The sequence below is a fragment of the Apus apus genome, chromosome 1 (assembly GCF_020740795.1).
Source record: "Apus apus isolate bApuApu2 chromosome 1, bApuApu2.pri.cur, whole genome shotgun sequence".
In the NCBI taxonomy this organism is placed as follows: Eukaryota; Metazoa; Chordata; class Aves; order Apodiformes; family Apodidae; genus Apus; species Apus apus.
Window position 1 is genome coordinate 198,179,396 of NC_067282.1, and position 118,713 is coordinate 198,298,108.

Below are 118,713 nucleotides of genomic sequence, written 5' to 3' on the forward strand. Positions count from 1 at the left end.
CACCAAACCTGCCTGAATTACAGAATCTTAGGAGGCGGAAGGGACATTGAGAGATCATCTAGTCCAATCCCCATGAGTTCAAGAAGCACTTGGATGATGCCCTCAGGCACACGGTGTGCTTCTTGGGGTGCCCTACACAGGGACAGGAGTTGGACACAGATGATCCTGTTAGTTCCCATCCAACTCAGCATATTCTATGATTCTAAAATTCCACTGTCAGTATTAATTTTCATATTTCCTAAATTTGGATTGTGGTTATTGTCCTAACCACATTTACTGGTGTGCAATTGAAACAGAACAACCTGAAGAAAAATACACATCTTTCTCAATTTGTCTGGATTTACTCTCTTTTCTTAAATTAGAGAAGACAACAAAGTTCTGACAGAAAACAAATTTAAAAAAAAAAAAATAATTAATTGAGGCATTCAATTAAAGGCTTTAAAACAGACCAAGTGCTCTTTTCATCACCATCTGCTAATTTATATTTTCTGCTAGGAGCAGTTTTCCACACACAGGTATGTCTTCCTTGTTGAAAAATGGTTGGTCTTTGTTAACACAAAGTCAATATCTTTAGCTTGTGACTGGTTTGGGGTCTTTTATCCTTTTTATTTCTAAGTCTCATTTCCAGGAACTTTATTCCTTTTAGTCAGCATCTAGCTCTGGAGAGCTAGTAAAATTAAATGGTTGGGACAAAGAAAAAAGCAAACAAAACAACAACAACACACAAAACAAGCAAACAAAACCACACAAAAAAACCAACCCCCCACACACAAAAATCCCAGCCAAGAATAAAATCCAGAATATCTGTCAGCAGACAAACACAATAAACTTCCTGTTTATAAATTTAGCCATTCATTTTTAACTAGTGGCAAAGCAGAATCTCAGCAGGACATTTAGACAGTAGTATATCCAGATGGATTCTCAGTGTGAAGGGAGTCTGAAATACACTCACTGATATAATAAAAACAGGGTTTTCAGCCTTGCATAGCAGTGGCACAGGGGCTGTGAGTAAATCTATTTCACAGGAAGCCAGTATCTTTAGCTAATGGGAAAATATAGATCATCTGCCTTGCTCTGTGTGTGGTAGGTCATAGATATGATAGGATTATAAAGGAAATGGATCCGTGTGACACAGCCTCTGACAACACTGCTCTACATTTCTTGGCCTGTGCCCTAATTCAGAGTCACCAGCAACCCCTTCTATCAGGCAGCCAATGCTTTAAGTGGCTCACAGCTTGACTGTGGTGAATAACCCCCCAGGGGCAAAGCAAACTTGTCAATAATTCCTAAGCACCTTAAACAAAATATGTAAATGCGGTAATTCCTACAGAGAATAGAGATGGGGGAAGGGAAAGTGTTTCAGAAGAGGATAAATGTTGTTAGGGGATTTTTAAGGGAGAGGAAGGAGCGTTTGAAGAAGCCAGATAGCCAGCAGCTGAAATACTAATGAAGATAATAATGCTGCACAGAAATGTAAAGGTGACTTAAGTCAAAATCAAAATGTGATCCATGATTCTGGTATCTCATACCCAATTATTCATATGGTAGGAGAAAAAAGCAGCAGTCAGGATTTTGTACAATGGGGTCATCTGCACACACTAATTTAAAGAATGGGTCAGAGACTAAAATGTGCTACTGTGCCATGCCCTGTTCCCTTATGATGAAGACCTCTGCTCCTTCTGTGAAATGTTAGTGCCCTCTCAGAAGACAAATATCTCCTCCTATATGACAGATTGAGGGGAAGACAGAGTGACAAGATACAGACTAATGGTGGAACTTGGCTCCAAAGTAATGACTGGTGGAAATCAGAGGTTCAAAGCCTGTTGCATGTACCAGGCACACAAAAAGCAGAGTCTGTGGGATGCTCCTCCCTGAACCTGCACAAACTACAGTAGGGTTTTGGCTAGGGAAGGGTTGTGGGTTGCAAGTGGAGTGTGCATATTTGTATCTCTGACTGGGACCTGGAGGGAGTTTTGCCTGTTCATGTATTTTTGTGAAGGAGCCCCACACAGCTGAGTGTTATGACTGTTATGAGTGTCCCCAAAAGTATGTTGAGAAACCTGATTTCTGAATAGGAAGCAGAGGTGGAAAGAGTTATTTCACACAGCAAAATCAGATCTTGAACAACTGCTGTTTGTTTCCTTGAAAGAGGTCTCTTTGCTCAGAAGGGGTGAGGAAGCCTTGGGGTTAACTGGAGACATGGCCAGCTGGCGTGAGCAGGCAGCCAATTGTCTAAAAAGTAATAGGGAAAAAGGTAAGAAATGCAAAGGGAAACTGAAGGAAATGTGAAAGGTGTCAGGAGAAAGAGGAGTTGTGGAGAAGGACTAGGAAGAAACACTGATGTTGAGGAGAGGTGGAAACAGAAGGGAGGAGGGTGCTGCATGTTCACAGACAGTGCTGAATGCAGTCTTCCTTCCATGTGCCACACCCCACTACCTGAAACCCACGGTTTTGTTGTATTGAGCCTTGTACTCAGTTTCCACTGTCCTTGTGGCTGAGAAAGGCTCAGGCTGCCCAAGAAATGTCTGAGCACCTGATGGCATATCCTCCATGTCGGTGCTAGGCCAATATCCCTTCAGACAACAACAACAAAAAAGTTATCTCTGGACATCTGACAGGGAATAATGTCACCAAGTCCCAATGGGTGCCACATGAATCATCTGTAAGAGGGCAAAAGTTGTTAATAATGCACATGGGGACTTTCTGCACTATGTGTATTGACCTAAAATTTCTTCAAAACCACTTAACAATAAGAAAATAATGCATTAGTTTTGGATTATGAGCTTCATTATGAGGCTAATCAACCACCAGTGTTGTTAATAGAGAAGAGACTGTGTGTCCTTGTCCAACAAGAAACTCACTAGATTGCCACTCCTAGGTGCAGTATAGTGATCCATGAGGCCCTTGAGGATGACAGAGTGACACACCTTTCACTTTTCATAGCTGTGGATCCCCCCTAGGAACTACCAGGTAGGGACACAAGTCCCTCTGAAAGGCCCGTGCCTTTGGATTGTTCCTTTGGTTTATGGCAATGTCACCTGCAACGGGCAGGTAGGGATGAGCCTACAGCTTTGTTGATCTCTGCATCAGCCACTAGGAACTTTCTGTTTAGTATCTCCAAAGATGGAGACTGCCATGACCATAATGTTGTGGACACACATCTTAGACCCCCGTGGCTACCCAAAAATGAGAGAGTAGCCCTACTGTTCCATCCAACAGGTTGTTTTGCACAGTGAGATATTCAGTCTCCCAGGAGAACACAGTATCATCTCAAGGTGCTGTTGATGTGAACCCCAAAATTACTGAGATATGCCAGGCTTGGTTCCTGTGGTGATGACCACAACTATCAGTTCAGGGCAACTGCCTCAGAATGCCATTATGCCCAGTCACACACAAAGGAAGCAGCTGCAGAGCTGTTAGAAATCAGGTGGCAGGCAGCAATTTGCTAGAAAAAAGCTCATTGATCCATGGCCCTATTCCCTGTCCATTTCAGTAAGGTCCCTAGGAAAGGAAGAAAGATCACAGGCCTCATGAATTATTCAGGTAGTCTGGGCCCAATCCATAGATCACTCACTGGCTGTACATGCACACTTGCAATTTTTCTAAATTTTTCTATTTAGGCTTTAATCTGCAAATACCTTGAGTATGTCTCAAAACATCTGCTTGTAACAAGTTAGGGAACCCCACAAAGTGTTTTGCTGGAACAGTATCTTGCAATCAGATGTAAAATTGTAAAGTTCCCACATGTATAATCTTGAAGATTATGCTTAAATTCTATGTAAGCAAAAGACAGCATCTATTTATTTGTGGTGGTAAGCTTGTTAATTAATCACATTTATGAATTTAATAAAAACAAATTGTTCTCCTCATCAGTTTGGTTTGATGTGGGAGCTCAATTTGAAAAGAATTTATGTTTTAGCTAGCTATAGCTATTGTTTCACTAACAGGTAATTCACAAAGATAATATATTCCTATTTAAGAAATGCTTAATGTTGCTTTAACATCTTTATGTCAGAAACAGAAAATAAGTAAAGAAATTTGTTTCGTAATAAGACTCCTTCTTTGGATCCAGGTCAAAGACATTGGGGGCTGATGGTTGTTTTCTCAAAGCTGTCCCCTGACAGAACTTGGACTGCCTGGTTGCTGTATCTAACCATGGATCTACAATCAAGCGTAGCGTAAGGTGCACAATTTAGCCTCAAGTGAGTAATTTGCCAAGTAACACACAAATACAGCTTAGCACAGTGCTTCACTGACATCTTTGGATGGCCCTGCATTGTACCACTGTGTGTGCTTGTAAGTCCTAGCACCTGAGTGTCTGAAAACACATGCTCAGTATGGGACTGCATCTTCACAACCCCCTCTGAGTGTAGCATGCACTATTCCAAAAGCAAATTGAGGCACAGTTATTTTTCCTACAAAAACTCGGCTGATTCTGTCTGTCCTACACTGAAACAAAGTCTCCAGAACCCTGTTTTGGAAAGATTGGGGTAAATTCTCTTGTCGTTAAAAGGAGACTTCATTGTTCTGAAAGGGCACTGGCAGAAAAGGGGGACTGAAGCCCTTGTGCCTTCACCTGCAGCTTGGTTGGCCAGTCAGGTTTGTTTCCCTGTTTCTCAGCAGCCAGAAATCAGGTCCGAATGCAAGTAGGAGCAGTGTTAAGGACCATTATCAGGCACTGCACAGCAACAGGGATGGAAAAAGAGTGAACCATCAGTGCTAAGGATGCTCCTTGAAGAAAAGACATGAATGGCAAGGTCACCCCCTTGTCTCTTAAGTGGACTGCTGCAGATCATACAATAAGGCTCAGCTAAATTCCACATGGTGCCTGTGGTGACAATTTAATACTCAGTGGGTCATATATCCTCCCCAACCAAAAAGTTACTTTTATACCCACTTTGAGCCATGACTGCTCTGTACAAGACAATGCAGAATCAGTTCCTTCCTTCCACTAATCTTTTCTGGCAATCAACCTCTAAGACTCGGAAAAAAAAAAAGAAGTATTTTAGACCTGTTGTCAAATTGTGCTATGATTTAAAAGATATGGAACTGATTTCCTACTCATTCTAGTTTAGCCTGATGTTATTACAATGTCTCATGTATATTTAAATCCAATTTACTGTAACCCTGCAAGGAACTGGACTCTTCCATTTTGCTCCCTGCTTAATTTTGAAGTCCTTAATGAAACAGTTTAACATGCACATCTTAGCAAATGTCCTTGGCTTTCAATTAAAAAACCTTTTATAAAATTAGCCAAGTAGCTTGAACATAATGGGCAGATCACAAAAGTAAGCAGATGTTAAATAACGTAAAATATTAAAAAGCATGAACACATTTTTTTGTTTATTTCATTTTAGTTTGGCTTAATTCCTCACTGGAGCCCAGGCTGCTGAAAAAGTAGTGGCCCCATGTGAGCTGCTGGATTGCAGCTCCTGCCTGCAGCGCTTCTTTCTTTCCTTTAGCCAAGCAGTGATGGTACATAAATGGGGAGGTGGCCTGGGGGCCACTCCAACTGTGGGGGGAAGCATTCAAGGAGAAGTGGATAATGGCTTTCTCCCTGCTGAAGAGTCAGAGGTGAGATACTCACAGTGTTCCAACCAGAGCAGTGGTGGAAAAGGAGGCACTGGGATCTTATGGGCACCCTCTCCATACTACAGCTAACCAGCAGGAAGCAGCTGCTCCCCATCCCGCATAGCAGAGAATGAGCAATGAAACCACATCTGATACCGGTGCTGCCCCATGCAGCACAGCTTAAACTCACCCTCTCTGAAGTCAAGACATTCACCCTCACTGACTATTACAGCACACTCACCTCAGGTTAATTCTTTCTTTAGGACCATGACCTCCTTTTACCACTCCAGGTGATGTAAACCTTTGGTTTTCAAATCTAAATACATAGAGTAGCTTTCTTTTTCCTTTTGCATCCAGCTTTGCTGCACTCTGGAGTGATCTTTCCCAGTAACTATTTTTCTTCTGTCTTCCCATATGGGAAAGTTAGAATATAGAGAGATATCATAGACAATACAGATAATACAGATAGCATGTATAGAATAGACATATTTACTTCTATACACGTATATACAAACACATATACTGTTATATTTTGTATCGATAGAGATTTACAAATACACACACACATTCATTTTCTAGGAGATGTAGAGCGGAAGCAAATCTCCCACGCCAGCTGGAAGCCGAAGGCAGGAGGACGTTGGTACAACCCCCCGAACTGCTTCGGCTCTCCTCTCTGCTCTCAGTGCCCCCTGCCCGCTCCCGGCTTTTTGAGGATGCGACAAGTCGCAGTGCCAGAGCGCAGCATCCTCGGCGGGGCGTCCCCCCCACCCCTCCCGGCCCCATCCAATCAGGGCGCTGGGGGAGGGATGCTCGGGGCAGGGATGCAGGGTTGCCAGGCGACAGCAGCGTCCCCGTGTCCCGTCCCCCCGTCGTCCCCCTCCTCCTCCTCCCCCCTCAGTGTCCTTCCCCCGGGACCGGGCTGCGCTCCTACCCGCGCTGCCGGCGCAGTTAAACAGCGGCGGGGATCGCCGCGCCGCGCAGCCCCGCAGCATGGGGAGAGCGGATCGCCCCCGTCCGAGGGCTTCCTGCCCGCAGCCCAGCTTCCCGCCCTGCCAAGCGCAATAGCCAGCTTCAAAGTTACATATAGAAACGCAGTAAATGAATAAACGGTAGGAATAAGGCTCAGCCAGCCCCTTCCCGCAGCGGCTGCAGAGCGGTCACACGCCCCAGGCGCCGGGAGAGGCAGCCCGCTAATGCCGGCCGGCTCTGGCTCCTTGGCTCCGCAACCCTAGGTCGGCTCCTAATTTAAAGCTTTGCACCAAACCCCTTTGCCGGGGAAGGAGAGCAAACCTAGAAAGATGCCAAGCGGCGAAAGGGGACCCCAATTAACGGCGCTGGTGCCAGGCGCTGCCTGGCCAAGGAGAGCTAAAGTTGCTGAGAGGAGCGGGATGCGAGTTCTCCAGGGAAGAGGGGAAGGGAAGGGGATCATTTCTTGGTGATCGCAGTCTCTGCCTCCCGTTGCGCTCTTTTCTTCTTCCTCCCTCCCAGCCTTACCCCTGACCGCTTAGGATGCCTTGATGGGTTTCCATCGGGATCCGATCCAAGGTGGGGGGGAGAAAGCGTCACTGTTCCTAAAGGAAGCAGCTCACACAAGTTTGGGGGGTGAGACTCGCCTCTGGATGTTTAACGAGCACATCGGGAGACTCGCGATGCCTGGGAGCAGCTGGAGACCCTCGCTGGGACCTACCTTCATTGTACGGTAAGGAGCCGGGCACTGATAGCCCCCATCCCGGTCCCTGCATCCTGCGTCTCGGATTCGTACATCCCGGTCCTCACATCCCTGCATCCCGCATCCCAGTCCTCTCAACCCAGCCCTCTCAGCCCTAGCATCCCACACTCTTCAGCCCTGATCCCTGCATCTCAGGTCCTTGCAACCCCTATCCCTCATCCTGCCCTTCCGACGAGATGCAGCCTCTGCCTGGGGGGTTGCGGGTTCTGCAGCCTGGGAAAAAGTTTAGAGTGGGATTTTAAAGGGGTTTGCTGAGAGGAGTCAGGAGCCAAGAGAAGCGAGGGGGCGGGGGGAGACTGAAGGGGTAAAAGGGCTTTCACACCTGCAGAGGGCAGGTAGAGTGCAAGCGACCCCCCCTGGAGTCCGCAGCTGAGGAGGGTGGAAGAGCAAAAAGGGGATGGCTCACCCAGGACAAAGCAGATGTGTCCAGCTGTTGCCCAGAGGTTCTTACTTCTGCAGAGGCAGGCTTTGGGGGTGAATGGAGGAGAATTTAAGCTTGCCATCCTCCACCCTTCCTTAAGCTGGGGTGGAAAGTGCTAAGCCAACAGCTGGGAGAGTCGTGCTGGATACCCAGCTCATCTTCCTGGATCTGCTGCTGGGAGAGAGGTGGAGAACCTTGAAGGAACTGGAAGTGTTTTGCTTCTCCTGAGATATCTCCCATGCAGGGACCTGGCTCCCTCCAGGATCCTAAAATTTCAAGGCTTCAGAATTAAAAGAGAAGATAGCCAGGCTGTTAGAGCCAATGCAAACTCTCCCTCATATGTGCCTGTATATCTATCTGTCCATGTGAGTATGCAAGCAGCTGCACAGGTACATGTGTGTGCTTCTAGAGTTGTTTTTGCTTTTGCATGTGCCTTGCCTATGTTCCCATGTCTCTGGGTGTGTATGGGTGCACAACTCTGGTTGTGTTTGCTTAGATGCATGAAGATGTGTTAGATGTATATATTTGTAGAAATTTGTTTTTATTCTTGGGCAGTGTTTAATTCTGTGTAGACCTAGATGTGTGTGGGTACCTGTCTTTCATTAGTGTGTGTGTCAGGCACACATACACACACCTACTGAGATACACATGTGGCTGTGAGAGTGTATCCCTATGCCAGTGTGTAGGTAGGATTTGGGGTGTGCTCTGGATTTTAGGGGCTCTCCTACCCTTAGGTTGTTGTGGTGTTTCCATGGATCATTTTATGCATGCAACCCTGTATTTCAGCAACCTTAATAAAAAACAAGAAATTATTAAAAAACTCTATATCTTACTGATGCTGCACTGAACTGACCTAAGATTTTGCTGAGAGTTTGTGAGTTCTTTGGCTTTTTGTCAGGCTATGCCACCTGCTGAAGATTATTTTAGTTAATTTTTATATAATTAATTCAGCTTTAAAAAATTTCTATTGGAAGGCTGTGAAACAGAACAGCCTGGGACACGACCTGGTACCTATTTCAGCTTGCATAAGTGTATGTCTCACATTGATTAAATATTCATGAAAACAATTTGAAAAGCACACAACCCACCTAATCAAATACATATTTTAAGAAAATTACCTTTTTCGTTTGCTGCAAATTTACCAAATTCATTATGACTTCTGCTGTTGTTTATATTGATAAATGCAAGTATTGCAAGAAAATTTAACTTCCCCAGTCAGATTGAGGAAAGTGGCACATTAAGCAATTTGGGTAACAGAAAAATTTTACTTTTGTAATGTTCACTCTTTGAGTGAAATCAGTACACAATCCATGCAAATTCTTCTTATTAAACTGATTACTTGAAGTGTAATGCCAGCTAATCATCTGCTAGAACATTTTATACTTTAATTTCTGTGCCTTGGTTGCCTGTTGCTTTTTTCTAAAGAATTATGCTGTCCACTGCTACTCTTAATATAACTGGAGTCCTGCATTACATAGAAAATATAAAACTCACTTCATAGAAATGAAAATCCATCAATTGCTTTACTGTTCTGTAACTTAAAAACAAGCAAAATGGCATTGGTATCAAGTAAATTAAAGCAAGATGTTTGTCCCAGAGCTGAGATGCTTTTCTAATGGTTGTTGATCTTAGTCTGAGTTACTTGTGCTGATGACCTACTTCTGAGTATCTACAAATAAAGTTTTTTAAGCAAATGTTGACACCTCGCCTAGGAGTAAGTTTATAATTTTACCATTGAAAGAATGTATCTAAAACAAGATGCATGGGTAAAGGGTCTTTCTGGATTCACTTAATGTTTTCATAATTCAGTAAATTGTGACAAAGCAAAGGACTAAATCTGACTGCAAAGCCAAAAGAAAGAAATACATTGCAAATAATGGTATCATTCAGTTCAGTGGTCTGCGTTACATAAGTGGAACTGAATTTGGAAATTATGAAAGCATAAGAAGATGCATTGGCATTTAAAGAAAGAGCTTTTGGGGTGTTTTTCTCCTGTGGAAGTGTTCTTCAGAACACAAATTATTCTGAAGCTGGCATATGGAGTCCCATATAGAACACTGTAAGACTTAAATGACCTAGTTCTGATGTCACTTACACTGGGCTGAAATTGCCATTTTACCTTTAAACTTGGTGAACTGAATTCTCTATTGGTCTCCAAGAATTCAGCAGGGTCACACAAAGTGTGTACCCACCAGGAGTCTGGTTTAGCAGTGTGATTTGAGAATCCAGCCTAAAGCTTTTAACAGGGTGAGAGATCCTGCTTATGAGGTTGTTGAAGGTGACAACAGTGTTGTGCAGGTTCTCTGTTCAGTCTTTGAAAGCTGGTTTCCAAAGCCCTGTAAAATGTTCATCAGGATTTCTGCACCTTGTTGTACTATAGTTATTGATCTGTTGGAATGAATTTTTCAGGTTGATAAAAAGCTAGTCCTACTATCACTCTCAGGATGCTACAGAACAAGACAGAGATGTTTGACAGAGTCTGGGATCAGTCAGAATTACTGCTTGTGTGTGAATGTGTATAACTGCAGTAAACTCCATAAGGTCTTGTAAGCAAGACCATGTATTATTGACTGGCTTTTTTCCTGTTTGTTGGTGTACAACTGACAGCTTGTTTAAAACTTAATCAATAACGTAGTCCAGGTCCAGAGAGTTAAAGAGAAGATAGTCTTTTTTTTAGAATGTGTTTGTTTGAAGGGGACCTTAAAGATCACCAGGTTCCAAACCTCCTGCATTGGCAGGAATATCTCCCACTAGATCAGGTTGCTCACAACCCCTTTGAATCTGGCCTTGAACACTTCCAGTGACGGGGCTTCCACAACTTCCCTGGGCAACCTGTTCTAGTGTCTTACCATCCTCACACTAAAGAATTTCCTCCTAATGTCTAATCTAAATTTCCTCTCTTCCAGTTTTGATCCATTACCCCTTGTCCTTTCACTACAAGCCCTTGCTCTTTACTAGTGTGGAGAATAAGGCTGGGCTTTAATCCCTGAGGGGGTTGCATTTGCAATGAAGGGGCATCCACAGCCAGTGAGAAGCATTGACCAAAAGGATGATCAGCCACCCTGCCCCTGCACCCACCTCCAAGTGTCCAGAGCACACTGGTGCTAGACTTGAGTTCCAAAGGTGGCAGGGAAGGAGTATAGTCTTTGGCTGGTACCATCTTCCTAAATCTTTGCCTGTGAATGTTTCTGGCCATGAACATATTAGGGCCAACTTTCACTGTGATAATGTAGCCCTAAACTGGCAGAAAAATCTGGGACACATTTCATTTTATGAAAATACAGCTAGCTTGGCTTGAAAATCATGACTTTATTTTAGTAGTAGGAGTAAAATGACAAAAAAATAAGAGTTCCTCTTGGGCACAATGATGTCTGGGAACAGCCTCAGTGCAATTGTCAAGATATTTCCACTGAGACAAAACCACAGCTCATTGTTAGAAATGTTTTAACTATTACAGAGTAGTGCAACCAGTTCTATTTTCAGGTAAGCTCAGAATCCAGTGTGTGACCAAAATGAATTTGCTGATTTATCTATCATTTTATGAGGATTTTGGACATTTTATTTCAGGAATGTTCAGTTTTTCAAAAATACTGCAAGGAACATAATGTCTTGTTTCTAGCTGTCTTTCCAAAGCAATACAGATAATTTTTATAGATGGTAAATAGCTATAAACCTATTGCAGTCAAAAAAGAAGAGCATTTGCTAGAGTTATAGCAAATTACACAGCAAAAGACTGTAGAACAATATTGTTTTTATCTCATACTGGCCCTCTCTAATATAAAATGATGTAGTTGGAACTATTGTTATGCTATTGTTCATAGCTGTGCTGAGATTATGGGAGTATTTATCTAGTTAGTAAGTGCACTGCTTGCATAGGAACTTGTGGCCTCCTTATGTAAATCAATAGTTTGCCTCAAAAACCTGCATAGCAGTGTAGTACCTCTTCCAAACCTTCTTAATACCCATTCAAAGATACAGTAACCCCACTTACTGAGGCAGCCCTCCTTCAAAGATCTTTAAAGCCTGCCAAGTGGTTTGACTTTGATAGGACTGGTGACCTTGACTTTGAAAGTCCCTTTCCCAGTATATCCAAAGGGATACAGGATGATGGCTGAGTATATAAACTATATCAAATACACATCAGGCAAGGTGTGTACAGAGGGAATGGTTGATGAACATTTCATGGATTAAATGAGAACTTGCAGCAGACTTTTGATGGGTGCTCTGACACCTTGAAGTTCTCCATTAGAAAAGTGAATAGAGAAGAAAAAAGTTGTGAAAACAAAAACAAAAAAAAGTTGAGGAGAGTAGATCTGTAGGAGACAAAACGGGAAAATTTAGGAGAAGAAAATAGTTTGACAGGAATCTAAGGCACTCAGATGAGTATTGAAGCTGGAAGAAAAAGAAATTGAATAGTAAGTAATTTGTGGGATGAAGTGATTGTAAAATTGGTGAAGGTGGTGAAGAAGACATCCCCATCTAAGAAATTAGCAAAGCCTGAAAAAAACTCTGCAAAATCATCTCTGGTTTGCGGTGGCTGCTCCTCAAAAGCACATGTTGTTAGGCTACCTGAGATATTCCCTTTCAGGCTGTGAAGGAGAACGCTGCGGGTAATTTACTGAATCTGAGATTTGGTAGTGCTGGGACTCTTATCTGCAATTAACCCTATAAAGAGGCTGGCTGAGATAAGTGGCCAGCAAGGGGCTGCCTGATCAAAGGGTGCAACTCCATAAGCCTCTTCCAGCAAAACTCCTGTGTCAGGTGCCAAATCTAGCACTATGGCACATCAGTGGTTTGCAAAAGTCATTGAATACTGTGTGGTCAAGCCAATGACTATTACACCAACCTATGAAGTATAGGATAGGTAACAATTTGAATAGGTTTGAAAACCTTACAAAATATTGTGTCATCCCTAAATTCCTAAAACTTATACCTAAATGTATTAATAAAATCTTGCATCCCTAAAAATCTCTAAATACATTGTTTCATCAGTGCTGTAGCTCCCTGCTCCACTAGCATTAACAGCAGGGCTCAGATGGTGCAGAAGCTGCCAGGCAACCCCAGCCCTCTGCTGTCAGACTAAAGGGATATTGAGGGCTAGATACACTCCCCCTCTCGGTGAGGAATGGAGCCCTATAGAAAGCAAGTCTGTTCTCTGAGATGTTCTACAAGGGTGGTGAGACACTGGCACAGGTTGCCCGAAGAAGCTGTGGATGCCCCATCCCTTTAGTGTTCAAGGCCAGGTTGGATGGGGTTTTGAGCAACCTGATCTAGTGGAAGGTGTCCCTGCCCCTGTAGGAGGGTTGGATTAGATGACCTTTAAGGTCCCTTCCAAACCATACCATTCTGTGATTCTATGCTCCTACACCATCCTGGACTTTGCTGACCTTGGCTATCTAATGTAAGGTATGCATTGCAGTTCTTGGCCATGTTATGCACAGCTCACAGCATCAGGATGGTTGTAATTTCTTATAATGTAGCAGTGATTAAGGGTCTTTAGATCCCATACTAGCTCCAGCTTGTATATGCCATATCTTCCTGATGGGAGACTTGCAGCTGTGCTTGAGTGAACATTTCTATATGTATGTTTTATAAGAGGTCTTTGGCTGAGCTTTTTGGGTTTTTTTTTAATCTGGTACTTACTTCCTAGCAATTTCTGTATTTTTCTATAATTATTATGCATTTTTATTGTTATTTTTAACTTCATTCACAGTGGCTGCATCACCCAGGGGAGAAATTATTAGGAAAGCATGGGAAGGCATTGTCGGCTAGTATTTTAAAATGTTACATTGTATTTGAGATGCTTAGCAGAAATTGGCTGCCCTGCTGTTAGAATCACATAGCAAAAGAGATCTGATAAAAATCAAGAAGTAAACTTCAGGGATATTTACAGAACTCAAATAAATTTTTTTTATTATTTTTTTTCCTCACTCTGTGTATTTTCATAAGAAGAGAAAACAGATAAACAGACAAAAGGTTAGATAGTGGTAAAGAGAAAATGAAGTGGTGCAGTAAGACATGTAGAGTTCGGTTCTGAGGTATTAGAACTTTGATCACTTGGGTCAGCTCACACGGCTAAGAAATTTCAAAAGCTATCTTATCTGCAAAGACATTTAAACATTGATATTTTATGCAAAATATAACTGTTTTTTTCACAATGAGGGAGCTTTCAAAAAGCTGATTATAATTTTTTTGTGAGATTATGTATTTATTTGAGTGTTGAGTGTCATTGGTTGAGAATATGGCCATAGATTTTCTGGCTTTTTATTATAGACTTTTTCACAGTGTTTTTACTAATGTTCAGTCAGTCAGAATGACATCTTCAGTGTATGTCAACTGACACCTAGTTTGGTTCCACTGTAAAAGATTCCAGACACTTCTGTATACAGCAGATGAAACATCTCGATTTTACCTGCTAACAGATGTATTTTGACAGTATTTATTTTTTTTTCCTCCTATAAGGTGAAAAAAAACCCAAACCAAAACAACAACAAACAAAACACATGGGACATCGACGTGTCAATATTGGATTAAACTTCAGCAAAACTATGTGAAAAGGATACCTTACTATGCTGGTCTGTATAGCACATTATTTGCACAGAGAGCAATAAGGGTCTGCTTTTCCTTATTTTGAAATACTTGACCACAACTTGCTACCACAGAATGGCATTTTACTGGAAAATTTGCAAAGGTTGTAGGAATCTTCTTAGCCTTTTTTCCCCAACACGGTAGAGAACACACTGAAGTACACTTGTCACATCTAGCTTGCAACTGTTTCAGTGTATCCCCTTGGGCTCTCTTAATTGTGTTTGCTCACTCTCTTCCTTGCAACCACCAGGGCTTTAGAAGAGCTCTGACAATAACAGACAAGGAGATCAACAGACGATGCATCTTCTTGAAAAGATGCAAGCCCATCCTACCTGGGACTGATGTAGGAGACTGATTATCAGGCTAATCTTTGCTCTGACATGTTGAGGAAAAGATGGCAATTATCTGTGTGGGAATGGTAGATCAACACTGAGGTCCTTTTCAGCCAAATACTCTCAAACCATCCAAAACACGCATCTTTATCTTACCACTATCACAGAATATATTTAGCTTGAAAAAAAAGTGTTTTCTTCTGCACCAAAAAATAAACTGTTTCAGGGTCTTGAAAGCAGAACAAAAACGACTGCTGTTCTAGCAAGAGCAACATGCAGTCCATGCCCTTTCTCATCCATTCACTTGTCAATGTAGCTGTCTGTAAAGATGTATTTACATATGGCTAATCCCACAGCCAATTCATTAAGATGATTTTATGAGTGAAAAGGGAAGATGACCTAATGGGGTAGCTCCAGGAATACAAATAAAGAGAGACAACTTTCAGAGAATAATAATTTTGCTTTTTGAAGTGGATTTTAAATCCCCAAGAAAAGAATAGCCTCGCTTAAAACAACCTTTTCTTCCTCACTCTGAAGTGATCTCCGATTCATTGTGCAATTTAGCTGAACTTTGCTTTCCTTGGTATCCTAGGAGAAAAGCTCTGACAGACGGGGAATTTTAACTTGTTTGTAATGTAAACTCAGTATACTGGTGGTGCTTTTTAACACTCCAGAAACTGTTTGGGAGGACAAAGAAAAAAATAAAAAAGCTTTGATCCTCTAAGCAAACAAAGAGGGGAGAAGGAGGTTAAAAGAACCATCGTTTGTGAAAGGCAGAGAAAGAAAATGTGGGAAAGATGTCTTAACTTTAAGTTTCAGAGACTGTTTGACAGAGTATTGGAAATATCAGGCACTTCAACAACATTAAAGCCCTCTGATGAATAGGGAAATGTTTATATCTTTTTTGGTTATTTCACTGGCATTTCAAGATTTCTAAGGACTATGAATTTCTCAATTATATTAGTGATCTGAGCAAGATTTTTCCCAGAAGCAGATATCCAGAATAAGGCTTTGAGATTAATGCTAATACCTTCAGTATCAAGCTCAGATAAATGCATTCCTAGTGGCATTATTCAGTATGAAGAAAAAAGGAAGACTCTATTCTGGAAATAACACCAGCACCTGGGAACTGGAAGATGACTTGAAGCCCAGGTTTCTTGACCAAAGGGTGATATGTAAATTGAAGTACTCAGTTGTAGCAGCAGGGAGTAGTGTGACCCAGCAATGCCCTGTAGTGTGCTTAACTGTGGGAGACATTCCTGCTCCTTAAAATGTCATTGATCCAGGTATTTTGGCCAGTAGGTTAGAAGGTGGATCCAAGCTTCCATACATTCTTTTCAACCAGCCTGTCTGTTCTGCATTCACCAGTTTTAAGGAAGGAATCAGATACGTAGCTCTATTCAAACCTAGATACCTTAAATCAATGTCCAGGGAGCGGCTGCAGAGAATAAAAAGGATTCTTAGTCCCTCTGATATCCTGGAGAGGGCACAAGGTCCCAATTAGAACTGATCCTGAAAGAGTGCAGGCTCCATTGGGGTAGAAATGGATATAAAAAGGCCTTTTTTATTTAAGCTTCTTCATTTTCAAAGATTGTACACAATGTTCTGCTTTCCTGAATGCAGCATTTATAGTTCCCAAGATAAAGACAGCAGTAAGGAACTCGTCTGACCCATCTCCTCCTCCAAAGACAGCATAAACTACCTCTAAGTCCTTATTAACTAATACATGCTCAATGATTCCCTGAAAATCTGTAATAACAGAGATTTGCTAGTGTCCTGTAACAGCACATGATTGTGCTTTATTGTTCTTATGGACAGAAGGTTCCCAAAAGCTTAACTAAATCCCACTTTTTGCAACCAAGCTGGTCACTCTTGTCTCTTCTACTGTGGAAATTAGAAACAATTTAGTACTTTTCTTTCCATTCCAGCTTTTCTAAAGCAAATGGATGAGATTTTGGCTTTTTTAACATTCATTTATGTAATGTTCCCCTCAGTTGTATGCTCCTGACTCAATGAAATAACTGCTTTTCTTTTAGCCATGTGCTTTTTTTTATTATTTATTTTAGAATCTTGTTACTCTTGCTGTTTTCTTTTGGAACTTCTCCAGTTGCCTCTTTGGACCTGTACTCAAAAGATGAGTACAGCTGACAAATGAGTTGACTTCACTTGTCTTTAACACAACATTCCTCAAGGAAATCGTTTGTGCCATTTCATTGTTCTATATTCCAAGCCTCACTCCAGCCATCATGTTGCCCAAAGAGCCCCAAGGAGCCTCACAGAACCATATTTATGGAGTTTTCCTGTCACCTTACAATTTGCCCCACCCCTGGAAGTGTTCAAGGCCAGGTTGGATGGGCCTCTGGGCAACCTGGTCTAGTGGGAGGTGTCCCTGCCCATGCAGGAGGGTTGGATATACATGATCTTGGATGTCCCTTCCAACCCAAACCATTCTATGATTCTGTGATTACTAAAGAGAGGGATGCTTAACTGCTGCATTGTCTAACATGTATCCTGTTCAGCATGAAACATGGTTAGCATGTTTCCTATGACGTGACCATCATGATCACTAACTTCAGCTAGCAGTCTGATCATCAGAGAAAAGCTCCCTGGGAGCACTTGTAGAAGGGAAGCCTCCAGGCCAATTCCAAGCATTAAATGTACCAGTGAATATCACAGACCTGAGTGATGGATACAAATATGGGATCAGTATTTGCTTGGGTATCCCAGCTATAGACCCGTGAAAAAGCACAATCTGCTCCAGCTTTCAGGATCATAACAGCAGAGCAATACATCTGGAAGTATCAGATGAGAAGTTTGACTTTGCTGCTGGCAAATCCACATGGAGGTCATCTACATTAAGCCTGATTAATGTGACATTAGGCAAGAATCCAGAACTTCATGCCCCCTAGTCACACCTTCTGTCTCTCTTGTTTAGTTTCTCTTCTTTTATTAAGAGTCAGACTTTTTCCTGGCCATACTAGAAGGTATCCCAAACTGTCTAGGACATGTTCTAATGGAGCTGCCACAGGTACTTGCCCCAAAGGCTCTTTAGAGAATCCTTTGCAGCTGTTGGGTTGGTGCATATGAGAGTAGGAAATACTATCAAAAAGCCAAAGCCTCAGAAAGGAAGAAAACAGTAAAAAGCATTAATTCAACTATCTGCAAACAGTTCGTCAAGCACATTGCAAGAAAAAAATGTCCCCTCTAGCCTTCAAACCAATTAACATGATGTTTTAATACGTCTCAGCAAATTAAAACACATCCAGTCCACCTCATTAGTTCTTGACCATTAATTTCCAAGCCTTGAATTCCCACTGAACAGGTAAGCAGCTGCTCTGAAGATTTAACTAGCCTGACTCTAGCAGAGGACAAGCCCCCACTATGCATGAGAGCAGCACTTTTCCTCCACTCTCTGTCTAATCTGGTCACACCCAGACTGCTGAATAAACACTACTTGGATGCATTTAGTGAATGGAAAGGTTGATCCACACCCATCTGAATATGAGCCAGCAGTGTGCCTAGGTGGCCAAGAAGGCCAACAGCATCCAGGCTTGTATCAGGAATAGTATGGCCAGCAGAAGGAAGGTGATCATGCGACTGTACTTGGCACTGGTGAGGCTGCACCTCAAGTACTCTGTGCAGTTCTGGGCCTCTCACTGTAAGATGGACATTGAGTTGCTGAAGAGAGTTCAGAGAAGGGAAACCAAGGTGATGAAGTTTTTAGAGAACAAATCCTGCGAGTAGAGGCAACTGAGGTTGTTCAGTTTGGAAAAGAGGAGGCTGAGGAGAGATGTAATCGCTCTCTGCAACTACCTGAAAGGAGGTTGTAGGGACATGGGTGTTGGCCTCTTTTCCCAAGTAAATAATAAGACTAGAGGAAATGGCTTGAAGTTGTGCCAGAGGAGGTTTAGACTAGATATTAGGAAGAATTTCTTTACTGAAAGAGTAGTCAGGGGCTGGAATGTGCTGTCCAGGGAGGTGGTGTAGTCACCATCCCTGGAGGTATTTGAAAACCACATAGGTGAGGCACTTCAGGACATGCCCTAGAGGGCTTCTGGGGGGGAAGGTGAAGGAGGAGCAGAGGGGATTGGTGGTTGGACTCTGTGATCTTAGAGGTCTTTTCCAACCATAACAATTCTGTGATTCTGTGAAGGCTGGTCTCCGTGTGAGAGAGAACTTTTTAACAGCCTGGGAGACAGAGATACATGTTCAGGAAACCAGTGGGATGCAGCTTGATGTTTTTTTCCTCCTCTGGTAACACATGGAATCAGCGTTTAGCAATCCCAAATACTCATCTGTTATGTTGTCTCTTGAAACTAGACCATACTAAGTAAGTTAGGGACCTAAGATACACTGTCTGATGACATTCAGCAGAGCTTAGCCCTGTAATGTGACTTATTGGATGATCAAGGGTTTGTTCCCAAGGCCTTTCATGTAAAGAATCACCTATATGTAATCAACAGGAGTCATCTCAGTCCTATATCAGAGTGCTGCAAGTTTAGTGCAACACTTTTTTTCAAAGCCCCAAGTGATAGGTGCTCTAGCGTGGCCCATTTTTATCCATTTCCATTTATAATATTGTTTCCATGCCAATGACTACAATGCAATACTAACATGAGCAGTTTCAAAACAATAGCACATTTTGAATCATCCATGTTTATCTTTAGAGAGTAAGAGCTGCAAAAATTAATGGATCAAGGAGGATTAAATACTAGGCTAACTGTTCATTAGGCAGCCTAAGAACGATTAAGTGTGCTAATCCATTTACTATTTTTTTCTATTTGTTTCCTTTATTACCCCTGCCAAAATTATTTTGCATGTATTAATTCACCTATGTTTATTGTTTAATAAAATAATTTACTTGAAATGCAGGTCTTGAATCCTACAGCCCTTTCTCAAATGGAACTTTGATGACAGCAATAACAGAAGGATTTCAAGATGTGACTGGAACTCTCTGTGCTGCTCTTTTCCTAAAATAAAACTTAAACTCTTTCAATAAGATTAATGTGAATGCATTCTCCATCTGCATTGATTCCAGATACTCTCCATATTTAATTAAGACATATTATTCTGCAAAATTATCCATAGACCTATGTAATGTCTTATGAAAGTGGTTTAGATTGTACCTGACCAAAAAGAATTGTTCTAAACTTGATTGCTGAGTCCCAACGACTATTGTGTATTAATTTTTACATTATTTTGATGTGTAATTGACTATCTTTTTGCCAGATAAGTAGACAACGAAGAGTTTTTTGATAGCTAATTTGATTATCATGTCTTCCAAATTCCAGAAGCACAATGGGGTTTTTTTCAGATCAGTTCCACTTTAATATTGCCACATACTGGCTCCCGAAGTAACCCTTGAAGAAAGCAGACTTATAATAAAATTATTCACATAAGTATTGCCACAAATATGGGAACATGAGCAACAGGCCAGGTAGCAGTGCAAGAGAAATGGAACTAAGGTTACAGAAGGTCAGAAGTAACACATGACTCCTGACTATGGTACCATATTTTTTGTGAAAAAGGGAAATTTCCTATTAGGATTAATAAATAGGAATATTGTCTGCAAGATATAAAATGTAAATATTAATCTCTACTCATCACTGGCAGGGACACATATGTACTGTGGTGCCCAGTATTGAGAATTAGGTTTTAAAAAGAGAGATAAATCTCTGAGACAGAGACCAGAGAATACCAACAAGAAGAGTTAGAGGTGTGAAAAAAGGGATTTATCCAGGTAAGTAACAGGCTTAAATTGTCACACAGAAGACTAGGCCTCAGGAAAAGCTTTTAATGGTAAGGGGAGTGAAGCAACAGAATAAACTACTGGGAAGTCTAGTAAGTTGCTGTCACCAAAGGTGTTTAAAAACAAGCTAGCCAGACATGAGTTAGCTAAGACATAAGTAAAATTGATTCTATTTTGGGCATCAGCAAAGGAAGACCAAGACCTTTCAGGATCCCTTCTAACTCTCTTTTTCTCTGAGTGACTTGAATGTCATTCACGGTTCCTACCCCAGAATCTTACAACATAGTACTCTGTATGGCAACCGTCTACATCCCTAGGAGGCAACCTAAACATCCGCCAGCAAAGCAGAGCTTCCACTGCTCCCTTTGTGGGCTGAAGCAGAGGCAGTCAGAGCAGAGAGCATCATGCTGCTCTTGGGAAAAGAGGGTAAATGGACAAATTTTAGGGGCAAATAAGGTTGTCCAGCAAAGTGTGCTGAGACAGATCATGTGTGTATGTAGGGAGACAACACATGACAAATCTCTGCTCAATTCACACACAGAATTTTGTGGGTCTCTATTCAGTCCCTGCTGTACTCTAGGAGCAGCAGCACTCTGCATCACCTTCAGTACAGATAGCAATATAGTCTGCCATGTACAGACCACTAGCAATCCCACTTCTCACTGAGCAGAAATGTATGTGTCTACAAATCCAGCATTAAATGAGCTCCAATACTAGGGCAACAGAGAAACAAGAAATGAAGGAACTTGCACTGTCAATTTTCAAGTCTACAGTGCACGGCTTAGAGTCCAGTGGCTCAGAAATCCTGAATTGTAGGCAATATGCTACATAAGGTTCTGAGGTAATGTATGATTTTGGAATATTTGCATAAGGAAATGAATGCAGTAAATCTATTGATGTCGTCAATGCAGAACTACTGTAACTACTGTAACTCTAATGCTTTCTGCAATGCAGTGATGATTATGAAACTAGAAGATATTTTGTGTTATTAATTCAAGGAGTCATTTTTAATAAATACTCAAAGAAAACCCTACAAAAAAACCACTGGCAAAAGCATAAACTGCAGAAAAATAAGAAATCTGAGAGATGTTCCCTATAATAGATAAATTGTCAATACTCTTACCCAGTAACTATTAATCAAAAGTATACTTAAAGAAAATTTGAACTAACAGATTTTAATTGTTAGAAATAAGGACCCTATCTTCATGTTAATTGATGAAAGAGGGTTAGAGTATATTTTAATAAAAGTGTGAGACTGTATTGAAATTCAAGCAACTCCGTGGAGGTTTTATGGCTCATACAAAATGCAAAGAAATTCAGGAAGATTTTTCAAAATTAGTAACTCTTTCTTAAAGAGAGATAAAGAATTATATGTCATCTTCTCAAAGAACATTATGTTTTGTCATGACTTTGTGAAAAAATGTATTATTCATATAATTGATAGAAAAGATATTTAGCCTAAATTACACTCTTTCTTTTCTACCCTGAAATTGGTCTTCCATTCAAAAGCTACTGTATCTTTCATCATTCAAGACCCCTCTCCATTGACCCTGGAGAATACGAAAATATTCCTTTTATTCATCCTAAATCAGGTGAACAATAAAAAGGTATTGATTTGTCATACAATGTAAATAGCTCAGGAATATATAAAAATTTAATTCAGGATCCAGTGGGTCAAATCCTAGACTGATAAATCAACAACAAAGTCAACGGAGCTGCTTCGTGTTGCTGGCAGCGCTGACCAATTTGTCAGGTGTACTGCACTTCAATCATTTAATAGCTTCAAGAGATCAATAAGATTTGCAGTTTCACATTTTCGAATGTCAGCTTCTTGCTTCCCATACACTTACTCAAGCAGCAGAGAGGACTCTGCAGGAAAATCCTTGCGTTGCAATACTGTCTTGCCTTTGGGCATACTCACCAGCCTGCCTGCCTGAGACTGGACACTGTACCCTGACTCTGAGCTTGGTTGTCACCAGTGGGAAGCTGCTGAGGAGTTGATGGCTTGAGAACATGAGCCATGAATACGTTACCCCAATCCTTCAACTAACATAAATCTGTGTAACTACGCTGTTACAAGCTCCAAGGATAAAGACAGCTTGTAAAAATGGGAAATATGGGGACTGTACAAGACATACAATGCTGGAAGAGACAACTGGAGGTCATTTGGTCCATCTCTTATCTCAAAGCAAATTCAGGACTATTGTGTTATTTCTGACAAAAATAAATTAATTTTTACTTGAAAACTGATGGTGAAGATTGCAAAGCCACTTCCAGACATGTTCCAGTACCACATTACCTCTATGATCAGAAAATCTTCCATAGTTTCTAGTTTAAACTTTTATTTTTGCAGCTGAGTTAATTTCTACTTTAGTGAATGACAGCAGCCAAAGTTCTGCTTTCATTCAGTTTCCCACCTCCTGTACTTGATGTAGCTTTGCTTACTTTCTGGTCTGAGAACATCTCTGATGAATCTGAGATTGCTGCTATGATCTGGAAAACTGTGAGTCTCAGGCCACTCTGTCTATGATTTCCCTAGTTCCTGCAAATGGTCCACTTCTCAGTCTGAGGTAGCTTCCAGTCTGGTGAACTGGCTGTTGTGCCATGAACCATTTCTTTCCACTGGAAAGACTCAAAATAACGCTTGTGGAACAACTAGACTCCTAAGTTCAGGGTTTTTCTTTGTCACCTATTTTCAGGACATTCTGTTACGATTGTTAGTATAAAAAATAGAAACCAAGACATGTTTTCAACAGTCTGTGCAACTATTGTTAAGAGTTCCAAAAGAAAGCATCTCTTTCTGATTTTTGGCACAATCTCCTCAGTTTCTTTTCTAAGTTGTAGCATCAAATAATTTTATGCTCCTTAGTGAGATGACAAACTTAAACCAATGCATTAAGTGTTTTTCAAATGGCACGGAGTTCTTGTTGCGTGATGGTTCCAACTAACGATTAACATGATCCATTGTCATCTCTTATGCTCATTAAAGAAATATTTAGATTCTATTACAGTAAAAGACTCAGTGTTTGATGAAGCAAATAATACTGATTTGAAAAGAAAATGGAGTGTAAGTAAAAGGAAGAGATATTGCTGGTGAAAACAGTATTGAGAATGGCAGAAATGCCTGTTTTTCTGTGCTAATTTTTTTTCTATCAATGGACTACTCTGCTATAATCAATAAAATCTCCCAAACTGACTCAGATGGCTTAAGAGTCACTGTGCTTCCTAAGTTGGTTATTGAAAAGAGAACAAATCAGTTCAAAGCCTTTCCTGAGTGAACAGTTACCAGTAACGTTTCATCCTCCTTGTTCATTGTTCTTCACTAGGGTTTAGTTTTCTCTAGCAAAGCTACTTGAAGGCAGCAGCCTTGGCTAAACCTCAGGCTGGTGGGTATTTCTTCTCCAAGTAGATTCACTGCAGCATTTTCCTGGGCATGCTCAGTCTCCCTCAGTGCCAGGACTACTTCGCTTCCCTTCAGCTGAGAGGGAGGGAGGGAAGGACCTTTGCGCTGTCTGGTGGCCAGAGATCTGTACAGACTTTTCCATGCCTGTTGTCCTCATTGCTGATCATCAGACATGCTCTAGGTCCTGAAGTTCTTCCTCTGCTTTTCGAATCCTCCTATTTCACTGCAGAATCCAGGCACAGAACAAGATCTTTCAGATGATTCCAAGGCACTTACCTCCACAAAATTTTCTAAGAGCCTCCAGACTACAGACAGGTTGTCTACTAGGTTGCTTTCTGTCTCCTTCTTCAGGAGCTGGTCCTTGCCAGCTTCTAACACCCTGACTTATTCAGAGCAGAAGAAAACACCTTAAATTATAAAACTGCCTTATTTTCTGAGCTCAGACACATTCCTTTGGAGTAAAACCACAGTGTGCTGGAGGACCTTTGAGCCTGTGGAGCGTACAATAATATCTGGATCTATGCCTGGCACGTAGGCAGTTGTCTCCTCACTTTTGCCCACAAGTCTCCTGCTGCCTATGGAGCTGGGAACCTCGTGCCCTGAGCCCTTGGGGTCATGTGTGACTCCGGCCCTACCAAGTGTGTGGAAAGCAGCTGTAAAGGCTCAGCTGATTGCACAACTATGCTAATTATTTTGCTTTTAGATCTGAACATCATATTATTTAGTCTCTCTATGAGCTCCTTGCAGTTCATCAAATAGTTACGTTTCAACTCCAGCGTTTCAGACTTATATCACATAAAATTTTTCTCAAAGAAAACAGGTAGTCTTTTCCACTTTTAATCAAATGTATGTATTTGTATTGAATCCTTCTGCTTGTGAATAATACCAGCAATGAATGCAACGTTTAATTTGCCTCACATCTCTCATAAAGACCAAAACTGCCTTGACGGCTGCCCTGGAAGAACAAGTAGTCTCTCTCCAGTTCTGCTTCTGAGAGATAATCCCCCTTTCACCAGGTCAGGAAAATCTTGTGGTTTGGGGGGGTGAAAGGAGAGGGAGAGAAAAGAAGTGTCTGTAGCAAATCATTGGTCTTTTTACCAATTCTGTGACTACCTAGGATTTGGAACTTCTTTCAGTCATTTTACTCCAGCAGAAACATCTGAGGGTGGGATTTCTCTCAGGAGACATAGCATGAAATAGAGACAGCCACAGCGTGGAGGTCTACACCTCTAGAAAACCTGATTTAATGATAAAAAGAAAAACAACATAGCAATTATTTCTAAAAATTTTTCTACTTTTTCTATAAACTGACTGTAAAGGGACCTTTGAATAACGAGATCGCATGTATGAGCAAATAATCCATTTGCTTAGAAGAATGTCATCTAAATGTCTAGGGTAGACTCTAACAGACCAGTCTGACTTATATCTGTGTTTCTTGCATGATTGAAATTTTAGTCAGAATTTTAGTCAGAACCTTCTCTGTAACTGACCTCAAACAAAATGCCATGTCATCAAGAAAGGAAAACCTGGTGCTGCTATTTTTTCTCTGGTCTTTGCCAGGTTGTCCTCCCTCATTTATTTCCACAAGAGTCTGATCTGCATCTCTTCCAAAAAAAGAAATCTCTGTTCAGCACAAGAGCCTCAGTAGGAGGAAGGCAAAATGTGTCTGAGACCCTAAGATACCATCTTCATTATTTGAAAATAAGTGCATCTTGCAAAAGGAATTTTCTTTCTCTGAATTCAGAGTTTGCCTTTCCACTGAGATTCAACTTTTTACCACACAAAACCAACAATTTTCTTATCCTGATGTGGCTTTTTGCTATCTGGAACTTTTTGTCATGTAGTTTTTTAAAAAAAAATTCTCACCAAAGGATGTTACCAAAGGGATCTCTCTGTATGTGCAATGTCATACCCATGCTCCTCTAAGTGTACACTGGTGACCTCTGTGAGAGACTGAATATTGCCAGACATGGGCTACAGAGGCCTTTGCTTAACTCAGCCCAAGGGTTCTTAAGACTTTAATGTTAAACTGTTAGATTGAAGTCTGAATTAACCCAGGGAAGTCCTTTTGCTTGCTTTAGATGAGAGCTCAAGCTGGAAGGTCCTTATGGCCGCTATGCCCTTAAAGTCATAGATCAGCTATACCTAATCTTCAGGGATGCCAAATTAAAACTGTGCTAAAGTGAGGGGAAAAAAGTTTATTAGAAAACCTGGCAAGTATTCAAACCTAGGCTCACTGTTCATCTTGATCTTGTTCATTTGAAAGATTTGCATTTCAGACTTCTGAAAATATTGTTATTCTTCCAGTCATCTCGTAGTGTCAATACTCTGGTCCAATATTAAAGTATTCAGATACAAACACTCTTCTCAGTTTATACATCATGCATATGTGATTACTTTCATCTTGGTTATAATAAGGACTGAACCAACCATTTCCTAAGCCAAAAATATTCTTAAACTAAAACACTGTTTCCTGTTCACAAAGCTGAATTAGGCTCAGAGCTTCTGTGGTTTGAGTGTGGAGGAGGTTATACTGCACAAATTAAAGCAAATAGATTTCCTTCCAAGTGATGCTGTCAGAAAGTGTCTTCTGGTAGACTCAAGGTTTTCATGTAGAGGTGTTTGCAGTATCATAAATACCTGCTCTTCCTCCTCCAGTCAAGAGTTCCTGAGACCTCTGGTCCCCTGATTTCCTTTTTGAGCACAGGTTTCCTGACAGGGTTCACCAGAGTTTAGTTTAGTTTAAATTCAGTGACTAGTGGGTTGAGTTCTTTATTTTCATTTTTAGCCTTTGCTGTCTTCTGTTAAAAGCTATCATGCATTTGAAGCTCTGTAATAAAAGGCTAGACTTTGCCCCTTCTCCATAAAACGGCATGAAGCTGAGTCTTATAGCACCCAGGAGTGGATTCTCATTATTTCCCTCGTGTACTCTCCTTTCTCCTCCTCAAAGCTACCTTTTATTCCTCCTTCCCTGCTGCACTTCACAGTGTCTCTCATTCTGAGGTTGGATCAATTAGAGCTAGTGGAAGTCTTTCTGGGGCTGTCAAAGCTTCCTGGAGAATCCCATATATCATAATCTTGCAAAAATTTCCCCATCTGCTGTTTTTTCTCCTCTCTAAGTAAGTCAGCTGACTTTAAGCCCCAAAGACAAGACTATTCACAGGATCAAGACAAGGCCATTGTAACACCCATAATCTATTAGATGGGTCATCACTAAAGTCAGAAATAGGATTGTTTCCCTGGTACAATTTGTGTTAATATAGTTCATTCCTTTACATATTCAAATTGTCCTACTTCCTAGGTCAAGATGGTCCTTCTGACTTTGAGTGGCATAGCCAGGTAATATAAACAATTACTAGTGCGTTCCCTTGATGAACCTCAAGAGGAGGCACCATCTGCATCGTTCAGTCCTTATAGCCTGGGTTGTATTTATGCTTTGAGGTTCAGGGATTTGGTGAATTTTTTCCTCTTTTAACCAATTTATGTCCTGTCCTTGTGTAATTCCCCACATACACATCCTTCCATCAGTATCTGCTAAGTGACAGAGGATTAGTTACAATAGCAGCAGCCACTAGACCTGCACCAGTCCTGCCCTAATAGTACTGGTCCCCAATACTGACCTTTCAGGATGATTCTGTTGCACTAATGGTTTTGAACAATGGCTTTAAGCAACCTGATTTAGTGGGAGGTGTCCCTGCCCATGCAGGGGGGCTGGAACTAGATGGTCTTCAAGATGCTTTCCAACCCAAACCACCCTAGGATTCTATTTAATTTTCCTTCTTTAGGATTACATTATTAAAACTGGAATTTAGTATAAGAATATTCCTGCTGTGTTTAGGAATGTCTATTTTTGCTAATGTTGCTACAGCTGAAAATGTCTCTCCACCATGAAATTTAAGCATCTCCCCTGATTTGAGCTGAGTAACTTCTGAGTTACAGCACCATAAACATAAGGCAAGCAGACCAAGTTATCAGTTTGCAGCCTTTAAATTCACAAATCCACCAGTGCTTTCTTGTGGTCATAGATGTAGCTAAGTAGACTTAGGGGGCTGTTTTTATAGATAAACCTTTGTTTGTCTCATCAGGCTGCATATTTACTGCTTAAATCCATCAAAAATACTCACAGAGCAAGGGAACAACCCCCCTTATGACTCATGTATTACCAGGTCCAAACTGTTCTTAAACTGCTCCAGTCCAGAGTTAACCATTTTTTTTTTAAATAAAACCCAACTGTCAATAGGAGGCTACTAGTGTAGAACTCATATCTAAAAATTATTCAGTTCTAATGTCATGTTGTGTTAAAAAAAAAGTGTGACATTAGGTTAGACATTTCATAATACTGGACATCAGTCTTTGACAAATAAATATGTCATACTCAAGCAAAACAGCTCTAGGAGAGTATTAAGGATGATATTGATCTTTTTAAAAAGAGAAAAACATCATGAAAGAGTTAAGGTCATGTTTTCCACAAATGCAGATGAAAAAAAAAAAAAAGCCAGAGACATCAAAGATTGTAATTTCATAAAGTTTTATCCACAGCTTGCATCATATACCTGAGCTCTGCAATTTCAATGTGCCAGCTCCATGATTTACCCTAATATGTAGATTTTACCTAATTGCTCCCCAGATCATGGGTTTTATATCCAGCCAAATCACTTTTTTTTTTTTTCCTGCATGATTTTTTTTGTTTGGATTCATTTGCTTCTGAAAGTTGAGAAATGCTGCATGCATTAGGCAGAGCAGACAACCTTTGATCTCTAATCCACCTGCTAATTGTCCATTGAATATCCAACATCAATTCCTTGCACAGACCTGCCACAGACACAAACAGCAGCTCAACATACAGCAAGTGAGGAATACAGACAATGCTGTGGAAACAGCTGGCTGTTGTTCCCTCTGATGGGCTATTTTTAGCTCACAGACTGTTATTCCACTGAGTAAACTCAAGTCAGGTAAAAGAAAATGCACTTTGCAGGCTCATCTGCATAGAGCACTAGATCAATCAGAATTCTCAGTACCTTTAATGTGTTCATATTTTTAACACTTGGCTGATGATGTACCTGGCAGATTGCTGTGGCAAATCCAGCAGAACTTGTACAGACCAGTCATCCTGCTGTACAATAAAATACCACCCAAATTTACATTGTGCTAAAATAGATGCCACTGTAATCCAAAAACTACTGCCTAGCAACTTGGAGAGGCCCATGCTACGTTCATATTGTTGCAACAGAAATGGCAATCAGCACTTTCCCTTTCCTAACTGCCTCTTGCTGCCCCCCTGGCTTCTTTTCCCTGTCATCAAGTGTGATGATAAGATTTCAGGTCTCCCATTTCTCAGAGCAAAGGGCCATGACTCACACACCAGGTTGGAGATTTAGGGCACAGTCTAAACCTCCAATTCCCAGTGATCAATTTAGCCAGTCTTACTTCAGTTCAACACTTTCTGTGCTACTTCCTTTGGGCAATGACAGTGTCATTGTCACTGACAGTGTTAGTGACTGTTGCTATCTAGCTTCTCTGCATTTCAATCTATCTTGGAATCATACAATTGTTTTGGTTGTAAAAGATGTTTAAGATCATCAAGTCCAACCTAACACTGCCAAATCCACTACTAAACCATGTCCATAAGATATCCTGATACAAATGTAAATGGTCCTCCATTAATCAAGGTGTTTCCACTCTTGTCATTGCTAAAGCATTCCTATTTTCCCTTGTGGATGCGGAATCTGCTGTAAATGTATTGTTATTAGGGTTGCTCTTCTCAGAAAAATAGAAAAGCATCGACATTGGTAAATTAATTCTGGACCCATGCAGGTTCACAGACCCTAGGCTGAAAACTGCAGTTTTACTGTTATTGGGAAATGGTATTTAAAAAAATAATCAAAGTCCTTACCATAAAAGCAGTCTCTGAGCTACCAGACCACAGACTGAAAAACAGGGTTTCAGGCAGATTTCTGGCTAAGGCTTTGGAAGAGCAAATGATTATATGGTTAAGTTTTTCTTCACCTAAATGTTTTTCCAGAGTACTTTCTTCTACATTATCCTATTGAAGTGGAATTTTGCACTCTTGGCTCCCTAGAAATAAACCTCTAACCCAAGGATTTACCTATTTCATCTTAATGCCATAATTCCTAAAAACATAATTGATGTTATTTATGCTGAAATATATTAGTAGAAACAGATCTCACCATGATGATAAACTACCTGCATTGATACTTCAGTAAGTAGCCCTCATAACTTCGACATTACCTTGGCAGCTACATCTCCACAGTGCCTATGTCCTGACACATGAGGTGTTCTGGTTTGTGATTGCTGAGTGGGATGTCCTACACATCTGTCCAGTTGATGTTCCAACAATAGTGTCCAGCTGCCATTCAGTTGGTTTGTTGCTGGACAAAGTGAAGCAGATTTGCCTTTTCATATCAATGTGCCTACTTCCCATGTCACCTCTTGTCAGCTCTGTTCCACCTGTTAAAGCAGAATGACAAACTGTTCACAAAAGGGCAAGGCTTCTCCAGTCTGTTTGCCTGCAAGAAGATTTGTAGTAGCTATTCTCAGACCCTTCTGTGATACTAGCTCACACAGGTAACTTCCCCTTAGGCTCACACAGGTACACAAAAATGTTTACAAAGATGATTTATAGCTTGTTGAGCAACATGAGCATCTGGTACAACTGAGAAGCTCTACTTTCAACACCTCACATCTGGCAGAGGCTTTCCAATGCATCTAGCAAAATCCATGAGCTGCCTGTGTGTTATTAAACAAATAGATATGGTCTTCTTTTTTTCAGATTATCAGAAACCACAAATAGTTCTGCTAATCCTAGTCATACTCTAGTGACCTTAGGCCAATTTTTAAAGATATTTTCAAGAACGAAGAAGTGTAGTTGTAGGAAGGACTAGACATCCTGTCTATGTAAGACTACATTAATTAGTCTTCTCCAGTTAAGGGAGAACCAGCTCTCTCCTTTTTAAGCAGTTTTCCGGGGTTGGGATGAATCTGTCTCTTTTGAGGTGTCTACCTCTCTGCAGAGAGGGAGCTCTGTTAATGTGCATGGCTAGACTCCAGTCCTTTGGATGATTAAAATTAAATAGGATTAAATTCACCCATTTTCTGTATTTTTTTTTTTAACCTATTGTAACAACTGGGAATAATTTGCTTAACTTTCTTTCTTCTGAGTAGTAGTTTGGAGTCACTAATTTTTTTATTGCCTTTAAGTTTCAGACTTTTTAATACAAACTACAATGTATATTATCAGTGGAAATATTATGATATAGCAGGGACTTCACCATATGCCTCAGTTGTTTTTATGCCTATTACTGCTGTGCCATATTAATGCAATTTTCCTCAAACTCCAGTGTTATTAACCCACATTCATCATTTATACACCTCTACCGAGGCTGGTTGTAAGACTTCATAGAAGAGGATAAACAAATTACAGCTACAGGAATTAATTGTTTCCTCATTGTAGGACCCCAATCAAGGGATTTTAGGAACATTGACTGGAGTGAATCTGCCCATAGGCCACACTGATGGGAATGGTAGAAAGGGGAGTTGAACAGATTACTGGAGGAAATGGTAAAAAAGAAAATGCACAGATATGAAAATGGAATCCAGGGAAAGTGATAAAATTCCTGTGGACCTGCAAGAAATGATGCTTTGCAAGCCAGGTGTTAAATACTCCTTCCAGCAAGGTTTGCTTCACATTGCCCATATAGCCTTTTCTACAAGCTGTGACACCTGTGACAATTTATTAGACAGATCAGCCTCTTCTTTTTCTGTATTTTCCTGCCCACTTAGGTTCAAGCCTAGAAATCCCTGCTCCCTCCAAAGGGAGAGGGACTAGAGTGTTTCAACCCTTCCCGACACACCCTTGCTGGTTCCTGCTTCTGACCCCATCTCCATCCCAGGACAGCTGCCCAAGGCTGGGCAGCAAAGCTGTGAAGTAGGAAAAGGGGAGTATGGGGAAAAGGAAGAAGGATCCCAGTCCTGAAAAGGAAGACAGTGTTAAAAGAACAGTAGAGGGAGGAGAAGGAGGGACATAAGGGCAAAGTGAGTTCAGAGAAATGTGAGGGCACTTCAAAATGATTGTGTATATTAAAGAAACATATGGTGCCTTGAACCACAGGGGAGCTGTGTTGTGCTACAATGGGTAATGACACAGAGTAAGAGGCTGTTCCTTTCCCTGAAAATCATGTGGTTGAAACAGATAAAATATGTCAGAAGGGAGAGGAGCAACTGGCACAGTGTCCAACAGGACCTCTGCATCAGAACCATGAGTAGCACCCAAGCTCCCCCCAGCCCAGATGTGCTGAGAGCAGTGCACTGCTGCACTCCAGGAGCAAGAAAAGTTGGAAAAGCCAGGAAAGAGACAATGGGAAACACTGATGAGGCAGAGGGTATGAAAAGGGCAAGGGAAGGATACAACATTTGGCTCCAGAGAGAGCCAGGTTTGCTACCCTGACCTCAAGTGCACACAGAACCCACGAGAGGGTGAGAGTGTGAATGAGTTCTTGGCTTGGAGCAAAAATAGCATCTGTGAAAGAAATGGGAAAAAGACAGGCAGAGAGAAAAGAGAAGAAAGCCAGGCAAGAAAGGAAAAGAGTATGAAAACACTATCCTCAAAACCAAGGCAGACATGCCAGCCATATTAATTCCCAGTACAAATGCCCTTCCTCTGCCACAGCTCAATTAGGGATCTGACTACAGTTATTTATAAGTTCTGGTTTTTTAATAATAATAACAATAATAATAACATAAAAGCCAATGCCAAGAAATAGAAATCAAAGGCTCAGCTTAATTTTGCAGGAGGAACATACGGAGAAGCTTTGTATGGTGGTGAATGTGTTCTTTTCTGTCTAAGAAAGAGATTTGTGGGTGGTTTCAAGCAATTTCAGTGGTGGAGCTGTTAATTCTAAAAAAAACAATCTCTTCTGTCATGTTTTATGGTTATTTTTTAGCCACAGTTATCGAACAAACCACTTTTCAAAGGTGGTGGCAAGTGTCAGTATCTCTGCTCTGTAGAGGCAGCATAAAGTGGAAAAACAACATGCTTATAGGCAGCCAGCATCAGTAAGGACCCCCATCAGCAGAGTCCCAGCCCAGCCCTTCTTTGTGTCCCTCTGCAAGGTGTTGATCTGCTGGAGTAACAGTCAGAAAAAGCTTATTGCCTCGTTCAAAACCACCAGGTAGGTTCCCTTTTGCCTTGACTGCTGTGTGGCCACAGAAAAGTGGTTGTTTCTGCAACTGAGAGCTGAAGCAGATTGTGGGAATCTATATTGGACATATGCCCTGGAATAACTACTGGCATGGGTGGAATTCAAGGGGTTTTTTTCCTTGATTATAGTAAGTCAGTGTAGGATGAGGAAGAATTTTATTCTTTGGATGACAATATCTAAGGGCTGAAATAGATACTTCTCTGTTTATATTTTGTCCTGTAAATAGAAATTAAATCAACACACAATAGCAGCAACAATAACTGGAAATTATGAAGATGTTTTCTGCACTTGTAAAAACATAACCTCTACAAATTCTCTTGTGCCTTCCCCTGCAGCATCTGGTGTTGGCCACTTTCTGACACAAGATACTGGACTAGATTTGACTTGGGTGCACTCCAGCCTACAAATGTCCATGTTCCTAAAGAAGTTGAGAAGTATTCTCATATTCTGCTTTTCAGCCTGTATAGAAAAGCCCAAAGAAAGCATAATCTTCTCCTTCGAGAAATCTCACATTACATACTTTCTTATATTCTGAAGCAAAATTCCTTTCAATGCTCTCTTCAAAGAACTTGTACTCCCCACAATAGTTTTGTAATGTGCTTATCAAGGCTTTGGTCTCCCAGTGGAGAGCCATAGTTAATTACTACAGCTACAGCGTTTTTGCAGTGATGGTTCTTAAACACCCTGCTGTCCTCAAAGGTGGATAGTTGGTTCATTCTTGAAATGACCACCAAAAATAATGGAGTGGATAGAGATGCTCCAGTCACTTCGTAAATGTATGGGATTATTTGTCACCTTTCCTACAATTTGTTAAGCCAGAAACACAGGAAAAGGAGATGAAAACACAGCTTTTGAGTCCCATGGGGAAAAGTTTAGGGGTTTTTTATGCTACAAATAGAATATAGATTAAGGAAAGGTAATTGTTTAGGAACCAGACAGGCCAGATTGATGCATGGACAAAACTGTTAACTCTTTATATTCAGATCAATGTTCTTTTAATATATTTTTTTGCAATTACAAAAGTCATTGTGTCTTTTATTACATGCATGTGGCTTGCTTAGCAGAAGGAAAATGTGTATGTTCCTTGACTGGCACTGCTTCAAACAAACTATGTAAGGAATAATCAGCATGCACATTTCTTTGTGGAAAAATGCACTGTCCCAGGGCTCCAGCAAGCAGAATGCAGGATCTTAACCACATCTAAAGAGCTAATGGGAACAGATGTGGTTGGTTATCTTTGAAGGTCAGGCACAGAACTGCTGCCCTGTATGAAAAGCTGGTAGACAATGCATCCAACCTTACAAACTCCGGTTGGCAGCCTGAGCTTTCAAATAGTTGTGTGGGAATGATGAGAGAAAAATCAAGTCCATACAACCAAGTCATAAGCAGAAATAACTTTGAGAACATCCTTAAGCTCTGGATTTCTGGCAACTGAGAGCTTTATTAGGAAAAAAAAAAATAAAATCACTAAATGTTATCTTAATGTATTTTTGTGCTTCCATGCCATTTAAGGAATTGTGTAACATACAAAAGAAGAGGACAAAGAGAAACAATCAAGCTTTTAAATCCATATAACAAGGCACAGCAGAGAAAGCAATAAGCTGGATTCATCATCTTCAGTTAATCCAATTTACACCTGCTATAGAGCTGACCCTTGTAGAAAAAGAAATACCTGGCAGCTACTGTCCAGTCACATTAGGCATTACATTCCCTTCCCACAGACCACTAGTGGCTGAGGCCTTGAATTTACAATCAGTCCAAAAGCAACAGCTTTAACACTATGCCCCAGCTCTGATTCAGAGAACATTTCCTTTAGCTCTTGCATTTTCCTTGGAGACCTCTCCATGTAAGCACGGACCAAGATCAACCTGTTTTAGCTTTTGAAATATGACAGAGTAATAAATCTCATCTGCAGGTGAGCAGGGTGGCTGTGTTATTGTAGCTTAGCAGAAAGGCTGCCAAACAGTGCCGTGACAGCTTCCCACTCTGCTGTCTGCAGGCAGCAGTGTGCATGAACAAATTGTACCCTAGGGTCAATAGACACAGTCCCTCCTGGGGGTGGCAAGGAAGGTATACAAGTAGCAGGGACACAGTCGCAGTAACAGATTTTCAAAATTAACCTTGATATGGGGCTTTGAGCAACCTGATCTAGTGGGAGGTGTTCCTGCCCACGCAAGAGGGTCAGAACTAGGTGATCTTTAAGGTCCCTTCCATCCCAAACCACTCCATGATTCTATGATTCTATTACATGACTTCTCCAATAGACCATAAGACTCTCTAGACATCCCCCTCCACAAATAAGCCCTTTCTCAGATGTGGGAAACCTGTCTCCTGCCCTGAGATCCCCCAGGCTGGAAGCAAGCGAGCAGTAAATCCCAGTGCTCACCAGCACTGCCCTGTAGTGGTGGGCAATCCCCGATGCTGCAGCAGGTGCATCTGCTGTCCACCCCAGCAGTCTCTCCTGTCCCACATAACCCAGCTTGGGTTGCACTCCTCCTAGCACTCCTCAGGCCACCACACTCTTGTGGAGAACTAAGAAACTTTGGAGATTAGATGCTAAACCCTGGAGGAGTCATTGGGTGACTTTCAGGTGAGTTTAGGGGATTTTTATCCAGCAGATAAGAAGTGTCAGACAGTGAAGCTCTGTCCCAGAGCCACATCACTGCCAGGCTCCTAACAACAAGGCTGGGACTTGGTCTGTAGCTGGCAGACCCTTGCTTGGCAGACCAGCTCCCTGCTGAAGAGAGTAACCCTCTCCCAGGCATTTGCAGCCACAGTTTGGAGGGAAGTCTGGCCCTCTGCTGCCAGCAGCAACTTAGGCACATTTGCAGGTGTGACACATTCACTTTGCATGACCTCTGGGAAGACAAAAGTGGTGCCTTGAAAGTGTGTCAGTGAGACAACTTAGCACTTACGTTTTCTACTTCAAAGTGTTCTACCAACATCAATGAAGTGAGCTTAAAAATAAGAGCTGAAAACACTCTAATAACATGAGAATACTGCCCTGAAACAAGTATATTAGCAAGAAGGCAAGAAAGCCATTCTAAAATTAGGACCTTTTTTTTTTTTTTTCCTTTAATGAGCGAGCTTTGCTCAATCTATTTTAAACGTAGCTCATCTGTTTAGCTGAAACCCTCCAGCCATTTCTTGATAGTACTCTTCTGTGGAAGATAGCAATAAGGCATGTAAAATTTCAGTTCCTCTGACCCTGATGGCCTGGGAAAACACAGTACCCAATTTAGAAAGTTCTTAAATTACTTCACTTACCTCTTAAATTACTTCACAGACTATTTTTTGAGATATAGCTAAATGTATGGCACAGAGTCCCTCAAGGAAAGATTCAGCCTGTGTTTTGAAGCTCTGGGACTGAGGGGACCCAGCTGACATTTGACCAGGAGCTGCAGTGTCAGTAGCCTAGTTTTCTTCTGAAAGCATCATCAGGACACATGTAACTGTGCACAGACCAGATAGATTTGAACAAAGCAGGCAAAATATCCAGATCCAAGCATCTCCGGAGCTCATCTCCTATTGTTTTTAATAGGGTTATGATTTTGCCTGCTAGACCGAATTCCCAGCTTTACATGGAATTTACTCTAGTAGAAATCCCTTAATCTCTTTGTGTTTCTTTTTCTCTGTGGTCTTTCATATCTCTTCATCTCCTCATGGATAAGGATGATACTAATTTCTGCCTCCATGGGTGTCAGGAGAACTAATTAGCTGAGCTTTCAGGGAAACTTGAGCAGCAAAGGCAAATTCCTCATGTGGAGATGAAACATAGACATACACGTGTAGCTGGAGATATTTATGTGCATAGAGGTACATACATATACAAATACATAAGATACACCTATCACCTGACAGACATTTGTCAGCATCAAGCCTCTTCTCTTTGCCTTGTCATTATGTTACAATTCCGCTATTTTTAAATGCTGGGCTTTATTCCAAGTTTGTGTGGGAATGTCAGGCAGGTAGTTGTTAAAAAAAATAAATAAATAAAGCCTTTGCTTTCTCTTGTTTATAATAGCATTTGTGTTCTGCAGCCATTGTTCCTGCCAGTCAGAAAAACTGCTTGGTTTTTAATGAAAAGTCCTAACACCAACAAATGGCAACCCTCCCATTCAACACAGACATGCCCTTTCAATTTAATTATGCCTTAGGCAATGCATTATAAGAGGCATGTGATAAGTGACACCAAAATCTTACAGCAGATACAGAAAATACTCCCTACCAGGCAAAAACAACTCAGTACCAGGCTGGTTGATTCAGTGCCTGTGTTGGTCCTGAGGCAGCCGGGCCAGGATCTGCCCGATTTACCCCATCTGGACTGAGATGTTGCAGCCTGGCTCTGCTGATGCCAGGAGAGCTGAATCCCTTTACAGCCTCTGAGGATCCCTTCACTGTACACCCTTGGATCCCTGGCTCTGGTAGGAGGGGATGGCTGCAGGAAAACGTTAACCCAGAGGAAGGGGTAAAAGATCCCCCTCTGGGACAGAGACATTCCTGGTGAGGTGATTCAGAACACCCAGCGGGAGCCGAAAGGAGCTGAGGGCAAAGGAAGTGGAGGAGTTTGGGAGGTTTCCTTTTGTCCCAGAATAATTTCTCACAAGCTGTGTCAACTATCCACAGTTAAACAAATACTTGAAATATCAACATTTCCCGTTTGGAGGGAGAGGCAGCACTAAGTTACCTTTGGTTTTGTTGTCTTGGGAGCTGCAACAGTCACTGAGAGGAGACTGCCTGGGATTTTTCTGAATGCTCGCAGAAGAAAATTTCCTTTGAAAACAAACACTCACAGCCCTGCCTGTAATTCAACACTTGAGTCATATTCTGCCCTTTGCATCCTTCTGGATATTAACATGGGACAATGCAATGCCCATGTGTTATTTAGACCCTCTGTTATGTCCTGTGATTCCCAAGGAGCAGCAGATTTGTTTGCCATTTCTTTGGCAATGGTGGTGGTGCAATGCTAACTCTGTTTATTATCAGGATGCAAAATATTCAGATGTATGGGGAGATAACAGTCACAGATGCCTCCTGATTGCTGGTGGGCAAATATCAAGATAAATTCCATCTAACCTTGAGAGCCATATTGCTATAAATACAAAATTAAGCAATTGCAATCCTGCCAGCAAGATTAATTCTTTCTAAGTGGCTGCATTTGACCTGGTCTATGTCTTTCATCCCTTTTCTCTTCTGTACAGGTGCCTTGGTTCACTGACATTTTAAGAGAGGCTTTGTTTTGTGTTTTTTTTTTTTAAATTGTGTATTAGATATAGCTACTCTGGGTCTGAAGACCCTTGCTCATGTCAGGGAACTGGTTCCCTGCAGTTGTGTAGCTCTCTCATGAGCTTCTGCAGCAACTGTTTTTATTGAAATCTTAGAGATGAAAGGCAGATAATGCTTTATAGAAAGAGGGCTGGGATGCACGATCAAGTTATTGTGGTTTAATGTGCTTCTGTGCAGCAGCTGAGCCACACCAGCCAGCTGGGCTCACACCTTCAGCTTGTGGTAAATTCAGGATTTAAACTACACATTACCATGGCTTGATTATGTTTCTGGCCAGATATTCACAATAATTTGCTTTCTTGAGCACAATAGCTCCATCACGTAACTGAGTCCTCTAGGTACTTAAATATTTTATTCCTGATTTCACTGTTAACTTGCCCTGCAACCCTGGGTTGTATCATATCCTTAGGTTTCAAACTTCAAGTGTAAAATGGATACAATAGGAGAGCTTACTCAAGAAAGTATTGTGAGGATAAACACAATAAAGTCTGTGAGGTATTGAGATACTCTGAATACCTCAGCTGGTCAGAGGGACATTTTACACACACCATTCTGCTAATAGGAATCAGAACAGCAGTGCTTGGCTTTCAGACATTCTCAGTGCTCCTTGCTATTTATACAGCTGTGAAGCTGACAAATTATTTAGAGTCTTGTCTCTTGCTGCAGTAAAGAGAAGTCAACAGGGCTGAGTTTCTCTACAGGAGCTGAGAGTCTGGACCACTTTATTGCATGTCTTAGTGCAAACCTGCAAGTCACAATTCTTGTACCAAAATATGTCCAAGTGTCTCTCGTCTGAAGGATTAAATTTTGGGAGCTGCTGTCATACATCCTGCATAAACAAGCTGAAGGATAACATCAAACATTTGGAAACCGTGCAAGTGTACCAACGGAAAATATCGTGATTTAGTGAGCTTTAATCAGTTCAATATAATTCCATGAATTTTACACCTAAGGACTCAGATTGCTGTAACTGTTACCTGTGAATAAAGCTTGCTTCTGGCAAGTGATAATTAATTCTTAAACATTGGAAGCTTCTGAGTTTCAGAGAGCCCTGAGCACATATGTGAGAAAATTAGACATTGTTTCTTTTCTCCACTTTTCTTTGAAGTGTTTTCTTCAAAGATTGCAGCTCAGTGTTCAGACTGCGTAAACCCTCTCTTGACAGAGAGCACTTTTCTCTGCTCTCACAGAGGATTTGAGTCTGACTCTGCACTCCCTGACTCTCCTCTGCACCTCACCAAAGTGTACAGAGAGATGTCAGCATCATGTCTCAGCAAGTGGGGAGGAGAATCAAACTCTTTGCCAAATACGTCAAGTAAATTGCTCACCCCCTGCAGGGAAAATTTACCACATAACAACACAGTAATTGATATTGAAGGTGCATGTTGTTCACATTTCATTTTTTTAGACACTTGTTTTCAGGGTTGTGAGAAGTCAGGTTACAGTGACCAAAGGTCGAAGCCTTAAGTTCTCTGTAAAAATACTTCCTTGAGGCTACGCCTAATGTGGGAAGAAATTAGTGATGAGATTTATACCAGTCACATACCTAAAAGACCAAAGATGTTAAATTATAGGAGTGAGAATTAGTTCTTATTTACACCTCTCCCCTTTTTTAGTTGGAGTAGGAAGTGTTTGGTCCATAGCAAATGCAGCTGAACTCTTGTGCTCACACCTTAGATGAACCTCTTTCTTCAGTGTTCTCAAGCTGTGATCTTGATCTTCGCATGAAAAAAAAATATTTTGCAACTTCTCTTCTGATGAAAAAAAACCTACAACTGTGCAGTCAAGAAAAAGTGTCTGGTTTGGGTTGGTTTGTTGTGGGTTTTTTTCTATTCTGGAGAACTGCTTTTTATCGGCCCACTATAGGGGGAAGGGGAAGGGAAGGGAAAAGAAAAGGTGAGGATTCATATAATCCAGGATTCCAATTTTTTACAGCTTGTGATAAAAGTCCCCCACTAGTCTGAAACTAGAAAGTCAAGGTAACACATTCATAGTTTAGAAACCATAAAGATGGTTCAGTTACATGTATAACTGGACTCTAGGATCTTAGTGTTGAATAGTACAAGTCTTCAAATATTCCTACTGCTGCCAGACTTCTCAGCTGACCTCCCTCAGTGACTACTTACCACTAACTTGTGTGAAGAATCCCCTGCCAAGGTGACCAAAAGTTGCATCATCCAGATGAATTCTTGTAGGTTTTCTACTCAATGTAAACTCAGTAATGGCCCAGGACATTAGGAAAGAGCAAACAAAGTTCTACAGTCTGGCCCAAATTGCCATCTTTCTGTTTGGCAGTGACATGGTTTTAGCCAAATCACTGTAAGTCACTGCAGAAGCCTTTGCACTGAAAATACATGGCTGAATGTCCAGTGGTGCAAGTGATGCTTAATTCACACAGTGTTACTCATTAGCAGATATCTTTAAGAAAAGGTTGTCATTAAACCTATGTTAGGTGTGAAAAAATAGAGATACCAGAGAGGTGAAGTGACCTGCTCAGGACGTAAGAGAAAAATGGCAGTCTTATGAGGAGCTGCTGAGGGAACTGGAGTTGTTTCATCTGAAGAAATGGAGGCTGAGGGGAGACCTTATTGCTCTCTACAAGTACCTGAAAGGAGGTCAGAGTGAGGGAGGGGCTAGTCTCTTCTTCCAAGTAACAAGCAATAGAAAAAGAAGAGATGGCCCCAAGTTGTGCCAGGGGAGGTTTATATTGGATATGAGTAAAAACTTCTTTACTGAAAAGGTTGTTAGGCACTGGAACAGGCTGCCCAGGGCAGTGGTGAAGTCACCATCCCTGAAGTTATTTTAAAAGCTGTGTAGACGTGGTGTGAGGTACATGGTTTAATGGTGGACTTGGCAGTGCTGTGTTAACAGCTGGACTTGATGATCTCAAAGGTCTTTTCCAACCAAAACCATTCTGTTATTCTATGGCAGAGTCAGGAGTGGAGCCTGGAGCACTCATACATCCCATCTTCAAACCATTCTTTATGTTACATTGCTTCCCAATTTAGCGTCCTAGTTGGTCTATTAATGCTCAGTCCTTCTAAGCACTCTTGAGAGTTTGCTCTCTTGACATTTTGTAGCACCCTGCCTGGTGAAGAATATGCTTCTAACTCCTGTTGTCAGTCTCTTTTTTTCAAAAACCTGAAATTTTGGACCACTTCTTGAAATTGGCATGGCAGGCCAGCTATGCCTCCATCACCCACCGTGAGCACACACAGCACCACCCCGTGGTGGCCCAACATGCCGGACACACAAGTGTAACCGCACCAGGAGACTGTCCAGGGGCCACAGGCCAGATGACAAAGAGCCAGGAGAGAAGGTTTATAGCTGAATATCTTTGCCCAAGGGAAAGCAGGCCAAAGAATACAAAATGTCAGCAGAGGGCATGTTGCCCTTGATTGAGTGGAGAAGGGCCCCCGCTGGCTGGAAACCCAGAACTAACAACAGCAACAACAACAAGAAAATTAGCAAGGCTTGCCAGCTGGGGAGAGACATCTGGCTAGTGATCAGAGGGGCCTGTGAGTCAATTAATCCATCTCCGAGCTGGGTTAGTACATTCAAACATGCTTCCTTCACTGCTGCAGAGGGACCTGTTGAATGGGCCGTAAAGATGAACGGAACTAAAGAACTAAAGAAATTTCATTTAGATGAAGAAAAATGGCTCTGAAGTGGTGGGTGGGTGGTTTTTACATGCTTTCTGTGCTGCAAGAATTAAGCACAACTCAGGGAATTTAGGGCAAGAAGCAGCCATGATGATACAAAAGTTCTTGAATATAAGGTCTGATAGATTTAAAATTTGTATCTAGACATTTGCCTGTTTATTTCTGATGCTTATTGCATACCAAGGATGAAAGATGCTGCAAACACAGATTAAGACAAGTAACTTTTTCAGTCCATTCTTCCCCGGCTGTGGTATATCAAGTTCCTGTGTATCTCTGCAGAAGCTATTCCTGGGCTCTTTTGCTATTATATGGAATGGCAGGACTGTTGCTCAAGGACGTCATCCTGCATTTAGCTCTGGAGAGACTGAGACTCAGGCTCCACCTTCTCTGTCAATGCAGATCAAGGGGACACGATCTCCTTAGATGCTTTTCAGATCATCAGAGATAGGACTTGAAGGGACCTCTTTGGTCACTGAGTTCAGTTCCTGCTGTCAGGAGTCATCAGATCATATAATCCCTTCTATGGATTTCTTAAGTTATCTCTTCAATAATTATTTTGGCTGTTATTCCTGCTGTTGGAAGGCTTTTCCAAAACTTCATTCCTCTGTTGTTTAGAAACTTCTTAATGCTTCCCCATGTCTGTTTATTCAGGACCAGGTTATACTCATTTGTTCTTGTGCCATACATGTCTTTTGGTCTCCTCCCTCCTGACTACTCAGCCCCCTGAGGTGTCTACAGACAGCTGTTAAAAACTTCAGCTTTCCTTTTAGTTGGCTAAATAAGTGTAGCCACATTGTTCTCCTCCCTTAGAACAGGCTCACCAGTCCCTTGATTATTGTAGTAGTTCTTTTCTGCCTCAATTGCTATTTCAGTCATTATTTTCACAGTAATACATAGATTATACACAAGTTTCAAGTGGCATCCTGTGCAATGGCATAAATACCACCTTGCATCTACAGAAAATACCCTTCTATCTATACCCTGGAAGTTGCATTCACTGATTTGGTGCTGCATGCACCCAAGCAGTCTCCTCTGCTGTTATCAACAAAGGAGGTTTCAGCTTCAGGAAAGTATGAGGATTTCTGTAAGAACATGGAAGCTTATCCTAGACTCTTCTTAGGAAGGGACACTTGCATCTTCTTATCCAGGAGAGGAAGCCCAGGAATAATCTCAATGCAGCTATCAGGAAAGCAATGCTAGGATGCAACAGCAGAAGTAGTGAGGACTGTCTTTGTGACTTACTAATATGATAAACAGTGCCAGTGAAAAGTCCTAAACAATATAATCTGATTGCCCATACTGAGAGACTGCTGGCATGGTGATCCCTGACATAGTTCTGGCTTGAGTCATGGAGTTCTTCTGGGACATGACACTATCCCAGATAATTTCTAGACATGGCTTGGGACCCAGCACATAGTGCATACCATTCAGCTTATACATTTTCAATGTGGGCACCCTATTTTAGAGGCTGAGGGAGGTTACCTGAATGGGTGCCCTCCACTGTGGGCCTAATGATCTTGTTGCCTGAGAACACTCCCATGTATATTTATGAATCTAGACATTGCTACTGATGCTAGTGCACAGCTCCTTGTCTGAAGGACTGTTCACAGCTCTGGTCATCCATATTCATGACAGAGGAGCATAAAGGTTGCAACTATGGCTCTTAAACAGTGACAGAGACCAAAATATGATCATCCATATCACCTAATTGCTAGCAGAGTCCCTGGCCCTTGAGATCTGGCCAAGATACCTCTTCCAAGACAACTGCTGGGAAAAGGCCAGCAGCATACACAACAGACCCCTGGGATATGACCATCCAGTTCTGGAGTATCAGGCATTTTAACGGTAAGGGTACAGCACAGCTATGCCAGATAGTGTCCAGACAAGAAGGTGGTCCATGACCCCTGGTATTTGCTACGATAATTACAGACAAACTGGATCAGATGTAGTAAAGGACTATTTGGGTGATCAAGAAAATGTGTCATTAACTCTATGAGTGCAGGTAAAACAGATTTGGAATGCTTTTGAAAAATTTTCTTTATATTCAAGGAGTTTCATGTACAGAAATTGTCCACAGGCCTTGGAAATTTGGTCCTCATTTCCTCTAACTGGAGCATCCCAAATGATTTCAGCTGTCACATGCCATGTCAAAGCAAGCTTTGACACAATATGTACCTTCAAATGGATGCAGCTCTTCTCTAGGAAGCAATGACAATTGCTGAGCATTATTTCCTCCCCAATAAACACAAAAACTCCACAGGCAACAGTCAAAATATATTTATTCTCCTATAAGACACTTCATATTAATCCTCTTCCTTCCTCTGTCCCTCTGCTATCTGTCTCCTCTCTCAAGGAAAGTGCCAAAGTGGATAAATTCAGGGTTTACACTTCTGAAAAACAAAGGGACCTAGAGTAATGAAAGTTCAAAACCATAAACATCTGTTGACCTCAGAACTAGGGTTGTATCAGGTTTGCAGTATCAAGTGCCTATTTCTACTGTGTCACTTGGTGTCCACTGCCAGCTATTGACTGCTATCCAACACAGACAGTCCCAGAGATAATGAGGGAAGGACTCCCTCTTGGCATACAAAACCTACTGCAGTGTGCGTTTTGCCCTGCTAGGACTCCTAGTTACACAATGTTTAAAGTACAATATTCATCACAAATTCAGATACTTCACCTGAGGAACCAGGGAGAGGACAAGAAGCACTTAACTGCCATTTTCTTTAAGAGAAAAACTCAAACCTGGTCTCCAGTCTGGGACATGTTCAGACCAGAGGTCCAACAATGCAAAACCCTCTTTGTCTGGGGATCACCATCAGCTCTTCCTCCACTGATGGTGTCTGAGAAGAAGTCAGTGAAGTATATACAAGATTTTTGGAGAGGAGAGGATACATGCAGAGAGGGATCAATGTTAGAGACTACAAAGATGCAGAAGAGCTTCCATCCACTTCCATACAGTTCTGAGGAAGGCATCTCAGAACTAACTTAGCTGGCATCTTGTCTCTCCCCACCAGCTGCTGGCACTCCCTGCTCCGTATGCCCCCAATCTGGCCTCTCTTCCTTGCATAGTTTTGCTCTCTGCATTTGCAGTGACGTGTTGAGTGCTGTGAACCAAGAGCCAGTGGCTTAGGACTTTTTTTTAAAGGTGCTTCTCAAACATGTTTATCTACTCATTTGCTCCTGTCCACCCCAATTATCAGCCAAATGCTTCTAATTTTTACCATTTTGAGATAACAAGATTGTGAATAGATGTCTATACTTGAAAATAAGAATTTTAACATGAAATGCAGGTACATGCAAATAGAAGAAAATCTGAATTGATGCACTTTATAAATATACCTGAACTTACTCTCACAACCCATCAGTGTGATAAAAGACTCCAACTTGTCTCATATCACCAGTGGGGAATATGAGACTTATAAGAATGGAAAAATGTGCCTACAGTCACACTTGACACAGAAATGTGAATTCAGTTGAGATTTCCTGATCATCAGCTCATAATTTAGTCATGATGAGATAAAAGAATCAATTTGGATTGCTCTGGGAGCATGAAATGGCTCTAAATATCTCTTCATAACCTTTAAGTCATGTTCCCTTAATATGGCCCAGCAAGAGGCACAGGGAAAGAACAAGGGAAAGACAAGCCTGGTCAAGATGTTTGTCACCCATCTGATCTGTCACCTGTAATCTTACAGTTGTTTGCATCCAGCAAGCCAAATCACCAGCAGTGTCCATCTCAGAAGCAAGCAGGCCCTGATTCAAGAAAGAAAACTGAATGGGTGTTTTAAACCTACCTGCAAACTGCCCTGACCTTACACTCATGCATAAGGGAGCTTGTGCATTGTAAAAAGAAATGGTTTGAAGAGAGATTATTAGCTTGTTTCAGAGCATGTCCAACAGAAATTTTGGGAATAATAAGGAAGTGTTTAAAGATTGCCTGCCTCACTCAGATATGTCAAGGAGCTGATCCAAAGACACTCAGGAACTTTAAAAGGCAGTGGAGCAGGCCCATCAGTTTCTTGTGCAAATAGGAGCTGAGCTGTTAGTGCTTTTGCATGACAACCTGCAAGAAAAAGCACTGGCATTTGGCTTACTCAGAAGAGATTTCACCATCTGTTATTGTAGAGACCCAGTAATGATACAAAAAACAAATAAGCAAAAAATCCTAACACTCTGTCACCATTTCAAATGTAGTGAGGCCTTAAAATATTCCTACACAGGTAGAGGATTTTGCTGGAGGAGAATCAACACAGCAACGAGCTCAATTACAACCAAGTTTCCCATGTAAGATCTGTCAAGCAACTTCTATCATCACGTCTGTATGTGAGTGTGAGTAATGGGTTTTATTTAAATTCATGTGGTATTTGCTACCTACACCCAGACAGATAATGGACAGATAGCAGAACAATGATCAGCAAGCGGCTACCACTTAGTTCTTGTTTTATTCTGTGGCTTGCCTGCCTTCATCTGTCTTCCCTTCTGAAGAACTAAGCACGTTCCTTCTGTCTCAGATGGAAATGCAATGGCCTATTATGAATTCATGGCAAGATTTCTATTTTCCATCCAAAATCATGACAGTGATAAAAAATAAAATCCCACAGTATTTGTTTCCAAAAGCATTCAGCTTTCTGCAAGTAGATTTCTTATCCCAGAAAAGACACAGTCAACAACTGAACTTTCTAAGTAACAAATATAACATTTAAGGAGTCGATTTGCCCTACCAAAACCTATAGGTACTAAGTATGGTGGCAAGGGCAGTGCATCTTACATACTGAAATACTCTGTTGACTTGCTGCAGTTCTATTGATTTCAGAAACACAAAGAGAATATGCTGAACAGGAGGTAAAAAATAACCAACAACATAAAGTAGCATCACGTGACTGCAGTAGTAAAACATCTTACATACTCTTGTCACTGTCAGCTTTCTGCAGGAAGAAAACGTGTTCAACCCTGAAAACTGCCTCCTTTCAATATGAGTATTGGTACACATTCATTTGCTCTGTCTGAATTCCTTTGGGTTTAGTGATGCTGTCAAAACCTTACAAGTGCAAATGCTGTTGTGTAAGTAAAATTAATGATGCCTTTTCAGCTTCCCATATTTTAAAGCTTTAGATTAGTCCTACTGTTGGGGGAAAGAGGCAGAGGAGCAGAGGGGCTGTCAAAATGGAATTGTAAATCTTTTGGTCTTTAAAATTTTAGACTTGATTGACCTCATGATGGTGCTTCAGACCAGCATTTATCTTGATGTTGTAAAGCAAGCAAATTTTCCTTACCCAAGCATGAATCCCACTTTGCAGCCTACTATAGCTAACTAGGGTATGAAGCTCCAGAGGAACACTCCAGTCAAGCAAGAAAATATCGAAAAACAAACAAAAGCATTTGCATTTGTGGAAATGCTAAATGCATTTACAGTCTGCCCTGAGTGTGTGTAAGCGTCGGAGTAAGGGGATGATGATCTGAACATAGTTATAAGTTGGTTATTAAATAGAATGTATATATATGAATACTTAATACCAATAATAACTGGCGCTCGCCAGACTGGTGTGTGCTGAGGTTTTAGTTGGTGCTTGTCATGATATGGGGCAATAGGCTAAGGGTTGCCTGGGGAGAGGGTTTCCTCAGTGCCTGGATCCCTCAGCACACACTGTGGGTTGCCCCCATGTATTGGCTGGCTGTTTGCTGTACAGCAAGGAGGATTTCCCAGTAACATCCTGCTTACAGCTGCAAGGTGAAGGTGGCTTCAGAAAGCCATGTCAGCCTGCCAAGCACCACTACCTGCACGCTGCCTGCATACACCAGCAGCTCCATCCCAGGATAATTTATGCTAAACTCAGCAGAGGTTATTGACACCTTCAGATTTCAGCTGGCTGCCCTACACTCCCCCACAGTCATTAGAATGGCTCTCCAGAAAGCGCTTTAGAGAAGGAGCTCTGAAAATCCCATTAGATTTTCCTAAGGATCTTGTGTATGCCCAGAAAGGAGCCCTGGGAAGATGGCTAGCCTACGACCTTTTCTCTACAGGCTAGCAGAAGAGACCACCTCACATGCCTTACTTAATTCTTCCTCCACCAACCCTTTCAGAGGGTGCAGGGGATGTAATTTTCGTGAAAGTATTTTCTGTTTTACTAGAGTATGTACACCTAATTCCTGCTCAACCTATCAACATAGTCTCTCACAACCCAGAAAAAATCTTCCTTGCAAGATATGTCACAACACTGAAGTTCAGTCTGAGGCATGTTGCCAGCTGAATGAAATCTGGCTGAAGCCTGGAGAAGATGGAATTCATGTTGCTATCCATTGGGGCCAAATTTCTGCTGCCATTAGAGGCCTACCTAATTAACCTCCATGCAAAGAAGAACAGAGTGTACTCACTGACTGGGCTACCGTTCACTGGAGGAGTGTGTAGCACATTACAAGCATCAATTCTTAGGAAACATCTGCAAGGTCAGAAAGTAATATTACCCCTATTTGATTTAGGCATAAAGAGATGAGCCAAAGACAGAGTTGTGACTGGAACCAAGTTTCAGTGCACTGTTTTACTTGCTAGACTGGAGCATGTCCAACAAATGGAAGGGGATTTTTTTTTCTTTTATATGGTGAGCCCAAAACCAGTAAAAAAATTCTCATGGGTTCTAATGAATTCACTGAATGGAATGTACATGGGTATTCCTAAGAGACTAGGGGGAACTCAATCTTTAAATTAGAGATTATCGTAAACTAAAAAAGTGATGAATGCTAAGATTTTATCCCTCTCATAAAGAAAAAAAATTAATATTCAGGAAACTTTGAGTGTTTCTGATCTAATGTTGTAGAGCTTTTCTCTCTTGGTTCTACTGCTGGCTGTGCAGTCACTTCCTCATTGAAATTCATCACCTTTCTGAACAACTAGCTTTGAAAAGGGTTAGTGCTGTGGCCACAGTGGTCTGGTTTAAGTGAAACAACATTTGTAAAGAGAGATGAGAATTCAATTTGTGTTTTTGAGGATAAACAAATAAGCTTTGGATAATGAAGACCTGACAAGCATTTCTATTCCCTAAACAATGTGTACTTTTTGCAGCCATATCAGTCTTATAACAGGAACCACTTTTTGTGTATAGACTGGGCTGTACTGAAGGTAATAGCCCACTGACTCAAGCTTCTTGTTCCTTTCATTTTTCCTAGATACTGATGATCTCTGAGAGTTAGGTCTTGGCACTTGGAAAGATGTGCTCTTTGCTTCTTCTACCTTAGGTTAGCACAATACTTCTTTTTCTCCACAGCTTCTCATCAGTAAAATACACGAATGGCATTTATGCCCAGTCATAAAGGGATTTGTATGTGGTAAATAAGTACAAAATATTCTCATTTATTATTTTATATAGTGAAAAAGAGAGGGCTATTCACAACTCCATGAAAAAATATTTCTGTGTAAAGGTTAGATGTTCAAAACAGAGAAGTAACCAAAGAAAAATGAGGTGTATTGCAGGTTTATTTCCCTGTTGTATTGCTGAGCCATTTGGGATACTCACAGTGCCTAAGTGAAGATCATGCCATTACTTTTGAGTCATGGTATGCACTGAAGCAAAGCTAATGATCTCCTGTAATTGTTTCCTGAATGCTGAAAGCAGCCAGAAAGCCCACATGCATGTGTAGATATACATGCTCATTGCTACTCTTGGGTTGATGGAAAGCTGCTGTCTGGAGCTGCATTGCTTCCAAACAAACCTCAGCACATTGATTTGAGCAGCAGATCTAGGAGCTGAAAATGGGTTCTCCAAAACAGCAGGCTTAACAGCTGAAAGCATCAAAGCTCCAAGCCTCCATGCTGGCCAGCTGATGAGTTTTTAATTTCTTCTCTGTGGCTCCTGTAACAGACAAACAGGAACAAATTTGTAGTTAATCCTATTGACCTTTAAGTATCAGTGGAGAAAGTCGGCACCTTTTATCAGAAATAAAAATAATCAGATGAGGTCCTTACACCAACCAATAGTCATTTTATTATGGTCCATGTAATGATTTTGCAGATCTGTTTGTTCCTTTACTCAATACATTTACAATGAGGACCTACCCACACTTGCAGCAGTCCCTCAGGGACACCAGCAACCACCTGGGAAAATGGATTTGTTCAGTTTTATATGTGTCAGGGAAACTCCTGCCCCAGACAGTAAAAGCAAGTGTGCCCATACATCTGAGGACAAGATCCAGCTCTACATCACATACAGACATCTATTAAAGCTCTTTGACTTTCTTATTACACCTATTCAAATTGCATATACTTTGTACTAGATGCAACAAATAAGAGAGGAAAGGAGGGAGGAATTTAATTTTTCCACTTGAAAAATTATGGATCTTTCAATTCTATGCTTTCCCACATTGTATTTAGTGTAAGATCTTCAGTGGTTCTAAACAAGCTTCTAACATTCAGTTTAAGCACAAAAATATTCACCCAAGACAAATGAATAATACCTGGTACACAGTTGGAACAAGAGAACAATAAGATTTTAAGTTAACAATGGACCAGACCAATCAATGAGGTAACTATGATGACACAAACTGCATCTCTTTCACCAGTATTTAATTTTGCCATTGCATTTCACAGTGCTTTATTCCCCATTATTACAGTCCTAGCTCTAAACAGTCTGTTGGTACAAGAGAATTCATAGTTCAGTTCTATAGTTCTGAGTCATGAACCAGTGGAGCCAGACAGAGGTCTCATGCTGACTCTAACAGATGTTGATTTAGCAACCAACACACATTCTTGAATTCAGCTTGAAAAACGTACAAGTTTTCTCTCTGTGTAAGAAACTTTCAGTGGTGCCTGTTGCTAAATTTGTCAAATATTTTCCACCACGTGGCTCTCTCAAGCCCTAGCTAAATGGAAATGTATGGTGCAGTCTGCCTGAGGCTGAGTTCAAGGTGAGCTGACAGTGGGCTGAGGGTGAGAAAGTTTCCACCAGGAACTGTGTAAGAAGTAAAATGGAGATGGAAGCATGGACTGCTGGTTTGCCATTTAAAAAATTCTAGCAAGCTTTTTTGTGAAAAGCAATCGCAGTTACTTATACTCTGAAGCAGAACACTGAGAGTGAGCACAAGAGTCATTTGGTGAAGACTTTTGCTAAACTTCTGAGAATATCCTGAAGCTGGGCTGCGACCATGCCTTCAACAGAATCACCCCTTACACATACTCAGGAAAACCTTCCTAAGGGACCAGTAGCTGAAGCCTTTAAAGAGTTTGTCCTTGCTGAGAACACCTGAGCCTCTCAGCACTTCCAGTGCCATCCAGAATAATCCCACACAATAGAGAAGGACCCTGTGTCTGTCTGGGACCAGCTTATCCATGCAAAAAATAACAAAAGCACAGGCAAAGCCAAGATTTTCAGCAGTTGCTGTTCTCAGCAGCCAGACATGGTGGGGTTGACCACCAGAAGAGTCTGTTCTCCATTATCAGCATGGTCAGGCAGAATGAAAGAAAAAAAAACCACCAACAACACAACCATGCCACTGAAATGTTAAGGGCATCCAAAGTGTCTTGCAGTGTACAAATAACTTGGGAGAAAGAGGCTGCTGGCATGAAGAGGGGGAAGGCTTAGAAGAGGAACACAAGGAGACTGCAACTGGGAACAAAGAGTGGGATATATCTGAGAACTGCTGAGGGACTGAGCTGAGCAGTGATCAATGAAGGGAACAGCTCACAGCCTGAAGAAATGGAACTTGCAGCATTTGCAATCCTTTTGTAAAAAGCAAACTGCTTACTGCAAACACCCTAACTGAAGAACAGCAAGTTAACTCACCAAGTTCATGCTGGACCAACTGGGGCATGCAGTAAAGATAAGAAGAGCATTGATCTGTCATGAATGCAAGCTTATAGATTGATCATTTGATCTGTATGACTTTATTATGGATTTCTCATTAGCTTTCATCTTCAGCCATGATGACAGAATAAAAAAAAATATTTATTACACTTGGTACTTTTTAATTGACCTTACATTTTCCTTTGAGTAGAGTTGGAACACAGATAATCTGCAAAAGACACTGACAAACTTCCAGTTTATTCTGGTTTATTCATGTTTTTCCAAAAAACAAGCCAAAGAGCATACCATAAATGTATTCTCCTGCAAAAGCTTTACATAAGATTTGAAGGAAAATAAGCTGGCATTAGCTATAGAAGAGAGAAGGATGCAGTGCAAAAAAAGCTTATCCTCTGAGCTTGATGAAGAAAACTGTTCAAAGCCAGCAAATCAGTGATCCCAGAATGAAAATGAAATGTTGCCTATAGAGAGAACGGATTTGCAAAATGTGAGTTCTTCCTATTTCAAACAGGGGCTTTTTCGTACAAATAATGTGAAGGAAGGACCAGTCTTTTGCTATATCAAAAGGCTAATTGTGCACAAGGGGGAATCCATCTTATCTAGACATCTTTGCTGTGGATGTCTACATGTGAGCTGACTGACTGAACGTGGATTTCATCAATATAGTCAATACAGCGTAGGGTGTGATCCAGCCAAAAATAGATGTTTCTGTTTGGTGAAGACAATTGCATGCTGACCTCTTTTGGCTACACTGACCTCTTTTGGCTACACTGACCTCATTGATTAAATGGGAGCCTTAAGAGTTCACTCAAAGCAGAAAACTCCATTGTTTGGCTCCACAGGCCCTATTCACTTCAGAGAGATATAGATACCCTTGAGTGAGAGTTATTTCATCCTATTCCAATGTCTAAAATATGTTAGATTAATCACATCCTATAATTGACTAATTCTGGAAGTAAAACTGTGCTATTTGCTTACAACAGGACAAGTTAAAATGTTAGAGCTTGGAGCATTTCAAAGGTAGAGGAGTGTTCATAGCATCTTTTGAAGGCTGGTTTCCTGAGGGAATAGGGCTTATACAATTACTCTCTCAATTCCAATAAAGTTTGGATACTAGCCAGTTTCAACAAAATTGTACTAAATACAGACCTCAAAGACATTCATTTGCTGCAGGTTCCCTTTTGAGGAAAGGGAGGTGGCTGAGAAAAGGAATGGAGAACAAGATTAAAATCCCACTTAAAACAAAACAAAACAAAAACCAAAAACCAGGCTGAAGAGGGAGCTCAGCCCCAAGAGCAGGTAGGAAAGAATCTTCCCTGGAGAAAACCACAGGAAAAGAGACTTTCTGTAAGGTCCTTTGCTCAGATAGGCAAGATCACTGTTGTAACCTATCTTATTTCAATTGGAAATGGCCAGAAAATGTAACTGTCTTGAAAAAAAATTGAGTGCCCTGGCCTTATACAGTATCAGAAATAAAATATTCTAGCTGAGACCCAAGTATCATCTGCAGGTAGCCTGTGTTTGAATGAATGGCTCTGAATTTAATAAGCCCCATTTCACACCTTGCAGCCTTGTTTTAGAGAGGAAAGTTTACAGGTAGGGCACACTCAAAACACTAAGTAGCTTATCCAAGCCAGCAAGAAATCCTCAAGTCAGGATGACTGACCATCTCTGAGACCTGTTGCTGCTGCATGAGAGATACCTTTGTATTGCAGATGAACATGTCTGCTTTGCAGCCCACTAGGATGTACTGAAAACATGCAGCCTCTGATAAAAATTTAGGCTGTTACTCAGGTATTGTCTTCATTTTACATTGGAGAGACGCCACAGGTTTTACCATTTTAAATAGCCACCTGCTTTCACAGGACTCCCTCATTTTTCATGGAAGTTTTTCATTCCTGTGTGTTAATAGAAAAAGGCAGAGGATTTTGGTCACACTGAGTTTGCTTTCCTGAACAGAAGTGTGCCAGCAGCCCCCATAGCCAGGCAAGCTGGGCCTGAGCCCTGGGCAGAGAGTATTTCACTGCTTGTTGCCAAACTGAGTGTGATAGTCCTAAAATCATATGATTACATTTAATTTCAGACTCTGTGAACTACAATTATTTTCCTCTGCAAACGGTCACGTAGCTTAAAGGTCTAGGATTTGGTCAAAGCTACCATTCTGTCCTAGAAAATGAATTTCAAAATTTTGCTGCAGAATTCCTTCACATTTCCATGCTTGTTCTCCTTCCACAATTCCCCTCTTCCCAAGCACAGTGAATGACACCCCCAGAACTTGTCCCCTGGCTCAGCAAGGGCCTGACCTCCTGCTGAGCTACTGCTGAGCTACTGCTGGAGCAGAGCCACTTCCAGGGCTGCCATTTGCTTCCTGTTTTCTCTGCTTGCTTGAAGGCAGCTCCACAGTTCATCACCTGTGATGTAGAGTCCTTCACCTCTCGGAGCCTTGGACCTGGCATGGGGGATAACACCACAGCCTCCTCTCACCCAATTTGCTCCCCACACATCTACATGATGGGAAAAGCAGATGATCCGTCATCTCCCTGCACCATGAAACAAGCTGTGGATCTAGAAGAATACACCCTGGAGGGGAATGCAGCTTGGATCACAATCTGGCATGTACAATTCCTAACCTACTTTATTTGTATACACCTGGTCTTTTGGTTTCTCAGCTCACATTTTTCAGTCACTGTTTGACAGGAGAATTTAGGGCAATTATCACAGAAGAACATTCATCACATGCCCACTGCCACATGGATGGTTCTGCTGGCATTCCTGTGGTCAGCAAAAATGTTGGCAGACATGGAGTTTCTCCCTGATCAAAGCCAGAAAGTGCAAGCAGAGCAATGAAATCCTCACCTCTGGTTCCATTTTGTTAACAAATACAAGTAGTGACTCTTGGCCAGTTCCTGGATTCTTTAATGGGATTATTATTCCTTTGTGCTGGCCTCAGTGAAATTTAGGAAACAAACATTAATATTAAATTGCAATAAGAATTGTAATAACAAGAAATCTTGTTATTACGAGGCACACAGGCCACACAGAAAGAATATTCATCCCTGACCCTCCCAAAATAAATCCAGTCTAACTCCTCCTGGAGTGAGAGAAAAGAACATCCTAATGTGGACTGTACCTTCTGAGAAACAATAAACCTCTATACAAACAACCATGAAATACAATTTTAACTCCTCCTTGACCAATAGTCTCTGTCTGACTCCAATAAGGGATGAAAGGAGCACAGTTAGGAATTAGATTCATCCTGCTTAGCTTTAGGCTTCTGACTGAGATAGTGAAGTTAGGCTTGTTTTTACCCTAAGCTCCTACTTTCCACAGTGGAAAATTCTCTCTGTAGAGAGAATTTCATCCCACACAGGACAGGAATTGCCATTAGGAGGTTCCTATCTCTATCCATCCATTGTAAAGGAAACCAAACAAGTAACCTCATTTTAGATGTCTAAAATTACATATGAACATTTGTCTTTAGTGGACAATTTTGGAGATTCTCTTATCGCTCCTAATTTTACCCTTACTGTATAAGAATGAGAGGACATCAGACAAAGATGGAAGAGGGCAGGAGGTGTGTTTTTACAATGAAAAAATGTGGTTTTCCTAGCTAACCTCCCAAATACTGTTTACTGTTTGGTGGATGCTAAGAGTTTTATGGATTCAAAGGGAAAATGTACAAGATAAATCAATTGTTCATTAATAAATTCACAAGAAATTTCATCCAGCAAACCCCTGAGCCATAAGTTTTTGGAGATTGGCATCATGTTCATGGGAATAGCACAATGCACTTGTTCAATTATTGCTCACTTTCATGAGCACAAGCCTTAACCACTGCCAGAGAATTATCTAGGGATGGAGAATGGTGTGGTGCAGTATGATTTGTCCTAAGCCTCAGCCAGGTCCTTCATCTGCTGCCAGGCATGCTGATGCAAAATACTAGTACCTTTCAAGAGATTCTAAATGGAGCCTGTGTCTTTCTTTGTCTTCATTAGCAAGGAATTCCCTGCCTCGTGCTATCAGACCATAGCGTATTCTGGCAGAGGTATTGAGGACCAGGCTAGGCAGACCACAAATTCAGTTCTGTGCCTGATCAGATGGCTGAAATGCTACTTACTGTCAGCAGAGAAAAGAATAAAGACAAAGCCAGTGGTAGAGGAAGCTGCTTCTGTCCTGTGCTGAGCAGAAGGTGCCAGACCACAAGTGGCAATGACCCCAGGGGGTCCTGGAGCAATCGCCCACTGGAGCCATGGTGACATATCAAACCATGGATTTACACAGAATATTACTGTATCTCTTCTTTCATCATTTGTGTTAAGTGCCTTGCTAAATTTTGAATAAAGCAGTTGTTGCCATAGCAATGGCCATTTAGAGTGAGTGAAGGCAGGGAGTGTGTTGGGGATGTGAGATTCTGGCTCTTCACACAAAAATAGATATGTCTGTACATACACTGGTGTGGAGGTTCATTAATGGAGAAAAGCAAACAACTTACACTAGATCTGAGAGATGGACAGATGATATAGAAAAAGGAGCTGCTTGCTGCAGGTCAGAGCTGTTTGTTCCAGGATGCACCTTCACCTACAAATAACTTGGTCCAAAAGAAAAATACAAATACAAATGAGCCTGAGTGGTATTATTTTGCGTTTGAGTCTGATCCTGACTTATACTGAGTTTCATATTAGTAGAAGTCACTCCCTCAGTCAGGATGAGGCATGTTCCTTGCTGCCTTTGTGGGATACATCCCTGAAGAAACAGGAAAAATTGGCTTTCATGTGTTTACTTTTTATTAAAAAAAAAAACCACCCTGACTGCTAGCTCTTTCTTTCCAGAAATCTACTTCCAGTGTTTATACTAGATTATTTGTCAGGGCACAGGCTGCCTAAAAGTCAATAAATAATGCAGGGTTTGCACTAGCTCATTTAAGGTCCTCTTCTAAGACTTTTCTGCACTCCTAGCACCAGCAATTCTGACGGTCACAGCAAGACAGTCAGAATTCCTGGGTTTCATTCCTCACTTTATGCCACCACTCAGTGGGGTGAGGAAACTGTATGAGCTTCAATACCTACAGCTAGGGCAAGACCCTGCCTACATACTTGAGCATATTTCCCTGGGGTCTTTGGCAGAGTTTAGTCTTCCTCTGACTAAATTTGGCTAATAAGTGGAGTCAGGTGTCACCTTTATCAGCAAATTCATGCAGTGCCTTTAGTTAAGTGCCTTGGGAATTCTCAGCCTGAGTGTTTTAGATCCCCATAGCACGAACTGATGCAGAAGAGCAGGCAGTTTGCATCACTGGCTGGGACCTGACTGCTGTTAAAGTCACAGATTAGACTGATTGTGAATGGCCTTTTTAAAGTCCATAAATTCAGAGCAGGGCATCCAAGTCTGAAAAATTTAGCCATAAACTTACTGTGGCATATCTCGTCTGTCCGTGAGCCTAGTCAGGGTCATGGATTAAAATTAAACATTACTGGGTTCCTGTAAGAAAACATGATTTAAGATTTGAAAATAATTTGGGGCCCAAAAAAGAGAAATAAATATGAGTGTTTGCTGTGTATAGCTCTGTGTTACCTGTTTCTCAGCAAAGTGAGGTTTCCAGCTCCTGTTCTCCGTTGGTGACACTACCTGCTTCTAAGGGCAAGATGAGTGAACAGCAGGTCTGTGAGATGGAAGACACTGTTCCCATCAAGTTCCCAGTAGTACTTCCTGGCAGAGGCAAGGCAATCTTGCACCTTTCTTTGATGACTGAAAAAGAAAGGTGCAAAGAGGATCTCTAAGTCAGCAAACCCCACAGGTTTCAGTGCTGATTTACAACAGCTGCAAACCCAGTTCAGTAAATTTTTTAGAGCAATCCAGCTCCTGTAGATAGCTGAGGGCAGCTTTTGTTTCCAGTAAACTTCTCTGACATTTGTGATTAAAACTATGAAGGCAGTAAGCACAATTCACAATCAATTATGTTTTATTAATGGTTTTTTAATACACGCCACAGCCCAGTAATCATGAAGCTGTTCAACAGTGTTGTTCTAAAATCAGCTAATAGCAGGATGTAATTTGCAGCCTTCTCTGCTCACTTACAAAACACTTGCTCTGTTAATTTTGATTTCACACTCCACTGAATGCTGTAGCCTGGAGGTAACATTCATGTGATGGAAGAGTTACCAGTCTGGGCTCTGGAGGGGGGAAAAGGATCATTTTGGGAGAGGCTACTGTTGGCAAATTTTTAATCCTTTTATGTTAAGAGTAAAAAAAAAAAAAAAAAAAAAAAAGCAACCAGCAACTCAGCAGCAAAAAGCTACAATCCACTGCTAAACAATTCTTTCCTTTCTTCATCAATCTGAACAGCCTTTCCCCATTTTGATCTCTTTTATTTCCTTTTGTTGTTATCAAGAACACACCCAAACATACGATCAGTGGGTGAGACCCTGTTCATGTAATCAGTCACCCACCTTGATCTCATACTGTAGATGATATATTAACTAGTCTGCATTTTCATTCAAAATATTTTTCTGCCTTTGGAGGTCTCCAGAGATACCTTGTGTCTTTCTTAAGTCAGAATAGGCAGGAAATTCTCCTGGGTGAGGTCAATGTTACCATATGCTAAGTATGCAAGTTAGGCAGATTGAATCTCATCAGAAAATGGTTGGAGGTGATAAGACAAGAGCTCAGCACTAAACAGCCACAGGCAAGACAACAGTTCCTGCTCTGAAGCATTTCCAGTGCATATGTGAGAGGGAAGCATGTTGTCACTTTTAACAAATAATAGAAACCACCTTAAATTGGAAAATTCCCAAGTGAGTGTTTTGTGTTGCTGTGGCAAGCTGGAAGATACAGCGCAGAACAGACAGGGTTGAGAACACCAGCCTGGGAGGGCTTTTATTTTATTTATGACTAAATCATAGGGGGACAACATGGAGCAATGAAAGGGCCTTTGACCACTGCCGGCTGTCACCTTTACTATTCCAGGAAAGTTTCTTCTATCCTCACCAATGATGTGAAGGGCACCAGACCAGGTTTGAATGCCACTACTTGGGAATCGAGGCCAGGATTGGGACCCATTAGAGCAGGCCAGGTGGCAGAAGTCACCCCACATACACATGGAAAAGAGGAAGGGTGAACATTCTGCTGCTTTGCAGGGTCTGTGTGGTTCTAAGGTTGGCTGTGCTGGCAGCCAGATTGAATCTCAACAGAAGCAGTAGTGAGAAAGGACTCTCTGCCCTCCACGTATGCAGAGGCTCAGCCATACTGGGGCTATGTTGCCACAATGCGAGGGACATGTCTTGGCAGGGGAGTGACAGAATTGAAATCTGGCAGCTTGCACTGATGCCATTCAGAGGAAGCCAAGAGTGCCCAGGCAAAGAACCTCATCTGGAGCACAGACAGAAACTGATGGAGATATCTGGGACCAAGAAAAACCCTGGAGATGTTGTAGAGAGATGAAAAGTGATTATGAGCACAAGACAGAAACAAGTTATGTGCAGGAAAAAATAGATGCTTAAGAATCAAGAGGCAAAGGCTAAATACTTGTCCAATGACTAAATGTGCAAATACTCCTCAGGGGGACTATACTTTGGTTGGTGTTGACTTCACTTGGTTAAGCTCCACTTGCACTAAGCACAAGTGTTAGAGCTTCTCTTAGCTAAAAGTTTCATCTGAGGGCATGATGCTGGAAATGTGGTATTTCACTTTGTGCACGACTACTCTACATTTATGCCATTACCCCTTTCACCCAGCCTTTGTGTCTGCTGACCTTAGCATGGCTACGGTGTCCCTGCATCACCTAGCAGGAATGATTGCTGTGACCTCCACAGGTCATAGAAGCCAGCTGCTCCTTTCTTCCCAGGTTCTTTACACTCCCACTTCTCCTCTTGCTTATCTTTTCCTGGACCACACAGGGAGATTGAGACTAAAGTTGACTGCCATGCAATCAATAAGCAGACAGCACTTGTCTGTTCATTGCTGTCTCTGCTGGTGAGCTTTCAAGCTGTCACCAATGCCTGGAAGAAGTAAGCAGATGGTTAAAAAGCAGTAGGATTCAGCTCAATCCAAAAAAGACAGACGGGAAGATGGTAGGACTTTCAAAGGTCTAACCCTGCATTACATCAAGATCATTACACCACAAATTGTCCAGATGGTGCAAAGCCTCAGGCTCATGGCTGGACTTCTCAAGACACTTGAATATACTTATTGTCAAAGTATGGAAGAAACTCTAATGATGTAAGAGACTTAATGACCTGACCTATATCTCTAGCTCTGGTGGTCAGCTCTCTCTCCTGAGACCAAGCTTACTACAGAAGGACTCAGTCAGTACCAAATGCACTCATTTAATGTAGCAAGTAACAAAGATCCGTAGCTCCACACCATGCTAATGTCCAGTAACCTCCAGGGGCTCTTTGTTCCTCACCAGGCTAATTTAATAGCTCCTGTTCTAATCTATAGAGTCCTTTAATATCTAGAAACTCCATGTCAGTGACATCTGTTTTCCCATGTGATTAATATTTTAAGTTCTCTTTTTGAAACAGGATGAATATATCATAGATCTCTGAGGAGAGGGCTGGGCATCTGTTGTATGTTGACATTGTAGCAAAAATAAAGCATCACTTGTTGATGCTAACAGAGTACAAAGAGTAATGAAGTGTTCTGATTTTTTTTCTTCTTATTTTGATGTAACAGAACATAAGTTTGTATTTTAAGAGGAATGATCTCCTACACTGACATGCCATCTCTTCCTTTACATGTTGTGCTTTATATTGAAATTACCAATACATTTTTAGGGTTCTTCAAACTCTTGTACAATATCCTGGGCATGATGAACCTGTATGGCTTGTATTCTCATGCAGTGATAATTGTATTAATGAACATTGTTCATGTATGGTCTTCCAAGTTGAAATGAAATGCAAAAAAATCACCTGGCTGTAAAGCCTTTTTTGTCATTTTTCCCAAGGAAATAAAAAATAAATAAATTCAGAGATGTAACAGACAGCACCTGAAATTTAAAGCACTTTGATTCATTTTCAGCTAATATATGAGTCAGCACCTAATTAACATTTTATGAAGGAAGTTCTTCCATTTCCATGGAAGAAATTTGCTTGTTTTCTCTACCTCACCATGTTTGCTGTAACTTTTTTCTCCTGTTTTTGTTTGTTGTTTTTTTTAACTTCCTGATTTAAGCTACCAGATTTCAGCCAGCAAGGATCAGGATGTGAGCAATTTGTGTTCCTGGTATATATCTGTCACTGTAGGGCTTAAGTTCCTTTACAAAGATTTCTCCTCCAGAGGTGACAGCATCTCTAATTATAATGGGTAAGGAGACTCAAGCTTGTCCATCACCTTCTCCCAATGAAGTGAGACATCTTATCTCAGTTCTCAGTAGGCATTAAGGTCAAGTTCTGGCAGAGCAGATACAAATGTGCCAAATGTGTTGGATGAGAAGTGCTCTGTGAAAGTTATCCATGATCTCTGAGAGTAAGAAATTATGGCATTTAACTTGTTGTGTCAGTCTGGAAAGATGCACCAGAACTTTGAGCCAAAATTGGAATTGTTTTAGAAACCTGCTTCCCAAGGATAAGAACTGTAGGACATTGAAAGGGCCCAGGGAAAGATAGGTCTCTGATGGGCTGTTCTTTGACACAGATATATTGATGGAACTGTTATCTTCAATGGTGTAAGGTACCATAAGAACAGGGGCTTGGGGAACCTCCCATGTGATCTTCCACGGAGCACAGTCCTTCTCCAAAGAAAGTTTACTGAGGGTGGTAGGTGATACCAAGTTGACATATGGCTCCAGACACCACAATATCACATTATAGTCCTGAATAATGCAGTAAAAACCTATGACTGCCAAGAGGGAGCCACCCACAATAAAGCTAAACATAATCTTCTCCGGCACCCACGTCAGTTCTTGTTGTATCTTTTCTCAAGAAGGTGGATAAACGGAGGAGCCCTGCAAAATACTGCCAAGGGGAACAAATGTGGGGGAACTTAGGGTACAGCGCATAGTAAGGATGAGGAGAACACCCTCCAGAGTTTTAGCACAGTCACATATATTGTCCCATTTGCTAGTTAGTGCTGTTGAAAAATAGCTAGGAGATCTGAGGTGTTTCAGCTTTCAGTAAACATCGAGTTGCTGGAGGGTGTCCAGGGAAGAGCTATCAAGCTGGAGAGACCGATTGGAGAGCTAACAATGAGGAGTGACCTCGTTGCCCTCTTCAGCTACCAGTTTGTAGTAAGGTGGGTGTTGGCCTCTTCTCCTAAGCAGATAATGACAGGACTAGAGAAAATGGCCCAAAGTCGTGCCAGGAGAGGTTTAGACTAGATGCTAGGAAGAATTTCTTTAGTAATAGTAGTCAGGCACTGGAACAGGCCACCCATGGTGGTGGTATAGTCACCATCCCTGAAGTATTCAAGAAACGTGTAAATATGGGACTTCAGGGTATGCTCTAGTAGGCATGGTGGGGTTTTTTGTGGGTTGTGTGTTGTTGTTGGTTTTGGGGGAGTGGTGGTTGTGGAGCTCTTTCTTATTGTTGTTTGTTCAGGTGGGTTGTGTTGTTCCCTTCCCCCTGCCCTGGATGGATGGATGATCTTAAAGGCCTTTTCCAACCATGACAATTCTGTGATTCTGTGATATGGCAGAAGGTATCAGCAAAATTGTCATTTATGTATTAACAATCACACTCTGTTTACAAGTCATCTGGTTAAATGGAAATTTCAACTTCATTGGGTTTTGGAGTTTGACACTTAGAAAAAATAGACTGACAAGGGACTTTTAACGTAATAAGAATTCACCTCTGAACTGATAGCACAAGGGGAAGCTACTCTGTGAGCTGCAAACAGAAAACCTGCAGAAGACCAGAGTTATAATGTGAATGTAGCCCTGGAAATAAGCCATGAAAGACAGATCTCGTTTCAGTGTGATATCAGTGGCACACTGAATGTGGAAACCCAGACATCTTCTTTCTCATTCTAGTTGCTTTCACAGAAAAAGAAAAGAATGTGTACACCTTTAGTGAATACTCAAACTTGCACCAAGAAGTACTGGATTTATGTAATTAACTTTTTACGGGCATGGAAACAGTCAAGCAAAACTGATTATTCAGATCAAGAGGCAAGGGTATTTTCAACACAAGCAGCACAGTTGCTATTAACATAAGTGAGCGGGTTGCTTTTACAGAGCAAAGTGCTGACAGTGTCCCCCAAGAGCAGGTGTAGCCCTTCCCTGTGAACCTTTGCTGGTGGAAAGACAGAGGGCTCTGGAGTGCCAGGTGAAGGTGTTTCACAAGGCAAATGTTGCTGGCTAGCATACACATAGGCAAGTGCTGGCAGAAGCCTTCTGATCCAGGTATGGAAAACTTTCTCCTTCTTCCAGTTTCTTTTTATTTTTATTTCAGTATTTGGATCACTTCTACACCCTGGCTCTTCCTCTTTTTCTACCAGGGATCCAAAGCCCATAGGTCTGGAGTGGGCATATTTTTAATATTAACAGAACACCCTGAACAATATAACCCTGCCTGTAGCTGTAGTTAAAACATTAAATACAAAAGGAAAGTGAAAGAATTGCAGATTGATCAAAAGGCAGTTATTTTTGAAACATCCCAGAAACATGCTTTTGGTAGAAGAGGATTCTGCAAAGCCAAATTGACATGGTTAGTGCAGCGAAATCACTTTGGGTAGGAAATGGCCAGCCTTAACTATGGGGTGCTACCTTCACCATGGTTAAGGGGAGGAGTATGGTCTGCATTAGCTTGGAACAGGTGCAAACTGATAATATATATAGTCATGAGTTATGCAAGATGCAGAGAAAGCATGTGGGAGGTGCATGGCAGAGAGAAATTGAGTTGCTAGCCCATCTTTGTGAGCTGCTTTAAAATAACCTCCCTTCTTCACACTAAGCTTTCACTTCAGTGTCACCATAGTGATGTTGCTCCTGGCCACCCAAATCTGCCCTGCAGCTTCATTCAGGAGTCCCACTGCTGAGCAGCCCTTGTTCCTGGAAGCCTCTCTCCCCCACAGCCTGAAGGGGAAACCACCCCTGGCAAACCAGCTTTCTCATGAATGTCTCTCCTCCCTGCCTGGTTCCTCAGCAGGACACTGAGATGCTGTTACTCAGGCAGCAGTGCACAGGCTACTGAGACTGCAGAAGCATGTTTGCTGCCTGATGCTGTGGTCTTGGTAACTGTCCCCCATTGAAAAATAAAGGATTTTAGCATGTGAAATAGGATTATAACATTTTCCTGGAAAGCAAGAATCTGCATGCTTGTTGTCAACCTACAGTTTCAAAGCTTCTGTGGAAAAGTTCAGAGTTTCAAAGGAGGCTAGGATGGTTGGTGTGGGTGGGTGTCTCCCACCCATAGGCACCACCAGCAATGCCAGGCCCTTCTCCACTGGGCAGCTTTCCAAGCTTCCCAAAAGCTCCTTGACTTCTGCTGGGACCATGACTGGTTCTGGTTTCCCTCGGTAGGGCCACTGCAACAATCTCATGAGAAAAAAAATATAGAAATCCTTTGCATTTTTTGCAGGGAAAGTCAGTTCTCTATATAGCATAATTAATTTCATATATGCTCTTTATATGCAATGTAGAAATAGTTTTCAGCACTTTCCTTGCCTTTATTGCTGATGTATCAGAGATACATAAAGCCCTGAGATACAGCTGTGATGCAAGGTGAAGGGTGATGCCATTTGCAGCAACCAGCAGTTATGAAGGAGTCAGGGGGGAGAGAACAGCCTCCTTGCTGTTCAGGGTAAATCCACTGTAGCTCTAGGTATGTCCTGGGTAGGTTTTAGAAAACATTCTAGAGGACCCCATTACAAGCCTTATCTTTGACAAAACTAATTGTTCTTGGGAGTGTTGAAAACAGACTAGTTTTAGTATGACAGTATAAAAGACTCACCTAAAAGCCAGGAGGAGAAATGGGAAACAAGAGAGGTTTATTAATAAGGTATCAGAGAAGCATTGAAAAAGATCAGAGCTGGATTCTTGGGTGTGCTGATGACCATAGGTAAATCAGTCAGGATCAGGCCTGGAAGAGAGACCTGCTTGCTTAGGAAGTTTTAGAGAGTCAGTGTTTCAGTAAGAACCAGGGGGTGTAGGACATGGTTGAAAGCATGTTCTTCAATTCCTAAAGGGAAGCAGAGACATTTTCAGAATTTGATAGTGATTGTGAATGTCAGGCAAATCAAAATCTGAACTTAGACTCTCCTGAGAATCTAATTTCATTTTTCTGTGCCACTTTTTCCCCAAGTGTAAAACAGGGGAAATAAATATTTTACCAATGTTGTACAGATAAATGTATGAATATTTGCTGAGATACAGTGGTGACAGAAGCTACAGAAGCAAACAGGACAGATGTTGCATGAAAAAAAAAAAATCTCAGGTCCTTTTTTAGCCCAAAATGTGGATTAGTGATGAGAACCAGGGAAGTCAGTCCAACTGAATTATTAAGCACAGAACCATTTCTGTGACAAATGTCACCTTTTTGCTTGATAATGATTTGCAATGGGATAGCCCTGCATATCCGAGAATAGCATTTGATAAATTGTCATACTGCCTGACACAGAAAGTATTGCTGAATACAGCTACTTCGTTATTCCTCCTAACATTACCAGAAAATATATTTTCTGAATCTGGTTAATGAACCACCTATGATCATCAAACTAGCTTAGTTATAGATCAATGAGAGATGATGAAGTTTGTTTTATATTGACATATCACTTATTTCTGAATGGAAAAATTCTGCTGAGACAGCCTGCAGCTCACACTACACACATTATTAAGAGTGCAGAAAAAGATCTTTAAGAATGCATCTGACACGTTACTGATTTATGAAAGAACAGTTTTGGACTAAAAATTAATAAAAAGCTATTCTCTCACACTATTTGGTACAGCAACATTGAAATTTTACCAAGAAAAACAGCTGCCTGGCAATAAGCATGCTAATCCATCATTCAGTGTTAAACCTTAACTGTTGCTAATTCAAATTACTTTGTGTTAAATGTTTCTAAATTATAAGTAACCTTGCAGCTTTAATAATAAAATATACTCTGTTGAGGAAAAGGTAAGTACAGAAATGAATTATTAAATTATCTATTTAAATATTATCACACTGGATTTATCTAAGGATTTGGGGATCAAGGCAGCCGCTGTTATGTTTGAAGAAATATTGACAAGGAGTCTACGGACAAATCATTCATCTATGTTGCAGAAATAGACTTTGTGTATGTTTATTTAGTTACAAAATTGTTACAACATGATCTTCACTCTAAGATTTTATTTTTCTCCTTGCAAGGTCAGTGGCAAACTCTCTTGACCTTACTGAGAGCAAAAGCAGATCCAAAGTCCATATATCACCACATTGTTTTCCCCTTGATCTGAGCACTGAACTGTGATTAACACTGAGAGCCAGTCCAGTTGTAAGCATTTTTATGCCCTAAGTAAACATCAAGTATGAGACTCCTTGTCATGTCTTTTATTTTTCTCTGTCATGTCTCTCATATATTCATTCATTCATTCATTCATTCATTCATTCATTCATTCATAATCATAGAATGTCTTGGGTTGGAAGGGACCTCTAAAGGTAACCTAGTTCAACCCCCCTACAATAAGCTGGGACGTCTGCAATTAGAACAGATTACTCAGAGCCCCATCAAACCTGACCTTGAATGTCTCCAGGGATGGGGCCTCCACCACCTCTCTAGGCAACCTGTTCCAGTGATCCACCACCCACATATTAAAGAACTTTTTCCTAATGCCCAACCTAAATCTACCCTTCTCTAGCTTGAAACTATTACCCCTTGTCTATCATTACATGCCCTAGTGAACAGGTCTCCCCAGCCTTCTTATAGGCCCTTTCAGGTATTGGAAAGTCACTATGAGGTCCCCCCAGAGCCTTCTCTTCTTCAGGTTGAACAATTCCAACTCTCTCAGCCTGTCCTCATAAAAGAGGTGCTCCAGCCCTCGGATCATTTTTGTTGCCCTGCTCTGAACACGCTCCAACTGGTCCATATCCTTCCTGTGTTGGGGGCTCTAGAGCTGGATGCAGCACTCCAGGTGAGGTCTCACCATAGGAGAGAGGCAGAATCACCTCTCTTGATCTGCTGGCCACAGTTCTTCTGGTTCAGCCCAGGATGTGGTTGGCCTTCTGGGCTGCAATTGCACATCAGTGGCTCATGTCCAGTTTTTGATCCACTTAATTTGCTTACAAGATAATCTTTAGTGCCTTAAGGAAGGATGAATTTGTGATTAAGGCATTAGACAAAAAAGCCAGGTTCAATTTCCAGGCCTTCTACATCATAACTTGTCTTGTAGGTCACTTAAGAAAGGTGCCTTACAGATTTGCAGTGCTAATAACTAGCCCATGAACCACTCTCTGTTAGTGATGCCAACCAGGATGAAATGGTCAAAACACTGACTACATCAAAACTGTTTATTGGGAACTAGCTCTAGTCTCTGCTTGTCCATGCAGCATGCCCAGGCACTGTTCAGAAGATCTCTAATAGACCTGAGTCAAAACTGGCCCAGGCAGCATGTTAACAGTTAAATGGTATGACGTGGACTTGACTGCTTCTCTATTACAGACCCTGCCTTCAGTTCCCAGGGGGTAAAACAAGGCTTATCCTGTGTTTCAAGCATTTATCAGTGCACAAAAATAGAGGTAAAACCCCAACAGGTTTCTCCCATCCTCTCATTGCCTGTACCAGGTGAGCAGGCTAGCAAGGAAAGCAGAGTAGGTGGACTTCAGCAAGAGACTTTGGATCTGAAGGCCAAATACTGGTTTAAGCAAAAATTAACAGCAAGGTGGTAACAATGTGACAGTGCTATAGCTGAAGGAGTAGTAAGTGGAGTGTAATCAGCAAAACAGATAAAAATGTATTAAAGAAAGGCTAGAAGCAGCTGGAAACACAGCGAATGAGAATACATGACTCTTGAGTCCAGAAGAGACACAGGGTGGAATAAGTGAGGATGGTATGTAAAAAATGTCAAAAGTGGTCTCTGTCCTTGCAAAACAAAAAACATTTGTGATCAGTGGTCAACATCAGCTACATCACCCCATGTGTCTGTGGTCTTTGTGCACAGCTGCCATAGTGGGTGCTTAGCCTGTGATCTCTTTTGAAGCAAATGGAGTAAGTTGCTCACTGAGAGCACAAAACAAATCTGTTCCTTATTTCTATGCTATCCAGTCATTCCTTAACACTGCCCTGGCTGCTTTATTGATAAAAGCGTTACAGTTCACATGTCCTTTTCCCTTTTCTAATTCCTTCCATCTCTCCTTTAGGGGTCCAGTGGAAAGACTTGTTGGCTTGTTCTTCTCTGGCTTGTGGGACAGCACTTCAAATCTGGCAATGGATCAGGACTGAAAAGCATTTTTGCTCCCACCAATGTTTCTTAGGGCTGCTAAAACAGGACCAATGAAGATGTTCACCAGACTCCAAGTCCTTGCTTTAGCTTTATTTTCCAAAGGAGTTTTCCTTTCCCTAAGCGACCACAGCTTTGCAAGGAAGGAAATTAAGATAGAAGGAGACCTGGTCTTAGGTGGCTTATTCCCAATAAATGAAAAAGGTACTGGGATAGAGGAATGTGGGAGAATCAATGAAGACCGAGGCATCCAGCGCTTGGAGGCCATGTTGTTTGCCATTGATGAAATCAACAGAGACAACTACTTGCTGCCAGGAATTAAGCTTGGAGTTCACATCTTGGACACATGTTCCAGGGATACATATGCCTTAGAACAGTCTTTGGAGTTCGTCAGGGCATCTTTGACTAAAGTGGATGAAACAGAGTATATGTGCCCTGATGGCTCATATGCCATCCAAGAGAATTTGCCATTACTCATTGCAGGAGTCATAGGTGGTTCCTATAGCAGTGTCTCCATACAGGTAAGTCACTGATGCTCCATCAGGTAAGAATCATTCATCTGCAATACCTGTGAGAGAACCACTGCCTACATGAGTTTATCAATAAAGCAAGTCTTAGCACAATCACTCTACCTTAGGGGTCAATCTAGCATACAATTTTTACTGAATTTATATCTGTTTGTTTCACTCTTGAAAACACTTGTGGTTTCGAACTCTGACAGATGTCCACTTCTTCTAGTTATGGTCCTGAGAGCATCTGAGGTTTCCAGAAGTCTTCGTATTTATTTTGAGCTTTAGGTTTCATGAAACTTCTACAAGTCTACATTCAGATCTCTGCTTTCACATCAATAATACATTATACCACCTGTATTTCTGAATATATGCATGTCTGCCATGCTGCAGGCACATAACATCTGTCATTTAAATGACAGAGATTTAAAATTAAACAAAAATTTATCTTACTTCCAGGCTGAAATAGAGTAAAAACATCATACTAACCAGAAACTTAAATTACACCTGACCAAACAATTGCAAGTTTTTAGTGTCTAATTAAGCACACCAAAGACAATACAAATTATTCTGCTGACTTTCAGGGAGCAAGGTCTCAAATATCCCATGAAGGCAGTACAATTTCTGAATGGTTTCTAAATATGCTTTCTTCCTTCTGTTTCCATTTAAAGTTCATATAAAGTCTGGTTTTGCCAGGAAATGTTGCCAGGCAGAATGCAGTGTAAGCACTGTCGGAAGTCCAGCACAGAAGAGAGGTGCCCTCAGTATAGCTTGTTCCTTCCTTCTGGCCCATTGTAACTGCAGCTTTTCATTCTACAGCAATGGTCCCAAATAGGGTCTCAGCAGAGTGTTGTAGAATACTTAATGGCTTGCAAAAGTGTAAAGTTGCACATAGGTTAAATACTCCACCTATCCTTCCAGCTATGCTTGTATTGCATGCTTGGTTTCAGTTGCAAGGGACTAAACAACGTTGATTCTTTTTGGTCCTGGCTTCCCATTTTTATAAATTCATGATAAAACTTTGAGTTCTTAACATTTTTTTCTTTAAGTGGACATGGAGAACATACTTACACTTTTTTTTAGGATAAATTCTGTATTTCTACTTTCCAGAGTAGGTATTTCTGTGGCAGTGCAGCCTCTGACATTCTAAAGTTTCCCATCAATGCCAGTGTGCCCTCCTTATCCATAGGCAAATGTGTCCCCTAGTTACATTGGAGCTGCCAAATCTACTTATATCTCATTATTTTGGGTTAAATTAAATAAGTCATTCCACATCACTTATAACCACAAGTGAGCAGTGTCTTAAGCCCAGACTCAGGTAGGTTAAGACTCTGTATCTAGTGCTTCCTAATGGGCAACTGTAAGTTTCCAAAGGCACCAAGCCTTGACAGTTCTGGACACAACTGAAATAGGCCACTGGACTACCAAAATCAGTATTATTTTTCCAGGTCCTAATTGCTGCATCAGTGTCAAAAGGATAATAATATTCTTACTGCAGACCATGCCACCATTGACAGGAATCTCAGGGAGCTTGATTTACCTATTTCATAAACAGGCCAAGAGTTCATCCAGTGCTCTTTTCAATCACAATTACAATTCAGTCCCATCATCTTGGGAGCAAGGCCAGTTTCCCTCAGACATGCACAAGCACAGAAGAAGCATTTCAACAAATCACATTTTATTCCCTGTTGCATTCCACTGTGTGGAATGTGCTTGTCTGTGTATTCATAGTAGGGAATACATGGGCAAATATCTACCCATACCACAGGATAAAAGTTTCGGTAGAGCAGAGCCTCAGTCCTCTCTTATACTGGGAAGGGTTTTGTCCCACTGCAGACCAGTGAGTGTGGCTGGGATGTATCCTTCACCAGGAAGGGTCTGACAACTTGGAATATAAAGAGCAAGTAAGTTCCAGGGCTGGAGAAGAATAACAGAATCATAGAACCATAGAATCACAGAATGGTTTAAGTTGGAAGGGACCTTGAAGATTATCTAGTTCCAACCCCCCTACATGGGCAGGGACACCTTCCACTGGACCAGGTTGATCAAAGCCCTGTCCAACCTGGCCTTAAACACTTCCGGGGAGGGGCCAAAACTTCCAGGGAGGGGACATCCCTGGAAGAGAAATGAGACATCTGAAGGGAAAAAATTATAGAAACAAAACCTTGGCCAACAAAAACTGTTAAAGAAATCATTATTCATTGTCTTTTCCAAGCAGACAAAAAGACATCAAATTAAACTAGCAAATGTCAGGTTGTTGTGGATGCTACAAACTAAAGGAGTTCAATTACAAACTAATAAAAGTCAGGAAATTCTGTATAGATAACACCTCTGTCTCAGCAATTCCCAGAGCTGCAAGTATCTCAAGGCTGACAGAATATTTTGAAATATCATATGCTTGCCCTATGCCACTGGTGGAAAGGTGCCAGTGATTTTGTGTACCTTTGGTCTAGTTGTTTGTGGTCAGACTGTTTCTCAGTCCACCCTAAATTCAAGTGTGTCCAAAGGACATGAAATAGCCTAAAAGGCACGTCCATAAAAGTAGTTATAGCTGAGGAAATGCTACAGATGTTTCCTTTCCTCCCAGAAACCCTGAAGCAGGCATGCTACCCTCCTGAAATGGCCTGGGGCCTCTTGCACAACATCTGTCCATCTGTCACTCTGAAATCAGTCTCTGGTGATCACTGATATAAGATTCAATCTGAGGCAGCAGATTGGATACAGCACACATTGAATATACATATTATATACAGGAAGTTCATGTTCCAAAGGCTTGGGTTTGCAGCAGCTGTCAGATGGAAAGTGGAAGTCCTGATAAGACTCTTCCTCATTCAGTACATATGAAAATGGCAATACAGCTGTATACACAACTGTATGTCTCTCAGTTTTCAAAATTCATGAGGGATGATGAAACAATAGTCATATCTAATATTACTCTATGCTCTCTACAGCTTCCCTGTAGTTGCCAATAGTTGTTCAAACATAACATCTTTCTTATCTAGTTCTTCAGAAAAATAAATCATTAAATGTGTCATCAAGCATTTCCCAGATAGAAAATAAGTATCCAGGTGATTACTTACCCTTGACATAGACTGAGATGGCCTCCCTTCACTCTCTTTTCTAGCTTTTCTCTAGATTTCACACTATCTAGAAAAAATGCAATTAAGCCATTCATTCCTTCTGCTCATCCTGTTAAGGTAACCAGCCACGACTTCTGCTTCAAAAGAAAACCCCTGTCAAGAATAATAGATATTGCAGACTCAGGCCTGACAAGGCAAGGACTTCGAAGCTGTGCATTTAGGTGCCACATCAGAAGAAGAGACTACCCAGTTTCAGAGACAGAGTAGCTCCAGTAGCAACCAGGATCACAGTACCACTGAGCATAAAACCACTTCACCAGGCACCTCTACAAAGCTGAACATCCCTATTCCCTGTGTTTTCAAACAGCACTCAGGGTGCTAGGTGTTACCAGGTGTAGCCCTGTCAAACATTTTTTTCTTTCCTTGAGAGCTGCAAACATTAAAAAAGTCCACAGCACAATCTCTTAGCCTTAAAATAAACAATGCTGAGCTCTTCAGATGAGAGATAATGTCTACTTTTTCTTTTCCTCCCCTGAATTTGCAGTTGTATTTCAATGCCTTTTCTTCTCCCCCTTTCACTCCCCCTTTCCAGATTTTTGTCTGGACAGCTGTCTGCCAAATCACTTCATGATGCTCCTGCTGTCAGATTTCTGCTTCTTTCATTACCCTTCCACCAAGGAAAAAAGAATTTGCTGGTAAATCAGCAGTGAACACCTTCCCCACTGAGTCAGTATGCGTAATAGGCACTTTTTGCAGAGACTAAAAACAAGAGAATGCTGAATGCTTAATTATTTTCTGGTCAGACTAGGCTATTATGGCTAATGATGATCTGGATAATTAGGTTTTCGATGTTGTGTTTAAATTAGCAGTGAGCCCAATCTGCACAGCATTTGATCCCTCAAAACCCAAGCCAGGATTCTCAGTCAGTGGAAGAGCTCATGCAAAAAGAGCTGTTTTCATGAAATAAGATTTTGACCTGAGCTGAATCTTGCATAGAAGATGAACTCTCCAAAATTTGGAGGACTTTATTTTAGATTCATGGCTTTTCATTTGAGTCAGATTATCCATTTTCTCTTATTTTACAACAGATATTTTAAATATGTTTCCCTTAGAGATGGTCAATGATGTAAAAATGATAAGTAAAAAGCATTTGTTCATTTGTACAGAGGAGCACCTGTGTACCTGATCCAAATGCCCTGTTTTAAGTACTCAGGTCATCTCTGCCAGAAATTCGTATGTTTAAGGAGGAATACAGCTGTTCAAGTGCTGGATTTGTTCTTCTCTGTTTCTGAAAATTGGACCCATCTTTTGAAAATGAAGATTGGGGTCCAGTCCTTGCAGCCAACTCTCACAAACATTAAGACATTCCCTTAGATGGGCTGTGCTTTGCATTTTCATATCCACTCTATTAATGTTGATATAGAGCTTTAACCTTGTGTAAAGTATCCTTTATGCTACCAAACCACAAAACATCCAGATCACAATCATGATCATGAAAGTTATTCCCAAGTTAGAGCCTCATCCAGAAAGAATTACAGAATGGAAACCAATACACAGTTGTCTTTTCTTGAATTCCTGGCTGTGTCTCAAGCAAAGCGTAACAAAACCACTGGAGAAGGTTTAAAGCTACATAACTGCTATCACAATCACTAAGGCCTCTTTCTTAAGTGAGTGACCATCTGGCATCAAATTCAGGATATGTATTCATTTACTGGCAGTCTTTTCCTGGCTGTCATTTCTCCTTAGCCACACAAGTTTGCCAAGGTCTCATAGAACCTGAAAAATAACCACCTCCATTTCCTTCCTCCAAGGATAAACTATCTTCCAACCAGTGAGTCTGAACAGTAGCTTGTGACTACCATAACCACTAAAAATATTGCAAAATCCTTAGAACAACATGTAAAAAAACCCAAACCCTATAATATATGGAGCTCTGTATCACTGTGCATAGACTCAGTGGGGATATAGGGAGAAGACAGTGGGGGGTCTGCAGGGGTTCACCAGGGATCACAGACCATCATGCCATTTGTGCTGTGCTTGTAGAGTAGATTTGTAACAACAGCCTCTGGTGATTTTGTGCTTGTAAAACTAAACCAGACCCTTATTAAAAGATTAATTATGTGAGTTGGACTACCTGCCACTAGCAACTAAGCTACACATGCCCTAACTGACTTCCTGATGCCTTCTTTAAACACTTGCCCTCTTTCTCTTCTGTTCTTTCTCTCCCTCCACTACCTCTCAGCTAGAGAGGTACTGTTATTCTCACAGTATTCCCTATTTCTGATGTTCCTTTCACAGATGCAATTATTTCGCTGTTCAAACACTGCTTCTCTGGATGTGACAGCTATTGAGTCCACTGCAAATATTTAGCTATATTTTTCCAGCTTCATTGATAATATTTTCAGAAGATGAACAAGGCTAAAAACAATGTTGAGTTCACTTCCTTGTCAATGGAACAAAAAAAAAAGTTTCTTTTTGGAAGGAATTTTGTTAAGGAACAACACTCACCATCTAGTGAACAGCCCTATTACTACCACAGCAAGAGAAAACTGATGGAAACCACTTCAGTCCTGAAATGTTTCAGAAGACTACACAGGAGTACAAGCCAGGCTGGAACTCCTAAATAACTTCACTGCTTCTGGCTTAGTTCCTTGGAACTGACCTTTAATGATTAAAAGTACTGGGATGTCAGCATTGCTGATGCATTCCTGGTGTCAGAGCTTGAATTCCAGCAGAATCCAAATGGATATTTCCTGTTGTGGGTGGTGACATATCCCCTGCATAGAAACTGTCTTCCATAGTGCTTATTATAATATCCCAGACATAACACACAGAGTTTTAAATTGGGCTGTGGTAAGAGGACCTTCCAGACTGATAGAGGTATTTCAAATCTGGAACCAGCAAGGAACTCAAGCTCCTCATTTCCGTTGGAAAGCAGAACAGAGTTTGGAACAAAGCATTTTCTCTGGTCTAAGATGAGCAGCTGCATTTGCATCATGAGATCTCCCCCTCCCAAATACATCAACACCACATGAGCATGTCAGAAGTGCCCTAGCCAATTCACACTGGGTCACACTGCCCCCAGGGTGAGAGCCATGCCTTTGAGCCTGCTGACTCCCAAGAGGACAGACAGGCAAAGTTATGGTGCAGCCCATCTCTTCAATATTGTACATACTTATTGTCCACAATACAATCTGGCAGCATGGTAGGCTCACAGCATGTTAGGCTGTATCAGCAGACACATAGCCAGTAAATAGCTGGAAAAATATTCTATTTATTCAGTTCTCATTGGACCAGCTTTGGGTCCCCCAGTAAAAGAAAGATTTAATAAAGACAGATGTGATTGGATTGTGGGGGGGAGAGCCTGGAGAAGATATCTACTAGAAGAGATGGAGGGAACTGGATTGGTTTAGCCTGGAGAAATTTTGTTGGGAACCTAATACCAACTTTTCAGTATGTGCTGGTTAGTTCTCAAGAGGAAAAAACAAGTGTCTTTACTGAGATGTATAACAAGAGGAAGAAAGAAAATGGTTCTAAATTGAAAGAAGGGAGGTTCTAACTTGACATAAAATGTGCAAGCCTGGAGCTGGGAGCCTGGGGAGAGTGTACAGACCAGCACAGGCAGTTGACTAGAGACAGGTACCTCATTTATTCTTTATTTTAGGTTTTTGTCAACCACTTAGGATACACCCACTCTCCAAATCATTCAGTATCAATGTTTCTTTCCTGCCTTTTTAAAAATAACACTTTCCGCCAAAATTCATTTAAAATATTGTTAGATTTAAGAAAAAATAAAAGTCAAATAAGCACTTAAAAAACCCAATTAATTGGAGCAAACACTTTAGCTGCAGTTTGACCTGCAATTACCCAAATAATAACCAAAAGCCCACACTGTACTAACTATAATTTAGGAACTAGACAGAACACACACTGGCACATTTCTTCAAAGCAAAATCTCAGTTCCTGTGCTATAGCAATGACCTAGACAATAGGAAATCCTTGGGACATGGCTTCACCACAGTCTCACTGTGGGAAACTGGACAAGCAACTTATCCTCAGGAGCAGAAAGACTTTTTCATTAGACCAATGGCAGCAATTGAATCTCCATTAGGCCAGCTTGCACTTCAGAGAGAAGGGGATTGCTCTGGTTTCTCAACAGAGACAAACCTCCTTTACCTCAACTCCATTCTGCTCAATAGCCTATTTACTGTCTGTTCAAAACATCCATGGGAGTTCTCAAAGGAGCTCTCTGTAATTAGATTCATTATGCTGTGTTTAGTGCCATGAGATTCTTTCACAGTAAAATTTCAGAAGTGCAGAGGGCACTATCATCTAACAAGGGGCCTCCTCTGTCCAACCAGTGTGAGATACATGCTTGTGTATTGTGTTAAGGAAGCCCTATCTGTTCTAACACTTTTGACATACCTTTTTTTTCCCCGAGTGTTTAATGTGCTCCCAGCCCTGTACGCATTGAAACAACCCATGTGGCAGCATCTGAGCTGCTAAGGGGAATTTTACCCAGAAACATCAGAAGACATCCTACTGCCAGTAAAGAAAGTCCTATAGAAAATGTTTGGTGGGATTCAATAAATACATATGCAAGTTTCTGAGACATACAGAAGTTACCTACCTGACCCCATCTATCATGAGGATGCTTGAGTGGCCAGAAATACACTTGGAAACCAGATGTTTGATAGCTGGACCTAACTCACTGATTCTTGCAGAAAGGTATTAGGAAGCCCCTCTCAGTATCATAAGCTAGACTGGCAAGTTCTCACAAGTATTTGTACTGTCGCTTGATGCACAGAGAAGCAGAAGTGATAAATGTGACTCTGGTGCCATGAAAGGGACATCAGCATCTTCTGGAATTGCTCTGGCTGCTCTGTTTCCAGGACTGGCTGGTGCTGTCTGTCCCAAAGGATGGACATGGCTCACACTGAACTCTCTGCCTTGCTCATGTTGAGCAGCTCCTTATGAAACACTTGCTGTCCTAGCAGCTGGGTGAGAGCCAAGTGTGCTTGGGAAGTAGACATTTCAGCACAGGACAGTAGCAACACTAATAAACCCAGCAGCATAAGAACAGGTAAAAGTTTCCCATCACTCTGGCAGCTGCCTACATTGACACACTTTGTTCACAGCAAGCTGTGCAAAGCAGTTGTTCTAGGTTGCAGGCACAGAACATCCAATCTTATTTTCAAAGGTGTTAAGCATCTGCAAAACCCACCAGTTTTGACAGCAAAAAAAACCCCCAACAGGCTACTACTGCTACTGAGGCGCCAGCATATGGATTTCAGGCTCTAATTGCATGCACCATGGTTTGATTAAATTGCTGCCTGGAGCTTTGCCAAAAGAGATTACTTCACTTAGCAAAATCTGGATCTACACTGCAGTTTTGAAGATGTAGCACACATCCCAAAGCAGGATGGAGCTATGGTGTAGATATGCCTCAGGTGGTTCAATCTCAGTGTACGTAACAGGTTCACATTGTACTGTCCTCTACTACACTGAGGCACTGCAGAGTAGAGATAGTCTGAGATATCAGTTCCTTGCTAGAACTTGCTATCTGTACCTTTATCTTGTAGCTCATTACATCAGGATCTGACTTTCAGAATCAGATGTTCAGAGCAGAATAGAAACGCTTGGAAAAAAGGACCGTTCTGAAACTGGCTACATTAGCTAAGAGCCTGAAGCCTGGGCACTTTTAAAAAATTAGTCCCTAAAATCAACATTATTCCAGAAAATACCCAACTTCAGAATTTCCAGAAGACTGTCCTGATCTGAATTAGTAACAGATACAACTTCACTGAGCTCCAGTCGCAGCTCTCAGGGATTATTGGGTCACTAACCTCTATGATTAGTCAGACTTCGTTATGTTTTTTAATTTTTGGTCCATGAAAAACCTACCATCTGCCAGCTTTGCAGTGAAGAGCATTACAGCAAGCAGCATTGCCACAGGAAAGCTTTCTTCTCCCCATAGCACAGGAAGCAGAATAACAGGCAGTTTTCAGGGAAGTATGGGAACTGTGGTGACCTCCAAGGCTCAGGGCTCCCTTGTGAAATGAGGATGTAGTTCTGTGTCCCTGCATATGGATGCTTTTGCTGTTTAGACTAGAATAAACAAAAACCAATAGAAAAGCTACTGTATTTCTTGGGAATATCATTCTGTGAGCTGGAGGCTTGACTACACAAATAGCACCGCTTTAGCTAGAAAATGGACTTCTTTTGTAGCCAATCTGGGGTGGGTGGAATGCAGAATAAAGTGTGTGCATATCCTCATGGTTTAGCTTAAATAAAGTCATTCCTGGAACAAACGGAGACAAGAATAGCAATTCCAGCCCACATGGTTCTGCAGTAAATGAAAGTGCCCTTTTTGAGCAAGGACATATGAACTAAACCATGTGCACATCTGGGCAAGTAATCAAAAGTTATGCAGCCACAGGGGCTTAGCAATGCTCTGATCATCTGTTGCACCTTGGTGACAAAACAAGCCTCTCAGCCCATCCCATTGCTTTAAAGCTCTTTGTTTAAATCACCACAATGGAAATTTGCTCCCACATTTCCATAAAAAGGCTGTTTCATGCATGTTACTATCTAACAAGGTGGTCAAGGATGCATCAGGTGTTTTCTGAGGGACAGCAACTTGTTCAGCCACAGCACTCTCTGACCATGTACCTATACCCATAGGCAAAGCTGTTTGTCAGGATACACCTTCTGAGCAGTGTAGAAGTGGTTTTCTTTTTTTGTTTAAATGAAAATAAACCACTGTGAGGGGTTTATTTTATGAAAACATGGTTCTGCTCCCCCACCACAAACACCTAGAGACCAAAGATACCAGGGCATCCCACCTTCTCTTTCCTGTCATCACAGAAGGACAGGAAGACATGGGTCTCCTTAAGTCCCCTGTTTCAGATAGCTCAGTGGGCTGTGAAAGGCACTGTGCCTGTGTGCTTAGGCAGCAACACCTGACTCAGACAATTACACCAGTTCACACTAGCAGACACTGGTCCAATGTTTCCATTAAAGAGAAGACAGAATCTATAAAATCCCAAGAGATTCAGGTTGCAATTATGGAAAATAATGAAGTTCTTTTATAGTTTTGTTCTTTGTTTGTTTGTTTTCTTTTGCAGACTATTCTGCCAGTGACGTCTGAGCCTCTAAACTTTTCCTTCTCCTGCTTTTTTTTCAGTACAGTCCTTTGCCTTTGAATTCTCATGGACGTAGTCTGTGGTCAGAGAAATATCTGGGGAAAATGTGAAAAATTAATTAGTTGAGCAATTTTTAATGTTTCCCTTAGGAATCTGGAGTACTCTATTGCTTTTCAGATGGTTTATCAGGTTGTACTTCAAGATCAGGTTTAAATTTAACCTATGGGACACAACATTGTCCATCTCTGTCAAATTCTCTGTTGATTTAAACAGACTGAGTTCGACAGCAATAAAAAGTCCATCACAGTCCTAGTAGGACCCTGGTAATTAGCTGGGCAGCAGAACAGCTATTCTCCATCTGCACGGTGCAGGGCTCTCACCCAAGATATTATCAACATCCTCTGTCAACACCCTCAATCTGTGGTTGTCCAAATATCGCTTATTAAAAAACACTGGTAATGCCTTCCCAGAGATGTTTCTCCACAGTTTTATAAATATCACCCTTTTAAAATCTCTGTCTTCCCCCTTCTCTCTAGGTGGCAAATTTGCTCAGACTCTTCCAGATCCCCCAGATCAGCTATGCCTCTACCAGTGCCAAGCTGAGCGACAAATCCCGGTACGACTACTTCGCAAGGACGGTGCCCCCAGACTTCTACCAAGCAAAAGCCATGGCTGAAATCCTACGGTACTTCAACTGGACTTACGTGTCGACGGTTGCTTCTGAAGGAGACTATGGGGAGACGGGGATCGAAGCCTTCGAGCAGGAAGCTCGTCTCCGCAACATCTGCATCGCCACCTCTGAGAAAGTGGGCCGGTCCAACATCAGGAAGTCCTACGACGGGGTTATCAGAGAGCTGCTCCAGAAACCCAATGCCAGGGTGGTGGTGCTCTTCATGCGAGGTGATGACTCTCGGGAGCTCATTGCAGCTGCCAACCGCTTCAACGTCTCCTTCACCTGGATTGCCAGCGATGGATGGGGAGCACAGGAGAGCATTGTCAAGGGCAATGAGCACATAGCCTCTGGGGCAATAACCTTGGAACTTGCATCCCATCCAGTTAAGGAGTTTGACAGGTATTTCCAAAGCCTCAGCCCTTACAATAACAGACGCAACCCATGGTTCCAGGACTTCTGGGAGCAAAAATTCCAGTGTAACCTCCAGAACCGAAAACCACACAAAAAGGCTTGTGAAAAGCACTTCACCATCAACAGTTCCAACTATGAGCAAGAATCCAAGATCATGTTTGTTGTGAATGCTGTGTATGCAATGGCCCATGCCTTGCATAAAATGCAGCGGACTCTGTGTCCAAACACCACCAAACTCTGTGATGCCATGAAGCATCTGGATGGCAGGAAGCTGTACAAAGATTATCTCCTGAAAGTAAACTTTACAGGTAATAACTTCTCGTTTGGTATGCACAGAATGTCACTGAAATTAAACGTTCTTTGGTCACAATAAGAGCCAGATAAATTTCCAGTAGCACCTATTATGAAATTTCAGACCAGGGTTGTACCCAGGCAAGGCCACTCCTGTCACAGCAAGAGAAAAAAAAAGAAGAGTGAGAGGGAGCACAATAAGAAACCTAAAAATGCCAAGTTTGATGCTCCTTCTTTTTCTATCAGAAGGAAGAGGTGGAGGTAGCAACAGCTGGTCTTGGAAATGTTCCTACTTCCACACACCAATTTCCATTTAATTCACAGCCTGTCTGGTTTCAGCTAGGCATGTCTGGAGGCCAATGGTCGTTTCACCACCTGTTACACAAGGCAACCACTTATGCCTATGCCAGGACTTGGAATTCTCTTTCTCATTTTTTAATGAATGTTCATAATAGCTGGACCCTGGTCAATGGCTAATAACTTTGCAATAGTGAAGGAATAATTCCTGCCATAGAATCAGATCTGTATAGAATATTTAAATGTGGGATAGTGCCATTAGTTATGTTACACATCTTCACGCTTAATGACAAAATATGAAAGCTAGATTAAATATGTGCAGGTTTGTGGAGAGAGAGTAGATGATCTGGCAATGATATAAGAAAATTCATGGGGACTGGCTGCCCAGCACATGACATCTCTGGTTTTGCCATCACATATGGCTGAGCTTAGGCTTGTTATTAATATTACATCATAGCAGGGCTAAATAGATCTACAGGAGAAACAAGGAAAGAACAGAGCATCACATCTTCCAGTTGTTACGTGTCTAAATTTCTGCTGAAGCATCTAGGTTGAGCTTGTATTTCTATGTATTATTAAATTGATATTCTCAGCTGACTGAGTTGATAGTAAGGAAACATCATGCTGTGCTTTATCTGAGAACTATCTCCAAGAGGAATTGAGGGATAAATATCTGTATGATACAACATGCCCAGTCCCAAGAGCCCCTAAATAATGGAACAATATTAATAACTCTGGAAATTATGTGAAACTGTCAGATTGGAACTTGAACTTTTCCCTCCTTCAGAGGTCTTTTCAGCATTTGATTCAGACCATCTCTAGATACTGCTGACTATATCCCTAGAGCTTCTCTCACTCCCAGTGGGATATGGCTGGTGTAGTCAAGTACTCCACTTTCTTGTGTATGTGTAAACTTCCCTCCCAGCACATGCTACAGAGATTCTTAGGACCCCATGTCTCCCAGCACACTGCTGACTTCTTTAGGGCACATCAGGGCTTCCTCCAGCCCACATACCTGGATTTCTTTACTATGGAAATTAAAGGAGAGGCAGGTGGGACTGGTCACACTTGCATCTTAACTCATCCTCCAGGAGGTGATTCAGGAGGGTCCAGGAGCTTGGGCATGCTCTGGTAACATAGATGTAGTCATGAAATAAAAATAATGCTCTCGGTGAAGGCAGCTGGAAGTTGAGATGCTTCAAAACCTTTATCTGAGTGTTGCATGTGACCTAGCTGAAGCTCCATGCCTGGCCTGAGCAACACGATGCTCGAGCACATCGTGTCGTTTGGTCTCCTCCTGAAGACTGCTGCATGAGTAATGATAGTCACATACCATGGCATATAGAGATGCATAGGAAATGTATACATATCATATGTCATGCTGTAATTGCATTTCATTTATTTATTCACGTGTTACAGACAACAGCACAAGACAGAATGAATCAACTTTTTAGGCTTTAAACCTATGGAAAATAAGAACCATCACATTTCTTCCTCCTCCACACGGTTCTTAAACCACCAAAAGTGTTTCCTCATTTGCCTACACTTATCTTTAGAGAAACCTGAATGTTTTGCAATTGTTGAAATTAAAAGGCTTTCGAAGCACATCACTTCCCAGAATCTGGGTCCTGGCAGACTGATCACAAGGGACAGCAGTGCTGCTTCTGTGCTTCTGCCCCTGCTATGGAGACTCTTGAGGACAGGAACCAAATGAGCAGACAGTTTGGTAATTTAAACTTGAATTATTTTAAACTTTTTCTGACACTCCAAGTATTTTATGGGCTTAAATACATAAACTGCTAATGAGGCCAACTTTAGCCTGTCACTAGACAAGTTTCATTTCAGTAGATGATTCCTAATCATTTTTCTATCATGCAGGGATTTATTTTTTTTTAAGCACTCAAGCATTTATCCACTCAGCATTTAGACATTAAGCTAAAATAGCCACTATCTTTTTTTTTCACCAAAACTCCGAGAAAAATTCCATTTAGAGACAACCAGAGAAATTCATTTTAATTTTGATTGACATATCCTTTATAAATTTTATGAATTGGAAGTTGAAGCTGGTTGAGCTGGAAAAAGAAAAATTCACAACCTGTCATTTTTCAATTTTGAAAACAGGAGTCTCTTTTTGGAATCAAATTAATTTGATTCAAAATCAACATGGAAATCTTAGAACCTCTGGAGAGTTTCAGTTTCAGTTGATTTTAATTTCCAATTTAAAATGTCAAAAAAGGCTTGAGTTCTCATTAAATTACTTTGTTCTGTATATATTGTTCCTCACTTAAAGCATGTTTTGCTCATCTCATGCTTGTTATCAGTTGTTCCATTATGTGAATCCACATTTTAATGTCAGTGATTTTTGAAAGCAGATCAGTGATTTTTATGTAGTGAGAGAATCAGCAAATCTCTCCTTTCAGAAAGGTGTGAAATTTTAATACATACAAACAAGTCTTGTCTTTGTTTTCCGTGGAACTAAGAATTTGCCTTTTTCTCTTTCCTGGTTGAAGAAAGTCTCTGGGTGTGTTGTTGACAAAATTTCAGGACCCTGCAGCATGGTACATTTGATCAGTGATGCTGGTATATTTCCAGCTTCAAATCTGAGAACAGATCTGTACAGAGAGAGGATGGCACGGAAGGTCCCAGCCCATCAGGGACACTGCAAACAAGTCAGACTGGGAATTTTTGTACTTCTTTAGCCTAGGTAGTGATCCACACCCACTAAAAGAAATCAGACAAGAAACAGAACAACAGATAACCATGTTTGCACACACAAAAACAGATATTTAAGCAACTGCTCCTCTGCTGAAAGGCAGAGGCAGAGACAGATGAGCCCTGCCTGCACAAACCTGTAGCTCACCATGCAAAACCCCTCACATATGGCCCTGAATTTTTTCTCCCAGCTTCCAGGAATGGGTGGGTGATGGTGCATTGCAAACACACCAGTAAACTATAGGGTGCATTTATATGACTGGTGTGGGACTGTGCAATTTTAGGCATTTACCCCACATACTTGAATTAGCTTTGGTGTGTCTCTGATTGCAGTTAATGGAGGGGATCAGCACTCACAGGCTGTGGTTCAGCCCATGTGAGGTGGCCCACCAGAGACATGATTTGCCCCTACATCTCTTGCTATCGACTACAGATGGAGCACAGAGGAAGTCAGATTTTCACTTGCCATTTAGCTGAAAGCCTGAAGTGAGACTCTCAGGCACAGCAATAATGGGATCTGTAGGGAAATACTCAGGAATCAGCTAACAGCAGGGTTGGAGTAGAGGAATGGTCAGGATTTGTGCACTCTCATGCTGCCACTGCTGCTGACATGCTCTGTGACAGGTATTTCACTAGCATCTCTGGGGTCCTACTTATTTCTCCCTTTTCATTAAATTGAAATAACTCTATAGAACTGCAGTGTGTCACGAAGGCAGGATGAGATTTCATTCCTTATTGTCTGTGAGATACACCAAGCACATAATTTTCTTGCAAATCAGTAAGATGTATATGACAAATGTCGTGATATCCTGAATCTTTTCAATAAGGGAATAAAAAAGATTCCTGTGCTTCATTCCCACCTCCAGCAGCAGCATCTGAAAATGCAAAGCCTAGCCCCTAGATAAACACACTACTCCATGTCAGTGCTTGTTTGGTTTTTCAAAGAGATATCAGCTGGTTCATCTTGATCTTCCCATGTTCTGCACTCCCTCCTGAGGGCACAAGTGCAGGACTTGATGTGGTGAAGATTATAAAGAGATGCTGGTTCAAGAGGCTCTTAATTGGTATTACCAGAACAACAAACAAGTGCTGTACAAAAGCAAAGGGCTACATGGGAGAGTACACAGAGTAAACCCAACTTATTGCCAGCACCCAGCCATTGCTTGGTGGTAGGCAGCATGTGAAGGAGACTCTCTGGAGGGCTGAGGCTAGGGACAAACCCCAGCCAAGTCAGAGCTCCGCATAACCAGAAGCTTCCCTTCTTTTGGGGGATGGAAAGGCCAGTGCAGAAACCAGCTCTGAGAACAGTTTTAGATCCTTTAAGCACAGAGATGAAACAGAAAAGCAGTGTTTTCACTGCCCACAGCTGCTATGGCAGGCCTCACAACATCTGACACGTGCCACAACAGTGAAAGGGTGTCCATCCCTTGGGATAAAGTGGCAGGGTCATCAGGTTGGGTCCCTTTCACCTCCTGCACTCAGTCAGTCTGCTGGAAGGTCCTCCTGGTCTCCCTTGTGTTGTTTATTTGTAAAATAAACCAGAGAATCACTTTCAGCTGAAAGTAAAGCTTTTATGGGCAGAAGGCATCTAATATCTTGTTAATCATAACAGTCTTAAAAGTGTAATTCATGATTGAGTTGTGGCCAGTGAAACCAAGGAAAACACAGAGAAAATTCCTCAAGATATTCATTAAAAATACTCATGAAAAAAAGATGTCTAGGATTTATAGGAAAAATTAATGCCTTTTTCCTGGGATCACAAATGTGTCATAGAATTTAAAACATTGAAAGCAACTAAGAGCCAGTCTCTGAAAGCACACTTGAGACTTGCTGTTTCAGAGCAGAGGAACAGTTGAACCTGCACAGTATTTTCACATATTTCTCTCTATATTAGACCTACATCAGTGGTGCACACACACACGCAGAGCTGTAGCAAGATTTTGAAAGCCTGGTTTTCCTCATGACCCTTCTATTTTCTCCTTCCTCCAGCTGCCTCTTTGCAGACCTAACTGCTGTTGGGGATCTACAGTTCCTTTCCTTTGGGTAACTTTAAACCTCCAGGAGGTTTCTGGTTAGAAATCTCTGCTTAGCTCTTCCTGAAGCTTTTAATATGTGTGTATATTCAAATATTTATGTATTTTAATTATATACATAATTATTTTATACATATATATTTAATTGTGTATGCTAAACTTTCAAAATATACAGAATCAGACAGTTGAAGAATAAATCAGGCTGGAAGGGCCCTCAGGAGGTCTCTAGTCAAACCTGCTGGAAGCAGGGTCAGCTGCAAGATCAGACCAAATTACTCAGGGCTTTGCAAACGTAAAATGGCTGAAATTGTTTGAGGCATCATGATGGCAAACAGTATGATCTGCTCCCTAGATGCATTGTGTATCACAGACTGCACCATGTAAGCTGGATACTTGTGCTGGCAGCAAGATACAGATATCGTCATCTCTAGGGCACAACTTCCAAATTAAATTTTCATTAAAACTTCTCTTGCCATTGTGGCAGGTCAGTGACCTACCTGCTAATGGTGTCTGTTACCTAGCTGGAGACCATCAGAAAATGCTGACTTTTCATGCTTTCATTTGGTATTAATTAACACTAATAGGCCTGAATGAGCAGAAGCAGAGTTTAAACTGTATCCTTACCTCTTGAGATAAGCTCCAATGGCAGAGGCCAAGGTGTGCTGGACCATTGCTTCCCATCTAACTCGGGCACAAGGTACTTCTGCCTGCTGCCACCACTCTCCTGCCTGACCTGGGCACTCATCTCCCATAGACAAAAAGATGGGAAATGCAGCATTAGCAAAACACTGAGCAGCAACAACTTGTCTTCAGTCCTCAGGAAGACTCTGGAAGTATGTTGCCTTTGGCCGCTGCCCAGCTGAGTGCCATTCCTGGAAAGTCTGAAGTAACCACAGGCCAGCAATGACCTCATAATTGTAACAGCAGCATATTTAGGTGAAGGTGCTTCAACATCCCTGAAACAGCAAATAGCTCTCCATCTTAGTTTCATCTACTTGAATATGACCCCCCATTCCAGCTCAACTATGAAACTATGAACTATGTAGTCTGTGCCTTGTATATAACTTCTAGTCTGCTGCTTTGGTCATATTAATAAAAATTCAGGCATCTTACAAATCTCTAGATTGCACAGCGCTTGTGAGGATGAGATTAGACACCCTGTGTTTACAGAGAAACATATAACTGAAAAACTGAGCAATGATTTTCTTTCCGATTGCATATTTGAGAGACAGAAGGCTTGGTAACCTAATTTCTCTAAATCTCAGACTTCTATGTTAGCCTGCTGCTTGTTTTATAATAGCTATTATTTCATCTTTTGTTTCTCTGGCAAATTTTATGTCGATTCCAAACACCAAGGGTTTGCACAGTCAAAGTGCTCAGAGGAGTAGGAAGGCTTGTACAGCCTTTTCATCTCCCAGCCATGCACACTCACCTTTCCAATCCCACTGGTTTCTACAACAGGAGAACAACTCAGGACATACCATGGGATTATATCCACATGGAACTGAAAAGATGCCAGGTCTGAGTTTTTCTCCTTATGGACTTAAAGAACAAGTCATGTGAGAAAAGAATTTAGTCAAGTATTCTTACCCCTTACATGTCAGCATTTAATTTGGCTCTGAAAAGCCAATGAAAGGACCAGATTCTGCTCTGTTACCTCCTAGAGCACTCTAGCACTTCCAGAAATTATCTCAGTTAGTCTCACTTGCCTTCTGAGGTGCCATTTGAGGGGCTGAAAAGGGCAGGGGTTGTGCTTAGAACATGACCATGGCAGTGTTAAAGATGAGGAGGACATACAAAGGAGATTGCATAGGGACACACTGGGACTATGTGACAAACAGAGAAAATAAAGTACTTTTCTTAGTAATCCAAATGTATCCTGGACTTCCAGTGAGTCCCCAGGAAAATGGTTTTCAAAAGGTGATGAAGGAAACTACAGAAAGTCAGATAAATGCACATGTCTAATTCCAAAGATAACTAAACATGACACTATATTTTTTGCCAAACCTCTATTTTTATTGTCAGCTAAAAATTATACTAGAAAGGCAGAACCGGAAACATAATCTGTAGAAAAGTCTCTTTTCTCCTGAATCGTCCTTCATATCACCACATTCCTGGAAGACATGTTTGCTTCACCCAATAGATTACAGTCCAGAGATATTTCCAGGCTAACTCTGACTAAACAGGATCTGATACCAAACCAGTAAAGCTGGATTAACATGACACTAAACTTCAGCCCAGCCTGGTGCTGCAACCTAGACATGGATCTTGAGCTGAATCCTACATCACCTCCATGTGGCATATTCCCAGGCAAACCAGCCACAAACTGACTGCTGTACTTGTACTTGTTAGACTGAACCCAGATGAGCATGTGAATCTATTTTAGTTTTCTGAGAAGCCTGAGCTAGTCCCTTCAAACTTGTCTCTAGTCATTTCTGACTCCCAGTGCAGAAAGAACAAGCTCAGTGAAAGTCAGATTTCCCTCTGTCAAAAGGAGAAAGGAACTCAGCCAAACCTCAAAACATCCCTTCTGTAAATTTTTGCACTAACAAACATTTTTCCCAGATATTCACCTCTGTGTAAATGGTCTCATGAATGAAGTACTTAGTGTAAGAATTTCAAAATAATGACCGAAAGGATTTTCAGACTCTATCACAAATGCACCTTTCTTATTCATGCAAGTGTTAGTATTTTTATTAAAACAAGAATTTAAGAAACAACTGGCTCTGCATTTTAACAGAGCAGAAACTCCTTTTATGTATCAGTACTCTTCACAAACAGACCTTCCACACAATATGCATCAAATGCAAAGTGGATGGACCTGGCAGACAAAGGTGTTAAAGGGTGACTTTCTCTCATTTCCCCATTTGTTAGAGCCATGTTTCTAAACAACTCTAAAAACATCTCACAGATTATGTACTTTGGCATCACTGCAATATTTATGGCTATTTTTTTAGCAGATACAGAATATAATGTAAAAAGATATTTCATTGCTATTATCTGGGTGAGTCATTTCCTTTTGTTTCCTTCTTCCTGCCACTTAAGTGTATTTTGTCTGTGTATATAACCAGTGAACACAAAGAATACTAAAATTGTTCGAGGCAGGGGAATGAACACACATATTTATTCACAGGGGTATCAGAAACAAAGTCTCTTTTCATTAAAAATGTCCACAAAATTCAAGCTATAGCATGGCTCAGGAACAGGAGTGGTCCTTTGATTTGCTTTCTCACCGTTTGCTCCTGCCATGGAGCAATATGTCAACATGTCGTGGTTTGGGCCCAACACAATGACAAGGAAACAGCCCCATGGCTGCTCACTCAACTTCCATCCCCCCCCACACACACACACACACTTTGGGATGAGGAGGACAAAGCTCATGGGTTGAGACAAAGGACAAGGAGGATTCTTCACCAGTTAAGGTCCCAGGCAAAACAAACTCCACTTGGGGAAAAATAATAATTTAATTTCACACTAATCACACACACAGGACACAAACACAAAGAGCAGGGCTCACACACGTTACCCCACCTCTCCCTTCTTCCCCAGCCCAAATCACTTTGTTCCCAGTTTCTCTCCCTCCTTCCAGTGGCACAGGGGAATGGGGATGGGGTTTAGAGTCAGTTCACAGGCTGCTGGTGCTTGCTGCTCCTTCCTCCTCAGGAAGAAGGATCCCTAAAGTCCTTCCTTGCTTCCCCACAGGGTCCCTCCCATAGGAGAGAGTTGTCCACAGACTTCTCCTTCATGAGTCCTTCCCACAAGGTCCAGAGCTGCTCCAGCCTGGGCTTCTCACAGAGTCACAGGTGTTTCGGGAACAAACTCCCTTGGTGCCGGGGTCTTCCAAAGCTGTGCGATCAGAGTCCACAAGCAGCAGATCCTCTGGCCACAAAATCCAAGTCCACTGGCCAAGTTCACCCCTTCTGGCACCTTCAGAGAATGTTCTACCACTTTCCTCCAGAAGTGCAGAGGGACAGCTGCCATCTCGCCATGGGTTGCAGGGAAACTTCTGCTTGGGCACCTTCTTCCCCTTCATCCTCACCAACCACCAGCACAGGTCTCCTTCCCCAGCACAGCTCTTCTCCTTTTCTTTAAGTGCTAGCTCTGCTCAGGTCTCATTTCAGTTCTTTAGTATGTTAATGGCAGAGGAGCATCTATTGTCCCTCTAATGGCTTTTGGCCAGGTTTGGAGCAGGGAGAGCTTCTCAGCTTCTTACCAGACCCACTCGTGGGGCCCTTCCCTGGCTACCAAAAAACCCACCAAACCAGAACACAACATCATCTCAGTTGCTCACTATTGGGATGTAAAGGAAAGCTTCAGCACTAAGCCAGAGACAACGTTCTCTGCAAATATTAGTCCTTACACTTGAGGCACGTAAATAATAAAATAGTTAACAAGACCATAAAGTTGGCTTGTAGGGTCTCCATACCAAAATTCACTCTCTCCTTAGTGCATAGAAAGAAGAGCACAGAGCCAAAAGGAGTGGTGATACAAATGGTGGTTAAAAACACCGAGTAAATAGAAAGCAGAGGTTGATGTGTCTCACAGTCTGAAAGCCCCTGCCCCCTCAGTCTTGCAGCCTCTTGTCGTCTCCTACAGTTTTGCTTTTCTTGTTACAAACCCATCTTTCTACTTGCAAATATGTGAATAATCTCATATCTTCTAGACTAATGGCACGTATATTTCTAGCACTTCTCCTACAGAGGAAATTCAAGAGCACTTTTGAAGGCTGAGAGATACTCACTTTCCAAAAGTGTATGTGCAATTGCTCCTCAATTCAACACGGGTCTCATGCAGTACATTATCTGCTTGCTGCTACACACGGATTCCAGAAAATTTGATGGACAACAGAATAAGCTAATGCAGCAGTTCCTTTGTGCACATGAAATATTTAGTACTTCTGCAGCTGAAATATGAGGCTCAGCTAAGAAAACACTGTCTTTTTAGCCAGAGGAGGAATTGCACTGTGCTCAGTGGAGACAGGGAAACAGTGTGAGAAAGCTGAGCAAAACACAGCCTTGAACAAAGTCCTCACAGAGAATGTATGTGACACAGAAATCCTGTGTAACTGTAGCTGAGAACATATGAACTTTCAGGGTGGACTGCAATTCCTAATGGTTGCATCTGACACCACTTTGACTCAGTATCAACCACACTGTTATATGGGAGGTTTGGATCAGAAGACACTCACATAGGCATGCACACTCACACACACACTCACAGGGGGCCTCACCATTCTTTGAAATTCAAATTTACTTAACTCAGTTCTACAGCAAAATATGTTGCCTGAAGTATTTTTCTTGAGTTTGCATTTTTAACATTGAACAACCAATCAAAAAGCAGCAATCTTTTTCTGCCAAAAGGGACAGAGAATCTCCTGGTGTTTACGTAGCAGCAATGTTGAGTTGCAGCATCCACAACCAAGAGACAATCCCAGAGTGATTCTTCTCTCAGCTTTCCCTTTGTTCTTTTTCTCACAGAGGCTGCTGATGTTCTTGTAGCTTCTTGTTCTCTCTTTTATCTTTCACCATACACAGCATGGTTTGCATATGCTGTATACATGCCCTTCTTTCTATTGATTGTGCCCTAAAAACCATCCCAACACTGTTGCCAAGGTTGAATTTCTTAAATGATCAGTAGCTGACTGTTTGTATGTAGTTCTGGAGCCTCAAGCATCTTCCTGTGCTTCTACTACAGAGCTCCTCCCCTCTTCTTGTGGGAGCACTCTCTGTGTCTCTTTACCTTTTGTAGTAGGTCTTAAACTTGCTACAAAACACTAGAAAATGCTTGGATGTATGCAGAAATATATGGAGTGGGTTTGCTGGACTCTTCTAGTCTATGCAGCAATGACATAGTTGCCGGCAAAAGGAGAAGGTTGTGCTCTTGTTACTTCCCTTGACATAAATCACTATACACCCTGTGCCCCATAAATAAATTTTACCTACGATTTCTTCAGAAGTAGAATTTTTTAATGTCATTTACCTGTGGCCCTGATGAATGGGGCAGATGATCACTGCACCAAGATCTTGATGCCAGCTTGATACTGGAGATTGGCCCACTGCGCATTTGCAGATCATCACTAGACACTGGCAAATAAGGCACTGTATGAAGCTGCTATAGGGAAATGAAAAAAATGTATGGAAAAAGTCTGTTAAACTCCCTCTATTACATTTGTACATCTATTTGAATAAATAGCTAATGGTTAGTTAATGGTTCAGTGAAAGAATTTTTAAAAAATACTCTTTAAAGGCTCTTTAGAGAAGAAAGTATCTCAAGTCACATAAGGTTTGAGGTAGTGCTGTTAATGTCCTTTCTAGATCTCTGAAACACTTTATCAGTCTAAGCCTATCTATGTGTCTCTGCTTCCACCATTAAACAGGCAAATAAATCAACATTTTCTCTGTACATTTTCCCCTGAGGTCCAGTGATTGCTGTTGCTGTTGCTGAACTTATTCAGTGGAGCAAAACATTAGCAAGAATAATTCTGTGCTCTCAGCTTTATCTTTTCTTCCTAAGAGCAGAAGAATTTGCAAGAATTAATAGGACATGCAGCTTGCACATTGTAGGGTAATGCATGTCAATGAACACTGATCATGTTGGGAGAGATTATGTGCTACCTGTAGAGCTGGTGTGTGATATGCATGAATAACCTTAAAAGCCAGGAGTTGTTGTCCTTTATCTCACTACTGTTTTGCTGAAATTCGTTGTTGCGAGTAGCCCAGCTTCACCTCTTGATTGACTGACACAGCCTTGGGTCAGTCATGAGATAATACTCTATTTACTGACTGAACCTGTCATTTTAGTAGATGTGCACTTTTTAGCCACCTCTTTAGAATATTAAAATGAGTAAAAAGAAAATCCAAACTCAAACCTTTAAAAAAGGAGATGAGTCACATACAATGTGCATGGTGAGCCTTGCTTGAAGCTTAAGTTTGATGATTTCTCCATCAATGGTCAAAGTTCAAGCCAGCCAGGGTTCATATCTTCTTTGACACAACCTACTTTGTAGCCTAACAACTGGAGAACTGCTGATGGAGGAAGCTACCCACTTTCCTGATGGCAACTCAGTTTAGCCAGAGCCCACATTTGGAGGTGCCTGCTTCTCTCAATTGACTATAGGAGGTCTGTAAGAAAACTTCATTCCCAATACAGACACTCCAATTAGGTTTAGTTTAAAGAAATACAGGCCACTTTTTTCATGCACATATTATATTCACATGGAAAACTGAATCACTCCAGAATCTGGCACCATAGGATATATGAAACATCAACATTTCAACCTGAACTCCAAGCCTCCTTTTCTTCCACCAAGGTTATGTCAGATGTCCCAAACACTATAATTGAGCCATACGATATGTCTGAGCATAAAGGTTTCTCTGTGTGTTTCACTGTAGCATTGTTTCTTTATTCCAGGTCTGAAGCATCCTACAACTCCTTTTTTTTACCCCACAAAACATTCAATACATTGAGGTTCAGTTATTTGAAAAAAATGCTCTCCTTTGAATTCACTACTTATAGTTGTATTTTCCTACTGGAAATGCAATTTCATTTTGCAAACTACCTCATTATTAGCAATTTGTAGGGTGATTGCTGAGAGTTTTCAGTAGCTTCTTAACAAAAATAACAGTATAGAGTTATAAGATTCATAGGAAGAGGCAATATCTTTATTAGATTGCCCACGTATCTGGAAAAAAAACAAAGAAGCTTTAGGCATAATATCTCTTTGCCATATTTTGTCTTGCATCTTGATCAGATCTTGTGTTTCTAAACTATATGCTTTTAAAGAAGCAAAGAAAAAACTCTCAACAATCACTCTGCAAATGGATAGTAATGAGGCTATTTGCAAAGTGAAATTTTGTTTCCAGGAGGAAATAAAAAACTGGTATACTGAACTTCAAGCAGAGCTGTTCCTTCAAAATAATTTAAAGTCATATATATTGAGTCATTTTCCAGATGACCTAATGAAGTGAACTTCTGCCTGAAAGCTTGTGCACTTCTTCCACCTATTGACTTGTCTAATAAAAAATACTGCCTTTCTTATGATCATCACAGCTACAGTATTACTACTCCTAAATAATAGCATTGGATTATAAGTAATCAAATCTACATTAGCCTAACCTATTTGGGAGTGTCAACATATCAAGTCAATTAGGAAATAACAGTCAGAGGATCTATTTCAAGGTTCATTTGGTTCTGATCTCTAAGGGCAATCTATCTAACTAAATTATTCAGAGCACTCTCTGGAAACACCTCTCTAGTCCTCAAGTCCCCACAGAGGGGAAAGTTTTTAACCAACTTCCTTCAAAATAATATTAACTGAATCTATTCATATTTCCTCCAGGCTGACAAAGGAGGACAAAAAAGGCAGAGTTAGGTAGTCAACACTTCCTTTGCCATCAGCTGCTATATGCAATCTGGGCTAGGAATCAGCACATCATGGAATAGTGCCTCCAGAAAGAGAAAGGTTCATGACTTTGTGAAATAACTGAGTCGCTCAATTAGTCCAAAAGTGAATTCTAGGAAAATAAAAGCACAGTTTCAACCTCCTTTAGCTTCACCCCAGATGCACTGAGAAAAGAGGGGTACAGTACCTCAGCAGTTCCCAGCACTAAGGTTAAATGAGAGCATTCCTCACCCAGAAGACCAAATTAGATATCCCTGGGACTGGAAGAAAGTCCCACACAATATCTCCACTCTGGAAGCAATGTGAATGTTCAGCAGCTCTCAGATAACTCACCAGTCAACTCATTTTTTTCCTCAGACCAGAACACTTCAAGGGATAACAAAGGCCAGCCCAGACTTTACAGTTCAAGCTCCCCAGTTCCTGAATTGTCACCCTAACAGTGACCATCATTCTTTATAATTGAATTGAGCTCCCCTTGCTTCTGTTTACAAAATAACTGGTTGGCCTGAGGGAGGAGTTAGGGAGTTTAAAGTCAGGGTTTAATTTCCTTTGTAATTGCAAGTTGATTGCCAGTATAAATAACCTAACATGCATTTTGCCTCTTGTGCCAGCTATTTCCTAAAGTGGATAAACTTAAATTAAAACAGTGATATCTATTGAAAGGCATTGCTATGTTCAAATCTCACAAATCGTTCATATCAATTATCAACTTAGCAGATTTCTTAAAAAAATACCCAACACCTTGCATGCTTTTACAGGGATGTTTGATTTATTTTAAAATTGGACTAACAAAACCAGAAAACTTCAAATGTTCTTAATTTCAAATACTATGTTTTGTATTTTTAAGGAGAAACATAATTAATGCAAAACATTTACATTTCCTGCCTTCCCCGTCTCAAAATCTAAATCCTTTAAGAAATCAGAAAATACCTTTTTAATCCCTTAAATTTCCTTAAAAATATGTTTTATTTCATAACTTCCTGGATGAAGGGTTCTACCCTGGCATTTAGTTCATTCTCCCCAAGTCCTAAAGACCACACATATGCTCAAGGGTCACACAAAATGATCAGAGAGCTGGAGAACCTCTTGTATGGGAAACTGAGAGAGTTGGGGCTGTTCAACTTGGAGAAGAGAAGGCTCTAGAAAGACCTTACAGCAGCCTTTCTGTATCTGAAGGGGCTCCAGGAAAGCTGGGGAGGGACTTGTTACAAGATTTACAAGGGCACGCTTGAGAGGATGAGGGGTAACAGCTTCAGACTGAAAAAGGATAGATTTAGATTAGCTGTTAGGAAGAAATTCTTCACAATGAGGGCGGTGAGACACTGGAATAGGTTGCCCAGGGAAGCTGTGCAATGTTCAGTGTTCAATGTGTTCAATGCCAATGTCCTTTTTGGTACTTTTCAAGATAAGACATTATAACATGCAGATGAGCCTGTTGGACAAACACACCATATCCTGTTGTTTTATTATTATCAAAGCTCTTTCTTGCAGAGCTTTAATAAGACATTGTTCAGGATATGTAACAGGAAGGAGTAGGGGGCGTTTAAAAAACTATATTTTTCTGTTACATAAACAAATGCCTTGTTTTTCAGTTTTAAATCAGAAGTTCAGAGTTTTTGCAGCACCATCTAGTGAGACTAAAGAGGTTTTACTCAACTTTTCAGAAATTCCAGCCTGTTCTCTCTTTACATTTGCATTTCTTTTTAATCATGATGTCCTTATAGTCTATTGGCTGAAAGTCTTTGGGGCCAACAAGCTGCTGAAGAAGGTGCACACAATAGTCCTTTATACATTTCTTTCTGAACTGCATGAAATCCCACAGCTTTGCAAACTGCCGAGCTGAAAAACTGCAGAGCTTTCATCAAGCCTTGTTATTAATGAATTGCCTCCCAGCTAGTGAGCTGTGCTTCTGATCTGTGCCTTGTTTTGAAAGAATACACACTGAAAGCAAAGAACAGATGCATGTTTTATTGGAGATGAAGGATGTTCTCAGATGTAGGCATACCTGTCATCATTCCTACCAGGAAGTGTTGCAGATGATGTTTTGTATAAGACAACATCTATACACTCAGCTCTGTGCCAGACACGTGCAAGACTCTGTATGCAAAATATCCTTCCTGGCCCAGAGATGTTACTGGCAAACAGAACTCAACTGATTCCAAGCCAGTTAAGATGACGCTCATATTTTCCTAGGGTGCTTTGTCTCTTAAAAGTGTCCTTATGCCTAATTAGGAATCAAACTTATTTGTTTTCTTCATCTACTCATGCCTGCTTAAAAATCCAAGAGTACTTGCATTCAACTGAGACAATGTGTGGAATCAGAAATAATTTAAAAAAAGATTTCTCATACCACCCCTTAAAACGGTAGTTTTGACCAACAGGAGAATTAATCAGATTCAGAACTTTTTTTCTGAATTCTTTCATGTCATCAAGAGCTGTACATATATTTTTTATACCAAAAATAATAAAAATTTCCAAATGAAAGGAACTCACCTGCTTCTAATTGTATATAAGGACATACTAGAAAGTTAAGTGATTTTTTTTTTTTTTAAAAGCTAATCACACTGTAGAAAGAGAGAAACAAAATTATACTACTCACTGTATAAAAGATATGATGTTGTTCTATGTTCTTGTCCATATCTGCTGCTGAAACAGTTGTAAAACTACCCAGTCTGTCCTGTCTTATCTGAAGCTGAAGGAATTTGTCCTCCACTCACACAATGGCATCCTCTCCAGTCTGCTGCACATTGTGCACCTGAGTGCTCCTCCTGTTCTCACAACTGTCACTGCTGTTGCATCTTCATTGCTGAGCTGCTGCAAGCTGGAGCACAAAGCACCACTGGTTCATCTTTGAGTCTCTTTTCATTATCCTTTCTTTTCCTTTATATCTTCTTTTATAACATTTATCTTGGATAATTGCTTTGCATAAAAGTAATTCATTTGGTGGAGTTCACGGGGAAGAGAAGATTCAAAGACATTGCTCAAAGGAGACAAAGTTTGTATTGTCTTTCAGATAGGCTCTTAGCTAACAGCATTTGTAGACCCAGAGTTTTGTTTGTCATCTCCCAAGGGATGAATTAAAAACAGCTTAGATGCAACTCTAAAAAAGACCTACTAGATATATGTTATAAAGATTGTAGGTTTAGTAAAACTAAATTACTAATTTTAGTAAAACTAAAATTTAACTAGAAGAAACTTTTCAGAGTGACTTGTGACATGGCCTGATTTTATATCTGGGAAAAATGTCTACCAGTGCATAAAAAATTACACTTTGTACTCTAGGACATAAAGTGCTGTCTTCATATGTTATTACATTCATGCCCATAAGCTTATTATTATTATTATTATTATTATTATTATTATTATTATTATTATTATTATTATTATGTATTTTCTGAAAACGTGACTTTTCAGAAGTGGTCCTACAGGACTTAGAATATGTTGATAAATATCAGTTAGAATGCCTGAGTGATTTTATACATAATCAGTGGATATATTAATTGCTGCCACCCGGTGGGCTCATTTGCAGGCTTTGGCTCACCATACTACCAATACATCATTGTTTGGTTAAATTACTTCATCCGCTCTGTCTGAAGGAGTGTGATTTATTTTCCTCTATCAGCAGCCACTAACAACCAACATTTCCAGCTATGAGCTGTGGTTGACCTAAAACATACTGTCCTACAAAAAACTTTACTTCATATTTGTAGCATGGGAACAGCCTCATGGAAGGCAACATACACTTGAGCTTCAAGCTAACTACACATGGGATAACCTGCTTTGCCTTCTGTCCATACCTGCAAAGTCCAAGGCAAATACTTTGCTCTATTTAAATGATAAATAGGCTATCAGAACTAAGAAATTATTAAATTATTGAACATGTTACACAGGGGGAATTCTGTGAAAAGTGCTGATACCTCTGACCCTCAGCTAACCTGCACCAGGGTACTCGTGCACAGGAAGATCTGCAATTGACAGAAGATAAACCATGCAACAAGTTTGCAGGTTGTTTTGCTTACCTGTGGCTCCACTGGTGCCAGCAGAAGTCACAGGCTCTTGGCACACCTCAGGAGCTGGCCTGTAAAACACTGAAGTGAATAAATTGGCTCTTAAAACTGGGCTGCTGTGTTAACAGCTTCTACAATCTATGTAAGTGTTATGAATAATGAAATAAGGCACTGGCAATGACAACATATAATTGAAGAGTTGTTAAGTGATGTATTATAATTTCCCTTTAATGCTGCTCCTGGATGAGAGAGCTCGCATGGCTGTGTGTGAGGAGGTGGAAGCAGAGGAGGGGAAACAGCTTAATATTTTTCTTGTTGACCTATATTTTGAACTTAGCTACCTGTTTATTTTAGAGCATGTTATTTCCAGGAGGACTGACCATCTGGGGGAGTATTATGCTGTCCTTAATGTTTGTGGACTCAGAGGTCTTGTTGGGCTGAGCAGTGGTACAACTGGATGTCCTCAATGTGAAAAATAAATAAATAAATAATACTCTTACACATTCCTGTGGTGCTCAGACCTAGTCTATAACCCTGCAGACCAAGCCTGTCCACCACTGTAGTTGATACAGGTGAGGTGGTACAGAGCAGGAGTATGCAGGGATGAGAACAGGCAGAGTCTTGGCTCAAACCCAGCAGAGACTAGAGCTGATCATAAGTTATCTTCCAGCCTTGCCTTAAAAGAAGAAAGTGTGGAAAGAAATGCACTCCAAGTCCAGCACCTGGGGAGATGCAGGTTATGCATCAACCCTTCAATCAGGGCTTTTGTGCCAAAAACCATTGTCCTTTTTTTTTACTGACCTTAGTGGGAGTGCTGAAAAACAAAGTAACACTCTGCAGGAATATCGGTGAAAGAATTTGGTCTCAGTGCTTTATAGAAGCAAAATAAATCTTCTGCAAGAAATCCAAAGTATGTGGAGAGTGAAGTGGAGGAAGTTATGACATCCTCATATGATATTGCTCGTGCTCAAGCACAGCATGGACACAAATGCAGGGAAAAAGATTTATTCCAGCAATGAGTGTGGAACCACTTGTGTAACCAAAGACACTGAGGAATGAAATCACCTCTATTGCTCATCAATGGCAAAAATATCCCTTTTGCTTCCTGCCTATAAAGCTGTTCCACTTTGATGCTACATCAAATGACCAATTAATCACATGGTAAGTGAAATTTCCTCCTATATTTTAAATATTTCTTCATTCCTTGCGTGAGCCTCAGGTGGAGGAAAAAAAAGAAAAACTCTCCAGAGCTTACCAGTTGAAAGTGTTAAAATATTGATTTCACAAAAGGTCACAGATCCAGTTTGCAGTTTCTTCATCTGTTCCCCAAACAAGATATAGGAACAAAGCAGCACATGCTGGGAACCTCAGATGAGACAAAAAATCTCAGAAACTGGTTAAAGTGAGGCAAAACAGGAGGGATTCAAAGCTTCCTACAACACAGAGAGAAGTGAAAAAGACACAGTAAGAAGTTGTTGATGACTTCTTAGTTACTGCTCCATCATCCTTAAAATGAATCCTTTCTTCATCCATGTTCCAAAGTGCTGGTGTCAAAACAGATGTTTATTAATCTGACCATTTTAATTTCCTTACATCGTGACAGCTGAATTTCACCAAATAATGCTGAGTCTCAGGTAGAAGCAGACCTCTTTCCTTCAAGAGAAAATGTGAAAGGTAGCATTTGGGCACACTGGGGGAAATAATGGAAGAATTCATTTGTCTTCCAAGGCAGAGAAGGTAAGGACTTTGGTAGCCTAACAAAACTCTCCATACTCACAAACATTTCTGATGCAGTAAAATGAAATCAGGTTCCACTGTCTGAATTATTCTTCCAAAGTTCAAACAAGGCAAAAACAGTTCAAAAATGAGACAGACACAGACCTCTCAGATTACCTGGTGGCACTTGAATTGCTTTGTATAAACAGTCAGGCATCTGTGCTTGCCAAAAGGGTGAAAAATATCATCTGCTGTTTTGATAATAACATTCTCTCTTTTTTTTGTTTTTCCACAGCTCCATTCAACCCTCCCAGTGCTGCAGACAGTATGGTCAAATTTGATGCCTACGGAGATGGGATAGGGCGATACAACGTGTTCAATTTCCAGTACACCGGAGGCAGATACTCCTATGTGAAGGTTGGTCAGTGGGCAGAAACCTTGTCACTTGAGGTAGACTCTATCCACTGGTCCAGGAGCTCTGTTCCCATCTCCCAGTGCAGCGACCCCTGTGCTCCTAATGAGATGAAGAATATGCAACCAGGAGATGTCTGCTGTTGGATTTGTATTCCCTGTGAAACCTATGAGTACCTTGCTGATGAATTTACCTGCGCAGACTGTGGGCCTGGAAAATGGCCCACGGCTGACCTGACTGGCTGTTACGACCTACCAGAAGACTACATCAAATGGGAAGACGCTTGGGCAATAGGTCCTGTTACCATTGCATGCCTGGGCTTTATTTGTACTTTTATGGTCATTGGAGTGTTCATCAAGCACAACAATACCCCCCTGGTCAAAGCCTCTGGCCGTGAACTGTGCTACATATTGCTCTTTGGGGTCTTCCTGTCTTACAGCATGACTTTCTTCTTCATAGCCAAGCCTTCTCCAGCTATCTGCACCCTCCGTCGTTTGGGACTAGGAAGTTCCTTTGCTGTCTGCTACTCTGCCCTTCTGACAAAAACAAACTGCATAGCCAGAATATTTGATGGTGTCAAGAACGGTGCTCAAAGGCCTAAATTCATCAGCCCCAGCTCTCAGGTGTTCATCTGCCTGAGTCTCATTTTGGTACAGATTGTGGTGGTGTCCGTGTGGCTTATCTTGGAGGCCCCTGGCACCAGGAGGTACACTCTTCCTGAGAAGAGAGAGACTGTCATATTGAAATGCAATGTCAAAGATTCCAGTATGTTAATCTCCTTAACATATGATGTAATCCTCGTAGTCTTATGCACTGTCTATGCCTTCAAAACAAGGAAATGTCCAGAGAACTTCAACGAAGCCAAGTTTATCGGTTTCACAATGTACACAACGTGCATCATTTGGCTGGCCTTTCTCCCCATATTTTATGTGACATCCAGTGACTACAGAGTAAGTCTTTGGATATCTGTTTCCATAAATCATGTCCATCACTTTAAAGGACCCTGTCGTCATTTCACTAAAAGCTTCTTTCACATTTTCTGTCCTCTGGACCCCTTGCAAACAAGCTCTATTTCTATGCTAATGTCCATCTAAGTACATTACCAAATTTTAGCTTATTTCTGAGAAAGATGATCTCATTTCAAACTGAGGATGTACAGTTAGTGGTGGAAGAGATTAGTACTATCAGTCTGATTGGGACAGAGGCATACCCTGTGGACTGAATATTCATCCTGGTACATCAGGATATGAAGTCATAGTCCTAACAGAAAAACATACTAGATAATGAGCTAGAATGAGTCACAATGAGTTACTTGGTGGAGGTGGGCCTTAAATTAAAAACTGAACAAACTAGTCTACTTCTTCAAAGGAATTTGCCATTCAAACAGGATATTTTCTTCCAAACAAGGAAACAATTAAAAAATTTCCTACAAAACAGGGTTGTTTAAAAAAATCCAACAAATATTGTGTTATATAGAAGTTTTATTCTTTCTCCATTTTGTAGGGAATAAAACACAGACCTCACTGAGCAGAAAAAATTGGCTTGCCTTCACCAACAAACTTAAAAAACATTAAATTGCTTAAATTGTCACACAGTGTTGCAGAGCTTCAAGTTCAATTAAATTGTATTTTTGGATTAAAAAAATAAAAAAGATCTAGCTCTGCTCCACTGGAAATCTCAGTTATTATGATGTGAGAAGTGACTGGTGGAGCTGGCCCTTACAGCAGTTTGTAGAGAAATAATTCAACTTTCTGCCCAGAAGAAAGGTAGAAGATTAGCTTAGGATGTATTTATTACCTGTAGGATGTACATGGTATAGCATGTAGAATTGCTGAGCTAGTAATGTCACTTAACATACATTAGGTGTGACCACCCTGGAACAATATTTTTAGTGGTCCTTTTCTCAGCTTAGGAAAGGTACTGAAAACCTCAAGAAAACAAGAATTGATAATAAACAATGCAGTAAGACATGCAGAGTGACAGTAAAAGAGCTAAATATATTTAGTCTAGACAAGAGTAAACCCAGGGAGACGTGATCACAGGCTATAAATAATTTCAAGGCAACAAAAAGAGAGAAAGGGATTATTCAGTCTCAGGAGAAGTTAGAATGGTGAGTAATGGATTGAAGCTAATGAAGGAAATGTTTAGGGAAGGCACTGGGGAAGAGCTCTGGGCACTTGAAGTAATCAGGAAGATAGACACAGAAGGTGGGTAATATCAAGGCAGGCAGTCACATGAGTGGGCAGCACAGACACTAATGGTCAAGAGGAGCATGACTTGATTGTTCAAGAAGCATTTTTCTGCCCTATCATCTGAGTGGGATTTTCAGTCACCCATAGGCATTTATTTAAATACAAGGTTCTAAATAAGCCAGCTCAAATCCTACCAAACTGACAGAAAATGCTTTTAACAGCTTTTTTGGTACTTTCATGAAATGTCAGGAGCTTTTTGAAAATCCCTTCCTAGATGTCTACGCTTCTGGGGTTTCTTTGAAAAACCCATATTTCATTTCCATGCAGTTTTGCATGCCTACTCTTAATCAACATGTGCCATCCTAGTGCAGACCAATACTGGTGACATCAACAATAAACAACCTTAGAAACATAATAGCAGCAATTAAAACATATATTGGCTGGCTTGAGATTTTATCATTAAACACAAACATGGAATTATAGAATCATACAATGGTTTGGGCTGGAGGAGTCTTTTGAAGGTCATCTAGTCCAAACCCCGCTGCAGTCAGCAGGGACATCTTCAACTAGACCAGGTTGCTCAAAGCTCCATCCAACCTGGCCTTGAACACCTTCAGTGATGGGGCATTCACAGCTTCCCTGGGCAACCTGTGCCAGTGTCTCACCACCCTTATAGCAAAGAATTTCTTCCTAATGTCTAACGTAAGTCTACCCTCTTTTAGTTCAAAGCCCTTACCCTTTGTCCTTTCACTACAGACCCTACCAAAAAGTTTGTCCCCATCTTTCCTGTAGGCCCACTTTATATATTGAAAGGCTGCAATAAGGTGTCCCTGAAACAATCTCTTCTCTAGGATGAACAAACCCAACTCTCCCAGCCCGTCTTCGTAGGAGAGGCATTCCAGCCCTCTGATCGTTTTTGTGTCTCTCTTCTCAACCCACTCCAACAGGTCCATGTCTTTCTTGTACTGAGAGTTCCATAACTGGACACAGCACTGCAGGGGTTCCCACCAGAGTAGAGGCGGAGGATCACCTCCCTCAACCTGCCAGCCACGGTCCTTTTGATGCAGCCCAGAAGAAGGTTGGCTTTCCGGGCTGCCAGAGCACATTGCCAGCTCATGTACAGCTCTTCATCCACCAGCACTCCAAGTCCTCCTGCACAAGACTGCTCTCAATCCCTTCATTCCCCAGCCTCTATTGACACCAATGTTTGCCCCATTGCCAGGCAGAGCTTTGTTCCTCTCACACAGCATGCAAATCCCTCTCCTTACCCTGCTACCAGGGTACTGACCTATGCTGTAATTGCAGATCTGTAAGTAGATCTGCCACGTGCCTGTTGCTACAACTTCCAGCCTTCCTCATCATGGGAGTCTCCATTTCCCAACTCAAGAAACACAGGCTGCCTTCTCTAGTACAGACCAGGCACTTGTATCTGCTGAGTGTCAGAGAAGGTGCAATCCACCTTCTTCTCAACAATTCTGATGCTGCAAAACCAGCTGACCTCCTCTCGCAGCTCCTTAACTTGGCAACAGAAATCCTTCATATCTCCTGCAAAAAAAAGACAACAACTTCCCCAGCCCCTGTGAGAGGCCTCAGGCATCCCTGCAGCCCCAAAGCTGCAGACCCGCATCGTTTCTCACGAGCACAGTCTGGGTCAATCCTGATACGCCAGGGATAGTTGCTCCTGTAGGCATTGGGGATCATGCCCTCTGCCACTCCCATTGCTCTGCACAAAAACACAGCCTTCAGCAAACTTTCTGGCCCTCCTCTGTGCACATTTTTTGCATGCTGCTGAACCTGTTAGCCGCCCAGCACCTACAGAGAGCTTCTCCCAGCACCTGCAACAAGAGTTCCCAGCCTTACCTAACCAAGAGTCAGTTCAGACAAAAACTCTAGGCTGATCAAAGACAGCAGACATACATACTGGAGATTGCTAGAAGCCACGGTCTCCTGCAGCAGTAGCCCCTCCCAGCAGCAGTAGCACACCCTGACATTCCTTTATGTGTTCCAAAGAGTCCTCCAATGACTGCAGAAGTTATTCTCAGAAAGTCTAGAATATCCCAAAGCAGAGGCCAGAAACTTCTATGCAAACTGCTTGTTTGGTGGCTGACTGAGCTGCACTGTCAAAAGTTTAAAGAAAGGCTGCTGGAAAAGAGATTTATCTGGTGTCATTGATTTTCATGCAGAGATCCACATTTATTTCAGAATGAAAGATACGATGAAATTTGATATGATTAAATAAGTGCACATAACACAAATTCACAGCAGCCCAAATATCTTGCATATTTAAGGGAATTTTCAACCTAATCACTTTATATAAAAGCTTAAGAAATGCAGCAAAAAGCTCACTGAAAAGAAAAAAAAGGAATCAGCAAAAGAAAAACAGGCTTTATCCTGGCTCAAACCAGGACACACAGGAAGGGAGAAATATAGGGGCTTAACTGTTTATAATATAATCAGATGTCAAAAGTTCCTACTGTTCAGGCAGTTTCTCACTGCACTTTCATTAGGGATAATTCTGTCAAAAGGATCTCACCCCCCTGTCAATTGCTCCTGCCTGGTCCAACTGCATTGCCTCCGTTCTGCCAGCACGCCAGTGCCCCTGAGGCTAGGTTACACACTGAACTACTGAAGTGACCTGGGTTAAAAGGAACCCTGGGAGATGGGGCTATTTTTAACCCAAATCATTTAACTGATCGAGTGTATAACAGTGTCAGCACAGCCAAGCTGCCCAGCAAGGCACAAGCCATAGCAGAGCGGGTTTGACGGGGACAGCATCATCACTGAAGAGAATTTACCTTGAAATTACTACCCTCATTTATTCTTGCTTTATAAAAAGACTCCCAGTCCTGCTTCATCAGTTCAAGATGCATCCAGAACAAACTGCAGAGCCCCGTGGTCGAAATGCAGAGAAGTGAAGGAGAAAGTGCAGCTGGAAACACTAAGGTGTCCCTTTCTCAAGCTGCCCATGTAGTGTCTGCCGTGTTCACTCCCTCTGTGAATGCTGAGCACCTTTTCATGGTGCTTGCCACATCTACCATGGGTAGAGTGATTATTATATTGCCACATTAATTATACTTACTGCTGACAAAGCATTTGGTGTTGTGTGTATATATAGATGTATATAAAAACAAAGTCCATTCCCTACTCTTATTTTTCATTTTGCACCAATTAATTCTGACAAGAAGATATGAGAAGCATTCCCATGGAGGAAGGCTAATCTTCAAGGACTGCAGGAGTATAACTTAAGAAAAATGAGCCATGGATGCATAATAATTCAAATTAAGCAGTAGAGTTTAAAGTCATTTAATTCAGTATCTTAATTAAGGAATCTGCTTGGAAGAAAAGAATATAAACTGAAACTGAGGCAGTAAACTGGGACCTAGTTACACTATCGAACAAAAAAGAATAAAGATAATGCCAGCAAAGTTATACTAACTAATGCCCCAAGACAACTGCTCTAAAATCCTGCAACCTCACAATTTCCTTCTGAGCCCAAAAACATATGTCTCAGAGTCAGGGCACCTTTCATGCCCGTGCTGACAAATGTCACCAGCTCTTATGTTTACTCCAAGTCACATTTCTACTCCTGCAAGGGATTGTTCAGGTTCTCTGATAAGGGTTGATGCTGGAGAGTAAACTTGGTTTCAAAAGTATGTCTAGCATAAGGCATCTCATGTAAACCTGCCGAAAGCATGGTATGTGCAAGCTGGTGCTCACTAGGTACTGCATGACAGGTGTTACAGAGGATTTCCTGATCAATTTAGAAATCAAGGGCATGGGAGAGGAGAGAAAGAAAGGAAGAACACAGTCAGTCTTCCCCTGATATGCAGAGACACAGGGAACCATCAGCACCAGGCACCCTATGCACATGACCCTAGGACTGTTGAAGATAAGGATGCAAGAGATGTTTGAGCCAGCCAGTAGCAGTGCAAACCCCCAGGACTCTGGTTCCTACTGTTGTTTGATAATGCTTCTAGTATTCTGCGTTTCAGAGCTTTCCCTACTGAAACACAGTGCTTTGCACCCATTCTCTCCTAGGTGCAAACCACCACCATGTGCATCTCAGTGAGTCTGAGCGGCTTCGTTGTGCTGGGCTGCTTGTTCGCACCCAAGGTGCACATCATCCTCTTCCAGCCCCAGAAGAATGTGGTCACTCACAGACTCCATCTCAACAGGTTCAGTGTCAGTGGGACCGGGACCACTTACTCCCAGTGTAAGTAACAAAACTACCACTTCTGTTTTTTTCCTTTTTTTTTAAATAAGGATGTGGGGTTGCAGGGGATTTGGATAAAGGCAAAATGAGGTTTTTATCAGCCACAAAACGATCTCTAGACACTGGGCTGTTGACCCTGTGGAAGCATCACTTCATTTGTGTCTAGAGAGAAAAATTCAGCCCCCTTCCATGGGAATCAGCTCAGCACCTGCTCTGAAGCTCACTGAAGCCAGCAGAAAGCTTTCAGCAGGCTCTGACTCCATCCCACTGCACAAAGCAGAGCCTGTCACTCTCGCAGCAGCAACAGCAACAGATTGCCCTGGAGTATTCCTGTCAAAATGACACACCAACAGGACCCAGGCCACAATGCAGCATGCTCTCAATGGCTCCTATCACCTGCATGATAATGAAAAGCTCCAAGTCTGCACCAAATGCATACAAGGGATGCCATGAACTGTATCTGTATGCTGAGAGTGAGCAAAATCCTTTATAAGTGCCACGGCCAGGAGGAGCAATCAATGCTCTGTTGCAAGCAGAGCTCATCTGCTCTGCCTCCCTCCTTTCTTTAATCTTCATTCCCTTCACCCCAAGCAGATTCACATCTGTGATTTTGATTTGAGGCTGTTTCTCCACTTCTGGGTGAGTTTCTTAGAGATTTTTGGGAGCATTTAAAAAATAAATCACCTGTATGCTCGGTTTTTATTTTTCTTGTCAAGTGTAGTCATCAAGGTGGAAGAGCATAGCAGCTCGTTCACAGAGCTCTGTGGACAGAATGTTTAACCTCATAGGCTAATTGAAAAAGCACACTACAATTAGAAAGAGGCAAGGAATAAGAAACAGAGGAAAAGGGAGACACAGAGCAAGATTTGCCAGCAAGTTCACACTAACCTAGCCTCAGGTTTTTGAGTATTACTTAAGTGTCTAAAATTGGCTAGAAACCTTTGGCACTTTGGATTTCAGACAGAACATGGAAGGAACTTGGGATGCTTCTGAGTATCATATTGGCAGGGATTAGGAGGTAAAGTGGTCACAGCCACCTCTGGTTCTCCATCCCAACTCATACTGTGTCAGGAGTGCTCAAGGTCCCTTAACAAGAGAGTGAACATGTAGCTCTACAGGTCCTCCACCACATCTGTCAGGACTGCATCCAGCCATGAGGCCAGAAATCAAAACCTCATGGCTATTCTGAAAAACTTAAACCAAGACAGAGATGAGATGGCCCTAAGTGCACAAAGTCCTGAGCACTGACCAAAGGGCTGGTTTTGCAAGACTGATGGACTCCAAATAACCTTTAAAATTTTGGTCTCTTGATGAAACAATAAGTCCCATGAGATTATTTTCATCCCTTATGAATTTTCTATAAGTGGTCTTCCCAAGTTTCTTAATTGTCTCATGGTACAGAATAAGTTTAATAAGAAAGTACTGTGATTCCTGAATACTTTTGTACAGGATCGCATTTTGGAATTTGATATTTTTATTGTAATGGCTGGATAATACAGGTGTGTGCACAGGCATGTATCCAATTGAGACATCCTAAATGCACATCTCTACATTAAAAGCCTACTTTTTCAGGTTTGTGAATAGCTTTAAGACATTAAGGAAAACATTAAAATCCAAACTTAGAGCATCTTGCTTCTTCATTCTTTAGAAATGTGGCCACAGTAATTTACTTCTCCTGCTTTCGTATAGTTGAATAAGGGCTGCTTGGCTCTGTTGGTCTTTTCACACCTTGGCAAGACATGGACTTGTCAGTAGGACTAAAAGGGCCACCACATACAATGGAAAAAGCCCTATAATTTCACCTAGGATAATTATTTAGGAAAAAATAGCACTGAGGATTAAGTGTCTACCATAGCATCAATTTTTTACAATAGAAAATTTTCCCTCACTCCTTTCCATTTATTTGTAAATATATATTTTTTTAATTTAGTCATTTATAAACCTCTAAAAAGTTGTCATCCAAATTAATTCTAATCCGTGCCTAAAATATTCCTCTCACCAGTTCAGCTTGTTTTTATTTTTGTCTCGATGGTGTTTCATCAGTTCAAAACTGCTTAACGTGGTACAGATCAAAATCAACTTCAGGGAATTCTAGTAGCAGAAACATCTGAAAAGCCGATTCTTGTTCATCATCAGAGCTTTAGGGGACAGGAATACCCGTTGCTCAGATGTTTCCTACGCCCATAGATTCCCACCTCCGTTTTATCCCAGGGCTGCCACAACCTCTCCACTCCATCAGTCAGTAATGCCATGAGAACAGTGGGTCATGAGCAGCAAGTGACTAGTTGTGACACAGTTTTCGAACCATGGAAATTGTCCAAACATTATGAGAGAAGATAAGTGTCACTCATTATGTTCTTGGATAGTGTTAAGTGTGGCACACATATCACAGTTACATCCTAAACTGAGCAGTGGAGGGAGGGCCTAAGTCAATGATCAACTGCAAAAGCTGCAGTGTGGTCATGAGAGCCAAACTGAGCACCCCATGTAGTCATCTCCGTTCAGCTCCTCATCCTTGCTACATGCTTTGCAGAAAGCAAGTAGCAGGGAATACCTGACTGCTAAGAGAGGAAACTTGTTTTAGAGGCACTGAACTTTGATCCTTTTGACAGCTGAAGTCTGGACTACAAAAGAATATAGATTTAAGCTGAAGAGAGGCAGGGTGTATGTGTATCTAGGTATATGATTACTTTTGAAACATATGCATCTGTACACATTTATTTGCATCTGAAAACTCACCTTTGGCAGCATGTTGCATAAGTTCTGCTTCCCCATCAGGATGCTCCCCAGTTTTCCTATAGCTTGTTTTATGGGCTTGGCAGAGGTATCCCCATAAGGTAGGAAATTAGCACCCATGAAACATCTCAGAGAGTTTAGGACTGATTTAAGCACCTACATGATTTCAGGCTGAGCTTTTACACCTAGGTGTCATTCATCCAAGTTATGTCTGCAGGGATAGCAGCACACAGACGAGCTCCTCCAGGTGTCCTTCACAGGGCTCAGAAAAAGAATTAAAGCTTCTGTTTATAACAAGGCTGGTAAATTTTCAGTCTCAGAATTTATGTTCTCAGCCCTTGCTCCAAACTGGCCCTGATATATGGCTTTTATACATTATTAATTCACAGCTGTCCAGTTGTGAACATGAGTGCAGGAACTGGCACAGCAAGTTTGACTCTGCTTCCTCCTGTCTATGTAGGCTTGCTGCAAGGTGCACACAGCACTGCTGGGCTCTTGCATTTTACCTCTGGTTCTTTGCCTTGGATTATCTAAGTAAAGCCAGAAGCTACCAAGAAATAGGAAATCCAAAGCATTAATTTCATCCAAATCAAGACTTCTGGTCACATCACAAAATTTTTCTTGACCTCAAATGAAGGTGAAGTTTTTTAGCAGGTCCAGGAATATTTCAGAAAATCCCTCAGCTTCTGCTACAAGACACAACGTGAAACTCAGGACCCTGCAGGGCAGATTAACTTTGCTGGGGTCTGTAAGGAAAAGCAGGATATTTTTTTCCATCTCTGTGAGAGCCGGATACTCAGCTTGAACACTTTACTGCACCCAGAATTATTAACTGCTTCCCAGTACTACAAGAGAGATACATGCTGTGGAGGCAGCCCACGATCTCAAAAGGCAAAGCCACTTGTTCCTTGCCTGCCACCGTATTTCTCTGTCCAACACTGATGTCCTCCTGACCCAAGTACTGTAGTATTTGAGCTATTTGTGCTCTTCAGTATGTTAGGCTTTAAAAAAGCCCTGAAGCTAAAAAGTTCTGGGTGGGTGATTGATGGTCACAGAAACAAAATGCCTTTGCCTGTTATCATACTCCAGAAGAAGAATTATTTGAATTAGGTCTCCTGAGTGGTACTGATTTTTCTATTTGGCAAGAATAAGCAGAAACTAAAATAACAACAATAATAAAAAGAGTCAAGGTGTTGCCATATTATACCCAGTCAAAACTGAATACAAAACCTAGTAGCTCATTTTCACAAAGTCATAGACATGATGCCTTGTCCCCTTTTACCTGCAGATGCCTGTTTTCACATATGTCACTCACAACACACATCCAAGTTGTGAGAGAGCAAACACCAGCTACCTAATGCAGAGCAGAGGCTCATTCTTGGCTCTTCTGCTTAACAGAAAATTGTCTTGCCCTCTGACAAGTAGGGTGGTTCAATAGGTGCCTCTAAATTTCTCTTGTTAAAGCACTTGTGTTTTCCATTTATATTTTTTCCATGCAAGAATTACAAATAGTAGCTGAGCTGAAGAAAGAATGTTCTGTTCTGAAAATGGTGCTGAGCATCTCCAGATAACCAGTCTGCAACTGAGAGTGTAGCCAGCACCAGTTTTGGAAGACTGAGCATGCCCTTGTCAGCTGCATAAATTGCTTTTTACACTGGATGATTGAGTTTACTAAGTCATTGCTTGCTGTGTGTTTTCTTTGATGAAGGCATCACATTTCTCTGGGTCACTGTTATCATTAACCTAATGTATCTTTCAAAAAACAGCTTTATGGTGCTGTAAGCAGAGATGTCACAGAGTATCTGCAAACATATCCCTGATGCCCAAAGGATAATTTTAACAAAGATGGACAAACCAGCTTGCTTTTAAATTAAAATCCACAAGGCTTTAGCAGAATGGCAATATGTCCTACAGTCAAAACACAAACACATTTGAAAACAGATTCTGATACTCAGATTTAGTTGTCATCTTGTATCACTGAAGCAATGAAAACCTGTTTTATAAAATATTAGGCAATGTAAATAAGAGTATCAGAATCTGGCCCTCACCTCTGGCTGCCTATTGAATGCTGATCTACAGCTCCTAGAAATATTATGGCCAGAAAAAATTCTGGGATTAGATGAGAAATAACCTTGCTTTTAAAATCATTTATTAAAAGTATTAGTCACTTCTTCCAACATGCACATACTATTTTTATTTTTTAAAATTAAAAAAATAGATCAATACACAGTTCTAATATGCAAAAGTGGATTCTCCCCTGGATTAAAAAATGTATATATTTTATTTCAGGAATGTCCATTCCAATTCTATGAAAGCTCAAAGAATCAGACCTTTACATTTCTGGCCAATAAAACATGAAAAATTCAAAAGTTCACTTTTTATTTTACAGGGATATCTTAGCACCACTCTAGCTGTATTAATTCACTCTCCCATGCAAAATGTTATGAAGTGAGACCCAGTGGCTCAGAATCATAAAAAAAAAAAATCTATATTCTATTCAGACACTTCTCAAAGAAGCTTAATCAACTTAAGCACCCTCAACAGTCAACAAAGAGAAATCAGGTTTCTCCAGAGGGTGCTTCAGCCTCAGATCTGAATTGCCTTGTAGAGGTGCAACTGGTACCTCCATCATCTCCACTGCTGATGCAGTCCCACAGAGTCACTTTTCATTAGCATCTTGGTTAAATTGAGTCAGATAGTTCAAGTCAACACACATTCTGATCCTACATGGTTTTTTTGTATTTTTTTTCTGCCCTGAAGTCAGCTGATGGTTGGTGTGGCCAGCAGGAGTAGGGAAGTGTTTGTGTCCCTGTACTCGGCACTGCTGAGGCTGCACCTCGAGTACTGTGTTCACTTCTGGGCCCCTCACTACAGGAAGGACATTGAGGGGCTGGAGCATGTCCAGAGGAGAGCTAGCAAGTGGTGAAGGGTCTGGAGAACCAAGTCATACAAGGAGCAGTTGAGGGAACTGGGGATGTTTAGTTTGGAGAAGAGGAGGCTGAGGGAAGACCTCATTGCCCTCTACAACTACCTGAAAGGAGGTTGTAAGGAGGTGGGGGTTGGCCTCTTCTCCCAAGTAAACAACAATAGGGTCAGAGGAAATGGTCTCAAGTTGTGGCAGGGGAGGTTCAGATTGAATATTAGGAAGAATTTCTATACTGAAATAGTGGTCAGGCACTGGGACAGCCTACCCAGGGAGGTGGTAGAGTCATCATCCTTGGAGAGATTCAAGACACATGTAGATGTGGCACTTCCAGGTGTGTTCTAGTGGCTGAGGTTGTTGGGGTGGGGGGGTTGTGGTTGTTTTTTGGTGGAGTGTGTGTGGTTGTGTTTGTTTGGGTTTGTTGGGATTTTTGTGTTGGTGGCTGGATTTGGTGATCTCAGAGATCCTTTCCAACCATGACAATTCTATGTGATTCTGTATTATTTTCCCCTCTCTTTCTCTTTCAGCATCTGCTAGTATGTACGTACCAACCGTCTGCAATGGAAGGGAAGTCCTGGACTCCACCACTTCATCTCTGTGATTGTGACTTGCAGTTCAGTTCTTGAGTTTTTAGACTGTTAGGCAAAATTTTGCACATGTTGTGCACTCCAGAAAAACACCAGAAAAAAAAAGAAATCAAAACAAAACTAGTACCTTTTTTTAGAAACAGTGTAATAAATTATTTTTGAGGATTGTACAGTATATAGTGATGTTCTGGAACTTTTTAGACTGATTTTAGCCCTTCTGTTGTTAATGGTCATAAGGGACATGTAAATAACCATGGTTCACAATGTGCATAGTCCTGCAGTAAGGGAGTGATTTGTTTCAAGCACAGTTGCAATGTTAGGTGACTTCTTTCCTACAGAATTTTTTTGTAGCTCCTTGTTGTAATTAACTTAGACTGCATTTCTATGTTGTATATTAAAGTTACCTTACGTGTAACATTGGTTTTCTCAGCACAAAATAGCAGTATTAATGTAAAGGTACCAATAATAAAAAGATAAAAGTTTTTCAGCATGGTTTCATTTATGTTTCTTCCTCCCTCAAGGTCATTACATTTCTCTGGACACCAGAATAGGTAAAAACAATAAAAATTCTGCAGTACTAGTGTGTGTGGACACGTATCTGTGTATGGGGACAAAGTGTACCCCTGTGCATTTTGTATGTATGTACAAAATCTGTACCACATACTACGTGCTTACAGTGAATGCTTTGTCAGGGTCAAGTGTAAAATCCCTGTCCTTAAAAAAAGTGAAAATGCCTAATTACATTTCAACAAGATATTAGTAACACATTTTTGATTGCTGGTTCACTCATTTGGCATGACTTAAAGTGCTGTCATGTGCACAATAGATTGGTAGCATATAAAAAACAAAGAGATTTTAGATTACATTGGCAAAGAGAGGGAAGAAAACCTGTCAGAAAATTAGCTAAGCCTGTTTTATACCTCCAGCCAAATTAAAGCTGGCTCAGTTTGTCTGTGTGTCGTGACAGGCAATTGGAGCACTGCAGAAACATAGAGACCTAAAAATGTCATAAAAGAGAAACCCAGGAAACATTTACACATGTTGCTGGGGTGACTTTTGCATTCAAAGCAAACAATTCAAGACACATATACTGGCTACTTAAGACAATTCCAAAATAGCTTTAAAGTCTGGCTTTTATAACTGCACTCTTAGAGTTGCTTTCACTCTCTTGAAACAGTCTGAAATCCTACCTTTTGCTGAGTCCAACAAGTCATTAAGGAAACAAACACACTTTTGATTGATGTGTCTGGGAATATTTACCTAAGGGCTTGTTCCTGTTGATCTCATTCCAGCTGAGGTCACTTGCAAAATTCTCATTGACTTCAAAGGCAACACCACTGGGGCTTGAAAAGCAGACACTACAGATATAGAGTGTTGGATGTAGAAGACCTCTGAAGCCCAGTGCTCCTGCACTTGCAGAAGTTTTTACACATTTCTGGAAAGGTGTGAGTCCTTAGGGCTGAACTGGCAAAGGAAGAAGCTGTTCTTTTGAATGCAAAAATTAAAGATGCAGATTCATAAAATTCTTACTCATGGATTGATGCTTATTTTCTTTGGACATTCGCATGTCCACCAGCAAACAGCTCTTGATGTCTGCACTTCAGCAACTGGCTACACACACAGCTCCATCATGGAGCAGTCTAGTACAAAAATCCCTGTGACTTTCCCCAAAGTAGGCATTGCTCAGGTTGCATCACGTGCAGAGCCTTTCCTTCTCTCCACAGGCTCTGGAGTTCCTAATGTTTTGGGTTTGGCTCCCAGGGGGGTCAAACTGTGACAGGTTGTGAGTGTTGCTTTCTAAATCAAGAGCCCTTATAGAATTTTGAGTTGGGCAGCTACATTCGTATGACTCTTCTGTGCTCTTCTGTGGATTAAGAGGCTGTTCACACAATAGCAAAAGGTCTGAGCATAATGCCAATGTCTCCACATCTACGTTATCTTTATGGAGCTATTAAAAATACCCGAGCCAATGAAAATTTCTTCTTAGCTCTTACAGAAAGCAACAATCAAGGTCAAAGCTACCTTACCTAACATTCATTAGTATAAATAGGTACACATGAGATCGTCAGCTTCTCCCTTTGTACTCAGTGAGGAGAAGTAGGCACAATTCCCCTGGCTTTTCTCAGATTGCTACTTTAGGCTGAGATGAATCTTTCCAAACAAAGGTTAGCACAGCTTTCTCACATCACAAAATTAACACTTAACAAAAACAAAGCAATAAAGGCATTTTGTCAGGTGAATTCCACCCCTAGAATCTAAATTGGCATCAAGATCTTAGAGTCCCAGAGTTTTCATTCATTGTGATAGCACTACTAAAAAATGACCCAATGTCTGTATCTGAACACATTATGAATACTTAGGTGGTTTGAAAGCCACTTGCATGTGGGATTTTCATTAAAAAAAAAAAAAAAAAGACACCAAACAACAAACGAGATGGAGTGCTGGAGTTACAGCCTCACCAAATGTTGCCAATATTCTTGTACTTTGTTTCTGTCTTGAAAGCTTTTCACTATATTTTGTTGGATGTGCAGGGATGCAGATTATCTGGTATTGCCTGATGATTCAATTAATCCAGTTTCAAAACTCAGCAAAACAACAACAAAAAAGTCTGTCAGAGGCTTTGAACATCATACTGGCATGAAAATCTCTTGAGAAGGGGATTTTTAAAAATTATTTGCTGTTGTCTCACATCACAATTTTAATTTATCTCTTTAAAACTGTTTATAGTTTTTGTTCCCATCTGTGTAAAACTTGGCTTTAGAGTATAAACCCCTTCTGGTTTCTTAACCCAGCATCTGTGGTGCCTTACTGGAAGCTACATAAAAGTTCAGAAGCTGTAAATTCAGAGTACCTTGCTTCTCTGATAGGAAGCAAGGGTGCAGAAAGGTTTGTGACATACGGATCACATTTTTTTTATTGGTTGAGCAAAAGAATAAGGCTCAAAAAAATCATTGCAGGTCAGTCTGATGTAAACAAGGTTTGGGGTTCTTTTGTTTGCTTTGTTCTTAGGTTTGGATTTTTGGTGGTTTTTGGTTTTGGTTTTGTGTTGTTTGGGTTTGTTGATTTTTTTGTAGGAGAGGTGCTTCTTTTTAAGACTTGAGTAAAGTTTGAAAGCAAAACTTAAGTCTATTATCATGAAACAAAAAAAATTGTCTTCAAGTGATTGTTTTGTCTGAATTGATGAAACACAATTGGTTTCAGTCATAGCCAAAGAAACTTCAGAAGGAATTGTCTTTTCAAATTGAAAAATGATCAAAAGTTATATGAAAAATATAATGTTCTACATCAACAAAACAAATCCCAAAAATCAGTGAAACATGTCCAAAATATCCTGGCTCCTCCCAGAAGTCTCAGCTCTGCTTAAAGAGGTTTCCACTGCAATCCTTCACCCAAGTAGTACACGTAGAGTAAGGGAGACCAAAACAAACCCTTAACTCATCACAAAATGCAGTCTCATGTCCATGGTGTCATTGCCTACTCATTAATGCTTGCAGTCTGCAAGATGAAAGGCAGAAGCTGTTTATCCAGAGCCACCTTGAAGCTTCTCAGCAACACAGGCAAAGCTGAGTTTTGTCACTGCAGGAAGTGGCCAAGACCAGATTGGACTGGTTTTGCAATAAGAAGGGGGTGGGTAGGTAGCAAAGGCTGAGGGAGACCTGGAGTGTCAATCTTCTCTCTTCTCCTGCCTCAAAGGAAATTATGGGGTCGGGAAGGGGCTTCTCTCTCATCAACAGTGCCACTTTCCTATACACATCAACCCTTCCTTTAGAGGCTACAACAGGAAGCCAGATAATGACTTCACCCCTGCCTACAACCAGCTGGAAAATACAGCATGTTACCCTTAAAGACAGTGACTCTGTAGTACATTGTCATTTGAAATATGGCAGGAGGCAAGGACAGAAATGGGCTGCATATAACACTAAAGCTCTCAGAGGTCATTCTTGCATGTCTTTCATTCAAGCAAACACCCATCCACACAACTTTGCTTTGGCTTTCAGGTTCTGTGAGAGCACCAGCCCCACAGAACAGGGGAGCTTAGAGTTTTCTCCCTGATGAGGTCCAACTCTGTACATCCAGAGAAATAACCAAAAGAAGATGCCAGATTATGATCAAATCTTTTCTCCTGTCTCCCTTGTTCCTGCTGCATGTATTCAGTGTGAGCACATTCAACCAGGTGGCTGGAGATGTTGCCATATGTTGTGACATAAATGTATGTTTTAGGATAAGCCTGATCTCCTTTTATTTCTGTTCCTACCACACTACATGCTTGCCAAAGAAGCACAGCTCACAAGCATTCAAATGAGCAAGAAACAGAGACAAGGAGATCCACTGAAAAAATTACGTAAGGGGAATGACTAAGATAGAACACCACAGACCATAAGCAGAAATTCTCAAGATTTTTCTTGAGGTTATCATTGCAGGTTGTATTGCATATAATAGCTAATTAAGGCCTCCATTCTTCATTATGGCTGGGAGATGAAAGGATTGAGAGTAGGCCTCCAGGGAAGGACTTGTGGACATTGGTGGATGAAAAGCTGAACATGAGCCAGCAATGTGTGCTAACAGCCCAGAAAGCCAACCATAACCTGGGCTGCATCAAAAGAAGTGTGGCCGGTCAAGGAAGGTGATTCTGCCCCTCTACTCTACTCTCCTAAGACCCCGCCTAGAGTGTTGTGTACAGTTCTGGAATCCCCAACACAAGAAGGATGTGGAGCTGTTGGAGCAGATCCAGAGGAGGGCCATCAAAATTATGAGAGGGCTCCAGCATTTCTCCTATGAGGACAGGCTGAGAGAGTTTGGGTTGTTGTTCTTGGAAAACAGAAGGGTCTAGGGAGACTTTATTTGCAGCCTTTCAATATATAAAGGGAGACTACATGAAAGATGGGGAGAAACTTTTTGGGAGGTTCTCCCCTCTACAGTGACAGGACAAGGGGTAATGGTTTTAAACTAAGAGAGGGTAGGTTTATACTAGATATAAGGAAGACATTTTTTACAAAGAGGGTGGTCAAACTCTGGACCAGTTTGCCCAGAGAGGTGGTAGATGCACCATCCCTGAAACATTCAAGGCCAGGTTGGACAGGACCCTGAACTAGTTGTCCCTGCTGACTGCAGGGTAGTTGGACTACATGATCTTTAAAGGTCCTTTCCAAACCAAATCAAACCATTCTATGATTCTAAGACAAGGACCAACCAGCAGCATTCCTTGCTTAGAAAGAAATGGCATTCTCATGGTTTTCAGCACCTATTGTAGCTACTTTTACTCTTACAGTGAAGTGTTTGTGTTGGCAACTGCTGGAGATGAGTCAACAACTGGCTCCTAAATAACAACAAGTGCTTCTCTCTTGTCTGATTATAATTAAGTATCTCCATTTTATGGGTACTACTGGCTCTGGCAGGACAGACAAAGCAAAACCCACAAACTTTCCCCTTTACTAATGAAGAGCCCTGGAACCTCTTTTTCAAGAGCAAATAATCAGATTCTCTCTTTGAAGAAAGATGACAGCTCCTTGAAGCTACTCAGTAGCTTCCTATTGTGTCTCTAAGACACTTAATTTTCCCACAACCTAGGTTCTTAGTCAATTGTATTTTACATTACAAACATCAACCAACATAATTAGAGCTGAGACAGAATACATTCTTTGCACATTCCCCCCTAGCAAGCACTGTCAAACTTGAGACAATAACATTTTGCTAATTTGGCAATAATTTATACTGAGACACCACTAAAATGTGATTAATCCTGAAAGAGATTCAGCTGCTTGACTCCAGATTTCAGTGAAAAGCATGCAAATGCAGCAATAAAATGTATTCCATTTAATCAAGTGAACACATAACAGGCTGATTCACATTGTTTTATGGCATCAAATAACAGTTTCTGATGTGTTTCCATGTGGGAGAAAAGGGGGGAAGTTGCTGTAAGTAGATTTTGGCAGAGTACTAGAAGAGGTCACAGCCAACTGATTTCTTAATGAAGTGTTAAAGGCTTCCAAAATTTGTCTCTTATGGGAAAATGGAAACTTCCCCTCTCTACCATATCTTTGACAGAAACAGAACAACAGCAGAAATCAGCTAAAATATGCCAGTTTTAACTTGCTTAATTGTTGGAAAATGCAATTCTCTGTGTTTAAGGTAAATAAAGTCTACAGTGTTGGTTTGTATACTGCTATGATAGCACTGCACTAGATATACTATTAGATTGCCTGAAAGAATTTTGAATAATACCATGACAAACCATTTGGAAGCTGGACTGAGATGGATCATACAGCAATGCTTCTTAGAGCTG

The 118,713-nt window shown here is 41.2% G+C and overlaps 1 protein-coding gene across 4 annotated transcripts; it reads left to right on the top strand.

The window, feature by feature from the left end:
- Positions 1 to 7,669: 7,669 nt before the first annotated feature.
- Positions 7,670 to 112,920, top strand: GRM3 (glutamate metabotropic receptor 3). 4 transcript variants are annotated; one of them, XM_051633121.1, is made up of 6 exons: positions 7,670 to 8,086; positions 68,013 to 68,613; positions 79,363 to 80,218; positions 99,663 to 100,729; positions 106,010 to 106,184; positions 112,371 to 112,920. In XM_051633121.1, exons 2-6 carry the CDS (start codon positions 68,116 to 68,118, stop codon positions 112,442 to 112,444), a joined length of 2,670 nt encoding a protein of 889 aa, XP_051489081.1. In that variant the 5' UTR covers positions 7,670 to 8,086; positions 68,013 to 68,115; the 3' UTR covers positions 112,445 to 112,920. The 4 variants fall into 4 exon arrangements, with proteins under 4 accessions (XP_051489081.1, XP_051489110.1, XP_051489090.1 ...); XM_051633130.1 differs by lacking the exon at positions 7,670 to 8,086 and adding an exon at positions 46,200 to 46,285; XM_051633140.1 differs by lacking the exon at positions 7,670 to 8,086 and adding an exon at positions 46,268 to 46,291.
- The last annotated feature ends 5,793 nt before the right edge of the window (positions 112,921 to 118,713 follow it).

Coding starts and splice junctions, on each gene's coding strand:
- GRM3 (XM_051633121.1), top strand. CDS start 68,116: ATGTTTCTTAGGGCTGCTAAAACAGGACCAATGAAGATGTTCACCAGA. Junction 68,614..79,362: donor ATAGCAGTGTCTCCATACAG/GTAAGTCACTGA, acceptor CCTTCTCTCTAG/GTGGCAAATTTGCTCAGACT. Junction 100,730..106,009: donor TGACATCCAGTGACTACAGA/GTAAGTCTTTGG, acceptor ATTCTCTCCTAG/GTGCAAACCACCACCATGTG.